Source organism: Equus asinus, chromosome 10 (genome assembly GCF_041296235.1).
Source record: "Equus asinus isolate D_3611 breed Donkey chromosome 10, EquAss-T2T_v2, whole genome shotgun sequence".
Lineage (NCBI taxonomy): Eukaryota > Metazoa > Chordata > Mammalia > Perissodactyla > Equidae > Equus > Equus asinus.
This window is the reverse complement of record NC_091799.1, coordinates 39,213,693-39,357,871: the sequence shown is the minus strand read 5'-3', so window position 1 is coordinate 39,357,871 and position 144,179 is coordinate 39,213,693. Positions and strand designations below refer to the sequence as shown.

The following is a 144,179-nucleotide window of genomic DNA, read 5'->3' as shown; positions in this document are numbered from 1 at the left end:
TGTAATACAACAACTAGAATTGCTCCACTGCCCGCCCCCAGGCTTTACCCTTGTCACATAATAGTGCCTTACGTTGTCTTACTTGCCTCTCTGCCACCTCCTCCCAGCCCTCTGGACCTCAGCCCAGAAGGATTCTTTCTATGCTGGCACTAAGGACCAGAGGCACCTGCCTGTAAAGCAGACCATAGGAGCCTCAGGCAGCAGTGGGCTTAAGAGTTATAAAACCTTTTCTATTTTAATGTCTCACTTCATCCTTGAAGAAGCTGTGGAGAATTTTCAATACAAAAGTTAGAATTCTCAAGATTTCACAGATGAGGAAAGTGAGGTTCAGAGAAATTAGAAGGAATGCCAATGCCACAAAACTAGTTCATGGCAGAGCCTGAACTTAAATGTAGACAGCCTGATTCCAACTCGGGGGAGCGGTGGCAAGAGAAGGGGAGTAGGGAACAGGGCCCACATCCTGATGCTCTGATACCTGCTGGCCTAGGCAGTGGGATACACTGAGGAGGCATTTATTGTCACAGGGTTCAGAGCTCAGCACTGCTGAATTAGAGGGGACCCACTAGTAATGGCAAAAAGCACCAAGACAGCATTTGTACAGTTTTAATCCTAGTTGTTTTAGTCCTGGTGGACTGTTAATGGAACCACCTAGGGAGCAACCACAGAGCAAAAGACTTCAGAACATGAGCATACTGGGGAAATTTTGTTTTCCTACCAAGAACCTCCTTTTTCAGGAAACACTCTCAAATGTTTTGTGACAGGATTTTTGCAGAAAACAGAACATATTCAATGCCTCCCAATTACCTAAAAGCTCTGACTCCCCAACATGGCTTCCAAGGCCTTTGGGCTCTGCCTCTGCTCACTCCCCTACCTCATCTTTTACCTCTGTCTCTTAACCTCCACACTGCCAGTAAGAACTGTCTGCAGTTCCACAAAAAGGCCATGTTCTCTCCTATACCCAGGTGCTTGCTCATACTTTCATTTCTGTCAGAAACGTTCTTACTCCATTCTCTTTTTCCTTTTGTCCTCTTCCACCAATAAGCTTAGCCATTATTATATTTGGGAAACCTTTCTGAATTCCTCTAATTATAGATTAGTCGCCCTAATGTGTCCTTCCCTTATCATACACTGTCCTGTACCCTCTTTTTAATGACATCACTCACTAAAAGGTAAGCTCCTGAAGAGCAGAAACCATTTATAGCTGCTAGAAATATGTCTGGCACGTAGTGTAGACTCCAAAAATGTTTATTAATTTAATGTTGAATTCTCATGGTTAAAGAGAATTTTAGTTCCAGAATTATCTGCATTTACAGGAATTGGAATAGTAGCAAGTAGGGAATGAAATAGAGGGATACAAGCACAATAAATAGTGACTTAAGTTGGGATAGATGTCGAGTGGCCTTCATGCTGGATACTCTGTATGTTGCCTTACCAATGCACTCTCCACCCTAATCTACACTGCTCTGAGTTCCAGGAGGCTGAACTTTGGGGACCATGTTCCCTTACCTTCTGGATTTCTACTGGGTTCTACCAATGGATGCACCAGATGGAGAATATGAGACAGAAGGAGTGATTGATAAATGGAGACATTTGTTTCCTTGGCTCTGTGTACGCATCTAACTACCAAAGTGCTCCTCACCTATGGGGTCATCCTCTCCTAGTGCTGGAACTCTCACCCCATTCAGCGATAGAGGCGAAGGCTTTACCATTACTTGTGAATTTTCCTTTACCCTTCCTCCCACATATTCTTTTTTATTTTTAGGAAGATTAGCCCTGAGCTAATATCTGCTGCCAATCCTCCTCTTTTTGCTGAGGAAGACGCCCTGAGCTAACATTCATGCCCATCTTTCTCTACTTTATATGTGGGACGCCTGCCACAGCATGGCTTGACAAGCAGTGCACAGGTCCGCACCCAGGATCCAACTGGTGAACCCTGGGCCGCAGAAGTAGAACATGTGCACTTAACCACTGCACCACCTGGCTGGCCTCTCCCCCCACACTTTTGTAAATAGATTTTTGAGTTTGCCATCTTCCCACAAGGACTCTAACCCATACAGCCTTAAATTTTGTGAGGTTTACACTTAATTCTGTAGGAAATGAGAATCAAAAGCTTTTAAGATATAAATATATTCATACAGCTCAAATATTAGCTGAAGAAAACGACCTATTACACTATAGGTTCCTTAGGAGCAGAGCCCTTGCCTTTTTTGAGGCCAAAACTAGTGCCTGGAAAAATGTATGATATAACGGCCCACAATACATACTTATTAAATAAAATTAACTACGTCAAAAACAATTGATTAAATCTGCATAGCCTAAAGCTTGAATTTTAACCAAGTGCAGAAAAAGAGAATGCATTTTTTTTAAAGGGTCCCCAGTTATTGGAAAGAAGGAATAACAAAGCAGGTAGATTCCAGAGAAATACTATAAGCTAAACTGCAGGCAATCTAAATGAGTAATTCACTAAGAGAGCAGGACCTGAAAAGGGCCTCTTTCCATATAGGTGTTGTGCCAGCTCTTATACAGCCATCTTACTATGGCCACAGACAATTCCTTCTCAGTGATGAACTACACTAGGACAGTGCTGCAGTGAGCAATCACTGCTTTACAATCCATAATCGTAGACCTGGAATGGAAGGCAGCATCGTCAGCAAGGTGCCACTTACCTCATCCCGCAAACTTCACTCTGATATCAAAAGGGGGTTGATTTTGATAAACTTTCCAAGTGTGGAGCCTATGTGAGGGTATTTTTAGAATCAGGAAGCCTACAAAACAAGTACAAGGTGCCAAACAGAACTGAGGAAGAGAGGGGGAGAAATTAAACAAAAAAATATTGCTGGATTTCCTGAACAAGTTCTTCTACTTCCCCCTTGTGGCCAAATTTCTCTAGAACTAGGAATTTTTCATTCCCTCAAAGTAACGTTTATTATTATTTGAGCCAGATTATAAAAATAAAACTTGTTCATTACAAAAAAAATATGGAAAACGCATTGGAGTGGATAGGTAGAATGTCACATGGGGATGTGTAAATTCTGCAACTGGGTTTTAGAAATGAATTAAAATTTCCATAAAGGCTTAACCAAGAACAAAGAGATCTATCCATCCAAAAGCTTGATTGAGAGAGTGGTGAGCTCCATCTGCACAGACAGTTATCTAATTTTCATGATAATCGTGTATGATAAATATCTTTATCCAAAAATTAGTAATCTAACAGTAAATATGAAAGCTATTGTATATTTGGTGTCTACTGTGTTCTAGCATGTGCAAGCATTCTGCATAAACTCACTTAATCCTCAAAATATCCCTATGAGATGACGTCAGGATACCAACTTTATTGAACTTCCCAAGGTGATGTAGCTTATACATGACAGAGATGGAACTTCAATGCGATCTCTGAACTACAAATGCTCCAGTATTTACACTATTCCATGTTGTCTCATCATTTTCCTTTAGAAATTTTCTTTTTAACTTTCTGCTAGTTATTTCTTGGTCTTACACACCTCCAGTAGGAACACCTATGACCTCTAGGAGATTCTTTACCTTTATACTGTTCCAGATATCTTTTAGCTACCAAAATGGGATAGAGACTCTCCTCTTGACCTTAACCATTAATTATACATTAATATTCACAATTAGTGGGATAATCAGAATAGAATATTCACTTTGTTCTCTTCGACTCACCCTGCTCCTAGAGTAAGGGACACTCTATGTAGATAATAGTGCGGCATTATTTTCTCTAAAGTTATAGTAGGCGTAAATATCCCTTGGACTCAAGGGCCAATAAACAGTGGGAGTTATCAAATTTTGAGCTGAGAGTGGAATAATATAGACTTGCAGAACTTATGAACAATTGTACTTGGGGCACATTTAAAAGAATCTGCAAAATCACATACGGCTATTGAAAACACTATATAATGGGGGGGGGGATAAAGAAGTGTATTTTCTGCTGGTTTTTCTCTTTTATCCACACCAGAAAATCACATCCTCATTGGTAGCGATGACAACAAAAACCTGTTGTGAGGCTCAAATGAGTCATGCCACGAAGCACTTAGTATAAGGAAGTTTTGATTGATGTTTGCTCCTTTTATTAGAGCCTGAAAATTACTCCACCCAAAATTTGCCTTCAAGAGAGCATCTACTAACAACTGGCTAACAGTGGTTATACTGCAGCTAGGATCAAAGCCAGGAACACTCTGGTGATTATTATTTCTTTGGTGATTTTTCTGCTAATGAGACCTCTTTTCATACTTTCACACATTGAAAATATATCTTGTATTTATACCAATGCAGTTGTAAATATTTCCTCATTTGGTTTGACAACCAACGCTTTAGCTTTATGGCCACGATACTGTTTCCGTGGCCAGTCCTGCCACTGCACCTCAAACTTTGATTAAGTGCCCCCAGGAAGACCAGAATGAGAGTGCCCACATTCACCCGATGCATGAGATTGCAACCTAGGCTGGAAATTGGAAAATCACTGAAAGTGCACATGACAGCTCCCTGCCTTTTGCCTCTAAAGACCTATGCAAAATACTTGCTCTATGTGGTCACCCCTAAGAGGTTACAAATTAAGTGTTTGACACTAATATTCATATTATTATGTAAGTTAAAAATAAACTAATATGTATAGCATTTATCTGGTTATGAAAACAAAGGAACTAGAGAGAGATACAGAAAAGAAAACACTCCTTTTATTGGTAAGAGTAGAGATAGACACTGCGAACATTTTAATGCATTTCAGTCTACTATTTTTCTATAAATATTTATGATTTTACTTTGTTTTATATAGGGAGATTTAAAAACATAAATTTTCAATTAATCAATAAGTTAAAATATATATATCTTATTCTAGAGTCTTCTCAGACAGTGGATGTGATCGTCCGAAGTTGCAAATACAAATAAACTGGTCTTACAAATGGCTATAGTATTGAGGACCCTCCTACCCACCACCAGTAGCACTATGAAGACCAAGGTATAATTGTTATTCTCCTTCTTTTAGTCCCCCCAGTATTTTTGTCATGTATTCTGTAACATGACAAGTCTATCTCCCCACGACTCCACTGTGAGCTCTTTGAGGACAAAGTCTGAGAGTAGTCTATTTTAGGGAGATAATTCAGTGTAATAGTTAAGAGAGAGAACTCTGGAGTAAGATTGCTCATATTGGATGGGTAACTCAGCTATTTGAACTTTGGAGAGTTACTCACCTTCCTCGTTGAAGAAAATAGGACTTACTCCAAGAACAAGATGTGATAATCCACGTATGAAGAAGTTAGTGCATAATAAATGCTCAATAAACATTGCATTGTAGATTCAGAACCTGACATTGAACGTTGCATGAAGAAGGTACCAAAAAATTATTGAACCAAATATTTTCCTTCATGAGCAATAATTATGAAGTTAAGATCTAAAAGATCTGATCCAGGTCTGCCATTAAGTAGTTGTAGGGTTTTGTACAAGTCAACCTCTCTGGCTTTTGATTTTCTCATCTGTAATATGTCCATCACGAAACTATAATAAGGGTTATAGAAAGACATGCCCGATCACTGTGAGTAGATTTTTCTGAGTATGAATTCCCAGAAGTGGCACTAATGCATGAGAGACTATGAAGGTTTTTGAAGTTTTTTGGATACAGTTTGCGTCTCTTCTTTCCAGAGGGGCTGTTTCAGTTTTCAAACTCAGTAGCGGTATACCAGAATTCATGTTTTACTCTCACCAAAAAGAGAATTGTTATTTTTAAGATGATTTTCCAGTTTGGTGTTTTCTTTAGTGCTTACTGTTTTTTCTAGTTGCTTTTGTTGTTGTTGTTGTTGTTACTGTTGAGGTTCAGCTTTTCAGTTTTTTATATAAGTATTTTATGTATATAGTGTATATATATATAAGTATTTATGCTTGTTTGCCCACTTTCTCTTTATTTCCTTTGCCCATTTTTCCTGTAGGATCATTCAACATTTCCCTGTCAATGTGTCACATCTCATTATATACTAGGAATGCTAACATGATGTTAAATTTCCTAATCATGTCTTAATGGAGATACTAACATAAGAATGATTACAAAATAAAGCAGAAGAAAACACTGAACTGTAAAGTTCTTAATAAATATTAGCTTTTTTGTAACATTTTAAAGTAATCTCTAAAATCCTAGGTAAAAACCAAATTTAAACTTATAAAACTCATTTCTATTAGTCCTTATAGCCTATAGAGTGTATAGCCTTCTATGTATAAACATTATCTCATTAGGAAAATCCAAAACTTCTGGGGTACCCACAAAAAATTCTGTGAAGAAGAGCTTTAAAGTTGTAAAATTTGAAAATTGTTGCACTACTTAAAAATACCTGCTTTTGCAGTTAGGAGATTGAGTGAGTTCTCACCGATTAAAGTTTAGAGCCTCTTAAAAATTTAATGAACTGAAACGGTTGTTCTAATATTAAACACCCTCTCGGTAAATCTTAAGGAGATTTACTATTGAACCAAATAATCTTTTTTTCTAAATTCAGACAACCATTCACTTTAATACATATTAAAATGTTTTGAAATATTTGGCAAAATAGGATTCGTTTTCATTTTCCTCAAGGTTAGCAAAAAAAACCTTAACTTATAAAGAGAACACTTGGCCTTTATTTTTTTAAAGGAACCACTCAGTAATTGAGTTACTACTCCTAGAAGGCCTCTTTCTTTTAATGGGTTTTTCTGTAGCCTTTAGTTCGGTGATATTAGTGAGAGTTATATGCACCTTCCTTTCTCTGTTGCCAGAACACCTGTGTTTATGTGTTTATTATCCCATAGAGTCCTCTTGGGCTGGAAAGAAGTATTGGTCTTTGTATATCCAGAACAAGTACAGGGCTTGGTCCATTATAGATCCTGACTGATATTTTCCTGAACTGAGAAACGGTGAAGACACATACAAGATCCAAGTTATGAATTCACCCTCTTCCTTCTGTAATCTTTTGATTATGGGTAGAAAAGAACAATTTAAGAAATGTTTAGCCAACATTTTCCAAATTGAGATGCCATGGAATAGTGTTGCAGGAGATTTTTATAGGGTTCCACATACTCAGGGTAAAAAAAGAAGTTCAATATTTGGGGAACATTGCCTGCTCTTAGAGATGTGTGATGCGCCTGTGAAGCCTCTGCACAGAGACTGCAGCATAAGGAAAGGGACTATTTCATACTCACCTCTTTCAGTTTCTAACATAAAGAGATAAGAAGTTGCCTGCTTGCTTTACTTTAAAAGTTGCAAAAAGACATTGCCTTATGAAAGAGAAACAGAGCTGTAAGTGGAGAGTCAATAGAGAGAAGTGTAGGTTAAGAAGCAAAATGAACTCATTAAATTAATAAAAATTAACGATACAAGGAACTCCGAATTCAAGAACAAAATTTCAATCTACCAAAGGGTGCAATAAGTAGTAGAATTGACTTGCAGAAAATAAATCAGCCGTATGGCAAAAAAAACTGGATGAACTCTAAGAATGCAAGGTAAAAAGACACAGTAATAAATATGATGAGTCAATATGATAAATATTTTGAACAGAATCACAGATTCAACTTACAGATCGAATGTCCTACTTTTGAAAATAAGATAAAATTAATAGCAAAAGCAAAGCCAAGATATAGTTTGAATACTTCTGGGGGAAAATAATGAATAAAAACTGGAAACTATACTTACCAAGTTATGTAAAAACGTATGAAAGACTATCGTACCCAGATATATGCTGGATTCTGGCATCTTTAACTCTTTATTTTGGAAATATACAAACCTATCCCAAAATAGAGGGAACAATATAATGAACCTCCATGCACCCATCATCCAGCTTCAGCCATTATAAACATGATGCTAGTTTTTGTTTCATGTGTCCCCTCTTTTTTCCTTTTGGAGGGAATATTCCATACTTTGTGTCCTTTCACCTATAAATACTCAATATACAACTTTAATAAGAATGTATTTTTCATGTAAGCACCATAATATTAGCACACCTAACAATGTTAATAGTAAACTCAATGTCACTTTGGCCGGATCATAAAAATACAGAGAGGTCAGACAATCATCTAAGTCATTACAGTTAAAATATCTTACCTTTGAAAAAACAAAACAAACAGAATATACCTTATATACACATTCTTAAGGTCCATCTTAGAGTATTGGAAGAGGCTGTGAAAGCAGGGTTCCTGAAGTCCAAGCTTCTTTAGCTTCATGATAAATTCACCTCTGGCTGGAACCTATGTGACACTCCAGCATCCTGTTAAGAGGCAGCAAGATTCCATAGGGTATACGAGTGCATCAAATACCAAGAGAGGCTGGACTCTGGGCAAAGAACAGAAAAGCTATTTGTCTTCTTGCTCTTTTTCCTCAACATCTAGGATGGTGCTTGATACTTAAAGGCTACTTGTAAATATTAAATGAATAAACATAGCAGTAGAATCTCCCCAGACTCAATGAAAATTTCCATGCCTCAAATATATCGGAACTACTGGATCTGAAGCAATAGTGCTGGGAGGAACAAGGGACTTCTCAGCAGTGACCAGTATGGACCAAGTTCTGAAAAAAAAAAATGAGAAAGGCCTGCCTCAATTCTTTGGCACGACATCGGACCCAGAGACCTTACCATAACATCAGAAGGGTTGAGCCCAGGTAATGAATCAGACTGAATTTCTGGCTGGCAAGGCAGGACAAGGGTTTAAATTCTAATTATCTAGATTGAGAGGAAATAAATATTATTTTTCTTGCACAATTGAGGGTTTATATTAAGATATAACTGCTACACTTATATTGAGTGCTGAAATTATGTTAGGCATTGTCCATACACAATTCCATTTAATGTTATAACGACCTTCAGGGTCTATAGTACGTAGGGTTAGAGGCTCAGATTTTGATCTCAGACAGACCTAATTTCAAATACTGGCTCTTCCATTTATTAATGCATGACCTAAGGGAAGATTCATAAGAGCTGTAATCATCAGCTTCCTAGTCTGCAAAATATGATTTTGTTACTATCTGTACCATTGGCTTATTGCTATGAAGATGAAGTAAGATAGCAGATAGTAAATTTCAATATATATTAGCTAAGTTATCATATGTAGAGGGATAAAAAAGTGATAGAGAAAATAACTTACCAAGGATACAGAGACAGTAAATACAGATAAAAACTTTAAGCACAGGGTTTTTGGCCCTATAGCAAGTTCTCTTTCCCAAGCCATTAAGAATAACTCCATCCTAACAGTTGCCATCTTAAGACATCTAAACACTGCCAGTATTTGATATTTCTAATCCTCTGAATTTTTGAAAGGTCCTATTATTTTATAATTTTCCTAATATAATCACTAAGGTAAATTTTATTGCAGACCAAAATTTCCAAAGTCATGCCTCTTTCTCACTTCCTTTATCCAAATGTTGAGTATTTTGTCTTGCTAGTTTCTCTTTCTAATTGCTTCAGGAGATAAACTAAAATCACTGTGAATAGATTTTCTGGAAATCAGGACTGGAGAATTGGGCTGTTCTACAGTGTTTTTCATGGCCAATATACACTGTCATACTTCATTTTTCCTTGAAGCAATCACCACATTGGCTCCTGGCTCACCTTAGCCTTCCCAAATCAAGTTTCAAAAAAGATTAAACTGAAATGATCTCTTCTGAACATTTTATTTCATCACCTAAGTGGCTTGGTATTTCTTGATAGGTTAGGTACAAGTTTTAACGTATCTCTATAAAAGAGATGTCTTTAAGTTAACTATACTTTCAGAAATACCCTCTGGGCCTTTTTGCAATCCTCATAATTTATCTGGTGAAACAACTGGCTGAGAATAGCAAAACTGTTTGCTAAGAAAATAATCAGATCCACTACAGTATTTAATAGCAAGTAGTTGGTTCCTGTGAACCACATTCAAGCATTCTTGAGAGTTCTCAAGAATTTAAAGTAGCTTAAAATGTGCATACTTATCTAAACCAGCTTGATGCCCCTTACAAGTTTCTTCCAATATACAAGAGACCACTTGGGATCCTATCCAGCAATACAACACAAATGTAACATATCAGAATTGAGATAAATGGAGTCCATGCTCCTAGTAATACTTTTACATATAAATTGTCCTACTCTAAGCCACGGGGAATTTTTTCAATGTTAACTATATATCTCCTTTAGGATCCAATTTCCCCAGTCATAGTGTCTCTTCAAGTCAAGTTCTCTCTTCCATTCCTTACAATATGATCTGTCTGCGTTCTTTCACTCTTTTAATTTTCTGTGTGTATCTTGGGTCTACTTGATATTTTTCTTGTTTATTTTCTGCCTCCCCATCCACCTAAAATTAGGCTCCATGAAAAAGCAGGAAATCTGTTTGTTGTGTTGTTGCTTTTTGCCCCACACCTAACACAGTGCTTGACACTTAGAGGGTGCTTAATAAGTATTAAACGAATGAACAAGTGCAGGTCCTGGGACCCTTCCTAAACCCCTGTGATTGAGGTTAGATGTTCTTATAAAACATTAATAGAGATCATTCCTATCTTGGTAACAATTGATTTTCAAAATGAGTTGTTCTGCTAAAAATAAATCTGCTGTTAAAAGATAAACTGAGGCAAATTAAAAATTTTAAGAGTTTATTTGCATATTTATCCATCCCAATAGGCCAGGTTAAACCACAAGTGGTTAGGAGCTCTCCACCAACAGGAGCTGGGGGAGCGGCTTGTACTTATAGAGAAAATGTGGAAGCAGAGAAAGGAAATTATTGATCAGCTGTAACTTAAAGCCCAGTTGACTATTTGTGATTGGTTGTCCTTAGCATTTTGATTGCATAACCTTGAGACATTTGCAGGCTTAGATTTTGGTTTGCTTAGGTAGGCACCATGGCGTTAGAGCGACGTCAGTCCAATAAGCCCCTTGTTTAATTAAACACATTATTAAAATGACTTTCTCATGAGGAAAGGAGGAATATGAACTAGTTTGTCACAATAAAAATATTTTTCTTACAGGAATTTCAATAGTGGTGCTTTTATACCTGAAAGTATTGCTATAAAACTTAAGCATCTCAGATTAAATTCTCTCAGGGTAAACTGGGGTCATAATGTACAGAGACTTCTAGGCAGTGTGAAGAGTTTAGATTTTCTGCCTGCAAAAGCAAGCAGTTGAAGAGTTTTACATGGGGACAAAACTTCACTGTATAGCATTTTTTAAATTAACCCACAATGGCTTCACCCTGATTAAGGAAGGAAGAGTAAGTATATACAAACCCAAACTTGAAGTTTACTGAAGAAGTGAAAGTGAGAGCTGATGGTGGGGCTGCTCTGCTTCTGTGTTTCCCAAGCATTCTTCAGATTCTGACTTGTTTGTCTACTGAATGAACACATTCTAGAAATGCTAGTATGAGAATGCTACTTTATGTAAATGTTTCACTTTTCTTTTTAAATTAACATTAGCATTTGATTTTATACATCAGTTTGATGAACTCAATTACTGTGAGTCTATTTGTGTTGGAAAATAAAAATTTAGGTTTCTGGGGCCAGCCCCATGGCCAAGTGGTTAAGTTCACGCGCTCTGCTTAGGCTGCCCAGGGTTTCTCGGGTTTGGATCCTGGGGGCAGACATGGCACCGCTCATCAGGTCATGCTGAGGTGGCGTCCCACATACCACAACCAGAGGCACTCATAGGGTAGAATATACAACTATGTACTGGGGGGGTTAGGGAGAAGAAGAAGAAAAAAGAAAAAGAAGATTGGCAACACATGTTAGCTCAGGTGCCAATCTTTAAAAAAAAAGAAGAATTCTTAAAAAAAAAATTTAGGTTTCTGAGACTGCAAAGCTGATGATCACACCCTGGACCTTGACAAAGATAATGGCACCTTGTAAAGCCTCGTGAAAGACAGCTAGTTCATCTTTTTCTGGCGTCATCCTGAACTTCACACTGGGTTATGCTTCTCCTTATTTTAAATTTGGAATGGGGTGTTGACCTGTAATGAGAGTTTAAAGTCAATCCATAAGTCTCAGATGCCTCTTTTTTTCACAGCTATGGAAAGACTTCCCCTTTTCTCTATTTTATTTATCTGTGTTTACTAGAAATGTCTGTTTCTTAAGGAGTAGTCGTAGATCTAACTGTAAGGAAGTAGCCTTTATTTTCTCTGCAGACCACAAATTCCTTCAGTAGCTATTCAGATGTGAGGGAGTTAAGCAGTCTTAAAGGAAGATGAAGTAATGAGGACGATACATATGGAAACAGATCTTAGCCTTTTATTTGGGATTTTCATGATCCTCCTCTTTCTCAGTTTGATTCCTGACACCGTCGGTACTCTTAATAGCTAGGAATAACAGCTACCAATTCATAGGGCACTTACAAACATTACTATTAATAATGGTTTTTATTACAAACAATAATTATTTTGTTGGGGCTGTAAGGGTTTTCATTGTACTGTTCAGGCTCTCTTTATCCTGCCCTGTTCTTATAAAATAGGTATGATATGCCCTTTGGCTCATTGAAACTGGACACATTTATGTTCTAATCTTATTTTGTTTCATATAGTAAAGGTATATCAGGAGGGAGACATTTATTATATTGTTTTTCCCATGTATACATCCTCAAATTAGCTTTGTTTTGGTTTGTCATTGTTGCTATGACATCTTGAGGGCCTGCTTCCAAAATGCATTAATTACTGTATGGCTGATCATAAAAGTCCTTCTTTAGTCCTGATTTGGAAAATAGGAAGGAAGATGAAATTACTTTTAAACGCTTAAGCCACAGGGAGTCCCATAATGCCATGCACGGTACTAGAGCAGGGGAATTGAGGAGCTGAAATGGACTCATGATGGTCATCTTACCCAAAACTATAGACAGGGTGAGTGGGAGATAAATAAGGATCTTCTCCTACTTTGGTTTTGAGTCAATCAAAAACTAAGGCCAGAAGTCAGCAGATGAATATCAAATTATTGATGTTATTATTGATAAGACAGAAATTGGAGAATGTGGGTTTTTGTGAGCAAGTGAGCTTCCTAATACTTAACTCCTGACTGGGAAAAATGTATCCACCCATTCAGTGTTAGATTCACAGTAGATTGGGGGTGAACTCACCACATGGGTACTTATATTTGGAAGAGCAGAAACTAACATGTATTCCCTGCAATTAGCTCACTCACAGAAGAAAAGAAAGAGAAAGTGCCTGGGCTATTCATGCCCTAGTTTTTCTCCTAAACTCATCAGCTAGGTATGTCATTTACCTCTCCAGCCCCCTAATTGCCATCCTCAGGGGAAGGATAATGGAGAGTAAATACATACCAGGAGTGACACGCTAATGGATGTCCTGCCACATGGAAGGAAACATCAGGAGAATGGAATAAATATTCCCCTTTAACAGTACCAAAGTAGTTCATTGCATCATTCTTTTTTTTCCTCCTTCTTTCCTTTTTGAAAAGAACTCTCTTCTTTACAGCTTTTTCCCTCTGCCTCTTGTATATCATTGACCTCCAGCAGCCTACTGTGACCACGCAATCTTTTTTTCCTTTTAATTGTAAAATATAAAATATATAGAGAGAGGTGGATAAAAGACGGGTAGAGTGTAACAAAAATTGTTAAGCATAGTCTTGTCTAATCACCATCCAGATTAAGAATTATAAGATTACCAGCATCCCAGAATATCCCCATGTGCTCATTCTTGATTACCATCATCAATCTCTGCCTGATAATCTTTAATTATCAGAGGTGATCATCATCATCCTGATTTTGGTGATAGCCATAACTTTGATTTTTCTTTAAAGTTTTACCACCTATGCATGCAGCCCTGAAAATGTAGATTGTTTGCCTGTTTTTGAACTAAATATAAATTTATATTCTGTGTATTCTTTTGCATGTTGCTTCTTTCAACTCAAATGTTTGTGAGACTCATATATGTTTTTATAGGTAGCTATAGTTGACTCATTTTTCACTACTTTAAAGAATCCTTTTTGTGAATATGCCATAATCTATGTCTTCATTTGTTAATTGATGGTTAATTTTCTGTGTCAATTTGACTGAACTAAGGGATGCACAGATAGCATCATTTCTGAGTGTGTCTGTGAGGGTGTTTCTGGAAGAGATTGGCATTTGGATAGGCAGATTGAGTAAAGATTGCCCTCAACAATGCAGTGGGCATCACCCAATTCATTAAGGGACTGACTAGAACAAAAATGGCAGAGTAAGGGCAAATTTGCTCTCTGTTTAAACTGGGACATCCATCTCCTGCCCTCAGACATTAGCGCTCCTGGTTCTCTGGGCTTTGGACTTGGACTGAACTACACCACCAGCCTTCCTGGTTTCCCAGCTTGCAGATGGCAGATTGTGGGACTTCTCAGGCTTCATAACGGACAACCCAATTCCTATAACAAATCTCCTCAAACATATACATATATGGTTCTGTTTTTATAGATAACCCTAACTAATACACCATTTTTCTGTGATAGACATTTAGATATTATAAAGAATGCTGCTTTGGACATTCTTGCACTTGTATTGTGGTTCAGAGAGTGCTCAGATTCTTGGCGTAGAACTTCTAGGAGTGGTTTCCAGGTAAAAGAGTACAAATATATTAAATCTGACTAGACAAGTTAAAACTCTTTTCAAATAAGCTGTATCAATTTACACACCCACTAGTAGTGAGAGTTCCCATTGCTCCACATCCTTGCCGAAAAGGTATTGTCAGTCAATTTATTTTAGCATTTCTGATTAATGTGTAGTAGTACCAAAATCTTGGAAGTTTCATTGCTTGTGGACCTTCTTTTGTTCTTTTCATAGTGTTTGTTAATTCTTCTACATTCATAGTGTTCATTAATTCTTCTGCATTCCTTTGTAGAAATAGAGATAATGCCCCCTCTCCTTTATTTTAATGCTTCCCCTCTGGGTTAGAAGCACCTTTGTAGATATTTTATCAACAAATTTCTTTCAGCTTTACTTTTCATGCCTCCTGCCACATTGCCCCTCTATGGGACATTGACTTTAAGCCTTTGCAGTGTTTAATCAATATACAAAATAGTGAGAAGACACACAGCTGAACTCAGAGTTGATCCTCCCTTTGGATTCCTGTTAACAGCTTCTGTGACTGGTTCTCTCTTCACTTAGGATATGCCCTCTCTCGTCAGGAGAGTAAGAAAGACCAAGAAATAGTCTTCATAATTAAATACACAGAACTCATGGAACTAGAATATTATGCAGTAAATATCAATAGCTCTGGTCATTCTTCCACATTGCCAATGGCTCAAGTACCAGCCTCGTACACTTGTTCCTTCAGAAATGTGTTTTTATTACTTCTTACACAAATGGTTGTTTTTCTTCAGCGTATCACTTTGAATTATTTCAATGATTTAGTTTTTAAAAAATGTAAGATCTGATCATTGGAAGAATTATTTTAGAACAATTCCCAGATAAATAATATTATTGGTATAAAGAAGCAAAAACATTCAAGATCCCTTTCTATTCAGACACAATCAATATGAGAATTTAGAAATATTTTATTATTGACTTTTTGTTTTGGTAAGGAAGATTTATCCTGAGCTAACATCCGTTGCCAATCTTCCTCTTTTTTTTTTTTTTTTTTTTGCTTAAGGAAGATTAGCCCTGCACTAACATCTGTGCCAATCTTCCAGTTTTGTATAGGGGATGCCTCCATAGCATGGCTGATGAGTGCACTATATCCGTGCCTGAGATCCGAACCTGTGAACCCAGGCCACTGAAGCGGAGCATACAGAACTTTAACCACTTGGCCCTGGGGCCAGCCCCCTGTTATTGATTTTAAAAATACATTTTGACTTCATATTTACATGTTTATGCACTAAATAGAAATTTATATTGCCTTTTTTCACTTAACATTTTGAGTGTAACTCTTTCTCATGTGATTAAAAATTCCTCCTAAAATCTCATTTTAAAGGCTATATATTATTTAATTCAATATATATTTCACCATATTTTTAATTGTTCTATATTTATGGGATATATAATTTGGTGTTATACACAATACTGTAATAAATATCTTTGTGAATAAATTTAGCATTTAAGATCATTTTATTGGAACTAGAAGACCTGGTCAAATGAAATAAACAATTTTAAAATTTTTGATACATGATGCTGAAAACTTTTCCCCAAATTTTATAACCCTAATGTTTCCCTTAGTATGAAACTATCTGTCTCATGCCATCAATGCATTAGAAATGGAAAGTTATTTTAATTTGCATTATGTACTTTTAAAAGTAAATACTTTTGTTGTTAAATGTATAATATCCATTAACAACTACTTTACTGAGAATTGTCTCTAATATTGTACTGATAAATCCCCTCTTGAAAAGCCGTGATCTAGGGTCCCAGGTCTAAGCGTGAGTTCTAGAATATAGGATTAGGATGGGATAGATTGGTATAGATGTAGGCTCTTGCCTGGAGGGAAAAGACACCTGAAAGACAGCCTTCAGGAATGAAGCTTGGGTTAAGAAGTCAAATGAAATGTAAATCTAAAGAGAGGCCAGGGAAAGAATTGTGCTTACTCTCTCGGCTCGCTTGTTTTGGGAAAAGCCAACTGCCATGTTGTAAGATCATGCAAAAAAGTCCCAAGGAGAGATCTATGTGATGAGGAACTCAGACCACCTGCTAATAGCCACATGAATGAGCCATCTTGGAAGCAGTTCCTCCAGCTCCAAACAGGTCTTTAGATGACTGCAGCCCTGATCAATATCTCAACTGAAATCTCATGAAAGACCCTGAGCCAGCACAATCCAGCTAAACAATGCCTGTATTCCTGACTCACAGAAACTGGGAGATACTAGTTGTTCCAAGCTACTAAGTTTTGGGATAGTTTGTTATGCAGTAGTAAATTAATTAATTAATTAATTAATAAAATGCCTATTAGGCATCCAAGTAGTGCTTTCAAGTAGGCAATTGGGTACACAAATCCAGAGTTACTGGAGTAAGCTATGACTGTAGATAAAAATTTGAGAGTCATAAGCACACTGAGAATGTTTTTGGAACTGAATGAGGACACCCAGCACTAAAGACAGAAAACAAAGGGTGTCCCAGGACTCACCTCTCTAGTACTCTAACAGTTAGCAAAAAGTGATGACAAAACTGAGAAAGCGCAGAATGTGATGAAGAGAAGAAAATTATCAACTATCAGAAAGTGACAACAAAGAATACAAAGAAAACAATAATTATAGAATGTCTGCTCTTTGCCAGTCTAGGCACTTTAAATACTTTTCCTCATCTGGTTTTCAAAATAACTCTGTGAGGTAAGTTTTATTACCCAGTTTATAGGAGAAACCAAGATCCTTGGAGGCTTACTACTTGCTCTCGGTCACATTTCCAAGAGACTAGGAGTAGATTCCAGATCAGAATGTCACATCTGTCCACTAAATCATTCCTGGAATTAATGTTTAACATCCATCTAGTCAGAAAATATGACACTTGTGTTAACCTTTTGACAATCACCTTCAAATATTTTCTTCAGTTAATATAGTACAATCACACATCGAAAAGTACCGAAGCAGCTTGAGCTTACCCCTTACAAGGGAATGTGAAATGTTACACCTCAAGAAGTATCAGGTTTCCCAGAGGGACACTTTGAAGACAGTAGCTACTTGACTTCTCACTTGCCTTGGCATATTCTGTGACTTTACCTATATACTGGAGTACTCCTGAGTAAACATCATCAATTTTATTTGGTGAAAGAGATAGCCCTAGTCATAAGATGATTATATCATACTAGAAGGGTAGTCATGATGTTTCTTGGATGACGAACAATTAAAATTATTAATCATTTATTTGAAGAATTCACTTCAGGGAAACTTGTGAATACAGCTCATGCTAATATTGTCCTGAAGGTTTCAATTCACTTTCTCTAAAAGAAGAAAAGCAAACCGTTATTTATCATCATAACAAAAACTCATCATAGTCCAAGATGTCAAGAACAGTGAGATAGACTTTTGGTTTAAATGCTATGATATTTTCAACCTAGCAATTTGCAACCAAGCATATTTCAAGTGCCTGTGCATAAGTGATTTTCAAGTGAGTGACAGAATGACTAAATATATTAGAAATATATCTGTAGTGTTCCCAAAATGTATATCACTCTCCCTCCAGCCATTCTTTTCTTTTCTTTAAAGATTGGCCCTGAGCTAACATCTGTTGCCAATCTTTTGGGTTTTTTCTTCTCCCCAAAGCCTCCCAGTACATAATTGTATATTCTAGTTACAGGTCCTTCTAGTTCTGCTGTGTGGGATGCTGCCTCAGCATGGCTTGACGAGCAGTGGTAGGTCCGTGCCCAGGATCCAAACTGGTGAAACCCTGGGTCACTGAAGTGGAGTGCGTGAACTTAACCACTAGGCCACAGGGCCAGCCCCCTTCCAGCCACTCTTGAGCCCATACAGATACCCTGATCCAGCTTCTCTACAAACTCAGATATGCGTATATTTTGAAAACACTCTGTATATGCATAGTACCTATATAAAACAGGAGAAAGTAAGTTTCTGCTTAAAAATTGTATGTATTATATATATTATTTATAATATTTATAAAATGTTAATATAGTATATAATATACTATCTGTAATATTTATATATTATAAATATATTATATATTTTATATATAAAATGCTGAATTCCCAAGTTCTATTTCTGAACTAAATTATTCTTGAAAGAGCCTCCTAACAGCTTTCCAGTCACTTTACCCCCAAATTTACCAAGTGCATAGCTGCCAAATTTGTTTTAAAAAAATGCAGATATGACTATGCCACTGTATCTACTCAGAACCCTTCAACAGTTCCCTTTTGACTCCAGGAGAAAATTCAAGTTCCTAATGTGGCATAAACCTTCATTAGTCATCCCCTGCCTCGTGTTCCAGCTGCATCTCTCATTACTCCCTACCTTGCACTGTATGCTCTAACAATTTCAGGCTACTAACAATTTTCTATTCACATAGCCCTATGCACTAACTCATGCTTCTCCCTCTACCTAGTACAGCTTCTAATTATCTCCTGCTAACTGACATTCGTTTATCCTTTAAGACTCAATTCAGGCATCACACCACCCTGGAATCCTTCCTGAGCTTTCCAGACCTGGCTGCAGCAAAATACAGTTTGCACATCCTTAGCACTTTATTTTAGTGACACGGTAACTATTTATTTAAGCATTTATCTCCCTTACTAGAAGTTGATCTCCTGTAGCTCGTGAGCAATAGATTTTTTTCTCTATACACCCTGCCTAGTATTCCCTCTACCCGGTGTTAGAAGTTTGGGTTGTGGTTTAGGTGCTACAATATAAATACTCATTCTTCCTCCCTTCAGGGATTCTCTGTTGAGAGAGCTAAATACAAAAGTATCAACACCGCAATAGAGAATGAAGAATAAGCTTTCTTAACACAAGATACATTTTTATTCTTCCAAATGCAAGGATTCTGGGGCAAACTCTGCTGATGTGGAAGAGCTAAGCCTAAAAGAATGCATAGCATTTCCTTTGCTCCATTTCTCTGAATCTGAAGTGGCCATCACTGTAAATGAGGATGGCACCCACTTTGCCTACTTAGCCACTGTCAGAACACAAGAACCAGGTGACGGCTGGGTCTGTTGAGATAAGCCCTGCCAGGTACACTAACCAAATAGATGCAGCAAGTACAAGAGACAAAGTAGAACTTGGGACCCCATATTTTGCATATAGGAACCCAACATCTCAGTAAAATGAGTCCCACTGAATGTCAGGCTTTGACAAGTTTAGTGATTCCTTGTCTCTTGGAAAGGCACTAGAAAGATAGTTAGCCTAAGTGACCATGTGTGTTCTTTTCCGCTTCCTCTCCTATAAATCCCTACCACCATGTTCCCTACTAGTAATACAGCCTTACATTTTTGTAACAATTTATAATAGTCAAAGTTTCACATATGTTACATCATATAATCAACAAAACTTGTTGTTAAACATTAATGGTTTTTTCACAAGTAAGAAACTTGGGGATAAATGTAAAATAATTTGCCCTGGTCACAAAGCTAATAATAAGCAGCAGAACCAGGACAAGATCCCAGGTCTCCTAAATGTAAAACTATGGTATTTTCAACCTAGTAATTTGCAACAAAGCATACTTCTAATGCCTATGCATGGGTGATTGTCAACTGGCATGACAGAAAGACTAAATATGCCAGAAATATCTCTACAGTGTTCCCAAAATTCACATGGCCATCCCCGCCGCCATTTTTAGCCCTCCTAGATATCTTGTTCCAGCTGCCCAAGGAACCGTTATTCCTCTATTTTGAAAACTCCTCATATGCATGGTACGTATATAGTATGGAAGAAAAAGAATGGAAGTGAAAATAAGTAGTCTTTTGAGGTTTTTTATTTATGAATGCATTTAAGTCAAGAACCCCATGTTTATACTAGTTATTTCAACCTAGAATTCAGACAAGCTCCTGCCTGCCTGTGGGACTAAACATTTGGGTCTAAAAATGTTGTTTACTTGAGGGACTGAGATTTCCTTAGGAAAAACCTCAGAAGAGGGAGATCTCGGTTTCCTAGTGACTGAGATTTCCCTAGGGAATCTCATCCTGAGAAAAGAGAAGGTTCAAGTAGGGTTGGAGTTCAAGGAGAAGAAAGCTTGCCACTTTTGCTGACCTCGGGATTTGACCTCAGAGGAGAAAGAAAAGTAGGATTTAGAGTTTCTTTCGTGTTGTTTATTCTAGCTCACCAGGGCATGAAAGAAGCCAGAAAGTCAGGGGAGGCAATCTGTCCAGAAAGAAAAGACATATTTGAAGTGAGAGACCCCTCACTGATTGTGAACAGGATGTGGGGTAATAAGGCTCTTCCACAGTTGATAAGAACCCCCAGTTATCTTACAAAAAAGTTTAAAAATCCAAGTACAAACAGTTTATAAAGTCAGTAAAATGTGTAATGCTGTTTTTGATGTATTTCCACCAAAAATGAGTAAAAAAGTTAACTGCCACTTAAAATGGATCATTACATTTAATGGGAAATATGCTTTTGTGAAACACCTAATTCTGTGATATATCAGATAAATAGGTACAAGAATAATGAGAAAAGATCTTTAATACTCTCCACCTCAGGTCTTTGATACTTAGATCTGCGTTGTCATCATTCTGACATAAACATATGTTGAAGCTCTTGAGAATCACATAGGCCTGTTAAAAACAGTTGTGAACTGACAATCTTCAAACCTAATTACAAGACTGTGTCTCCTCTGGAACCTATTGCTGTCATCAGCACTCACCCATATGTTTGCCAAGATGATGTGATTTTCTCAATCCACTGATAGTGATATTTGATAATTTATAGCAAAAGAAAAATGTTTAAAATCGTAAATCATAAATTGGTATAAAACAAATGGAAAACTCTATAGACTAGAGCCACACTTTACATTAAGTCAGCAAACTAGGAATTAGAGACTGTGGAAAAGTCAACCAAATAAATAGTCACGGTTCTTCTTCTGTGGGAAAAAGCATCATCAACCTGTTAGGAAAAGGATAAACCAGCGAAAGAAAGTATAAAACCTCTGAGAGTCATGTGAATGTATGGGAGGGAGAGGGAGTTGATGGAAGTTTGGGAGTGTTATAAAGAAATGTTTACTTTAAAATTTAATGTTTTAATTTAGGGCTATCTTAACATTTCTAGGCCTCCTAGGAGGCCTTGGCTAAAGTTCTTAGCTAAAAAGACATGACACAGGATTACATCCCATAGCTTTAACCTTGTGGGAGTTTTTTTTCTCCTCCTCTTTCTCAGTAGAACACTGGGTGTCATTTTCTCTCCTCCAACCAACTCCAGAACAAAAATAAAGTTTCAAAGATCTATGGGATTACTGGCAGGGCTGTTTTTACCCCCTCACAGAAACTATGTAAGGTGAGACCTGACAGACAGCAGAGGGGAGAAAAAGTGGCAACTGAAACACAAGAACAGAGATTCATAGGAAGAATGGGGGGAACGTGAATAAGAGGATGAAGAAAACACTTCTAAAACAGAGTTTCTTCAGCAGAGTTCTCTGGAAACCTAGGATTCCACAAGATGTCTCTAGGGGTTCCCTGAGAGATTGTGACTGAAAAAAGAAATTATACATGGTTTTTGGAACTTTGAGGTCTGTGGAATACTAGCACTTACAGTGGTAGACAGTCACCAAGCAACTTCATTTGTGATTTCATCAAATGCCTTTTAACCCCAAATAAAAGTATGCAGAAGGATCATGCTCACCTGGTTGAGTCGGTTCTCAGTTTTTGACACAAGCTAAAGGAGGCCAATGATAATTGGTGAGCACGATATTACATTGAAGAGATGATGACAGGCTGAGGACATCAGCTTTTTCCTCCGGAAATCAACCTTCCTTGAAGCTGTGTTGGTTGGATCCTCCAGGGGTAGACACCAAGAGAGTTAGAGGTGAAAGAGATTTATTGGGGAAAATGCCTATGAAGGACAAAGGGAAGGAAGAACAGAAGTAGGCAGGAAAAGCCTTCAGACTGGAATGCTGATCTGACACCTGTGAAAGGAGAAGAAAACAAAGGATAATCAGGAAGAAAGATTTTAAGATGACAGCGCAATTTGATGAAAGTGTCAGGCAGCTGAACAGGTTACTCTGGCACAAAGACATCAAATAAAGGAGTCTCTCGTTGGACATAAATTACCAGATCCTATTACCCGGCCATACTCAGTCATTTTAATGGGCTGCCTTGGAAGAACATGGCCTGGGTTCAAACATTGCAGCACGCCATCCTCACAGCTGACCAGAAAATTCTTTCTTTAAAGGAAATCCAAGCAGCACACTTCGGTGATGGCCACGTTCCACCTTGTGTGCTGCATGAATCCACTTTTCCATATATGCTTGGGTTATAGACCTTCCAGGTTCCAATTGACCTCTCTTTGTGTGGTGAAACTTAGAAGACAGAGATTAATGGGACAAAGTATGACAGTTGGTTTCCTTCCTCCACTGCCCATTCTAAACATCCATTCTCTGCTTGTCTCAGTGACTTAACTGATCCAGCGTGCCTCAAATTCCCAAAGTAACTATATCCTTCTGAGGCCACAGTTGCTGCATTTGTTCACCCACAGTCACAATTAGGCAAAAGAGTACTGAAAAGCACCCAAGGGGATTATCTGGGTTCTACATGTATTTCCCCGTCCCCACTGTTTAAATGGTTTTCATCCTTAGTGCCCATTTCCGTATGCCCATCCACACAGCTCTTCACGACACCTCCTTATTGTTGATCTCCTCATCCTTTTTCTTTCATGCTCCTGGCCAGCTGGCCAGGCCATTTGCCACTGCTCACGCTTCTGTATATATTCTCACCTAGGACCACTTCTCCTTCCACGCAGAGTGGATGACCAGGTGCACCACTTGACTCTGCTCATTGGGAATATTTTTCTTCACAGCTGTACATCAAGGTGTCCCCTGAATGTGGCTGTATTGTAGCCACTGCCTATTTTTGGCTTACACCGACAAATCAAGCTGACCTATCTGTAAACCAAACTCAATCTTTTTTCTCCTTCCTTGCAAGGTCATAGGTGCAAACTGAGGGAGGGACAAACTGTGTTGGGTGACATGAGGTCCTGGACTAACTGCTCATGCAGCTTACTGGTATCCTCTCCTCCTGCTTGGGCTTGAACACAGATGTACCATTTCCATCTTACAATGAACAGCTGTTGGGCCTACCTGACTTCATTGACCTGGTATTTCTGACAGAATCTAACTCATAATGTAGAGTTCTGGATGCACAGCCACTTGGTGCCCCATAGTCAAATGTTCCATCTCTACAGGACAGAGCACTTGCCAGGAGTTGTTTCTTAAAAGGTGCATAATTCTCTGCTGAAGAAGGCATATCCTAATTCTGGAACCCCAGGGGCCTAAGTTGTGATTCTCCCATGGGGACTTGCCAAAACCTGTAACCCTACCATGCCACCTCCATTACCATAGGTTTTTCTGGACCATATGGCCCAAGTGGCAGAGCTGCATAAACCACAGTGTAGACTTATTGCAGAGCCCTTTCCTGCTCCAGTCCCTCTCAGAGCTGGAAGCCTTTCATGACACCTAATAGTATATGGACCAGAGAATTATTCCTCAGTGGGGAATGTGTTCCCTCCAGAATCCAAAGAGGTCTACTGGGCATTGTGCTTCCTTTATAGTAGTAGGGAAAGCAAGAGGCAGAAATGTGTCTTTTTAACTTTGGAGGGGATGTTCTGGAACAAGCCATACCCTGGAGCTTTAAAAATTTACCCAAGTGGCAGGACCCTGAACCTTTGTAAATTTTATCTCCACTCTTCTATAGCACCTAAGTCTTACCAAGGCCTCCAGCATGCTAACCACCTCTTGCTAACCTTGCCTGATCAACATGGTGGCATGAATATTAGGAATCAATGTGATATTTTGCAGTATGTCCAGACAGTCCATATCTCTTCTGACTATATTATGACAGAAAGAAAGAAAGTAACTATAGTTGTGGGACAACACTATAAATGTTTTTTCTTCTCCATTCTACATGAATCCAAACTATTTGTAATAGAAAATAAGGCACTTACCACATCAGTGGCTACATACCATGTGCCTTAGGCCATCATAATCTGCTCCAGCAAAGATACCACATCTGCTCCAGCAGCCACAATCAGGGCTACTACTTGGGTGAGCTAGCAGTAGTATAAAGTCTTTCTCTAGAATACATATATTTTCTTCATGGACACGACTCCAGAATTTAATGGCAATATAATAATGACCACCATCCTTATATCCTTAAGATCCTTAAGACTAGAACTAATCTCTACCATCCCCTTGGAATGCCATATTGTTTTGATTAGCTTTATTTTGGTGGGGGAAGAGAACAGTTTCAGAGGCTTCCACTTGACCACTCTGATTCCACAGGACAATGATCTATCGTGGGGTTTACATCAACTGCCAAGTATGTCAATTCCAATTATATATTCATGGACCTGGGAGGTGACCATTTTCATGTTACAGTGGAATGTTGTTGGACTTTTTATTTTACCTGACTTTATTGACCTAGAGGTCTGACACAATCCAGTTCATAATGTAGAGTTCTGGATGCACAGTTACTTGGTGGCCCATGATCAAGTGTTTCGTCTCTACAAGACCAGTAACATTGGAGGGACTCGCAGAGCCAGTAGCGCTACTGTAAACCTACCTTTGCCAGGACTCTGTTTATTACCTGGTCCCTTTAGGCCCCCACTCTAACAGGATCCCAGATAATACTTTGAGACTTCTGGTATCAGTGTCAACTTAGACCTTGCATCCAATAACCTTCAAAATGTCTGGATGTTACTTTATCCCTCAAACACAGTCACCTGAGTAAATGACTATCAGTGTCTTTTGGGAAAATATTACAATATACACCAGCCATGGTGTTGCATGGTCCTTTTTCTGGAGATCTGACTGCGTCTTTAGTCAAAAGCTTCTGGGTCTGAAAAGTAATCAAGTTGAGAATTTGGCAAAAGATCATGACTTCCAACTGAAGTGGCCCACCCACAGTCTCTTAAATATGCATACTTACCTACTTTTGATTGTATATATTAAGCAACACTCTTGTTGGCTGCTAATCTATATTACCACTAAGGATACTATATTCTATTAATCATCTCAAGCCTCCTCAGCTATGCCTCTGAAACTGTCAGTCATTACAGTATTTGTAATCTTCTTGCTGCAGCTTTGGGACCTCATCATGCCCATAATTATGAACAAGCCAAGTTTATGACCATCAACCAAGAACAATGGTGCCCATCTCTCCAGTGCATTCCTGAAGGCCTTGGTGAATCGTGTGTTTCTTCAAGTTTCCCATTAAACCGCTGATGGATCTTCTGCCCTCACATAATATATCTGTTCCAGCATGTCCACTTCCCTGAGCCTTTTCATCCCTTCCCACACTGTTGGCCATGCATGCCTCCAACTGACTTCCTGGGAGACAACAACTCTTCTGATGCCATAGGAATTAATGTAATTTACCTTCTGATGTGAAAGGAATTTTTATGTGCCATAACTTTACTGTCCTCCTGTTGCTTTGTTGTTCTTATGAATATTGCAAACTATGGATTATGTAGGTTAAAAGTGAATTGCATTATGATTATGAAGTTTTTATTGTTGAAGTGTCTGATTTAGTTATTTATTATACCATTTTGTTTTATAGTTTATTAGTGTTTGTATTTTACAATCAAGTCTGATGGCCCAGTATGGCAATTTTTGAAGGATGTTGGATGGAAGAGGATGCTTCTAGAGTTAGGCCTATGAATAACTCTCATACAGTAGGTGATGAAGAATTATAATCTTCTTGGTTATTTCAGTGCACTAGTACATCAAGGGAGACCCCCAGAAAAGTTCTTTCATTACAAGTGAAAATATTTATCAATGGATTTTGCATGGGCTGGTAATCCAAGTTATCTTGGTCCCTTACATATTGTCTGTGGCCAGCAAGTTAAAATGTTGCAATGCCTCCAGAAATCTTGGAAAGACACTTAACTACAAATCCTCTCCATTTGACAAGGAAAGGTGCTGATTATTTTAAACATCTATTGGAATTTCAAAACAGAGTAAGCTTTTGTCAAGAAAAGGTTAAATTCAGTGAAAAGACTCAAAATCAAGTTACTGAACAACAAAACATATTGCCTAGAAGAAAAAAAGTTACATAGTTGGTGAGCAACTAAAAATGCCAGCATATAGTGAGTAAAATAAGATTCAGCAAGAGAAATTGAAAAGGTTTCACTCTTGAAAAAATATGTCAATGCAGTGATGACATGTCGCATAATACTGAATAGGTTTTGTGTAATGAACTGAAAAACAAGAGCTTTTCTCTTCAGGTTGATGAATAAATGGATCTCATCAATAAATGTCATGCTATAGCATTTATAAGATTTGTAAATGATGGAGAAATTCAAGAAAGATTTTACTGCTGCCATAAGTTACCCAAAACAAACAGAGGTCAAGATATATTTAATGTTTTGTTTTCATACTTGGAAAAAAACAAACATGTGTCTTGGAGAAATTATATTGGCTTCTGTCCTGATAGTGCCCAGTCAATGGTTAGCTCCATGAGAGGGTTTTCTCTCTAATTGTTGAAAAGGAAAATCTTAACATTGCCTCAATACACTGATTTCTTTGCAGAGAGGTGAGTATAAAATAAATTACATTCTGGTTGAGGCTACAAAAGTGATTAGCTTTATTAGGCAAAGACCAGTTTACTTGAAAATGTTTTTAAAAACTTTAAAAACCTGGACAAAGAGCATATAAATTCCCTTTAAATGCAGAAATCTGGTGGTTTAGCAGAGAAGAGTTTTTAATACGGTTTTTGAACTAATACATACATATATATATATATATATGTCTAGTAGGAGTACTAGTACTTTCCAAAAAAGTAGTAGCTGGATTTTGCTGAGTGCTTTGAAGAAGAAGAATGCTACAGAAACTAGCCTCCTTAAAGATATTTTTCTCCCCATGAACTAGCTGAACACAATTGAAACATTCTTGGACTTAAAAGGAAACTGAATTTTTTGGAAAAAATTTCATGTTGCAAAAGAAAATCTTGTAATGTTTTCACTGCTGTTGGGGCTTGAGAATGTAGGAAGGGAATCAAACTGCAAGAAAAAAATGGACAGTTAACACATATGTATGACTGGGTATGGCCCTTTCTCTGAACCTCTTGCTCAGCCTGAGAATTTGACTTTGAGAGAAGAAAAGAATTTTGTGAGCTGCAGACTGATCTAATACTCAAGGTGTATACTCACTTGCCTTAGACAAGTTCTAGGTTTCCGGGAGTAAAGAGTACCCAGTCATTCACTGGAAGCAATGAACGTTGTGCTGAAGTTTTGAAATTTTGACATGTGTGAGCAAGCTTATTCATTTAGCAGTCATCGAGTGTGAGGACAGAAATTATCTTATTTCTGTTGAAAATGAAAGTTATGTGTGCTTAACTCATGCTTCATTCTGGATTGAGAATTTGTGCAGTGAAAATGAAACACAGATACCACATTAAAATGTAAAATCATTCTTTATTTCCAGTTTCAAACATAACACTTTTATGTATTCATAAGCATATAAAAGAGAGCAAGAAACCAACATGTGGATAATAATCTTGCAACTGCTAGAATTAAAATAGAGCTAGAATTAAAAGTGACGTGATCATATGCCACTTAGTTAAAAAAAATTTATCAAAGCCTTGCACGAAATTGTGTTTTAGGATATATATTTTGTCATATTATCTTGTCTTATGGTTTTAGTAGCTTTACTATATTCAACATTGTCAATAAATTTTCAAGTTATAACTAGCGTTACTTAAATTATTATCTTTATTTAAATTAAATGTACCAAACCTGTCTTTAGAAAAACTAAGTTCTATTTTGATTTAGGCCAGTTAATTAACACAAGCAAACTACAGCCCACAGGCCAAATCTGGCCTACATGAAAACATGATTTCACAAATAAAGTTTTATTGGAACACAGCCATGTCCATTCCTTTACATATTACCCATGACTGCTTCTACTCTACAACAGCAGAACTGAATAATTGCAACAGAAACCATATGGCTTGCAAAGTCTAAAATATTTACTATCTGGCCCTTTTCACAAAGAGGTTGTTGGCTCTGATTTAACAGAAGCTTATTATGTTTACTGTGTGAGTTTTTAAATATTTTGATAGCTAAAAGAAGTTTAGCTATAAAGTTTAAAATAGAGAAAGACCCCATTAGCAGCTTGTATAATAGAAAATTGTGCAAAGACTTTTAGGCCTACTTAGATAAAATTTTTAAAAATCAAGTAAGAAATTTAAGAAAAAGAAGCCCTGAACTTTTCTTTATTAGCATTACTGACCTGCACAGAGCTTGTTTTCCATGTGGGGAAGGGGAACTACAAAAAATAGGCTAATAATTTGGCCAGATCTACAGAAAAATATCATTCTCTACTCAAAAGAACATTGGCAGTTATTATAGATTATATCTACTTACTGATAATTTTAAGGTACCCTGAACTGTTGCTATGATAACTTTTATGCAGAGGTTCCCTGAGACCCCACAATTATTTCAATAGTTCTTCCAGGGTAAGAAGATTGATGAAGGCTGCTCTAGAGATTGAGGAAGTAGAGTGGAAGGGACCCAAAGAACAAGCTGTTTGTGAATGGGATCCCCTCCCACCATCCTTAAATCATCATTGATAGATAGCCTGCCCCTCAACTGTCCTGGAAATACATAAGCTTCTCTTTTACAAGAATGGAGATTGTGGGCAAAGGAGACGGACACGTGTGGAGATGGAGGTAAGAAGAAAGAACCTCACCATCCCACCATAATAAATCTGACAGAAGGAGTTGAGAATGTCGCTAGGAGTAATACCTTATAAGAGGAATTCATCTCTCCCATTGCAGAAAGAAAGGGGCATTTTCCCCACCAGGAGAGGAATTGGGGCAGATTATGAAATATAATGAAATAGAGTCCAAATGCTATTGCCTACTTCTTAGCTCCCTGAGTGCAAGTAAGGGATGAAACAAAGAGACAAAGTAAGAGATAAGGCTCAGAAGATAAGGACAGGTAGAATCAGGTGAGGGGGTTCCAGAGCCTCCCCCTGCAATACTTTCCTACTGAGTAATGGCCGCATGGGTGGGGCATTTGTAGTTAAGGGCTGAACAGCATCATATTGTCTCATTATTTTCTTAAGGGAGGAAGCCAGAGATTCCACTCAGAAGCTGGATCTTAGTGGCTTAACTCTTCGTGACTGAAACAAGCCAGGTCATCGTCCAATGAACACAAGTTACAAATACTTACTTTGCTACGGACTAACTTCATCTTGAAGCAGTATTTGCTTACTCTGTTCCATTTGAGACTCTGGACAAGTTTCTTTGGAAAAATAGAAAAGGAAAAATTAGACAGAGAGCTGGTAAATTTTGGAAAATAGATGCCAGATTTTTGATGATACCAAGAACGGAAGGCACGTAATTTATAAAGTACCCACGGGGCCCTAAAACATGATTAGTCAAACACATAGAAAACATTTTTAAACCTTTTCTTAATTGTAACAGATGGTTAAGCAATAAATTTCTGTTTCAAGCTAAAGGATGTTCTGCAAATATATCTGGCTGGAGCTCAGGCTGGCCAGGATAGTATTTCCTTGTTCAAGGAAGATTGTGTCTGTACTAGTGAACTGTTAGAATTGCTCCCACTAGCTGCCTGGGTGGAACCACTATTATTAAAATGGAAACCCTTAGTATAATAAAATTTCAGACCTTAAAGGAACAAGCCTTCCATATTCCTCTCATTTTACAGATAAAAAACCAAACACAAACAAATAGGAAAAAACCCTAAGATCTATACAGGTTAAATAACAGTCCCCAAACCACACAGCTAATTAATTGCAGAGCTGGACCCCAAACTTGAAACATCTGATTTTTAGCCAAGTGCTATTTCCACTCACTGTTACATGTGTGATGCCACCAGTAATAATAAATCTCAAGGAGGTTAAAAATAACTTGTCCAAAGTCACACAGCTAGTCCATACACAATTTTGTACACAACCAGGTCTTCCCACTCCAAATTCTATGATTTCTGAATTAGACCCCATATGACAGCTTATAAAATAATTCCCAGAACTATTAGTTCTCTGCATGGGGCAGAAAAATGAACATTGACTTGGAATTAAACAGATGTAAATTCTACTCTCGACGCTGTCACTTGCTAGCTGTCTGCAACTTAGCAATATACAAGTCTCAATAAGTATCAGAATATCAGTTAATCATCCATAAAATGGAGACATTAACACCAACATCTTAAAGTTGATATGAGTTTTAAATAAGAATATATATAAAATACCTCTCACGGAGCCTGTCATATACCAAGTACTCAATAGATACTAGTTGGGTTGATTTTCCTCTCCGTCAACATCAAAATGTTCATATTCCTTAGGATATATGTTTCCAGTGTATCATTAATTTGAAGTGAGAAGAAATTCTTCTACTCTGTACAAACCACGTCATCTACCTACGTAGATCTTCAAATTGGTGGTAGTGGCTGGAATAGAGGGAGGGAGGAGAATAAACAGGAAAGCGAAAAGGGTATCTCCAAAAAATTTACACCTACCCATAAGTGAATTGAAACATCAGCAAATATATAGGGTTTGAATTCTAGTACTATTTATTTCAGCCCCCAGTAATTAGTTGTAATTTATGATACAACCTGCTCCTAGGAAGTTTTTCAAACACCTACTATACCCAAACCCTTCTAACAGAAACTCACTTCACTCCCTCACCTTCCACCCACTCATACAACTGGAAGAAATATGGGTCTCATTCTCCAGTCAGATGTGAAGTCACTGGGGAGAGAAAACAGCAATAAGAAGCCGTGTAGACTGGGTCGGTCCTTCTGGCAAGGAGGTTAGGAGAATCTGGCTCTTTCTATAGGTACCCTGAGGTTGGGTGCCTTTTTCTTGTTGCTGCTGTGCTTTAGGAAGCCACATGGCTACCTCAAAATCCTGACCTAGTGAGATTGTCATTATTATTCCCATTTTATGGATGAGTAACTGACCCACTGACACTTACAGAGATTTATATATTGACCGAGTTCACACAGCTTGCAAGTGACAGAATCAATATTATGAGGGGATAGTTTCAAGAAAAGGGCGTCCAGAATGGGTCATAAGAGCAAGAGTTACAGAGAAAGTAAAAGAAATAGAGTCAAATGACCCAGAAACAGAGGTGGCAGCCATTGCCTGCAATGGGGCTTTAACTTCTATCAGGCTGATAGAGCTAGAGAACAGACATAATGAATGCCAACAGTACTGGGAAAAGGCAAGTAAAGGGGACCCCAAGCAGAGATTCCCTCTTGGGCATTTAGAATGTGGGCCTTTGCACAGGCTGTTTGCTCTACCTGGAACACTCCTATCTCTTCTTAAAGTGATCTGAGGGGCTGGCCCCATGGCTGAGTGGTTAAGCTCATGCGCTCTGCTGCAGGTGGCCCAGTGTTAAGTTCTCCCAGTTAACACGCACAGAGATCATCTGGATATATCAGATTGTAATACAAAAACTTTGTGGCTTAAAATAAGACAAATTTATTATTTTATGGTTCTGTAGGTCAGAGGTCAGTCATGCATCTCGCTGGGCTGCAATCAAGGTGCCTGCAGCTCTGCGTTCCCTCTGGAGGCTCTAGGGGGAAATCTGTTTCCTTACATTTTCTGGTTTCTAGGGGATGCCAGCATTCCTTGTCTTATTGTCCCTTCCTCCACCTTAAAAGACATCACTCTAACCTCTACTTCTATACTGACCTCTCCTCTCTTTGACTTTGATGCTCTTTCTTCCCTGTTATGAGGACCTTTGAGAAGACGTTGAACCCACCTGAGTAATCCAGGATAATCTCCAAAAATCATTAATTTAATCACATCTGCAAAGTTCCTTTTACCATGTAAGGTGACATAGTCACAGGTTCTACAGATTAGGATGTGGATGTCTTCGAGGGGTCGTTATTCTATCTACCAGTCAGGTCTTATTTTTTTGTTTATTTGGAGTTCTAAAAACTGAGTGAAACCTTTTCCTCTGCTTGTATTTACCTATCATAGCCTCTTTCTCCTAATATCCCATTTTGGAAACTTCAAAATCAGTGGTGATTCCTCTCGTTCCTTGACACATCCAAACCCTAAAATACCTCAAAAATTTCCCTCTCTATCCCATTTGCATCCTTAATTCAGGCTCTTTTTACTTATTGCCTGGATTATTTCAAAGGCACCCAAACTCATCCTCACACCAACAGTTTCTCCTGCTCCAATGCATTTTGCAAAGTTCTTCCAGAACTATGACTTAACACACAAATATGTATCAGGTCCTTGTTTAAAGCCTCCAGGGGCCGCTCATCATCTAATAGGATGAAGTCCATGCACCTCAGTTTCACAATCAAAATCCCTTCACAATATTACTGCAAACTTCTTCTTCCAGCCTCCTTTTATCTGCCTGACATCCCAGCCACACAGAACTTTTCCCTATTTCTGAGAGGTCTGTGAACACCGAGGGATGCTTTGACTTTACCCATTGTACTGCTGGATGCCCTTCATCTTTTTCGTTACCTAGTGAGATTCAAATCAGCCTTTTCACATATCCACCAAGGTACTACTTGTCAATTCCTCTAAGAATCTTTTCTCAAATGCCATTCCTTCCCAAATTAGTATGTCCACAACAATCCCTAGTTCTCTCCATTATTGCGTCTATGACTTTGCTTTGTTATTCCTTTTATATTTTTATCATTGTGTGTCATTTCCCACACTATGAGCTCATTGAAGACAGAGGCTGAGTCTCATTTCTATTTCTGACCCAATGCTTAATATAGGCCTGGCTCACAGTAGGTGCTTAATTACTCTTTTTTCTGAGTAAAACTAGCACTCAGACTGGTTCTTTGCTGGATAGTGGATTAGCGACACTTGGGAATCTATTTACTAGTATTGATATGCAGTTTCAGTTTTGCCTGGGATAGATAAAAAGAAAGAGAAAAAGAAGTTTCTTTCTCTTACTTTTTTTCTGTTTCTTCTTGCACTGATGTCTGGAGAGAGAAGATGAGGAAATGGAAGACAAGATACGTTTGTTCTGATCCATCCTAAGAGACAGATCTGACGTGGATAAAAAGAGTAACAACAGGAAGAAGCCAAAGGGATCATAAGAAGGAATCTCGTAAAACTTCAGGAGAGAAATGCTAATTTAGAGGTCCCCATCGCAGAAGTTTACAGAGGTAGGTGCAAAGAAATCCTCCTACCCTACAGTCTGTGGGAGGAAAGGGTTTGCAGTGGTGACTCAAGAAAACTCTCTGTTCTCACCAAGTAATAGGGGAGACTATGGCATCAGCAAAGTTTCACTCTTACAGAAAGTCTCAGTGATCGCGCGGGTGCAGAAGGTCTTCCCTCAAGTGGCTTTTGGGCATCAGATCTTTGGCAAATATATCAGAGCAGAAGAATATGAAAGAATTTATTCAGAGCTCATATAAACTTCCTTTTGGGGGTTCCCAGAAATAATTGTATTTACTCTGGGAGTATTAAGTAGGCTGAGGTTCTGCAATCACACAGATTAGAGCAAAGAGCCATGGGAAACTGAGTGTTAAATTCATGCAACTTCATACTTACCCAAAGCTGGGGAGCCCTGAGATCATTCAAGTTAAATAAAAGATTTAATGAATGAGTGAATAGTAAATGAATATTGAGATGGAGGTTGGAGTTTTTTTCGCTTTTACCAAAATGCAGGTTTTATTTTCAGTACTAAGTCTATCCTTGGTAGGAAATTTTGAACTCATGTCACTGAAGGTCTGTTTCAAATAACAGTTAATTGTTTTAAAAGCTTAATTCAGTGGCTGGCACATATTCTAGGTTTGATTCCTAAGCCTATCGTCTTCACCCAAAATCAACCACAAGCCTTTTGTAACACTACACATCAGTTTCTTCATCCATGGAGTAGAAGTATCAAGGAACTCCAATTTATTCACTACAGAGCGTAAAGGAAAGCCAGATATTTGATGGGATTTTACTAGGAGATGAAAGAACCTGTATCAAATAAAGCATAATGATCTACTTAGCCTTGCTGTCAACTGAGGGGGAAAACAAAAAAAGTATACAGAGTTAAAAAATAAATGGCACATTAATATAGTGTATCTATTCTGTTGTGTAACTGCCTATGAGATGCTAAGTTGAAATATTGTCTAACATTTTGCTGGTAGGAGGAAAAAAAATAACAGCAGATGGGACAAGCAGAAGGCAGAGCCAAATCATTTTGTATTTTTTCAATGTAGTTTTTTCAGTTTCATTACAGATAAAACTGTGATAGATAATCCTACATCAGAAAACATGTATCAGCTATCTCGTAATTATATTACACATGTGTTTCCTTTAGGGCTACTTTTACAAGTAGGATATTACAATTAAGGGGCTTTTTGCTGGGAAGCATGGGTGAAATTAGGAATCCATGAGGGCTGCAAGAATTATGTAAGGACAGTAAAAATGGAGAGGCTTCTACCAGGAAGCTACCTACTGTGATGCCACTGCCCTGCATTTGATGTTAACTGATTTTACCCATGAAGATGTTTATTAGTTATCATGCACCAACTCTGATCTTGCCCAATTTGTCATCAGGAGCTAAGTGGTATAACACCAAAGGCAACAGATGTTGGGGATGACAAGCCAAATTATTGGAAACACAGCCAATAATTTTCCCTCAAAAGTGAGTGGTTTGACTTTATAATCTCCTGAATTCATTTCTTTCATAAGCAGTCTATGAGTTTGCATTGTTGAATTGAAATACCATCTGTTTCCTGGACACAGATAACCTTGGTTCCTGCCCCACATGATGAGTCCACCCGTCATGGTTCAATTAGCAGGGTCTTGTCATTGTAAAGCACAGCTTCCAACTGCAACATTCGCAATCAGGACCACAGTTGGAACACTGATAATATTCCCCCATGAAATTTGCATATTTTAGCAGACCCACCTCAAATCCAAATCTTTGAATTGCACATTATCCAGCAGACTTTAAAAACATATTTATAATGGTAGAGAATTATGCTTATAAAAAGTCTTTCTTAAACTTTTATATTGAGACCCACTAGTTTAACAGTAATGGAAGCTAGTTTTATTTAAATAACAATACCTTACACTGAATTGCTATTTGCCAAATATATATTCACTCATTTTGATTGTAACAACCCTGTTATTATTATTCATGATCTACGGAGGAGGAAATCAAGACCTTGAGAGCTTAACTAATTTATTTATCAAATTCTTATTGAGAATTTTCTGAGTGTTGGATAAGAGAGGCACAAAGGGTATAGCTATGAATAAAAGGGGCATGGATTCTGCCCTCAGGAGTCTTAAATCTAGTAGAGGAGCCTTGAATATGTTATATCATTAACTATGACAAAGTCTATGAAGAAAAGAAAAGAGTGTGATCAGAGATTACAAATGATGGTTTAATTTAGATTGGAAGGTCAAGAAAACCTTCTCTGAAGAAGGGACATTGAAGCTGAAACCACAGAGATGGCTGGAACTTACGTGGGCAAAAAGTAAAAGGAAGAATGGACTAGCATAGCTGTTGGAAGGCTTTAGGTGGGAAAGAGGTTAATCCTTTCCAAGCATGGATGGGAGACTAGTGAACTGGTTTAAAGGTAAACCAAGAGAAGTGACGTGAAGCAAAACTAAGTAGGAAAACAGGGGACGTATTCTGGGATCCCATTAAAGATCTACCTCACTTGTCCAATGTCACACAAATAGAAAATGGCCTCACTGAGACTAGAAGTTGTCTCTTGAATTTTATTTTATTTCTATTCTGTTCTATTTCTATTCACTTCTTTGTGGTACCTTCTTCAATAAAGAGAGAAATAAGGTGTTCATAGAGGATCATTGAATGTGAATAGGTGAATAGGTGCTACCATGAAGACAAACAACAAAGCAGCTCATTGCTCCTTCATGTTTGTTATCTGAAAACGTGTTTCTTGTTGTTGTTCTGGTTTGGTTTGGTTTGGTGGGGGATTTAGGTCACTTATGTGTTGATGTACTGGTGATTAAGCTTGTTTTCCTGCCAAATTAATCATTGTGGGTAGAATGGTTACTTTCCACGAGCATCTTTGTGTCATTGTTACTGTGGGCCAGATAGTTCATTTCTTTGGAGACAGGTTCCCTCACCTGTAGGAAGAGGAGGCTGAGACAGGTTTCTGAGAGGCCTTTATCAATTGCTCCTGGCAGTTATCTACCAACCACAAGGGAATCAGCCTTGAGATGTAGTTGAGTTGTAGATAACAGAGTGGAGAGAAAGAACATAAACCCTTGCTGAAGTCATTGAGCCTTTGTATCAGTCAATGTCAAAACTTGTTCTACCTCTGCTTTCTGTAATGGAAATTTAAAAATACTATTAAAGGCATTTCTGATTAAGCTGCTTGAGGTGGATTTCTCTATTTTCAGTTGAAACCATTCATGTTATGTATCTGTTCTATGTTAATATAGATTTGAAGCTGTGCTGTGTGTTCTAGTATATTCTGTATTTGCTAATACAAATTTCAAAGACCTGTTTTTTGGGCACTTAAAGAGTGCAAAATATTCTGCTAGGCAAAGACGCATGGGTCATGGTCTTTTCCCTAGGGGAGCATGCAAGCATGAAAAGGAACAAATTAATATACCAATACAAATTATCTAAGGCAAAATACGTATGTATCATGAACATATGTAAGATCTGATGCCTAATAATCCCATTTATACCCCATGACTTATTTCTCCCCTTCTATGTATTCTTTGTTGTTTATAATATTCACAAGTTAAATTATATCTTAATTGAGCCTGCAGATATTCTAGAGAGAAAGGTATTTTATTTGCATTGTACATAAAGATGTACATTTGGACTCTGAAAGCTGTGATGTGTAGTTTCTTCTTCTTCTTCTTCTTCTTCTTCTTCTTCTTTGAATTGTAATTCTGTTCTGATAACACCAACTGTAGTGGGTTGAATCTGAATCATGTCCTTCAAAAATTCATGTACACTCATAACCTAGGAATGTGACCTTATTTGGAAATAGGATCTTTGGAGTTATCATCAAGGTAAGAACTGAGATGAGTTCATACAGTTTTAGGGTAGGCCCTAAATCCAATGAAAGTGTCCTTATAAGAGACAGAAAAGGACACCGAGACACACTAGGAGAGGAAAATTTGGAGGCCATCTCTAGAGGCAAAGATTGGAGTTATGTCTACAAGCAAAGGAACACCAGAAGCTGGAAGAGGCAAGAAGGATTCTCCCCTATAGCCTTCAGAGGCAGTGTGGCCCTGGTGGCACTGACTTCAGAATTCTGGTCTCCAGAACTATGAAAGGATAAACTTCTGCTGTTTAATCCACCGAGATTATAGTAATTTGTTATGACAGGCCTAGAAAACTAATACAACAACCATTCTTTTTAGTTACATGTCACAATTTGGTTTTAGCTGTGCCATAGGATATGAGAGGAGAGCTCTATGATCACCCCAGACAAAGCACCTTTAAAAAGCTTGGCTTTTCACTGCTTAAATAGCAACTACTAGTGAGGACTGATGATCCAGAGAGACTATAACAATTGCCAGAAGAAAGGGGATTGGCTGAAGTGACCCGAAAATAACAGGATGGACTGAGGCGCATCCCTTCTCCAGGGATGTCCCTCCTCTCCCCTCAACAATGTTTTAAAATAAGAATCTAATAAAAGATTTGAATTTCTGCTCAAATTAATGAGGTTCAGACCATACTAAGCTATTAAAAAATGGCAGTCCCTGAAAAGCAGGGAAGTTAAGGACATATACATTATATAAGAGCATAAAGGAAAATGATATGATAAAGTTGATTTAGAAAAAGTAGAGTGAATACCTTACCCTCTAAAAGAGAATGTACTTTATTAGATACCTTATATCTTGTTGCCAAGTTCCCATAGATAATTTTAAAAACTTGGCTACATATTAGGCCTCTAGTAAAATGTTAATAAATAGTTGAAATTGTATAAGCTACATTTCATGATCATAATTAAAGAAATAGTAACAGCTTTTAAAACCCAATCACTTTAAAATAAATAAATAATAAGATTCAATAAAGAAGAATAGGAAAGAGGAAGTTAGAATCAGAGGAATAATAAAATTAGAATACTATAAAGTCAGAAAATAAAGTATTCCTGAAGCTCTAAGTGTTTTTAGTGTTAAAAAAAAAAGAGCGATCTACCTAAAAGTTAGAAGAAGAAAAATAAATGAATGCTAAAAAATGAGGAATGCAGTTCTTTAAAAGAAAATATAGTGACCATTAAAAATTGGAATAAAAAATAAGCTGCGGATCAAGAGCTCATGTTAGGAAAAACTTAAGACAAACTTCTAGCTTGTCTAATCAACAACAACAACACAGAATAAAATGTAAATACCTAAACTGGGAAAAGAGAACAGCATAAAACTACAGACCTATGTATTTGCCAATGTAGATGCCTTCACTCTCTCTAATCAGCCATAGTGTTTGATCAAAGTACACATTCCGAATACCAGGCTTCTGAGAGAGAGAAAGATAGAAAGAGAGCAAGAGAGGCAGAAGGGGAGGGAGAAAGAGGAGAAAGGGAAGAGGCAGAGGAAACAGGGAGGGCGGGGAGGAGGTAGGAGAGTGGAGAGAGGAGAGGAGAGAAGGCAGCAACTGTCTGGTCACTCACTACCTCAATGCCAGGACAGAATATTGTACCTCTAGGATCAGAAACCTTCCCTTGGAATGAATACAGTTGCTGATGTGGGGTTTCTTGTTTCTCCCAATGGACTATGACCCCAATTCAAGCTCGCTGACAAAGCTCCTATTCTGAGAAAGCCAGGGGTGTGGGGTTGAGTATGAGAACGGATATGATGCCAACTAGACAAACCATCTGTCAGAGTTCAGGCCTCAGAGCATTTGGAGTATTCCCGTCCCTCTGGTCTCTCACTCTCATAATTAGAGCATGGCCTCCTTCTCCTGTCCTTTCTCTCCCAAGGTTGTAACATCAGAAGTTGAGGTGTGGGAAGGGAGGGGAGGTAGAATTGAGATTTAGGAGGGAGGTATCTGTCACTGGCTCCTTTTCTCCTATGTTCAGAAAAATGTAGGCCTAATTAAGATAGACTAATTTTACTTGCTTAGGAGTACCAAATTTAACTAAAATATAGCAGAAAAAACATTTTTGATTAACTGATCCTGTGAGGCGTGAACTAGTGTGTTTATTGACACACACTTCCTTTATCCCTGACTTTCTCTATTTAGGCTTTTGGTGTGACAAGTGATTTTCTGTTATATACTGGATATTTTGTCTATCGTGTTAGGAGACTCTGAGTCCTACTTAAACCTTATTTTAACAGGCAGTTATACTGTTCAAATTTAGCATACAAGTGCTGGCCTATTTTTGTGGGCTGTGGTTCCAATGACAATGACATTTTCAGAGTCTTTGCAGAGCAATTTTGGTTGGCTTGGTTTATTTGGTGTCCCTGGGATTCCCACTGGTCCCTCTGGTACTCTCTGAGGTGAAGGAGTTCTCCCCTACTGCCCTATGTTTGGGGAAGGGAGTCTGAGGACCACAGAGTACTCACAAGGCAGCCACTGTTATGTTAGGATTCCCACTACCAGTGTCCCCTGGCTGCCCCTATATCTCTTGGTAGGGGACGAGTCTCAGCCCTGGGACAAAGAGACTTACTTGTCCCAGCTACTTATTGTGTCAAAACTCCCTGGCCAGGGCCACCAGGCTGCAGGGTGTCCCTGTGTGGGAGAAGGGAATCTCAGGCCCTGTGGGGAAAGAGAGTGCTTCCCCTAGCCACTTATTTCCATCAGGACACCCAGTGGAGTCATCCTTTGTGGGTGCTGCCTGTCCTAATGGTATTGTCTGCAGAACTCCCGCAGCCTGAGCAGGAAATGAGCCTGATTGGACAGCATCTGTTGCTAGGCTGGGGGTTGGAAACGCTAGACCTGGGCTGCCTTCCGTTGGATGGGAGTCATAAGAGGCCCTGCTGCCATGTTGTTCCTCCTGTCCCAGGTTTCCTAACCAGTTCACCTTCCTCTTTCTGCCTTTCAGAGTTCTCTTTCAGTTGCCTCTTGCATCATTTCCAGGTTTATTGTTGTACGTAGTGGGGAGGAGCAAGGAGAAATTGTCTGGTCATTTTGGACCTGAAGCTTCTACTTCCCTCAGGGAGAAAGAGCCAGAAAAGGCATCAGACTCCTAGTCTTTAATTTAAAAAACAAAACTAACAACAAAAAACTAAGGGCTAAGTTACAAGAGAGAAAAATATGGGAGAATGATTATTGAGTTTTTATTTCTCAACTAAGGAGAAATTTTAAAAAATGAAAATCTCTCTGGGCTGTGGGTAGAAGATGAGTTGAAGAGCAGCCAAAGGGATGACCCTGAAGGGAGTTTCTAAGACAGAGTCAGGAACTCGCCGCTACTTAGCATTAAGAGAGAGGGTGGCAGGGGATCCACAAGATGCTTTGTGACCCAATAATAGAGGACAGTTATCCAATCCCCTCAAAAATAGCAATAATTATAATAAATCTGGGACACTAAGAGGCCAGCACAGGAGTTTCCCAGGCCACCCTAAGATAGGCAGGTAGAGCTGGTGGCCTGGGACTTCAGGTGCCTAAAGTGCCTGAAGCAGTCCCACTAATAACATGTGGCCCCAGGGAAGCCCCACACCTGCACTCCGCCTCTGAGAGACAAGGAAGTTAACTGGGGATAGAGAGCCTAGGGTCTATATTCTATGATACAGGTTTCCTAGATGCAAAGTATTCATCCCAGATGCAGGCCAGATGCAAACATGGACACCTCAGCAGATACCGGATAAAGGGGTGGTAATGGCCAAGGCCAGTCAGGCTGCTGCATTTCAGTGGATGTGGGTCTGTGTTCCTTCCGTATTAGCTTCTCTGATGTCCCAACACCATATATCCACCTCTCCCTACACCCAGCATTTCCCCTGCCTTGAGATGCAATTACAGAAAGAAGTGAAAGGGAGGAAATATCAATTTGATGGAATAACACTGAAGTGACTAAAAACAAATCTGAATTTACTGATTCTACCTAGAATTGCCCAAATTAAGTTTCTCTGCCATCAGGTGAAAACAGTAGCTTAACAATAGAGATTAAATTTAGTTATAGACATGACACCCCATCTTCTTTTGCTGTCCAAAGTCTGTGGATTTCCTAATTGTGTTACTGTACAACAAAATGTATTCTTAGTGCTGTCGAGTAGATTCTGACTCCTAGCGACCCTGTGGACAGCAGGGCAGAACCCAGCCCGGACTTTTTGAGCCATTCTCTCGCTTTCTGGCACTATATCAGACAATGCTCCTCTGCTATCCACAGGGTTTTCCTGGCCAATTTTTTCAGAAGCGGGTGGCCAGGTCCTTCTTCCTCGTCTGTCTTAGTCTGGAAGCTCCACTGAAAGCTGGGTGACCCTGCTGGTGTTTGAAATACAGGTGGCATAGCTTTCAGCATCACAGCAACACAAGGCCGCCACAGTACGACAACTGACAGATGGGCGGTGTGGTTCCCTGACTAGGAAGCAAACCCAGGCTATGGCAGTAAGAGCACTGAATCTTAACCACTAGACCACCAGGGCTGGCTAACAAAATGCATATGAGCAAAAATAAGAGTTGGTTGTGGTAAAACATATATATTTATATTTGCTATAAATAGCCTTACCCGGCTATAAATTTGTGTGGTATATAGAAAGGAACTCTAAGTCTCTGTATGTCCTTCAACAACACATATTCTGTACAATTTTACCTCTTTTCCAATGTGTGATGACAGTACACAATATTCTGTAAGCAATTTCTCTCGCACAGACTAACACTTTTTTTTCCTTTCCTCACTTTCCAAGGTGAAATCATTGCAAACAGAACTTTAAGAAAGCTGTATACGGTAGATTTTCTAAAATGAAAAAATGGAAACACCCTAAACTTTAAATATAGAAGAATAATCAAGTAAATTATGATATACTGTGAATTACTGTCAGTTACTAAAAGTCAGAATTTCAAAAAATATTTAACACTGAGAAAAGCCACTCAGTTTACATCAGTCTGGCAGTGTTATGGAATGTTAAACATGTAATATGCTCTGTAAAGACGGGAACAGCTATTTTTCAGTTTGATGATATTTATAGCTCACTTGTCTGGGTCAAATACACTTGTTCTTTAACGACACATAAAAGTCACCTCTTCACTGAGCCTTCTCTGATTACCAGTCAGAATGAATCAAAAGTACCCTCCTTTGTGCTTCATCTCTGCTCTGCACTGAGATGTCATCACATGCGTGGCATTGTCTTATTTGTAATCTTGCTGTGTCTTGCTTATCTCTGTATCACCAACCACTAGCGTTGAGATTATCCCACATTAGCTGCTCAGTCAATGTTTGTTGAATGTATACAAAAGAGACAGGGCCCTGATTTTAGATCCTATTACTCAAAACAAGTTTCTTGGTTAATTGAGGGGCTTACACCTGAAAGAGAATTATCGAGGTTGATAAACACTAAAAAGAAAAATAAAACAAAGGAAGAGGAAAACTGACATGGATTCCAGAAGTCACAAGCAAATTTATTGACCATTCATAAAAAGAAAGCTTCAAAAATGCCCTGGGAGCTCTGAACATATATTTGAAGGAGGATATCCTTCCTTCCTGGATTCTGTCAAGTGATCAATTGATCAATTAGAGATCTGTCACACCAGCAGTTTATCTTAAAATTAGACTGCTCTTATCAGCAAGTTGTTTGATTAGCATAGAAGCCACAAGACTGCATTTCACTTGATTTATTTTTCCTTTGTTAATTTTCTGGAGGGGAGGAAATTAGCTAAAATGAAGGAAAAAAATGGTGTAAAGAGACAAATTATGGATCAACCATTAAAACTCCAAATACCATGCTTATTATTTATCAGGAATTCAAATTGGGCTTTCATTAATATTTCACCTCAAAACTCTAACTGTAAGTCCATACCTTGACTAATATGGTAAACATAGTCTGAGAGTCAGCTCTGATTCTCAATACGTAGTACTTTTAGCTATTTTAAACGCTATTTGTGGTAATTGCTGGTTTAAATTTCTGCCAATAATAGAATTCCATTGTGCTTACAAAATCTTGGTTGGGTCTTTCAGCATTCGTCATGAGTCTGAGTAAAGAACACAGAAGTTCTTGTATGGGGCAGGATTCAGGTATTCTATAGATTGGGTTTATAGAACATCTGGCAAAAGCAGTAAGGATTAGCAGCCCCACAGGCTCTCTGCCCCAAATCCCTGTCATGCAAATTAATGGTCTGCTCAATTGTGACTAACGAATAGTGTCAATCAACCATGCTCTAGGGCGTTCAGGAGAATCTGAAGTAGAAGAATCAATAACCTGGGAGCTAAAATTTAGAACTAGAATTTACTTCTGCTTCTGTTTATGCCCTTCCACGTCTGTCTACTAAATGACACTTCAAAATTCCCCCTGAAGAATGAGACTGAGCAACACCTACATTTGAACACAAGTCTAGCCTCTGAACAGATGTCCTTCTGCAGTCTCACTAAATGTTTTGAATTTTGAATTTATCAGCTCTAAATTGTGTTGAATCTTACGTCCCTGCTGCCTCCATGAAAGTAATAGAATCATAGACTGGGACTTCAGCCATGATTTAACACAGTGGTTCTCCATAGGATTATTAGTACTAGGGAACATTCTAGAAATTTGTGGGTGCATTTTTTTTGGTTGTTGCAATTCCTGGGGATCAGACTGCGATTTAGCCATTAGGAGTCAGAGACACTAAATGTCCTACAAGGTGTGGGACAGCTGCCCAAAATGAAGACTTATCTCACATCCTATGTGACTTGCAAATATCCCTTAAAGATCAGTGGTTCTCAAACTTTAGCCTACTTCAGAATCACCTAGAGGGCTTGTTAAAACAGAGTGCTGGTCTCCACCCTCAGTTTCTGAATCAGTGGGCCAAGAATGGGACCAGAGAATTTGCGTTTCTAACAAGTTCCCAGTTGCTGATGCTGCTGATCCAGGGACCACACTTTGAAAACTATAGCTCTAGATAGATAGTCATGTAGGTGGAAGATTTGTTTGCAGTTACTGAATCAGAAAATGAGACCCATTTTTATGTGTAAAAAGCTGTTTTTTCATGGTTTTAATATACACTAAATATTCTGATACTGCAGCTACCATGAAACTTAAAAGACTTGAACTTTGTTGTGTTCAGACTTTAAAAGAGTTGTTTAACATTTCAGAAAATCATATCACCAAAAATTAGTCATTACCAGTGCCAATGCCCATACCAATAGTACACACCTCTATCTGCCTGCATTTATAGCATTCACATATAAATATATAACAGAAGGGATTGAAATTTATTTTAACAAACTTAGAACCAAATATTAGTAAATTAATAAAGAGATACGAAAATCATGGATCTCTCTGTATTTCATTAACCTAAGTTATTTCAAAGTATTTTACCATTGTCATCTTATTATAGCATGGATGTAAATATTACATATTGAAGTCATTCATTTGTTTTGAATATGCCAGTTGGTTTTCGGTCTTATTCTGATATTGTTGGCCCTGATAAAGCTGAGAACCACTGACCTTGTCCAAACTCTTCAGTTATTTTTTGTAGAAATGGAGACTCAGCGAAAATTTAAATGCATTTACCAGAGAACCCATAGCTACTTAGAGAAACTGACTCTTCTAAAATCTGAGTTTACCAATTTCAAATCCAATGATCCCACAGGTAGAATAAAAAGAATGTAGTCGGCTTTGTCCTTTTCCTCATTTCAATGTAAAGGCAAGAAGTTGAATACAGAGATTCATGTAATCTGCTCATGAATGATAACAGCAACTGAATTTTCTGCATGGCTTCAGGTATAATTTTTCTATGGAAAATTTCACCTATTGGTATTCTCCATCTAATATCTATAAACCCAGAGGCTCCTGTTGGAGGCAAAAAAATTGTGTTGTAGATGATCCCTTTTTCATTATAGCATACCTATGCTCTGCCTTCAAATGCTAAGAAATTGGTTCAGGCAGCATTTTGAAAGGGATACATTTCCTGGGAAAAGGCACGGAAATGGAGGCAATCATCTCCAACTGACAGAAAAGAGCCGTGAACTCAGAAAGGCTGGGAACCTAATCAATACTGAATCAGACTAAGCACAATGAAGTACCAGATTATTAGATAGTAGCCTTCAAAAGTGCAATCCTTACAATCCAGGAAGAGCCTGGCTGCTTTGAAAGCCTGGCTCAGCATTTATTAAGCGCTCGCATCGCACACATCATGGGTTGCTGAGAACCGGTCAAAAGTTTACTACGACAGGGTACAATAATTTAATATGTCTTTATATGTGACCTGGAGAAATGAATCATTTTCAGCAGCTTATATATTTTAAGCTTATTACTTTAGCTTTCCACAGAATCGATGCCCCTGCATTGGTTTTATTGCTGCTATTGTTGTTGTTATTGTTTTATGGTTACAGTTTTCTGTTGTTTGTTGTTTTATATAGGTCTCTCAACAATAGAGTCATTACAAGAAGCAGCAATATGAAATTAGTGCAGTAAAGAGCCTTAATTATTCTAAGGAACTACAGAATTTTGTTTTCCTCTCTCTGATCATAAACAATATGTAACACATTTAGTCTCTGCTTTCATTTTTTGTGCCAGGAAACTCAAAGCCAAATTAGAATACAACCATCGGAAATATTTGGGCCCCCATCATAGGCATATTTGTCTTTTCCTTCCCACTCTTGTAATTTTTTTCTATGTTAATGCAATTTTATCAACTTGGTTATTGTTGTGGTCTACCTTAAATCCTTTACTGAATGATGTGGAGGGTGGATAAATAGATTCAAATAAATAGGATTATAATACTGTCCCATAGACAATACTAATATTGGCATGCCTAAGGGGAGATGCCAAGTAGTTCATTGGATAAATAAGGCCGAGGTTCAGATATAAAATAAAGATATACATTCTGGAATCAATGGCATGTACACATGTTTTTGAGGTCACAGTAATGAATGCTGCCACCTAGGGAGAGAGTGTAGAAAAAAGAACATTGAGAACAGAGTCCCATACTTCTCTGTGTCTTCTCTTCCTTCTACCCCTTCACTTCTAGGAGCAAGCCAAGGGGAAAAAAGTATAACAAACTTGTGCCCCATCAGATCCTTGGACTGTGATTGAGTGGGTGATAATTCCTCATCACCCAGCTGTCAGTTGTGCAAATTCTGTTAATTGATCCAATGGCAGGTTTGCTGGAAACTGGATGGGATCTTATAACAACCTTATCTCATGGAGGGTTTTAGTTTTAGTTTTGTTTTGGTTTTGCTTTTTTGCATTCTATTTCCTACTCATTTGAGCAGGGAAAATACAAGAACTCATAACTCTAATTTTCCTGTTATTGCCACCATTGTCTTTGGACAAAATGAACAAAGATCATGGAGTCTGAAAAGGCAGAAGGAGAAAAGAATCACAATAATACAAAGGAAACCCGAAGAAAATAGATTTATACGGGATTTTCAATACTTACAGAGTGTGTTCACCTATGCTTTTCCTACAGCAAATATTTGGGGTAGAGCTATCGGACATGTCCCAGTACTCCAGGCATCATGTACACACCAGAGATAGGGACAGAGAGGGATAAGCCTTCAGTGAGCTTACACTGTATTTCATAGTGTCTTATACTTTATTTATTTCACTTTCAAAACAGCACACACTTTTTTTTTAACTTCCATTTAACAGGTACAAATTAAGTCTAATTTGTCCTGCAGCACACAAAAGAAGGGAAGAATTAGTGCAAAGTTTTGTATAATAGCTAGGTTTAAGTGTTGAGTGATTGGGTTCAAAAAAAATACATATGTATATATAAAAATTAGAAGGCAGAATCTGGAGTTGTTTTCTAGAATGATACTCTATTTTTATGTAGTTAACAGATTTCTCAGTTATAGCCAGAGTCATTACAAACTAAAACCCATACATTTTAAAATAAGCCCAGAAGAACAAGGCACAGTTGCTTTTAATCTTTTCTAAAGATATGAGAAGAGTTTCATTTACATCTTCAAAAAATGTTAAATGAGACTTTATGCCAAATTAGTTATTGAAGAAAGAAGGAGAAAAGAGCAATTTTTTGAAAACTAAGAGATAGCAAAAAATCCTGTTCTATAAAGAGATCCCTGTACAATTGGGTTGAGTACATCACCTGACTGTGTGGTGGAAGTAGTCTTTTAATAAAGATGCAAAACGGAAATCTGGACTAGTTCTAGGATAATGGCTAAGTGCTCAGTAGGGATGGATGTTAAGTACTCTGGTTTATTACATTCTGTTTATTGCATTTTGAATACATTTAAATGACAACTTAATGTAGATGAAATTATAAGGAGTGTATTTTCTGCCAGCCACTTTTTAGTGAAAACCCTTGAGATAGGACCAGAGATCAGAGGCTAAGTCTTTATTACATTAGGAAAACAAGAATGAATTTCTAAAAATAAAAGGGCAACTCCCAGCTGTGAAGAGTTTTATGTTTGCTTTTAACAGACTTTTCACTCCCAAGCCATGACTCACATTTAAGAGTTCTGCCCTCCAGAGCAGACCCCTGAAGCAGAGAGTTTTAAATCATAAACTTTAAGAAAACATTGATTCATTGAAACTTTTGAAGGCATAAATATAGACTTTGTGTGACCTTATCCAGGATGGGGAAACATTGGTCAATCATGAAACACTGAGTCACTGGAGGGTAAAAACCTTCACTAGAACATCATGACCAAAAAAAAATTTCAAGTGATGAGGTGTTTTTGTGTTTGTTTTCAGGAAAAATAAATATAAAATATTATATTTCCTGTCTTTAAAAAGTAAGAACAGAAGACACAAAACTTGTATCTTTTAACTCTCATTGTTATGGGATGATTTAGCAACAACAACAAAAAATACATTTATTACTATTATTGATATTTAAGGGAAAGGGAGAAACAAGAGGCAAAAGAAAAAAGAGATGAGTTAAATAAGAGAAGGAAGGTAGAGGCAGAGGAGAGAATCCAGCTGAGAAGCAGGGAGGAGAGAAGAGAAAGAACCACATGCTTAAAAACACAAAAGAACATCTTTACTATTAGGATTAGGTTTTGCTGAAGATAGCAGAAAACACAAAAATAACAGTGGCTTAAACAAAGTAGATTTTTATTTCTCTTTCCCATAAAAGCCTGAGCAGGCAGAGACAGCTCTAGCATCAGGGGCCCCACAACCGTCAGTCACCCTGGCTCATTCAGTCATATTGCCCTGCCCACCATAATATGGTGTCATATACTCCAAGATGGCTGCTCCCATGTTCCTCCACCAAGTCCATATTCTAACCATCCTTTAGGAGCAAGGGATAAAGAAAAACATGCCTTCTTCCATTAGTCAAGTTTCCCCAAAGTTGCACACTTTACACACGGCCAAGCCTAGATGTACAGGAGTCCAAAAAATGTAAACATTATTTCAAACTTAAAATTGGAGTCTCTGTTACAAAGTAAAAAGGAAAGAATGGATATTTCTATAGACAATTAATACTCATTTCCACCAAAGCCCATCGTTTATTCATTTGTCTGGGATCACAAAACTTAGTGGGGTTTTTTTGAAGTTATAACAAACCATTATTTCCCAGTTCTTCTGACCAGATTGTCAGATTTTCCTGTTTTTATGTTTACTCATTAAATGATATTTTGGAAGTCAATCTATATTTTCCCATGAAATTTTGACATTTTTCTTCAGGTGTGGAAAGGAATTACTTGAGATTTTAAAATTTACTTTCAGGCTTTTACATTATTGAGTCAATTTACTATGTCTGCTCATATCCTTAATGTTTTCTTGTTTCACAATTCTAATTTTCAATCAGTACTTATCGATATGATTAGCTAAGGTATCCAAATTCCATCTATTCTTTCAACAAAGACAAATTATTAAATGTAATATTAAGTGTAGTTAAGTTGTTATTCCTTGGTAAGACTCTGCGTGTAAAAAAGTAATTAAGTAGAAAATGTCCTTTTTTATTCCATATGCCACTATTTAGAATTAAGAAAATAAAACTATTCCTCCTATTGGGAATGATTCTAAAATAATTTATGTCAAAGAGAAAAATATACTAAGAATTCACTTATGTAATATTTACCAATATTTAAATGCATCCTCAAATTTTGATGAATAGAATACTACATGACTTCCAAGGCTAGGTCATAAAAGGCAATATAGTGTCTGCCTGGCTCTCTCTATCCCACGACGTCAATCTTTGGAGCCCTGAGCCACCATGTAAGAGCCCAGGGAGTCACACCACCACGCTGGAGAGACTATGAGGGGAGACTCCATAGAGATAGAGTAAGATGCCCGAGAAGCCTTGGTCATGTGTGTGGCAGGGACATAGTGGCCTGACATAATCATCTCCTTTAAGGTATTATCTAAGATGGGACTGTATATGACAAAGTTTATTGAATTCATTGATTTGCTAACTATTTCTGCTGATACACCTGATTAAAATATATTCAGTAATGATCTGGGATCCATCTCTGGAAAACCTGAAATTATGAGGTCAAAAATTGAGGACTTGGAAGTCACAGGCAGTATATTTATTTTTCCTCAAGAAATAAAAATAAAATGATAAAGTATTTTGTTCAATGAACAAAGATTTTTGAAACTTATGACTTTTGCTTACAACAAAGTCCTACTCTCTTTTGGAAGAGAAGGAAACATGACATATAGAGGAGATTTAAATCCAATGGAAATAATAATGTATTGTTTCAAAGTCCTTTCACAGATATTAGTTTCTTCAACTCCACAGCAGTTGTCTCTAGGATTAAAGGAAGGTTTTATTTCCAGTCTAGAGATGAAGAAACTGGAGACTCAGAGAGGTTAAGGGCGTCTCTGTTCAGCACCTCTCCCTCTAGAATCGCCCTAAGTCAAGCTTCTCATTTACAAGTGTTTATGGCACCATGTTCCTGTCCTTCATAGTGCTTGTAACAGTTACAATTTGCATTCATTTGTGTGATTAGTTAAATATTAAATTTGTCTTCTCTACAAGATTGCACATTTCCTTAGAGCATGGACTGTGTCTGTTTTTGCTCACCATTGTAATCTCCAGCACCTCCCACATTTTTAGTTTAGTATAAGTATTCAGTAATATTTTATGAATGACTTAAGGAAGTCATACTCTCAAATACTGATGAAATAATATCCCCAAAGCATCAAACCTCTGAAGCAAATCTGGACTTCCAAATCTCCAGCTCTTTGAATATTTTGAAAGGACTTTATCTAAGGGCTATTTATGGTGAAAAATCATTCAATTCCACAAGGTTTTTAAATGCTCTTCTGCAGAGCTGTAATTTAGATATTTTAACTCAGTCATCAGAAGGAAACAGATAATCACTAACAAATCATAAAAGTGGAGGTTTATTTCAAAGGATGTCTTTTCATTTATTCAAATATTTATGTACTTTTTCCACAAATACTTTTTAGCACCTCCTATGTACTTAAAACCACATTAGGTGCTGTAGGGAATAGAAAATTAAATGTAATATGCAATCCCTATCTTAGGATCCTTATAACTGATTTTAAGAAACTAGAAAATCATTGTGTCACCTTCGAAATGGAAGATGATAAATTATTAAATTCCAAAAGTATTTCTCAGGCAATTAGTCCTATTAGGTATTCATTGAAGATTGAAGTTGTTAGATGTAGTTTCATGAAAAAGCCAAAAAGAAACAGAATAAATCATGGACAAATTGTGGAAAATGAAAGTATGTCTGGGGCAACTAATAGGTGTGTGGCAATGCATTTGGAAGAGGGAATGAGGTGACAATGATGGAGAAGTAGACAAAGGTCAGATCATGAGGGCCCTTATGTTCTCTTCACCCTGAAATCTATTGGAAGCCATGGCATAATTTTTCTGTTAGCAAGTCATCCTGGGTATAATATAGAGCATAGAATGGGATAGATTAGGGTGGCAATGGCTTCTAGAAGGCAAGGAGATAAGCTATGAGGATTGTGGATAATATACAGGTGAATCATCAGAATATAGAAGCTACAATTCTTGGTTATTGAGTGAATACCATGAGGTGGAAGGGGTTGAGTAAGATACAGAAATATAGTATAAGCCCTATGATTCTTCTCTCAGAGATTGGGAAGAAGATGTTACCATTTACTGAAAAAGAAAAAAGAACTGTAGAACGTGCAAATTTATGAGAGAAGTTAAACCGTTCAGCTCAGCATGTGTACTGTATATCAAGGTAGCAGTGGAAGATGCAATGGTAGATATCCATGCAACAGTTGAAATTTTAAAAAAATAAAATAGAAAAAATATAAATAGACCATACAAGAAAAAAGACTGATACAAAGTGAAACAAGATGAATAAAGATACAATTTAAAAGTCATTAGCACATGGAAGGTATTTAATTGCATGTTTAGATGAAGTCACAGAGGGTCAACATGTAGTTTAGAAGACCAGAAAGATGAGGACAGAATCCTGGAGAATGCGAAGAGTTATGGCTTGAATAGGACTAGAGGAGATTGTGAAGGATTGGCCCAGATATGTGAAAATAAACTGATGAGATGACCCCAAAACCAAGGAAGGACAGAACTTGTAAAAGAGGAAATAGTTAACAGTGTCAGGTGCTGCTGAAAGTTCAAATAATGTAAGGACTGAAAATAAAAATGTTGGGTTTGGCAATTAAGAAATTATTGGTAACTATTGTGAGAGCAGTTTCAGTTGGGTGACAGAAGCAGAAGGCAGATTTCAGTGGGTTGAAGTGGAACTGGCAGGTGAGGAAGCCAGTTCTTCAGTGAGAAGAGATTAATTTTCAAAAAGTTTGGCTATAAAGGCAAGGTGAGGTATAGGCTAGTGAAGACTGTATGGCCAAAGGAGGGTCTTTTTATTTTATGATGACAGAACTGAGAATGTATATTTGCTGGGGGGTACAAACTGGTAGAAAGAAGACCATTGATTTAACAAGATTCTTATAGAATTAGGAATGGATGGGACCTAAATTCTAGGTAGAGATATTTGTTTTGAATAGAAGACTATGAAATGGAAGGAAAGTTGTTAAATATGGGACACAATGTCACCAATTTGTATGAGATGGTGGAGTAATGCTCTCAATGTCCTCAATAAAATTGAAGGTATGAGAGAAAGGATTTGGCAGAAAGTGAAACAAGAGGGAGAGAAATGGGTTGGTGGAAAGAAGTGCAGAGCTATATGAGGTGGGAGTAATGAGGAGGTGGAGAAGATGAGAATCTTTTATTTTGGATGTTACCAGAGTTGATATTAAAAATACTTACCTGATACAACATGGATCCTGTCAACTAGGATGGAGAGCACACAATCAAGAATGTTGGAATTGGGTCCTGGAAGCTCTCTCTAGACTACATTTTAACCCTTCCTTGTATCTTGGGGAGGCCCAGAATGGTCCCACAGGAATGGTTTGGTTAGCCAAGCCAGCAGACATGGTGGGGGACCTTGAAGTAGCAGTTATTTTTCAAATTGTATGCAATTATTTCACTATTTTGACAACTGGTATGCTCATACCTATACACACTGACTCAATACCAGCCTTTGATGTTGGCCAAGGATAACAAAGAGAATCAGGCCAGCAGATTTTGGGTTTAATCTGTTTTCTATGCCAGTGGGCAAAGAGACTCTGAACACAGTAGTGAACAGCATTGGTCTAGAAAAAAGTGTTTGCAGTTCAGTGATTAATTTGAAATCTTTGCTCCAGTTTCCAAATAGACAGTTGGTGAAAAAGATGTTTTATGACTCACCAGTTTATCTCTGGATGGAGGGGCTGGAATAATAAAGTCATAGTCATAATAGTAGACATTTCCTACCTACCCCACCTCAACTGCTGATTCCCATGGTCACACTCTAAAGCTTGTCATTATCAATTACAGCATTAGCTCCAAAATTTTTATTTCTAGCATCCTACTCTAGGACAAACACTTCTTGACTTTTTAGCATATTTCTTCTTGTACTTCCACTCCAAGATTATTTGACTACGTAGAGACTTTCAATACACTGACCCTACCATTTTTTCATTATTCACTTCCCCAACTCACGTCCTCACGTTCTTCTTACCCAGCTTAGTTCCACGGCTCAGCATTAAAATAACCTCCTTGCATATACCCGCATTTCCTTTCTCCCCTTCTCCCTCTGAAGAACTGACGTGGTAAAACCCCTGCTCCTGTTAATCACAGTCTTCTACCTACTTCTTCCTCTGTACTTGAGCAGCTAAACATATTGGGAGAAAAAAACACAATCATGCTAATTTGTCACCCTTTACATTTACAATTACAATGCATAGCAGATTTTTACCGTTGCTGGACAAGCCTACAACATTTCCCTTATTCATTTACTCTCCCATTCTCCCATACTGCTACCATTTCACATACTTCCCTCCCTCTCTGCTCAAACTTTCGAAGCGCCTTTCTCCTTCTCACTTTCAGCTGATGCCCTTACTTCTCACTTGATTGATAGCTCGACATGTGTGGCAAAAACTGCATACAGTCAAACTGACCTTGAAAATTTCTTGGAGGGTTCCACATTGGAGATTGACACATCCTCTCTTAAGAAGTCTAATATAACCAGTTTTTCCTCCGACATTGAAACTTTCCTTAGTTTAGTATTACATAAAGTATATAGCCTACATTTACAGTCCATATTGTACCAAAAATGTCTGTCTTGAGACACTAAAATCATACTTTATACAGCTAGATGCTGACACTATGAGAGCTATATGGAAAGTGATTTGAGCTGGGGAAAGAGCTTGTTCACCTCTTCCATCTCACTTCTACTCTGGGGCAGAAGCTCATTGAATAAAATGGTAGACAAATGTTCACACTATGTAAATTTATATTTGTATAGCTTTTTCATGTCTCATTTTTTGGAGAGTGGGATCTGCTGAGTGTGAAACATTAACTCACATTATATAACAGATGCGTGAGGTGACCCCACTGAAAAATACGGTGCATTTTCTGTTTCTTGTTAAATTTTATGGTCTATTTAAAATGCTTAGCACAGTTCCTGGCATATAGTAAACAATAAATGTTAGCTATTATTAGTAGCTGTGTTAATATTCAAGAGTTTATGTTACAGCCAAATGGAGAGGACATATGAATATGAAGATAAATGGTGGCATACGATAAATACTAAATAACTATTACAGGTGCTTAGAGCAGAGAGAGATCACCATCAGATGCACCCTCAATGATTAGATTTGAAATGTTATGCATAAAAATGCATGTACTTACAACAAGGAAAAAGCTAGCAGCTGTGGACCAACAGTTCAGATAAGATAGAGGACAACATTGGAGATAATTTCCAGAAAAATAAGCCAAAAGAAAATCAAAGCTTTCATGCACATGCTTTACGGTTTTCAAGAAATGTTTACCTTCATTATCTAGCTCACTTAATCCTCATGGAACTTAGTTGGTGGAAGGGCAGGTAATCCTGTCCTCATTTTACTAATGAAGAAACTGTCCGTTGGACAGTTTGTGACTTACCAGCCTCCTTGCTCAGTGGTAAAACCTGCACAAGAGCTACGTGGTGGTTCTCTGACTCTAAATCCAGCACCTTTTCCATTGTATTCTTCCTGTTTTGCCTGCAACAATAATTCAATGAAAATAAAAGCTGTTGTGATAGTAAGTGCCAGGCTTAATATATTGCTTAAAGTATGTTGTTGTGTTGACAAAGTCCATTTAAAAAGAATGAGAGGGGCTGGCCCCGTGGCCAAGTGGTTAAGTTCGCGTGCTCCACTGCAGGCGGCCCAGTGTTTCGTTGGTTCGAATCCTGGGCACGGACATGGCACTGCTCATCAAACCACGCTGAGGCAGCGTCCCACATGCCACAACTAGAAGGACCCACAACGAAGAATATACAACTACGTACCGGGGGGCTTTGGGGAGAAAAAGGAAAAAATAAAATCTTTTAAAAAAAAAAAAAAGAATGAGAAAATCTTTAAAAGTTGTGCAACCATCAATCCTGTTATTCCATCACCTAGACACGCTGGTATCATCTTAATTCAAATATTTGTAAGCAGAAAAGAGATGCTCATTTTTATTCACAGTGCTTTTCTTATCCCATCTGGCACAAGCAATTTCCTTTTGTGTGCCTTTAAACTGTGTTATAAAGAAATTAATTTTACCCTGAGGGTTTTCACTATGAATCTCACAACTTTCATTTTGGTTATTCCTCAATTTCATCATCAGTAACAAATTGTTCTTGTGGGGGAAATTGCGCTTGTCAATTTTTCTAGTTTAGCCCATCAGATTTTTCATTAGGTCTTGCCACTAATGAATGCATTTGTTTTCTTTCCAAAGTTGTCAGCAGCCATTATAATTATTCTGTCATAAGAACACAGTTGATATTGGTGTATATTTATTAATTAGAAAATTACCTTTTCAAATTAGTTTATAATGAGAATGATTATGTTTACTGTCACTTAGACAAGTGGTAAGTAAAAAAAGAGTTAATTCAACTAAATATTTGTGATTAATAATTAAAAATATAAATGTGTGTCTTGCAATTGTTTAACTGTACTTCTTGCAGAGTTTTCTGGATGATTTCAATAGGTGATTAGAAAAATCTGCTGATGCACAGCCTCACCTTCCTAAAGGTCAGTGGTCTTTAAAACGGAAGAATAGAAAAATGCTGTCACTTTTATTAATTCTTTCTTGATTCACTGCTCTAAGTTGGCCTCAGATCTGTCACCAAGGACATAAAGGTAGACAAGGCATAAACTCCTAGCTTCAAAAAGGTCAGTCTAAAAATGTCACAATATCAAAAACCAGCAGTTATTCAACATTTTCTGCATAATGGGCAGAACTCTAGGTTTTTTCACAAGGTGCATTAATATTTTCTCATTTAAATCTCATATTGACCTTAGAAGGAAAATACGTTATAAGGAATACGAAATTTACAGAACTTACTTACTAAAGGCTGTAGACGAGGGAAGTAGCAGGCAGATTCAGGATGTAAGCTTCAATGTCTTTCTCTCCGGCTGTCTCTGTTTCTGATTCTATCCTCTCACCACCAGGAGACAAGAGCCACACTAGTGGTGGGACCACCATGCATGGAAGCACAGAAGAGTCACAGCCTCACTTTTCTTGGCCGCTGCTGCTCAGAAGGATGTGACCTTGAATGTTAGTCACAAAAAAACCCCATACCCACTGAGCTCACCAATTTTCCAACACACTTTCATTAGAATATCCTGAAGACAATGTCGGTGTCCGTGGCCTCCCTCTCCACAAAGCACAGGCAGTGCTGAGGCTTTTGGTCAGAGCTTCCGGATGTCATGATGCTCTGTTTAAGTCTGGAGCCATGACCACTCAACTCCATTTGTAGCATCATATCCAATCCTTAGTTCAGATAAACAGATGTTTTTGAGCCCCAACTCTGTGCCAGGAACTGAACCAGGAAATAGGGATAAATGGAAGATTAATACACAATGTCCACCCTCAGAAATTCTAAGGAAGAGCACAATGTAAGCTCATTTTGATGAGGATGAAGAGCACAGTAGAAATTTATTTGGAGATTAGCAGCAAAAATATATATTTTTTTGGTTTTTTTTATTAGAAATGTCCAAAGACTAAACACTCTCATGTGTACAAGAATGTTCTGCCTTTGTTGGTGTGGGGCGAGGGGCAGAGGAGGGATCTAAGTAAAGAACATTTAAACATTTAAAACAATTCCTAAAAATGTTTATCAAAAATTGAATTAGAGAGGCATCTCTTAAAAGTACAGACTGAGGTGGACAGATTAGATTTAAAGCCTCATTTGATTTCATCAGTTTCAAACCTCGTGCTGAACAAGTCACCTCCTTCTCAAACTCAGTTTCCTCATCTGAAAAAATGTTAGTACTGACATCTACATGTTTGTTGTATGTATGATGCTAGAATGAGATAATGTGTGTTAAGTGCTTAGCACAGAATGCAGCGCATGTTGTTGAGGCAGAACGAAGACATGTTAACATAGAGTTAGTATTTATATTTTCAAGACATATGTAATTTGCCCCCGGAGATTCTGACTCATGCTGGAATCAGGCTGTTTTGACAATTATTTTAGCTGAATATATCCAATATTTATATGTAGGGAAGGGAATAGAACATCAGAAATGCTAGCTTGTATAACCTATGATTGATGGAGTGTCAGATAATGCTTCTTTTTGCTTTTTTTTACCAGAAGATTGTTATGAATTCTTTAAACTGGAAGACCTCACATACTCAACATAAACCTACATTTCCACGGCCTAGACCAGTATGCTCTTATATGCTGATGTGAATGGATTGTAGTTATTCTGTAAGTGCCTATGACACTGCTATATTGTGAGTTTCTTACAGCAGGGACCATGATTTCTATCCTTGACTCTTTAGTGCCTGACACATAACAGGTGCTCCATAAGTGCTGGTTGAAGGGAAATTGATAAGTTTTACCCATTTAAACATTATAAATATCATTTTTTATGATATGTACATATAGGACTTAATTTCAGTTTCTAATCACAACATAATAACGAGAATTATTGAGAAATTGAGGAAATTGATGTAATCAGTATCACTTTAAATTCATGAACATCGTGATCACCAGCCTCTGACAGATATTCACTTACATCTTGCAACCCTACTATGTTTTTCCAAGAAGCTTATTTTTCTATTCTTTACTCAGCATCTTACTTTTTATTACTTTTCACACCCCTCAACCACTTTATTATGGTGACTTTGCCTCATAGTTCACAGATAAAACAGAAGCCATAACAGGGGAAGCCCCCTCTTTCTGTCACTAAATCAACAAAGCTACCTGACTCTGCATCTCTCTTCTTCTACCCTTCAGATGCAATAGAGAAGATATATCCCTCCCCACACCCAGCTGAGGCCATTCCTTCACATATGCTCTGTGTCCCTTTGCCACTCACCTTTTCAAAGGCTTTGCTTCCTGATTATTCTCCCTCTCTTCTGCATCATCAGTCTCTCCTTCCATACGGAATTATTCCCACCAGCATGCAAAGATAGTCCACCATCACCCATCTTTAAACAGTATTTTCTTACCTCCTCTTTTCCTGTTCCCATTTCTCTGCTCCCTTTCATAGACAAACTTCTTACAAGAGTTGTCAACACACACTGTCTATATTTCTCCCAGTTGTTCACGCTTCATTTCACTGCTATTTAGCTTCCACCCCCATCATTTCTCTAAAACTATGCTTGGCAAGGACTCCAATGACTCCCATGCTTTCTGATCTCACTGGGCCTTCAATCATGGACCATTCCCTCAGGAAATACTCTTCTTTCTTGGAATCTACAATACCACTTTATCCTGACTTTTCTCCCCTCTCTGCATACTCCTTCTCAGTCTCCTTTATCTTCCTCCACTCCACAACCTTCTCTCCTCTCTACACCCTCACCGGGTGATCTCATTCATTCCCATGACTTTAAATATCACATAAGCGCCAACAACACCCCAGTACATATCTGTAGTCCAAACCTTGCTTCTCATCTCCGACTCCATGAATCTAAATCCACTTAATGTACTGACAATGAAATGCCCATTTTCCCCTTTAAGACTTATTCTTACTTCTACTTTTCCTATTTCAGTAAATGGTATGACCACCCACCCAAATGATCAAGCCACATATCTAAACATCGTCTTCAGTGCTTCCTTCTTGTTATCTTTTACATTCAGTCTTTCTATACTTTAAAAATTTATCCCTTCCTCTCCTTCCTCCCTGCCACCATCCTGCACCAGGTCACCATCATCTCCAATGTGGATGACTGCAGTAATTCTCCTGTTGGGGCACTATATTTTCTTATTTGCCCTCTAGTTCCCGATGCATCCCTCACACATAAGCCAGTAATCTTTTGTAAAAACCCAATCAGATTATGAGACTCCTCTGCTTAAAACTTTTCTATGTAGTTCTGCTTTATCTGTAATGGATATAAATTGCTCATGATAGCCCACAAGGCACACTGATCTTGTTTACATCTTCCAACTCTTCTCCAGCCATTCTCACCTTGCTCACTGTACTTGAACCACTTAGGCCTTCTTTCAATTTATAAAACCACTAAGCTCATTCCTGTCATAGAACTTTCTCTTTCCTGGAATACTCTCCTTCTTGCCCTTTATGCGGTTAAATGCTTCACCTCCTCAAATACTGCTTTCTCAGAAAGAAACTTTAAACACTAACTGAGCATGTTACTAAGCAGCATTACTCACTTCCCATTAATCATCACCAAAACACCCTTCATAGCAACTTTTTCCCTTGTCATATTCATTGGTCAAGTTCATCAGTTGACTTTCGTCTTGGCAATCCAGTGATCATTTCTTAATATTCTTCTTGCTCATTACATCAACAGCATTTGACACAGCTTATCAGTCCCCCTTCCTTGAAACATCTTACTTAGCCTTTAGGCAGTGGTTTACTGGAGCCTGCTTTGCAAGAGAGAAGTGTTATTTTTTTGGAATTTTGCAAGCCTATTGTTGAATAGTAATTCATAGCTTAAAATTGGCTATGGTACAAGTATTTATACCACAGAAATTGGTAAGCAATACAAATCAGGGCTCTTATTTTGGACAGCCATTTGTTAAACAGTTACCATCACATCATTGACTTCAGGGCATTGCTCTTTTAGTTCTTATCCTGCCTTGTAACATCATTTTTCCCAATCTTTCAACATTGGAGAGCCACAGGGCTATCACTTCTCGGACCTCTTTTCTTTTTTATCTGTACTCGCTCTCCAGGGGATCTCATCCAGACCTACGGTTTTAAATACCACCTACTTGTTGATGACTCCAAAATTTATAACTTTCTGCTGAACCTCAAATTCCATTTATCCAACTGCCTTGTTAACATCTTCCCTCCAATGTCTAAATAAGCATCTCAAACTTAATATTCTGAAACCAAATATTTGGTTTGCCACCTCTCCCTCAAATATGCCCCTTCAGGAGTCTTCCCCATGTCTCTGGCCAAAACCTTGGAGTTTTCTTGATTTTTCTCTTGCTTTTACACCTCATATTCCATCCATCAGCAAATATTTTTTTATTCCACCTTCAAAATATATCCTGAATCTGACCTCTTACCATCTCCACGGCTGCTTCCCTACCTCAAAGCACTATAATTTCTTATCAAAATGTTTGCAATAGGCTCTTAGCTAGTATTCTTACTCCATCCTTGCCTGACAACAATCCATTCTCCACTCATCAGCATTAAAAATCCTCGTGGCTTTCTGCTTCATTCAGTGCAAAATCTAAAGTGATCCCCAGGACCAATAAGGCCATATCCAACCTGGCCTCTGGCTACCTGTCTGATCTTGTTACCTTCCACTGTCCTTCCTGTTCTCTAGTCTCCAGAGACACTGGTCTTGTTGTTTCTGTAAGTTCTAAGAAATCTCCAGTAAGAGTCTTTGCACCTGCGGTCCCCTCAGATGAGAATATTCATTGCCTGAACATCTGCAGGCCTCATTTCCATCAGTTTTTTACTCAAATGTCATCTTATCAGACAAGACGTTTATGATCACCCCAAATACTTTTATTTTTCTTTTATAGCCTTTATCAAAACATGTCATAATAATACATTTATGTGTTTATTGTGATTCCCTCCATTAGGACATAAGCTCCAAGAGGACAGAGACTTGGTCAGTTTTATTTATTGCTTATTCCTCAACTCTTAGAACAGTGTCTGACACTTAGTAATTATTCGTTGAGTAAATGATGAATTAAAAGTTTTTCGTTTACTTGTTTACTTTTGCTGGGTTATAAGCTCCATGAGAGCCTGTAGGAAGATTATGTACCTAATTAATTATTACAGAAACTGTTGATAAACCACTAATATACCTGCCTGCTACTTCCACCCAATTTTCCCAAAAGAACTAAATTCAACATGTAAAAAGCAAACTTATCATATCTCCCCATCGAATCTTGTCTTTCTGACTTTACTGTTTCCATTAGAGCAGTGCGAGCCTCTCAGTCATGCAAATTTAAACATTTAAAGTCTCCTTTCACCTTTTTTCTTCTCCCTATTGATATGTCTTAATGAACAAATGCCAAATTTTAAATTATTAATTTTGTAAGCACTCTTTACCTCTTTCTTTCCATTCCTACTGCCACCACACTAGTTCAGACTTTCTTGTCTTAACTCTTTTAGTCATATTCTAACTAGTCTCTTGGTCTTTACCTCTGAGTATTTTTTATCACATTATTAACTAAGCAGTTTAAATCATAGCTCTTGTACTCAAATTTTTAAATGTCTAAAATTATCTATTTTAGCTACAATGACTATATAATTTATTGTCCAAAAGAGGACATTTTTGAGAGCGAAAGGGGTGCTATGATTAATTATATTGGGACAGCAGGTATGGACCAGAACTGTCCAGGCAAACTAGGATATACAGCTCATCTTAACTTTCAATGTTGGTTGCCTACTCGACAATCGTGCCTCCCTTCTTCTTTCTGAAAGAAAAACTATTTTTTTCTGACATCTACTCCTCCTTGACATGATTTGGTGATATAAATGGGATCATCTCAGCCAACATAGATGTCCCATTCCTTTTGTCAGTAATTGATTTAGGAAGGAGAATGTGATCTAAGTTTAGCTTGTGAGATGTGAGAAGTAGTCTGCTTCAGGGAAAGAGATTTCTGAAAAACGTTTCTGTACATATCTAAAGACAGTTCTTCTTCTTCTGCTGGTTGATGTCTTGTCTGCATTTGATGCCTGGAACTACAGTAGGCAACTTGTGATCGTGAGGTGGCCGGCAGAGGGCAAAGCTGACATCCTAGCTTTAGCAGAGAGAAAAATGAAAAGAACTTGGTTCTTTGATGATATCGTTGAGATACTGAATTAATCCTACATACAAAAGCAGACTACTCTTATGCTTGTGTGAGATAATAAATTTTTCTTGTTGCTTAAATAAGTTAAAGCAGAGTTTTCAATTATTTACTGCTGAAAGCGTTCCCATTTGATGCAAGCTAATTACAAATCTCTCTCTGGCTTCCAAAATCCTTCACCTTTTGGCCTCTCCACACCCTCACTAACTGCAATTTGTTTCAATACACTTCATTTTTGAGCCAAACTGGAAGACTATAATCTCTCTTTGGAAATATTCTTTGATTTCCAATGACCACATCTTGTATAGGCTGCCCATCATTTCAGAAATACACTCTGTTCATTTCTGCATGCTAAAATCCTTGGGACCCACTCATCTCAAGTGTTAACTCCTCATGAAGGTTTACTGATTCCTGAAATGGTTCTACTCCTTCTCTCTTTTGAACCCCTGTTGCAATGAGTTCATACTTCTCTCACGACACAGAGTTGACCCCATCCTACAGTACTATGTACAATTCTAAATCTTCCCCTACCATGTACTCATACTCTTCTCTGTATGCTTTAAGCACTTGACACAGGATTTTGCACATGCAGGGAATATTTCTTAAACTGAAATTCTGAAAATATTTTACTGCGTTATCGGTGAGTTAAGTCATATTTTCTTATAATTTACAAGGTACCACACTTAGAATACTTGAGTTTCTGTCACCAAATCACTATTTTAAAATAAAGAATAGAGAAAAAATGAGTATCTAATGATTAACACATTTTTTTTTTGATCGGCAAACACATGCTACAAATAATGCATTACTTCTTTTGCACACATCTGCCTCAGGTAAGTAGTGGGCCAAAGTGATTATTTTATTGGCAGTGTATTTCTATAATATATATCAGACACTTTAAAGAGATAAATGGAAGCTTGCCGTATATGATGCCAAATTCTTTACTGAATTAAAATGAGTGGGGGAAATACAGAAACATGTATCAGTTTATGGTTATACTTCTTACTCAGATGAATGCCTCTGATTTAGCATGCTAACGTTTCAAACAGACTTCAAATTCTACTATTCCTATTCCAGCTCTTCTATTTAAAAAAATTAAATTTAGCAAGAGAGAGAAAGGCAGGGAGAGGCAGGAAAGGACTTACATTGATTGAGTGCCTGATATATGCCAGGCACTATGTTAAGATCTTTGCATATATTTTCTTATTTTATTCTCAGAACAATCCCACAAAGTAGGTGTTTTTATCTCCAGTTTACTAATGAGAAGTCTGAGGACAGAATATGTGCCCACAAATACAGTTATTAAATGATAGAACCAGAATTTCAACCCAGATAGTTGGTTAACTAAACCCAGGTCACCTTCACAAAATATATAGGTAACAATATTTTGGATTAAAGGTCAAAAGCTCTATTTAGTAACATAGAATATTTAGGATGTAAATCGAGGAACTCACAAGTTAATAGAAGAGAGAAATGCTCATAAATTATATAACATAAAGAAAAATCCAATAAGACCATAAGGAGTTCAGAATTGAAATGCTAAAGTGTTTGGATTTAGATTTCCCTAAAGGACTTGGGTGTGGATAGGCTATTTACAAAGTGAATATGGAGAGCATAAGTGAGAGAGTGCAGGGAACGAGACCGGGAAGGGCAAAACACCAGTAAATGGTGCCTTAGTAAACAGACACTATGGGCAACTGATGCTTAGTCCCATTGGGAGCCTCTGAGGAAATGTGTGGAATGCACTTCAGAATGACTCCACCACAGGATGGGGAAGCTGGAGTAGTTACCTACCCACTCCTATCTGTCCTTGTTGAGGATTATCCCCAGGAGGTGCTAAGTCTCCAGCACTTCAGGGCTTCCTTGCTCTCTGGGCGCTAGCATTGTAGAAAGCCCTAGGGCAGAGAAGCACAGATGTGGGCACTTAAGGTGGAAAACTGCCGCACTGCATATACACAGGTGCAGGACCTGTCCACAACTCAGAGAGGAGATGGGATGAGCAGCAACACAGAGTCAGCGACATGTGGCAATGTATAAGGAATATTGAGGGAATCAGGGCAGGCATCACAGAGGAGGTAACATTTGAAGGATGGGTAGAATTTGCCTCAGCTAGGTATGTCAAGAGGTGAGGAAGAAAAGCAGGAAGTAGAGTTGACTTTTGTTCAGTTTCAGTCTACCTTGACCGCCCAATTTAAACTTGCAATTCATCCTTCCCACCATTCTTTGCCACAATCCTGATCCCCCCTTACTTGACCTACTTGTTTTCCATAGCAATTAACATGCTATATAATTTACTTATTGTTATATTTATTGTTTACTGTCCATACTACTCACTTTCCCTAGAATATAAGCTCCAGGAGGGCAGGAGTGTTTGTCTATTTCATTCACTAATGTATCCCGAGTGCCTAGAATAGTGCCTGGCACTTCAGAGTTGTTCAATAAATATTTGTTTATTGAGTTTCTGGACAGCTATCTCTAAATTTAATGAAGATGGAAATCTGAAAAGAGAAGCAAGCATGAGAAAAGAATTAATGAATTCAGGTTGGGACCCAGTTGAATCAGAGGTACCTAGGAGACATCCCGGACAGTTTCAGTACCCTGAGGAAGGAAGAAGAGCAGGAATCGATGAAGCTTGACTGGCACTCTGTGTCTTTGCTGCTTAACTTGATATTCAGCATCATACATTTGGTACATTTTCAAGAATCTTTTTCCTCAGGAAATCATCTATATTTATAGTATTAATATACTCTGGCAAGCACAATAATCTCACATTTTTCTGGCATCATCTATCCTCAAGGGCCTCTAGGCTTCTGTGCTGAAAGTTATTTCTCTTCTAGTTTTGCATTTACTTCTTTAAACTGAGAGCATCTGTCACAGGAGCTGATTCTGCTTGGCAGCTTCCACTCACTCAATGTTGCCCTTAACATCACCAGTAGACTCAGGAATCTGCTTTCCCTTGGATTCACTCTTCTGCCCTAAAATGTCACAGGGTTGTCATCTGACCACACACACTGAGTGGAACTAGGAAACACAAAGTCTTTAGGGGTGGACACTGTCCTTTGATTTTTGTGTCATAGGCAGTCTAATAAGCAAGATTATCTTCTAGCTGGTACTGACACTTATGGTAGTTCTTGGATGATCAGACAGATATAATAAAGGTTCGTGTCTGTTTCTAGTCATGTCTGTTTCTGACATTTAAGTTTACACCTGCCTCACTCTGACAAGATAAAATCCACTTATACAGGTTACCATAATTTGGAAATTTTCTTGATTGTATTGAAGTTTACCTTTGTGCTAATGATGGAGAAATGGTTTGTTAAGCACATTAATAGAGGAAAACCATTGTGAACAGAATGCTTAAGGTTTATAACTAATTCAAAGAAGAAATTACTTTCAAGCAACCTCAAGGACTTTAGAAGCATCATTTACATATAAATACCTGGGATGATAGGCTAATTACAATTGTTTGTATTTATTTATTGAACCTATTTCCCTAAAGCATTCTCTTAAACTACGTTTTCATATTCTTTCACCTAGTTTCCTTAAAAGTAAAACAAATGGGTTTTTAAAATATCCAACAATTTAGATTTGCCATAATTTTCCTTCCACCCAATTAATGAAGTTTACTAGCAGTGAATTCACCAGCAACGAAGCAACATCATCAGATTAAAATGTCAAAAGCCCAATGGTAAGTTTCAACATCAAGAAATTCCAGGTTTTATAGAGTTGTTTGAAAAGAGAGAATAAGCATTGAGTGGATATTATTTAAGCCAGGTGCTGCAGTGCACCCTCATGGATACAGCACAGCGCGGGGAGCCATAGCCATGTAAAGCCATCCTTTGAAGGGACGCTGTGCCTTTAGATGGGAGAGGAGCAAACCACATAAAAAGTTATCACCCTTTGATGACTGTCTCCAAGTGTCTCATTGTCTGATCACTGAGGTTTCTGTTGCCTATTTCACACTGCAAACTCTGTCTTTTTATCCTAATAATTGCAAGTGCTAAAAGGTACCTCTGATGACTATTGTGTGGCTCTGTTCCTCCCTCCAATCATGATTCTGCCTCTACTTTAGCCAGAAGTCCTCCATACTTATCTATTTCACATGAAATTGTTTGAAGAAGGAACCTGAAAAACATGTCTTCAGTGTGTGTCTTAGTAATTCGTGTGGTGCTTTAGTTTGTGTGTTTAACTCTGTCACTGTATATAACACTACGCTTTGGTAAACAGATTCAGTGAATGAGTTTTTCTACTAAGAGTAGTTACTCATACTAATTTTTCTTTGCTCATGATTTTTTTATACTACAAAGAAAATTGTTGGAAACTAAAGACAGATGAGAAATAGAAAGGCATATAGAGGACAATTATTGACTGATACACAGGTGCACTTAGAGGAGTGCGAATCGGTCAAGCTTACACAGGGCTTATGAGTTGTGTCTATGCCCATATTAGCTCCAGAATCTACTAAACAATTAAGCAAGGGAATTCAGTTGTTTGTGCTTGGCTTAAACTGTCTTCTGTATTGCTACATCCACCATTGAGACTCCTACACTGGCCCAGAGACTCCCTGGTTCTGTTTCTCCAGAAACAATATTTCTTGTCTCCTACAGGGTGTGGAGTAAGGTTAGGTACCTGAAACACCAGATTGGTTGACAACCTGGAGCAGTAACTGCTCTTCATATACATTTTCAGACCATTCTCTCATTTTCATTTACTCCATCCTCTTTATCTCTCCTGAATTTTTGTAGTAACTGATGTTTCTAATTCTTTAGGCCTGTCCAGGATGCTGTGGAGAAAAAAATCATCTTGCTTCTCATAGTATCTCGCTCTGCAAGCTCTTAGATTTGAATTTCTTCATCCTGTTAAATCAGATGAGATTCCATCATCCATTTACATGTTTATATATTTTAGCTTAGAGTTACATACATTAACTAGAGTATGTGTTTAGAGTATATGTTTTTGTGTCTTGTTCTCCTAGTTGTTTTGGGGTGATTTTCTACAAGGAGAGGGAATTTCAACCTGAAGTTGAGCATTCTTTCTTAGAACACCTGAAGTTAACTAAAACAGAAATGAGGGGAATGGCATTCCAGGAAGAGGTAACAACGTGGTTTCTAACAGCTACGTGTGGTGAGTAGAATAACAGCTTCCCCCTACAAAGACGTCCATATCTTAATCCATTGAATTAATTCACAGAATCTGTGAATATGATACCTTACATGGCAAAAGGGACTTTGTAGATATGATTAAGTTAAGGATTTTCAGATGAAGTGATTATCCTATTATCCATGCGGGTCCAGTGTAACTACAAGGGTCATTCAAAGAGAAAGAGGGAGGAAGAAGAGGGAAGGTTAAAGAAGATGACCAGAAGTAGAGGTCAGAGAGAAGCAAGATTTGAAGAAACCACACTGCTGGCTTTGAAGATGGAAGAATGGGCCGTAAACCAAAGAAAGCAGGTGGCCTCTAGAAGCTAGAAAAGTCAAGGAAATGTATTCTCCCATAAAGCCTCCAGAAGGAATGCACCCTACCAACCTGTTTTGGACTTCTGACCTCCAGAATTTTAAGAGAATAGATTTGTGTTGTTTTAAACCTCTAAGTTTTAGTAATTCTTTATGGCAGCAATAATAAACTAATACTATGTATATGGGGAAAAGTATAGGGAGGAAAGGTGAGTATATAGTCAGATAGAAGACTGTGAAGGGTCTGGTGTATCAAACTAAGGAATTTAAATTTTATCCTGAATGACAGTAATGATCACTGAGAGATTTTAAGCAGAGAGATTTCACAATTAGTTTCTCACTTCAAGTTTTCCACTCCAACAACAATTTGGATGGAGGATAAATTGGAGAGATCAAAAGCAGAAGCAAGGAAGTTGATTCAAAGACTGTCTCCATAACCCAATCAGTAAATGCTGTGTTCATTAACTAAAGCAGTCAATGGGAATGGAGAAAAAGTAATAAACTGAAGATATACTAAGGAAGTAGAATGACTGATTAAATATGGAATACTAAATAAAAAGCAAGATTCTAAATGACTTACAAATTCTGTGATTGGGAGGATGCTTTTATTTTTCTTGAAGATAAAGAATAGAAAAGAAGGATTTGATTTGGTAAAGATATGAGCTCAATTTTAGATATTCTGTTTTTGAGGTACCTACAAGGTTTACGAATAAAAAGATAATCAGTAGTTGTTGGACACATAAGAAATGGATTAGGTTTTTCAACACCCAAAGATGTAAAATAAATGACAAACCGGAAGGAAGTATATGGAGAATAATTTAGAGAAACTTCTCATGTCTTTTAACCTCATTTATACCCATGCCTTTAACTCATACTTATAAACCAATGACTGCAAATACATAGTTCTAGTCCTTATAATGTACCTTAGGCGAGATCCCTACTCAGCTATTTTCTGGACAACACTACCTTGACATTTAAAGACATCTTAAATCTTACTTTTTATCTATCCTAGTTAATAGAACTACCACTTCTTGGTTTCCAAGCCAGAAACCTCATGTTATCTTCAACAACTTCTCTTTCACTATTATACCAAATCCATCACCAATTGCTGTCAGTTTTACTTCTCAAATATCTCTGGAACCTACTCCATCCACTCTTTCTCCCCTGCCGTTTCTTTGATTTAGACGTATATAACAACCTTTTACAACTTAATGAATCTTCTTTCCTCCATTCTATCCACTGCGCTGGCACAGAAGAGACATGATACTACGGCTCCAACACAGCTTCTAGCATCAGGTCCCCACAGAACACTTGAGGCAGGAAAGAGCCACTTTGCCTTTTCTCCTTTGATCAGGGAGAAAATTCTAATCCTAACCCTCCAAGCACCTTATTGGCCAGAACCAGGTCACTTGCTCACTCCTTCACCATCCACCAATATAAGGAAATGTTTAGCTTAGACCACTCATGGCTTAATTTCATGAACTTAGCATGCTACCTACCAAATAAAATCAGTCTTTTTAAATGAAAGGAGAAAAAGGAGAGTGGACAAGAACCCATGATTAGTAGGCAACCAACATCTCCTGCATCCAGAAATCAAGAACAGCAATATGGTAACTTTCCTCCAGATTCAAAGTAAATAAATAAATAAAGAGAAAGAGAAAGAAATGCTTAAATGCAATGGTTAAACAGTGACACGCATCTCCTTATGTTTAGAAAGGTTCGTTCAATATGCATTCTGAGAAAGATTTTTATACTGCTGAAAAATGTCTATTGAATTCCCAATAATTATATTTGCATAGAAATATAGAGGAATGGATCAAGATAATAATACATTTCTTTATGTTTAAACATGGGACAGCACATGTGTATACACAGGGGTTGGATCTAAGCTCTCTTAAATAGACAGTGCAGGTCATCTTGTGGCATACATCCGAAAGTCAGGCATAAGTGGGTACAAATAATTATTTGATCTCCATATGACTAGTTACTCATTTTGTATTCACTTTAGAAGCACAACCTAACATAGTCTGATTTGTGTTTGTGTATACTGCTACTACCATCTGCCCATTTAATGGCAACATGGCTATTGTAGTATTCAAATAAAGGATAGATGGAGACGAATGAAAGGGGAAGAGAATATCACAGCCTTTTAAAAACATAAGTTTCAAAATGCATCATCTCTTTGGCACATTCTGAATGTCAATAGCCTCTGTTTTATGGTTTCTTTACTTGGCATTAAGCTGGAACTCAGTTTTTGTTTCTCAGCAATATGTTATCTTGTTAATTATTTTATTTTCATGTAAAGATTAAACATATTAGACATCCTTGCATGTAGATTGTAAATAACAATAAGCAACTAATATATCAAAAGGCTTAAGTTTCTTATAGCAAGCTAGCAGTTTGATCCAGCAAATGTCCATTACCCACAGTCATTTTTCTTCATGCACCTTCCTCTTGGGTCTGTCTTTTCTAGAGTTTATGCTGATAATGTGCTTTTGAATACTGATTTTGTATGACACAGGGTTATATCTGAAAGCTTTTTATCAAAATAACTGGAGATATAATCTTAAATACACCTCTTCAATACAGCTGTCTTTAATCTCTGGGGATAAATAGTGACAAATGAGGCTTAGTTTTCGACTTGTTTAGCTGCTGCTGAAACAGAGTGGGTGTTTTAATGAAGCTTTTAAGTGGATAATAGGCATTCAGTGAACATTCTGAGGTATGGTAATGAGCTCTATGTATGGATGCAGGACTATATTTTTCACTGTGTCTCTGCACAAGAAAGTGTTTGCAATTTATAAAAGAATCAGAAATCTATTTACATGGCCACTGGGATGTGTGCTAAATTTCCTTATGCATTTAAATATCCCTATTTTCACACCCACCACAACTATTATTTAGTTTGCAGATTCATTAAACTGTATAATGTGTTCTTATTAACTGCCAAAGAAATCATGTCAAATTAGGTGTGGATTTTTATTACTTAAAAAAAAAATAGCACACAATAATGCAACACACTAAAAATGCTTTTGTTTGAATCACAAAATGAGTATGAGGAGAAAAAACTTTGGATAAAAATCTTTCATCCAAGCCTTCAAATTAATGTTTTTAATGTTAATGTACTCCAATTACAGGAAAGCACTAGCTGTGATTTCAGGATTGGTTTGATGAAATCACATCTAGATTCTCTAATTGCTGAAATGTGACAGACCACATAAATGACTACAATCAGGATACAGGAGTCATGGAATCCGGACAAAGAAGAAGAAACACTTGCAGATTTCAATGCCGTTAGGGTAAAAGAAAGATAGAATAAGCAAAGGTAAAAGTATAAGCTATGATTGGGTGCTCTGGCAATAACATATTCAGGTTTCCTAATAAAATCAACAAGTGGTTTCCTACAAATAAGATAATGTGAAACACATATACAAGAATGAGGAATTTTATAATTCCTTATGTTTTATTTTCCATTATATGTACCCTACAGAAGGTGAGAATATGGTTATACAGAGAGAGATGGACTTTGGTGCAGACAACTCTGGATTCCCATCCTATGTATGACACTTGCTAGCCATTCAATTGTGGGCAGACTACGTATCACCTTTATTCTGAGCTTTCTTCTTATGAAAATGTGGCAGGGATTATACTCGGACTCAACTGATGAGCTGACTTCTACTGATAACCCTATGGAGTCAAGATATTCTGAAGGGCCCTCTAAATACGAAACAACTAGATATTGTATGCATGTATATGCTTTTGAAAGCATTACTGGACTCCCAAGAAATAAAATAATTCAGTAGCCACCCTAAAAAAATTTTTAAATGGAACTAAAACCAAAAGGTTTGGCTACCCCAAGTGCAAATTCCAGTATCAGAGCTTCCCTCAGAAGACTGTACTGGACCAACCACAAAACATTAGCAGATAAAATCTAACAATATGTAAAATATATAAAAATATACAAAAAGGATAAGATATCGTGCAATTAAGTGACTATATTAACAGACTAAGCTAGAAAACCTATATGATTATCTCCATAGATGTAGAAAAGCATTTGCCAAATTTCAACATTCAACAGAAAACTAGGAATAGACAGGAATTTTCCTAATAAGATAAAGGACATCAAAAAATAAACCATAGCCACCATCATACTTAATGCTGAGAGACTGAATGCTTTCCTTCTAAGATTGGGAAGAATGCAAGCATGTGCTCTCTTATCACCCCCAATCAACATGAAACTGTAAGTACTGACTAGTGCATTATGGCAAGAAACAGGAATAAAAGACTGATAGACTGGATAGGAAAACTATATTCACAGAAGACGTACTTATCTATTTAGAAAATTCTATTTTGTGCCAGTACCATGCTGTTTTGGTTTCTTTGGCTTTGTAGTATAATTTGAAATCGGGGAGTGTGATACCTCCAGCTTTGTTCTTTTTTCTCAGGAATCCTTTGGCTATTCGGGGTCTTTTGTTCCATATAAATTTTAGGATTCTCTGTTCTATTTCTGTAAAAAATGTTGTTGGAACTTTGATAGGGATTGCGTTGAATCTATAGATTGCTTTAGGAAGTATGGACATTTTAACAATGTTAATTTTTCCAATCCAAGAGCACGGAATATCTTTCCATTTCTTTGCATCTTCTTCAATTTCTTCCAACAATGTTTTACAGTTTTCGGTGTACAGATCTTTCACCTCTTTCGTTAAGTTTATTCCTAGGTATTTTATTCTTTTTTTGTTGCAATTGTAAATGGAATTGTATTCTTAATTTCTCTTTCTGCTACTTCGTTGTTAGTGTATAGAAACACAATGGATTTTTGTACATTGATTTTGTATCCCACAACTTGACTGTATTCCTTTATTATTTCTAAAAGTTTTTTAGTGGACTCTTTAGGGTTTTCTAGATATAAAATCATGTCATCTGCAAAGAGTGACAGTTTCACTTCTTCTTTTCCAATGTGGATCCCTTTTATTTCTTTTTCTTGCCTGATTGCTCTGGCTAAGACTTCCAATAGTATGTTAAATAAGAGTGGTGACAGTGGGCATCCTTGTCTGGTTCCTGTTCTTAGAGGGATAGCTTTCAGTTTTTCTCCATTGAGAATGATATTTTCTGTGGGTTTGTCATATATGGCCTTATTATGTTGAGATATTTTCCTTCTATACCCAATTTATTTAGAGTTTATATCATAAATGGATGCTGTATCTTGTCAAATGCTTTCTCTGCATCTATTGAGATGATCATGTGATTTTTATTCTTCATTTTGTTAATGTGATGTATCACATTGATAGATGTAACAAAATTGAGAGCCCAGAAGTAAACCCACACGTTTATGGACAGCTAATATTTGACAAGGGAGCCAAGAGCATACAATGGAGAAAGGAGAATCTCTTCAATAAATGGTGTTGCAAAAACTGGACAGCCACATGCAAAGAATGAAAGTAGACCATTCCCTTACACCATGCACAAAAATCAACTCAAAACAGATTAAAGACTTGAATGTAAGACCCGAAACCATGACACTTCTAGAACAAAACATAGGCAGTACGCTCTATGACATTGGTCTGAGCAGCATATTTTCAAGTACCATGTCTGACTGGGCAAGGGAAACAAAAGAAAAAATGAACAAATGGGACTACATCAAACTAAAAAGTTTCTGCACAGCAAAGGAAACCATCAACAAAACGAAAAGACAACGTAACAATTAGGAGAAGATATTTGCAAACCACATATCAGATAAGGGGTTAATATCCAAAATATACAAAGAACTCATACAGCTCAACAACAAAAAAACCAACAATCCAATTAGAAAATGGGCAAAAGATCTGAACAGAGATTTCTCCAAAGAAATACAGATGGCCAACAGGCATATGAAAAGATGCTCAACATCATTAGCTATCAGGGAAATGCAAATCTAAACTACAATGAGGTATCACCTCACTCCGGTCAGAATGGCTATAATTAATAAGACAGGAATCAACAAATGTTGGAGAGGGTGTGGAGGGAAGGGAACCCTTGGTCACTGCTGGTGGCAGTGCAAACTGGTGCAGCCACTATGGAAAGCAGTTTGGAGTATCCTCAGAAAATTAAGGATAGATCTACCATATGATCCAGCTATTCCACTGCTGGGTATTTATTCAAAGAACTTGAAAACACAAAGGCATAAAGATACTTGCACCCCTATGTTTATCGCGGCATTGTACACAATAGCCAAGACTTGGAAGCAACCTAGGTGCCCATCAAGGGACGAATGGATAAAGAAGATGTGGTATTTATACATGATGGACTACTACTCAGCCATAAGAAATGACGAAATCCAGCCATTTGTGACAACATGGATGGACCTTGAGGGTATTATGCTGAGTGAAATAAGTCAGAGGGAGAAAGTCAAATACCGTATGATCTCACTCATAAGTAGAAGATAAAAACGACAAAAAAAAAAAAAACACATAGCATTGGAGATTGGACTGGTGGTTACCATTTGGGAAGGGGAGAGGGGGGAGGGCAAAAGGGGTGATTAGGGTCACATGTGAGGGGATGCACTATAATTAGTGTTCGGGTGGTGAACATGATGCAATGTATCCAGAATTTGAAATACGATGTACATCCGAAAAAAATAAAAATTAAAAAAAAAGAAAATTCTAAAGAATCTACACAAATAGCTCGAATAACTGAATGAGTTTAACAAGGTCAAAAGATATAAAGTCTATATAGAGAAGTCAATCATATTTCAAAATACTAGCAATGCTGGGACAGGCCCATTCCAAAAGGCAGACATAGGAAGGAAGAAAGGAATGATGGAACTCAAGTCAGTCCAAAACCTAGCAAGGCAAACTCCATTAGACCTTAAGCCTTGCAAATAATTTCTCTTTGGTTTGAGGCTCTGCCCTCCAGATTCTCTGAGGTGGCAATATCACCCCCAGGGCTTTGGTTGGAAGGCATCTGGCCTGCTGAGGCTGTGACTCTGATGATCTCTGAATCACTGTTGGAGTCCTTCTTCTCTTTTCTTGAAAGACAGCACAAGTTCACAGCCAAATAGCTCTACGGTCCAGTCCTATAGGGTCAAAGAAGTCCAACAACCTATTTTGTCCTACTTTCTTTGCCCTCTTTAGTTCAAACTGGCAGTGTGTTTGCTGGCATAATCCCATCGTTATTCCTGGCCTCTGTTGAGATGGCTGATTAGATCCATGGTTCCTACCCACAGTTAATCTCCTTATCAGAAGGTCAGTCCGACACATCCTTGATGTTCTCATTTTCTGTAACATGGAAAGGCTGAGAGTTTTCCAAATCTCCATGTTCTGATTCCTTTTTGCTAAACAGTTCCATCTTCAATTTATCTCTCTCCTGTCATGTTTTACTGTAAGTAGTCAGGAGAAACCAAACTGCTCCTTCATCACTTTGCTTACAAATCTCCACAGCTAAAAGTCCAATTTCATTGCTTGAAAGTTCTATCTTCCAGAATATAGATAGAACACAAACACAATTCAGCCAAGTTCTTTGCTACTTTGTAACAGGGATTGCCTTTTCTCTCTCGTCCAGTAACCTGTTCCTCAACTTCATCTGAGATCTCCTAACAATGGCCTTTACCATCCATATTTCTACCAACATTCTGTACATGATTAACATATTTTTTTAAGAAAATGGAAGCTTTCTCTACAGTTTTCCTCTTTCTGTTCTGAGCTATCACCAGAATTGCCTTTAAAAATCCCTTTATAGCAATATTGGAGTTTTCCAGCACGCACCTCAAACCTCTTGTAGTCTCTACCCATTATCTAGTTCCAAAGATCTTCCACATTTTTAGGTATTCGTCACAGCAGAACTCCACTTCTCAGTGCCAATTTCTGTCTTTAGCTCTAGCTCCTATCATGGGGCTCTACTCCTATGACCTCTTTCAAACCTAATTTCTTCTTAAAGGCCCCACCTCTAAATACCATCACAGTGGGGATTAGGAATTCAAAATATGGATTTTGGTCGGACACAAACATTCAATCTACAGTACTGCCATAGTACCCCACCATAAAATTTATCAAACTTTACTCTTACTGTCTGTTCATTTTTCTGCATTTCCTGTTGGACTGTGGAACAAGATCTTTGCCATTTTTATGGTTATATTCCACGCATCTAGCACATAAGCCCCAAATAAATATTTACTGAATGATGGAAGGAGTTACTATGTAGAATAGAAAGATATATTTTTTTCTTTTTGTAATAGAATGCTTTTAATATTTATTAATACCTTGTTAAGGGGTAGTTAATGCAATTTTATGCATTTTCAGTGAATTCACAGCTCTTTTCACTAATTTATAGTTTGTCATAATTTTTCCTGAGAAACAGAGAAAAGAGAGAAATTACTATCAGTTTACAGATAAGATCGATGAAGCTCAAAGCAGGTGATATCTTTCAAAAGTTAGACTGAAATCTCCTAAAAATCAGCATTCAGCACATAAAAATGATTCTTCTAAATGCTCAATATTGTGATAGTTCCTTCCGTGACATGGATAGAAAAAAAGAGCTTTATATTTCTTATAAAGAATGATATAACTTAATGTGGAATGTGAATGATAAAATTCGCTAAAATCCATACAGCTATCATTATTGACAAAAAGTGTTCTCATTTTTCAAAAAATAACCCACAAGACATTGAAAACACCATTTTCCAGAATTCGTTTTTTCCTTTTTCCTGTCCTGGGTGTATTGAAGTGTTGAGGAACTGGTAAGTAACTGTTTTATCATTCATTCTAAACTCTGCTGGACGCAGACTACATAAATTCAAGCCAATTTCCTTGTGGTATTTACTGGAGATTGACGCTAGTTTACTGCTTCAAGAACATTTAATTGAATCTGTTGAATAAAGGAGATGAAGCATTTCTCGAAATAGGATTTTACATACATATTGGTAAACTGTAAAGAATCAACCTGTAGGTCTGACAAGGGGAGTAATTAGTTCCATTTTATTAATTTCCAATTCTGTTTTCTATTTGTAGCACTAGAAGCATTGTACCAACAATGAAACAAAAAAATAAAATCTCTTACAATCCCACTTCAGCAACAAATCCTTCGTTTTCACTTTTTATGTTCTCTTGATCATAAGAAAAAAATTGTATGTGTTTGAAAGTGCAGCATATGTTTTAATGTTTTTTTCACTTGACATTATATTATAAACATTTTTACACATTGCTATTCTTCACAATAATATTTTTAATGGATGATTTATAGCCTACAAATTGATATACTATTACTTACTAAACGATTTCTCAGTTTTAAGACATTAAGCTGCTTTCAATTTTTCACTTTTATAAATAAGTTAACAATGAGTACATTTGTATGTAATTTTCACTTTTTCCTTAAGAAAATATAAAGTGTCAACAGTAGGAACAACAGGTCAAAAAACCTGAAAAATTTCAAAGTTTTCACCTTTTTGTTTTCAAAAATTACAATTTATAATCTCAGCAGTGTACATTAATGTACTAACTTCAACATAAACACACTTGCACGTGTATGCTAATTTAACAATCATAAAGACTCACATCATTTGATTTTACTTCCTTAGTAAATAGTCACATTAAATTTTGTTCTACATGTGAACAAATTTTGTTCTCCTCATTATCCCATTCTAGATTGCTGCTCCCTGATATAGGGACTCTTGAGACACTAACAAGGTTACAAGGAAAGCTGATAATCCTCTGAGGGGAAAATGATCCTACCTTTCTTGTAGGCCCTTTCCAATGTGCTGGTTCATTCTTCCAGTGTGTCTGATAGGGATTTATGTTACACTGTATTCTTACCACAAAATCACTAATTCAGTATTTTCTGATGTTGGAGCATGATGTATATCATTCTGCATTTCATCTTATAGAGAAAGTAGGGACACCGATTAAGATGGGTAGGTGGGTAGCTACAGGCTCCATAATTGCATAACAGCCTAGGTGTTTCTATTTGACATTTAATCTAAGAAATTGTATAAGTAAAATATGAGGAATCGCTGTACTTAAGAGCACCACTGAACTCATTCATGATAGTATCTATCTTTAAGGTCACCATTAACACTTTGATTCCAAGGGGGCTTTTTCAGTGTATTAAATGTTGATTTTGTAAAAATAGCTAGTATATATCAAGTGCCTGTATGTGCAGACATTTCTACACACCTTATATTTAATTTTCCCAACAATCCTATGAAATATATATCCATTGTTTCCATTCTACAGATTAGGAAACTAGGACTCAGACAGTTTAAGTATCTCATCCACGTCCATGTAGTAAATGGCTAAGTTGAATTTCACATCCAGTGTTCTGTCTCCCTAACATCTATGATCTTCCACTTATACTGAATCACTTAAAAGGGTAAGTATATTTTCTTCTCTAAACCTTAATTTTCTGTTATAAATTACACTTTGACATCAGTATATTTTAATTCAAAAAATGAATAAATTAAAATCCATGTAATCAAAACACTCAATGAATTACAATTTCCTCTTATAAATTAATAATGATTTATTTCCACAGAAATTTTCATCTGAATAAAAGAAACCTCAGTATAAATAAAAACCACTTTGGGGGCCTTATCTCCCAATGCTCTCTTACACCAACTGTACTTTGTGGGTAACAGGCTCATTTGCCATTCTTGGAACATGATTTTCACCTTCTTGCTTTTAAAGTACCTTGGCTCATTTTCAAGTGCAAACCTCCTTATCTAGCTATTAAGGGCCCAATCCGAAGGATATCTTCCTTCTGATGGCTTTCTTAATCACTTCGGTCAAAGGCACTCTTTGGAATAGCTATACTACTTGGTTGTATTCAATTCTACTTTATTATTCGTATTTCATGCAGTGTATAGAAAGAGCGCAGACTTTAAAGTTGTACAGGTGTGATTCAATATTCAGCTCTAATCTAACTTACGTCACTTTTCTAAAGATCAGTGTGTCAGTTAATTATTGTTGTATAGCAAATAACCCCAAAACTCAGTGCCTTAAAACAATAAGCATTTCTTAAGGCTTGTTTTTTGGAAGAACTCTTAAGATTTACTCTCTTAGCAACTTTCAAATATACAATACAGTGTTATTAACCAAAGTCTTATTATTAACTTATAGTCTTATTGGTCTTAAATCTGTGAGTAGATTTAAGGCTAGATGGTTCTTCTGATCTTGGCTGTGCTTACTCATGCATCTGCAATGAGATTTGTATCAAGGAGGCAGCTTTCCTGATCTTGGCTGGGCTCTTTCGCATGTTTGGTGGTTGGCTGGCAATAAGATAATCTGGGATAGTTTCAGTTAGGACAACTGGACTCTTTCCACATAATTTCTCTTCCTCCAGTAAGCTAGCCTGCGCTTTTCCCACATGGCAGTGAGAATTCCAAGAGAAAGCAAGTGGAAGATTTCTTAGAGCCTGAGCTCAGAAATGACAGTCACTTCTACTGCATTGTTGGGTAAAAACTAATCATAAGGGAAGTTTGGATTCAAGTCGTGGGAGGTAAACTCCACTTCTTGAGGGGAGGAGCTGCCTAAATCAGCATACTGAGAATGTCTACATTTTAGAGCTATTATGAAATAAGATATTTGATTAAAAATACTTATCAAATGATTTGAACATATATTTTCAATACATATAAATTATGTGTCCCTTATACAGCTTGGCCTCCCCTATACAGCACAAGAAAGCCCACAAGAAATACCAAATGACTAGATTAAAGAAATATATAACTTCAAAGGCTTTTGAAAAAGATTTTAAAAAATATTTTAATAAAAATTAAATAGACACATTATTGTCTCAAAATTATATTTAATTCAAGTTATGTAAAATATATAGCAAAACGAAAACGGATGCTAAAAGCCATGACAACTTTAACCATTTTTCTTCAAACTCCTGTTTCCTAATTTATATTTTCATGTCGTATAAAAGTAGGAATTTTAAAAGGAGATATTTGATCATTTTCAATATATAATTTGTGCAGGACCATTATTTTTGGCAATAGATTTTCTTTTATGGGAACAAAATAGAGTATATAAATTCTGCGTCACATGCTGGGAGAAAATCAGGGTGGCTACACACTTCTCACGCTTCAAGGATTTTTACTATAATCGAAATCTACAGGAACATAACACCTTCTAACTTCACTGCCTCGATGTGTCTTAGACAGACATGGTGAGAATGCATTCCTGTGAGTTTTACTTGCTGAAATAAAGCACACGTAGGTTTCAGTAGCCAAGCAGATGTGCTGACTTTACTTACAATCTTAGAAGCTACTTCATCTTTTCAAAGAATTTTGAAACAATAATCTGAAAAACCAATATGTCCATTTTAGAAATGGGTAAATTGGAGAAAATTGAATATACATGTGTTTATATATGTAGTAAAACTTGGAGCTGGGAGTTGAGTCGTCTAAAAATGGGTACAATTTCTCCCATCGAATAAGAAAATATAATCCCCTATGACGATGAAACCCATAACTTCTCCAATTAATCTTTCACAGTTTCATATGCTTCTACAGAACCCTGAGGTGGTCCCTAACATTTGATTGGCATTTTATCTTTTATATATGTCAAAGGCAATTTTTTATACATATTAAAAAATACCTAAGTTTGAATGTGCTATATATAACATTTAAGCTTTTTAAATTAGTTTTTCAAAATTACTAAGTAGTTAAAAAATTCAAATATGGAGAAAATAATAAAAATCATACGCTCAGCACCTGGCTTTACCATATTCTCACATTATTCCGCATTTGCTGTGGTTATGGTTGGAGTTCTCTCTAAAATACTGTATTTCCATTACCTTCGCTCCTTCTCAGAGGTAATCTACTCTCATTAATTCAATGTTTACCATCTATAGTCAGGTTTTCTAATATTTCTACATTTGTATTTATCTCTAAGTAATATATTTAAAATTTTGCAGAATTTTTAACTCCATATAGAAGGTATTATATTACAGGTATTATTTTGCAAATTGCTTTGATTTACTTAACATTATGTTTGTGAGCTTCATCTGTATTAACCTATGTGTTGCTCTGGTTTATTTTGACTGCATTGTTTTTGTAGCACGCTATTTTATAACTCTATCAGACAATTTATTTATTCTCCTCTTGATGGACGCTTCAATTGTTTCCAATTCTTCCCTTTTTGAAACAGTGCCGCCATAAAGTTTTGAACATATCTGCTTTTGTACACATGGAAGAGTTTCTCTGCTAGACAAGGAGCTGCTGAGTTGTGGGGAGTACCTTATACACCTTCAACTTTGCTAGACATTACCAATTTACAATTCATTTGCTGTGTATGAGTCCCCTTTCTCCACATTCTTCTTCCTAAAATAAGTTGTGCGCTTTCTTGTTATCATATAATGACACCTACAATATACTATGATTCCTTTTTCCTCTTGACTCAGACCTCAGGGTAGTACTCAATTATGGGAGCTGCTAGACTTTCTCCTCATCAAGATCATGGATCATAATTACACACAATGAAACAATCATATCTGTTCCTCCACCATGGTTTGCAGCAAGGGAGAAGTTTATTTCGTGGGAGGAAGAAATCAGGAATGTTGAGAATGGGCCCCTCTCTCTGCATCCATTTGGAGGGAATGTTTGATTAAAGGATGACAACAATGAGGTGTATCCTTTGCAAATAAGCATACTGATCTCACAGGGCAAGGCTCTTGGTGTTTTGTAGCCTGGGAATCACTAGCTAAACATCTGTGCCCGCCCCCCCGAAATTCTCCCAGAAAAGCTCTATACTGAGAAGTTCATCTCATCTTTGGAATGAGACACCTTTTGTATGTGTTGCGTTACAGTTGGGAGCCAGCAATTTTTGCCATCCTCCCTCCATCCCCCAGAAAGTGATAAGCCTATTTAGCCTGATGCTGCTCTGACTCTGATCCTCCATGCAGCATCAAGTTTGCCTGATATTATAGCAAGACATTAACCTCTTCAATTCCCAGTTGCCTCATTTATTACAGAGGCAACTGGGAATAAGAGAGGGAAAGCATTTTCTCAACACAGCCAGAAAGTAGCAAACCATGGAATGTAACCCAGTCCTTCTACTTCTTAGCAAAATGTTCTTTCTCCTGTACCATGCGTCCAAAATGATTCCTTTTCATTTCTCTAGTTTTTCCTCTGAGATTTTATTGGTATTTGCTAGATGAAATTGGGTTTTGTAATGTATTCCTATAAATAACATGTACACATGAACTTTAGTCTCAATATTATATAGGTCCTCTGCATGCAATATTCTATTCCCTGTCAAGTCTTATAGCTGCCGAATTTCAGAGCAGAAAGGGATCCTCAAAAAGTTGGCTCAACACTGTCGATTTCCAGATAAGGCAAAGGTGAAAAATGAAATATGAAAAAGTTATTTGCCCAGTGTCACACTGCTAGGAAGAGGCAAGGCCACTATCATGTTAACTTTTTCTAATTGTAACAGTAAAGAATAAAATGAGACTCAACTACAAAATCCTACCAAACAGAGATAACTACTATTAAAATATCATTGTCGGTTTCTCCAATCTAAGTATCTATTAAGAAGAAAATAGGTAAATAAATTACGGTATTTATTTAATACCACAATAATGACTACAATGCTCTTGGGTTTGATTTCAGTTTGGACATTTATTAGATATGTGACCTTGGGCAAATTACTTAATCTCCCTGACCCTCAGTTTCCCCATCTGTAAATACAGGGAAATAGTTTTCAGGATTAGATGTAATACATGAGAAAACTGAGAACAATATCTGCCAATAATCAGTGCTTGATAAAGCACAGCTATTGTTCTGTCTAAATAAGTGAAAGCATAGAATGTGCTTCATTATAATAGGAAAGATAGTTTTATATATGTATTCTATTCTACACTAAGCACACATATGGCTACATATGTATACACTCTAGTTTATATTTTTAAAATGAGTGTGTTTCTCTCTCCTTTTTTAAAAAGGGATCTATCAGATAAATCAGAAACTTGAGCTATGTTGACCATAATTTTATCTTAGAAATTGGTATCCTGCTGGACCACACACAGAAAGTAATAATGTCCTGGAACAATCAGTTAAGGAGAAGCATTTAGATCACACACCCAACACACCCAACTACACTTTGGTCTTGAGAAATTAGATTTATATGTGCATTACAGATCAGAAAAAAGTGACAAGGAGTATAAAATATGACCTTAGCTATCTACAAAAAATGTGTATTAATATGAACAATATGTATATAGTACACAAGCATATATTTAAATTGGGAGAAAATATGCCTGAATGGTATCATATATGTTTCTATATTTTCTGAATTCCCAATATGAATTATGATACTTTTATAATCAGAAAATTTATAAAAGAGAAATAAATAAAAGGATTCCTTCCCTCCCGTATGAATTGTTTATATCTTAACCGTAATACATTTTTAATTAATTTTAATTAGAAGGCAAAGACAAATCTTTGTGTGTCCAACTTAGACTGATTTAATACATTATAGTACGTCACGAGCTAGGCCACCCTTCTGTGCTTTTGCCTATGCTGCTCCAATTGCCTGTATCCCCTTTTCTCCTTTTGCCTCCAACACTCCATCATTACCCTAAGAAAAACCTAACCATATTTCCAGACATAACTTCTTTCTCCTCTTGAATTAAGATTTTATTAATTACTCACTAATAATTGACTTCTCCTGTCTTTGTGACCCATTGTAGCTCGAACATAAATTTGTCAGAAAACTGAAACAATTTTTTGCACCTTTCCAAGTTTATGTCTGTACCTTCAGATTACAGCCTCTGTCTAATTCATCTTTGTTTTCCCAGTGCTTAGCAGAATATGTGCACTGTGAATATTTGTTAAAGATAAGTAGAGAAGGAGAAAGAGAGAAGGAAGGAAAGATAGATGGACTCTGATAAACTAGAGCCAGATTATAGTAAAGGACAATAGAGCTTCTGCAAGACAATTTTCTTTAAGACTGAAAAGAATTACTCTGAAAAGAAACTGGCTCTTTTCAGTATGAAGTTTTTATTTGTCTCCATCCTAACCCAGTTATGATTGTGTGCAGGTCTAGGGAGAATAAAAGGGGCTGTGTGTCAATTAAAAGGTCTGTTTCATTAGACTCAGTAATGATTTGAGATCCAAATAACTCTGCTGTGGAATACTTCTCTATACAACTCAACATAACATACTTCACAAGTGCAGAGGTGTTTGCATCTTGGTAGCAAATGTGCCGTCATAGACCAGTGGACACAGTACTGTTAAAATAAGGGCAAAATGGTTTTGGAGGCCAGTAGCTGGGAAATCTCCATCAGACAAGTGGTCCTGGCTGTGACATCAGCAAATCTTGAGAGTGGCTGACATTCAGTAAATAGTGGTGGCAGAAATAGTCTGATTCTAAGGCCAATGAGAGCTATCTCTGCTTAAAGCAGAGACGTGTCTTCCTGGAGCAGCATCTCTGTAGAATTGTTGAGGCTGGTGGCTGTGGAATCCTGAATTAGTTAACAGAAATTAACTAATTAATTAATTTCTTCACAAATTCATTTACCATATATTTGCCTCGTACTTAGCTACTCTAAGTCGTAATCCCAAGTTTTTGTAGATGGACACATGCTAAGGAACAAAAGAAATGAATTTTCTGTCCTCATGGAGCTACAGTTCCAGGAGGAGGAGAAAAAATGAATAAGTAGATGAGTAAATAAAGAATGTAATTTCAGGTATGCACACCCAGGATATGAAAGAAGGGAATCAAGGATGACGTCTAGGGTTTAGAGAATGGTTATATCATTTACTGAAATGTAGAAGCATAGGAGTTTCAGTGGGCAACATCAAGTGTTTGATCTTGGACAAGTAAATTTTGTGACACTGACTCGTTATTGGTGGAAATGATTAAGACTTAGATATAAGAGTATGGAGCTTGATGGATGGGTTGGAGCACTGCAAGAAATCTCCATGGTGACAAGACGAGCATGGAATTAGGGATAAGAGCATTGGTAGTGTAGCCTGGAGCAATAGATAAAATCTGACAGCCAGTGTCTGCCTGGACTGATTCATAATCTATATATTCCACCTGGGTGTATTCCCACATAGGTTTAAAGATGGTTATTCTGAAAGGAAAGGAACTAGAACTGTTAGGAGAGTATGTGGGAACTTGAAGTAAATAAGAATTGAATGTTAATCTTGATGTGATCTCACTGATACCTACAAATTAATAAGGTATGGCATGTTCCGGCAATAGATACACATGCAAAGTGCTATATAATGTCTAACAAAGTGTTCCTATGTGATTATTTATTTTCATTGTATAATTTAATTCAAAATTAACACTTATTAATGCCTACAGATAAGTGATATATTAGTGGAGACAGTGTGGTATACTGGGAGGGTACTGGATTTGGAGCCAAAGTGAGGTAATTCTCCTTTAATGAAGAACTTGTTGTCTCAGTTGCTGGAGGTCCTATTGGCAGACAATCTTCAGCTGTCACCACCTTCAGAGATTGTTTCAGCTGCAGGGAACCATGTTTCTCAAGTTCACATCCCTTCCTGGGGTGGCCCGCATCCAATGTGGAGAGATGTGTGGGGAGACCACAGAGAGAGCTATGCCTGAAAAACCCCAACTGTTCTCACACCGGATGTGTGAGTCTTTCTAGCCCAGGCATCAAACATGTCAGTGAAGCCTTTGAGGTGACCTCAGGCCCAGCCGTCACCTACTGCAACTGCATGAGAGACCCCAAGCGAGGATTCACCAGCTGAGCCCAGTCAACCCTCTGGTGAGCAAAACAAATGAGGGCTAGTGTTTTAAGCCACTGTTTTAGGGTGGTTTGTTCACAGCTATAAATAACTGCAACGATAATTAAATTACTGCTTCCAGCCTCAATTTCTCTATCCATGATACAGGAATAATTTTATTAAAACTTCTCAAACCTATCTCATGAGTGTATTGTGGAAATAACCTTAACAGTATATATTAACTTGCTTTATGAGCTATAAGAGGCATTAGAGGTGCAATTTATTATAATTATCACCATAAATCATCATTAACTTGGAAGAGAGTGTACAAAATACCGAAAAAGCCTAGCCCCTGATTCAAGGAGCAATGATATCAGCTTTCAGTTCACAATTATTTATCCTAACCATATAGAGATTTGTGGCACCATCTACAGAAAAACATTTTAAAATGTAAACAGCAGGGTCTGGAATGGGAGGGGGAAAATGGAACTCAAGAAGTGGATTTAAAAGTAATAAAGTAAATTTGCTTTTGCTTATCAAGCCTTCTGTACGGCTCAGATCAAAAGGATATTTTCAGGTATGCTTATAGAAGGCACAATTTTGTCCACTCCAGCTTCGAACATGGAAAGTTAGCACTTAGCAATTTCCTTTACACTCATTGCCCCATCCTTTTTGTTCTCTCCCCTATATACTTTGAATGTCTGTATCTCCAACTAGATGTGTGTCTTTAAAGAAACAAATCCAGAGATTTTTCATAGTTGTTCCCCAAGAGTAACCATCAGAGCACTTCGTGAATAGAAGGTACTTAATACATAGGTATAAAATAGATAAACATAAAATCCAAACAGTACAAATATGATTTGAAAGACAATGGAGGATCAATGATAACTTACTACTAAGCTCTTTATTTAACTGAAAATTAAGAATTCAACTACCAGTTTAAACTGATTTTTCTTTTCTTTTTTTTCTTTTCTAGATTCCAAGATTTCCCCCTAGCCTGCATTAGTGCAGCCTGCCGAATACTGCAGTCCCCACTCCTCCTTTGCCTTTCCAGGCACGTTGTGGGATTGCACTTCCTGAGCCCCTTGTGGTAAACAGTTGTGGTGAATTGTGAGTATAAGTGATGTGTTTCACTCTAGATGGAGCAATTTAAATTCTGGTTCTAGACCCTTCCAGAGCTCTTGTTCCCTCTGATAGAGATCTACAAGGTTCTAGGTGGTGGCTCCTCCGTGAGACTGGCTTCCTTAGTGACTATGATAAGCAGAAATACCTCCTCCCCCTGATGACCTGTAATGGATATGTAGAATGAACAAGAAATAAATGCTGTTACTTTTTAAGGATTTGATATTTTTTGTTCATTTTTTTAAAAACTTTTTCCCCACAGCATAACTTCCTGTATGGCCTTACTAATAGAGCCCCTAACACCTAGCGACCAGAACTGATTGATGGGTTTGGCAAAGTTGGAGGACAGAAGCAGCACAGCTCAGGTACAATTTCTCTCCTTTCCAGTTCTTTGTCAGTGGAATATAAATTGCTTTAGTAATTCAGCACTTAACCTGAGATGCCAGCTTGTTACCATAGAGACCACAAGCCAGCACTTCTAATGACTGAATCATATGCACTCTTTAGGCTTTCCAAACTTGCTGTTAAAATAGCCTATAGTGTCTCAAATTATATTTGGAGTTGTCTTAGGTGAGTTCCCCCGGAGAAAAGGCTGAGACAGAGATTTTTACGCAGAAGGTTTAGTCGGGAGTGCTGTCCAGAACACCTGTGACTGAGTGCAGAAAACAGAATTGGCCAGAGGGAGAAGCTGAACTGTGACGCAGTCACAAGGCCTCAGCTGATGGTATGGGGAGCTGTTTAGATGGCCCTTTATATTTGTCCTGGTTGAAGAAAAAGGGCTTTGTGTCCCTGCATCAACCACTCATCAGATAAGGCCGATCACAGAAGAGGAGGTATAACTTTCAGCTAGGCAGCTTCCCTCAGTGCAGGGCAATGCCTGGGAAGGGGCTCAGCCGTGAGCCATCAGCAGCTGACACTCTGGCAACTGAAGGAGCTTATGCCTCTGTTCTGAAGGTGGATTCTGTGTGGTGCAGCACAATATCCACTCCAAGCGTAGTATGAATTTCTAATAAAATCACTGGAAGCTTGTACCAGGTTATCTCCTATGGAAACCATCATGTCTTAGTTTTTGTCTACAATGATCTGTCCACTTGAACTGTTATTTCCCTATCTCCAACTGCCAAAACATATTTATCCTTAATGATTTAGCTCAAACAGCATCCAGGAAAACCCTCCCAGGAAATATCTCCTAATGGTGTTCCCAGTCATGATTTTTAAAATTCTTTTGCACTTTCTTGGCACTCTGCACAAATCCTGTGTTATAAGTTTCCTTTGAATGAGGAAAAGTTCCTTTAAGTGGATGACTATGGGGCTGCTCCTCAAACCCAAGGCATAGAGAAACTAAGATGAAAGATGGTAGGGGTAGGGGGATATCATGATGGATTCCGATAGAACACTATAGTGCAATTTGTTTCTCTGGGGTGCCACACAGATGACACTAAACCTGTGAGTCCAGCATATCTTGTCCCATGTCCTGTCATATAAGCTAGAGTCTTCTCTTTTTTTACCATATTATATGGACTGTTTCTCCATTATTATTCCTAAAGCTTTGGTAGATGATTGTTTAAATGTTCCATTCCTGACTTGGCCTTGTTTCAGAGTCTTAAAGGGAGAGCAGATCATTTCAATTCCTTCTCAGGCCTTCTGTCCCTATTCCCCAGCCCCAATTCCGCCCCCAACTGAGGCTGAATCCAGCATGGTGGTTGTGGTGTTACTTATCGAGGGATGTTGCCCAGAGGGAGAGGGAAATGTCAGAGACTATGAGTCTGGGCTGTCAGGTGTAACTGTTCTTTTCCAAGTAGAAATCCTTCCTACAGAGTCAACCTCTGATTATCTGTTTTAATTTTAATTTTGCAGAGAAGCAATTTCTTTATACTTTGAATTAAAATTATTCATACAACATATTTTATTTCCTCATTAGACCTTAATTTACTTGAGATAAAGAGTATATTTAGAAAAATCACTAGAAGCCTAAATTTCCCCATTTGCAAAATGAGTGGCTCTAATTTTTCAAGGGCCCTTCCATCTGCAGAACTTGCTGATTTTATGCAAGTCAGCCCAAAATGATAGGATGTCACAACTCTAGAAAGGTTGAGAATACCTTATCTCTGATTTCCATATTAGTTTGCTGGCAGATATGCTGCCTACATCTTTCTATTACTGTCAAGTAAAATAACTGCTCTGGAACAGAGTGAGAGAATAACACAAAGAGAGTAAAACAACGAAATTCCACAACAGCCATCACCAGGAACTCAGGGGCAATTTGACTTAAAGCAGCTTGAAATTTTAAAAAAAAAAACAACAGAAAATGCAATCTGTTTTCTCAGTTGCTTCCTGTTTCTTTCTCCTTTAAACAAGCACACTGTACCTCCCCAAAGATTTTCCCCTAAAAAGGAAACACATTGCACAGCTTGACCTATAATTTAAATCACAATTAAGCTTCCAGTTAGAATGTATCTTTGTCATAAATCTGCAATAAATCCCCTAGTGTTCCGTTAAATTCCCTTATCCTCTTAAACAGCATGACCCCAGTTTTATTTTCCCTAGACATAAAATGCTGAATTATAGCTTGTTTATGAGTTTCATGAATAAGACTAATTTGATTGCCATTTGCAGGGAAATTCTCACCAGGTTGTTACACTCCTAGATCCCATTAACTAATAAAAAATATACAAAATAAAAAGTACTCCAAATTAGTCTTCCAAGCAGAATTGCTGGCAACATTTCCTTGTATACAAAGAAGATGCCACCAACCAGCACTATTAAGAACATTTTCTTCCTGTTGCCCCTGCTTAGCACTTCTACCTATGCTAAATCCAATCTGCTTTTTATAAATATTTACAAATCTACCTTTTAGTCTGTTATAGCATTTTTTTCTTGTGAGACATTGCTTCTTCCCTAGGAATTCACTCCCCATGAGCGGTGTCAAAGTGGTTCAGATTATATGTTTTTGACCTAAATCTGGGTCCCCACTATAAATCCAAGCTTGACTGAGAATGTCCAAGCATCTGCTGAAATAGGCCAGCTGGAGTTTCAATGACTTGAGAGCTTCAGTAGTCACATGGAAAGGACAATTCCTTGAAGCATTAAGACTCATAGCTACTCCTAGGGCAGTATAAGATTGTTGTAAAAAGTTATGCTTTATAATCAATAAAATAAGAACTGATATCCACAACAATATAAGCTCCATAAGGCAGAAATTTTTGTTGTACTGTTCACTAACACTGTAGGCACTCAAGCATCTGTTGAATGGATGGATGGACTTTAGTCCTGGCTCTGCTCTATGATCAAAGTCTAGTTCCATGATCCAGCTTCTTCATCCGTAAAATGGAGATAATAATAAAAGAATTGTTGAATTACAAGACGTAACTTAGGAAAAGTGTTTTGAACTTGGCATAGAACAAGTATACATTAATATTTTAAGCAATAAACTTAATCATAAATAAGATGACTCAAGCTAAGTCTGAAATAAAAGATTATTTTAAATCCTTGAAGAGCAAAGATGGAGAAAACTGTTGTTTGAAAGTTGCACATGTTGTTTCTTCCCCTAAACTGTGAAGGATTGAGTTAAGCTTTTAGACACAAAAAGCTTTTGTTTTTGTGAAATTATCAGAATGAATACTTAGGTTTATACAAATCTAGAGCGATGGTTCTCTGCTGGAACAGAAAGCGTTTAGACATGCAGCACCAAGGAAATAAACAGCTTTGCTTATTATTTTAACACGTTGATATTAATGTAGGCAGAGTTTGTTTCTGTTAAAAACTTGTTTCTTTACTGTGTATGGATCTAGATCATTCTATACCTGTACGTTATTGCTTGTCCTTATAGAAGTATATGAGCGTTTTTTTTTTTTCCAAGCAGTTACCAATAGGAGATTGGGAGACGAGACCTGGAAATGACAGAAAAGACTTGGAGACATGATTTTCATTGCCCATTGACAAAGAACATAAAGAGAACAAGATATGGATTGCTGAAGCCCCCCCTGAACTCTACTGTGAATGCCCCAGCAATGCTATATTTTGAAGGAAAAACCCCTCAAACTATTAGAAATGTATTGATGTTACACTATCCCTGATCTGAAATCTCTTGAGAACCAAAGGGCAGACCCTACCCTTATGGGTGGGAATGGAATTTTGGGAGAAGGCAGTATAGGGAGAGTGGAGACTGAAGGGAATAAACAGGGGGATGACCTATCTGCCATCCGCTCAAAATCGGGTAGAGGTGGAGTGGAAGTCAGTGTTTGAAGATAAGGCCAGAATGCGAAAGGGAGGAGAGAGAGTGATCAAGGTAATTCCTAAGTTTCTATGCATGTTAATGTTTGATGGAATATGCAGGTAATTACCTAGGAATTTAAATAAGGATAAAAATAACAACAACAAAACCACCACCAAGGTCCATTTGAAGAATCTAGAAAACAGAGAATGAGTGTTCTCTGGTTTAGAAAGAGTGAACACCTTTATAATCTTTACGTGTTCATGTAGTTGTTCGTCTGTTCAGTAAACATTTATGGAGCACAAGTCTGTGACAAGAACTGGGCTGCATGCTAGGTTTACAGACATTAATAAGGCAGGACCACTGACATCAAGGTGTTCACAATGGGGAGAGACAAACATATAAATGAGTAAATACAATAACCTGTAACAGGAGTCTGTGTGTGTAATAAAGGAGCACAAAGGAAGTGTGGTAGCAACTAAGGAAGTGGCGATACTTAAATTATGTTCTTTCAACCTGAAACTGGAGCTGTTCCATAGCATAGGAGAAGCTCTTTCTTACTTTATAAGTCAAAAAAGCAGCACAGGGGAAAATAAATGGTTCCAAGAGCCCTCTGAAGCAAAAAGCTAGAATGTATATTCCACAGCAGATTACTCAGCCTTGTGAATGTCACAGTGGTCACTGATGGTATTACACAAATAGAATCCTTTGCTAGCTGGTAAAACAAATTTTCAATGTTACGTCAATAAGAAAAAATCGCTACCATTAACTTGCTGAACCTGAAAATATTGATCGGCTTGTGAAATATATTGTATATTTCAATCCTCAGCATTTTTCAAGTCTTTTAAAAAATCTATTCTTGCCCTTTACCTTAACAGAAAGCAGCAAATGAACCCCCTAAACTTATTTATATTCAAGCAATATTTATTGTCTACCATGTGCTAGGTAATGAGGTACGTCACAGTAGGAACAGAGGTCAGAAGAAAAGTTTGGTTAAAGGGTTAAGGGACTACAGAAGAACTTGCAAACAATTATTCCAAAAATGGATCAGATTTTGAGTTTGAAATATAAATAGAAATTCACATGCAGGTAGACATGGAGAGGAGAAGAGCATTTCTAGTTCAGCATGTGCAAAGACACAGAGATGGGGAAGAGAAGATCAATATTTCAGGAATGACACAAAGTTGTTTAAGATGGCACATAAAATGCTCCATAATCTGGCTTCTGTGCATCTCCTACACTAAATCTTGCTATTTCTCGCCTCATACACTAAGTTTATTGTCTATGCCCTTGCCTGTGCAATCTACTCTATTTATAATGTCTTTCACTCTTCTCTCCCTCTGGTTCTGTCTTTATACATGATACCTCCACTCAACTACGGACTCCTTGGGGACAAATCCACATCTTATTCATCTAATACAATTCTTAGCATAAGATATACATTTTATAAGTACCTATTAAATTCATTCATTCATTCATCTATTCATTAACAAAGTTATCTAACTTTATTTTTGTTATTAGTTGGTGCTAGGTTCACAGTAGTGAATAAAAAAAGACCTGGTAATCTAGGAAGAAACAGTAGGAGATGAGTCTAGGAAAGCAGATTGAGAATAAATTACGAAATGCCAGGCATGCCACTTTAAAGAGGTCAGGATTAATTCTGTAGGCAATTTTCACAAGGGTTTATGCAGAGTGGAGGGATATCGTATTTCTGATATAGAAACACGTATTTTGTAGAACTTTAGACAGGACAGAGACTGGAGTAAGTATTGTTGAAGTAGGAATTTAAGTCAGAATTTAAAAAGGAAATACTTGTGACTGGAGGACTCCAGAATGATATAACAGGTAGAGGAAACATTAATTACGGAAGAGGCAGATTTTGTGAAAAAAAAATCTGAGCGCAGACTCTATGTGGATCTAGAAAGAACTGAGTTGGTAACAAAAGGGAATAAATTGGAGGAAGATCAAGCACATGAGTATGGATCCGAAATAAAAAATAATAAGGGACCACTATGACAGAGTGAGAACAATAAAATGAGAATAACATTGAGAAAGAGGAGCCAACAATCATCCTGTAAAGGAAGGGATGTGGCAACGCAGAAGAGAGATGAGATGAGCAGCTTTGGCTATAAACCTCCATGGAAGTGATAAAAACCAAGGAGAGCTGGAGAAACTGGAGGAGCAAACATGAAATAAGTAAGAAGAGACTGGATTTTATGAGTAGTGAGTGAAAATCTTTTCTTAAGAGCTGGTACTAGACTTCTTTTTCTGTTTATTTATTTATTTTTTTTAGGAAAAGCTACTTTGAATGTGGAATGTGAGAATCTGAAAGCAAGGCTTGGCAGGAGCAAAACAAATATCACTGATGTTCTTCGTGAAAAGTAAATGAGAAGACCTCCTCCAACGTGGTTGACTCAACTTCCTTTCATAGACTCACAGAAGTACTGGGTAAAATGTCACTATTGTTATAGAAACCATATACCAAACTCAATAACAAAAAACAACAAACAGGAAATTCTCAGTGCCAGAAACAAATGGAAAATTTGAAGGACAGGAACTGATGCCAAGGCAGCCCTCCAACACTTTATACTTGGCTATAGGACTCAGGAGGCGGTATCTGGGTTTTAATGCACGAGCACAAGGCCTTGAGCTTCAGTGATGCAGAGGTGTTGCAACAAGGCCCTTAGGTCAAATCTGGAGCCTTAAAGAACTGCCAGTCACTAGGACAGGAAAAACTACCTACTAGTCTGGGGAAGAGGCAAATAAGTTTGTTTTTTTGCCTGGGGCTTTGGATAAGGGGAAAAACAAAAGGTACCTGTGAGAAATCAAAACCTCAGGCCTGCAACTGATATAAATTTACAACATCTGCATAATCCAGGAACCACAAACTGAGAAATAATCATTTACGAATGCTCCAGGATATTTAACAGCCAAAGAACTCTGGCAGAAGGAAATACATAACTACTCTGAAGGGATTCTTTCACAATTCAGGGCATAAGAGACGCCCATAAACAAATGAACCTCATCCCACAACAGCACCACAGGCAGAAAGAAATCACTATGGGTAAGAGCCAGCACATGTTGTAATTAGCACATGTAGAATTAGGAACTCAAAAGCTGGAAATCACAGAAGTACCTGAAAGAGAAGATAACATAAATTTATTTAACTTGATTAAAGAGACAAAATAATAGAAATCATAGTGAAAGAATAGGCAGATTTCACAAACCAAACAGAACACGTAATACTGAAAACAGCATTGTCATTGGAATGAAAATGAATGGGGCTAACCAGATCTCATAGGTGAATGAATATAATCATGACCTTTTCTATTCCTCATTTTCAATTATGCTCAGCTGTCTTTCTTTCCAAGTTTGCCAGACAGGTTACACTTGGTGTATTCAAAATGTGCTGCTACTCACTACAATTTTACAATATGAACTTCCTGTCATTATCAATTCATCCCCTGCAAATAGCCAAAATTAATCTCTCAACAAAATGAATCAACCTTTCCTTATTTCTGCAGTGAAGGTAAAGTCTTTCATTTTTTCTTCCGTTCTAGGTTCCAGGGAGAGAGGATTCACCCAGCTCCCTAGAAGAGCTCCTTTAGGACTCCAAAATTAGGGAAGTGCACCAGGGAAAGAGGTTCCCTCCCAATGGCCTGGAAGAGTTATAAGACCAAATCTTTCTGGCTTTAACGGCATCCTTGCTGGTACTGCTGCCTTTCACACATGTACTAAGACTCCACTAGCCTGCCACAGTTGAAGCTTTCAAAAGCCTTTGATCTATGGTGATAAAACAAGAAAAGTACTTTATAACACATCTACCCTATACTCTAACTTTACTTCAGTCCTCATCTCTCCAAATTATGGGGGGTCTTTGTGCCTCGGTCTTCTCCACTTCCCTGTGGTGATCTCAGGAGGCAGAGCTGTAAGTCAGCCATTAGTGATTTCCTCAAGACCACCCATGCTAACAGAAATTCCTTAGTGTCTCTGGCCTGCACAAAGGTGAAAACTGATACAGATCTCTCTTTTAAAAGCAAACTTCATTTTAATAAATACTTTTAGTGGACCGGTTAGATGTGTATATTCTTATAACTTCCCTGAAGTTCTCATCTAGCAAAAGTGCATTTGCATATGTTTTCATCCATTTTTGTTAAATATATCCACTAATTATTAATCCATTAAATAAGCACAAAGGCTAATAATGTCTATCTTAACACTTATATTTTCACCCCAAAGAACTCTTTATCTCACAAGTCGATAAAATCCACATTAGAGGTTGTTGGCAAATAAAAATTTTTTATTCAGGAATGAAATCAAAGGGACATAGCTGAAAATAAATGTATTAAGATTGAATAGAATCAATATAAGTGAAGAGCTGTGGAGTGTAGGGAATGCAGGAATTAAGGTAGACAAATTTAACTGCTTAACTAAATTGATGTTAGGCCTGTAATGATTGACATTACAGAAGGGGTGGGATATGAGAGTAAATAAATGAATTCTTTTTTAAACAAAAAAACCCCACAAAACTCATTTTACTCTCTTAAGCAGAGAAAGAATTTTAAAACATAGGCCCATTCTTGGTAGTTTAATACTGGTGTGCCGAATAACTGCAAAGCCATTCCGATGCCAGGAAAGCAACTTTAAACATAGGGTCATTTAGGACGCTGGCCGCACTATCTTTTCATATGTAACCTCTGACAGCTCCACAGTGCACTCTGACGCCAAGCTCTTCCTAACTCATTAGTACCAATGTGCTCAACTGTGAGTAAACTGGCCAGCTTTATTTTTTTTTAAGGAGAGAACAATACACTCTAATAACAGTATCTGTTACTAGTACTGGATTCTGTACACGAAGAGGAGTATTATAAAATATTTACCAGTACGCACTCTGCAGCTAGACCGCTTGGGAACAAATCCAACCTTCTCCACTTACTACTTAGAAGTTGCTAACTTTTCTGTGACTCAGTTTGCTCATCTGTGAAAATGAAAACGGTATCACGGATTTCATTGGGCTGCTACGAGAATTTTAAAAAAGCCCTTGGAATTGAGGCACACTGGCCTCAACAGTAGTTGTCCTAAGTTGTTTCCAAAAAAGTTCTCTGGAATGTTCGTTCTGCCACTGTTATCCTTACACAGCTTTCCAGGGTAAGGAGAGGAACACCTGTTGGTCCAGCCGTGCTCCCCTCCCCGCACACTTTCTCCCTGGGGCTCAGCACGGCCCTCGGCAGCGAAGACAGCCGTCCCCTCCGACAGCAAGAGAAAAGCCCGCCACGCTCCGAAGCCGGACGGGCGGAGCCAGAACGCGACCGGAGTCCTTCGAAGGCCGGCGCCTCCCCAGACCCAACAAACTGCAGCTTCCACTTTTGAGGAATCTGAGCCAACCGGGGAGACTCCGGGGCTCCTGAATCAAGAGGAGGGCACCAGGAGTCGCTCCATCCTCCCGCCGGACCGCCGCCGCTCTGAGACCACAGCACTATGTACCGGCGAATCCCGCCCGCCCGCGAGAAGGCGGGGTCTCCAGGACACCGCCCGCCGCCGGACGGGGCCCAGGGAGGGGCGGGGCCGCCGAAGCGCAAGGCCCCGAAGCTGAGGTGCGGGGCTGCCCGAAGCGTGCCGGACGCCGATCTCAACGTATGCCGCCTGCTCCTGTAGTCCTCGGGCCCGAACCGTCACATCGCCGGAGCTGTCATTGTCGCGACCTCCTTCCTATCTCCCTATCACTTTGATTGTCCGATGGGAAAGAAAAATGGAACCCCTAAGTCAGGCATTTCCTAGGCACCAGCCAATGAAATAGGCAGGGGAAGTGGGGTCCTTTGCTCGCGCCGAAATTCAAAGATATAAATAGTTCCGGTCCCGGTGCCGAGCGCGGGGTCAGTGTTGCAGCCGCTATGGAGGAGTTTGCATCCTAGCCCTCGAAACCGGGCAAGGTTGGCCCGCTGTGCGCGCTTGTGACCAGGAAGGGGTTTGCGGGTGCCCCGAGGCTAGACAGTCCGACGCAGAGGTGAGGCGGGTGCGTGCGCGCGCCGGTTGGGCCTAGCCCGGCATTCCTGGCGGGAGATGGGGGCATGCGGGTGGGGGAACGAGTAGCAAGAAAGAACTTCAGACCGAAATTCGTTCTAAAGAGTTTCTAGCAGAATCGCTACTTCCTATCCAGCCTTGGAGTAGGGCGAGGAGGTGTGGACAGAAAGGCCTGGTGAGGCGAGGGAACAGCCTGAGTGAAAGCAAGAGGCTGGAGAGTATATGAAAGTCGTGTATTTGATAAGTATTTGCTGACCCTCTCGCCCTGTGTGCTTTTGAGTCAGGCACTGTTCGGGCATACAGCGGTGGACGTAGGGTTGGATAGACGAATAAGTACTGTTTAGTGTCAGCTTTAAGTGCAATGAGAGAAAAAAGAAGCGGAGTGAAAGGATGGATAACGGTGCTTTATCATATAGGAAGTCAGGAAGGACCTCAGTAGGGTGACATTTGAGCAGAGACGTGAGTGTAGTAAAGAGGAATAAGCCACGACAGTGTCAGGGAGAAGGACATTGTAGGCAAAGGGAATGGGATGTGAAATAATCAGTAGTCTTTGTGAGCTAGAGTGTGATAATGATGGAAGGAAATCCTGGAAAGTAAGTAGTTGGCTTCCAGGTAGAACGTTACGGTTTAGTTAACTTCCAGATAGTGACTAACTCTTGTTACGTTTTTAAGTTAGAGAAAGACATCTATATGAGAAGGAATAGCTTGGCAAGTGGCTGTTTTATTTCTATTGAGCTGTTATTCTTAAATGTTTTAGTTTTTCACATTCACTGTAATTCCAACGTTACATTCCACTTATGTGGTGTTATTTCTGTTTTGTACAGAACTACTTTGTGGACTGTTTGGTTTCTAGCAGAGGTTTTCCTGTCCAAGTCGGTAGTGAAAATGCATATTAAGTCAATCGTTCTGGAAGGATTCAAGTCCTATGCTCAGAGGACTGAAGTCAATGGTTTTGACCCCCTCTTCAATGCTATCACTGGTTTAAATGGTAGCGGGAAGTCCAACATATTGGACTCCATCTGCTTTTTGCTGGGTATCTCCAACCTGTCTCAGGTAAAGTGTAAACTTTCTGATTTATGTGAATTTAAATTTGGGGAATCTCAAGGGAATTGTCATTGAACTTGGAAACTGTTGCCAATATTCTCTTCATGTGCATTTTTTACTTTATATCAATTATTTTATATCTCACCACACTCCTTTAAAGGTAGATATTATTACCTCACTTTTTAGGTGAGAAAATAGAAACTTAGAGGGGTTGCCCAAAGTTCATCCTCTTAAGATGTTTGGAACAGCATTGAAACTTAGGCATTGTTGCTTTAAGCCAGTCCATTCCAGAGTCTGGATTCCCCCTGCTGCATTATGGTGCCTTTTCAGGATCTACTAATGGGGTTGGATGAATAGTGAAATTCTTAGACACTGTTTTCCTTTAAATCTTTCAAATGAACTTTTGTTGAGAAGTGAGTGGAAAACAATTCAATTCAGGGTTGAAAAAGTCCTGTGGAGAAAGGCGCCCATTTCAGGTTGTTGCCCGTTTTCCTTGCTTTCGTTGCCTGTGAATGTGACTGCCTCTCCTTGGCTACTTAATGGATACTGCATGGGTAGTTTTCCAATAGCAAGAAACCTACTTTTAATGCCATTTTGTGCAATATGGGGTTTTGTAATTGATAAACTTTTATTTTGTTTTAGGTTCGGGCTTCTAATTTACAAGATTTAGTTTACAAAAATGGTCAGGCTGGTATTACCAAAGCCTCAGTGTCGATCACCTTTGATAATTCGGACAAAAAGCAGAGTCCTTTAGGATTTGAGGTTCATGATGAAATTACAGTAACAAGGCAGGTGAGTGGCTGCTCAGTATTTGCATACCTGACAACTTGCATGTCTGTTGTGTGTTTTGGCGCTATAACTTTGCTGGAGAGAGAAACTTTGTAGTAAAATTGATGCATCAAATACTGACTAGATTCCTTAAGAATATCCCCTTTATGTTAAAATTTTGATTGAGTGATTCCATCATTTACCAAAAAGATTGAAAGGGATCTGAAAAGTCATCCATCTGTATAAGTACTCAACAGTGCTTAACTCTTGAACCCTACCTGAATCTTCTCTTTCTGTGCTGGAACACCTATAGTACTTTTAATTTTGCTATCTTCTGAGGTAACCCCTTCTGGTTTTGGACAAGTCTAATTAGAAAGTTATTCCTATAAATGGAGCCAAAGTGCTGTCTTCTAGTTTTCCACATTAATCCTAGTTCTCTTGAGAGCACCAAGAGCAAGTCTAATTTATACCATAATTCAATAGTTAAGTGTTCTGTAAGTCAAAATGTTTCAGTGCTAAATCTCTCTAGGTGTTTCAGTTGATACTTAGTTGTTTCTAGTTCCTTCGCTTGTCTAATCACACTGAACACGAATTTGCTTTCAGGTCTTCATATCTTTTTGTTTTAATGCATGGCACCTCAAAATACATATACCAGAATTGGTCAAATTAAGCAGAATTGTCACTTCTTTCATTTAAGTACTCTACTTGAGTTTTTCCCAATATGACATTGGAGAGTTCATAATACATTATGATATATCATATCTGATTTACTTAAAAATCACTCTAATTTTTCTCATGTGTATTACTATTTGGCTATGTTACTGCCATTTCTGTATGTAAACAGATTTTTGAAACCATTGCAGGACCTTGTATTTGTCCCTTAAAATCTTTGTTTTGAATTATAGTCAATGTTTTTAGTTTGTCAGTTTTATTTTTAAACATTCTTTTAGCTCCCATTTACTCTCCTTCTTAGCATTATGTAACTCATATTTTTCTCTCTTTTTTAATGAAAGCCTCTGGTAAAAAGAAAAGTGTTCACTAGGTTGGGACAGAATCCTATTCTTTCTTGTTAAGCATCCATCAAATAATTCCCCTTTAGGGATTTTCAGTGAGTCTGCTGATTCACCTGAAATTCCTGTCCGTGTGCAGTCCACATGCCTGTAGCTTCAGCGGAATTTTCTTTCTTTCTTTTTTTTTTAAGAGATCGGCACCTGAGCTAACAACTGTTGTCAATCTTTTTTTTTCTTTCTTTCTTTCTGCTTTTTTCTCCCCAAATCCCCCCAGTACATAGTTGTATATTCTAGTTGAGGCACGTGGGACACTGCCTCAATGTGGCCTGATGAGCAGTGCCATGTCCCCGCCCAGGATCCGAACCAGCGAAACCCCAAAGCACAGGGCACAAACTTAACCACTCAGCCATGGGGCTGGCCCCCAACGGAATTTTCTTATAAAGGCTTTGTCAAGTTACTTATGGGTATAATAGGTCTATTCAAATATGTTAATATATGATCCACCAGCCTAATAATCCTGTCAGGAAAAGAAATGAATTAACATTTCCTCAGTATTTATTAAGTGCTTGATGTGTACTGGGCAGTCTTGAGTGCACTGGGAAGTACAGATAGAAAAAAAAAAATGAGGAACAGATCTTGTCTTTAAGGACCTCATAATATGATAAGTGAGACAGTCATTCCTGATCAATGACAATGTAAGTGCTGTCGTAGAGGATGAGCTAGCTGACGTCTGGTCTAAGTTGTAGTTAATGAACCCTGTGCTGAAGCTCCATGAGTCCTCTTGTCTTTCATGTATTCACAAGTCATGTCTTTATCAGTTCTTGTCTAGGATTGATATGAAACTACTTGTGTTTAGTTTTAAGTATCTGACTTCTGTTCCTTTGGAAATTAAAAAGTGGAGGAAGAAGGGTTACACTCTGGGTGTGGAAAAATCAGAAAGAGGGTGATCAGGGCTAGAAGATATGTTTTACACATACTTGGAAACATAAAGCTAGAAGTGACTGTAGAGACCTCATCTAAGGCAGGGGCAGTTAGGAGGCTTGTACGTTAGCAAACTCCCTGGATTAGAAGCCAGTTGTCCTGACTCAATCTTGTATTCTTTTTGACCATGTCACACTTCCTCCACTATTTATTCAGAATTAGTTTTGTTTACTGTTAGTTACAGAAAAAACAAAGGAAAGATAATATATTTGGGAATTTATCATCTTAGCTCAAGATGTATGTTCACTTACATCTTTTAAAATACTTCCCTTTTTAGGTGGTTATTGGTGGCAGAAATAAATATTTAATCAATGGAGTGAATGCAAACAATACCAGAGTGCAGGATCTCTTCTGTTCCGTTGGCCTTAATGTCAACAACCCTCACTTTCTCATCATGCAGGTATTTTGTTTGTGGTCTTTAATCTCTTTCATGATGGTTTTGACATCTTTTATTTTTTAAGTTATTCTTTTATAACTAAGTAGGAGAAATGTTTCTTTTTGGATTTCCCATTTTTTTAATCTACTATTATGTTGTTGTTTGGACACCTATTAAGAAATGCGGGTTAGTTATTTGTACTGATGTGTTCTAACACTGTATACCTTTGAATTTTGAAGACTATCCAGAAGTAATTTTCCTTGACTTTCATGTTGTTACTACAAGAACAGTACATGCTCACTGTAAAAAAATTTTTAAAATATTGTGTAATATATCTGTTTAATGTGTTGGAATAAAGCATTTTATTGCTTCAAATATATATTAAATTTTAAAATAGTTTCCTTCTTTAGAGACTTACTCAAATGGAAAATAAGGCTAAGGTTATCTTTCCCTTACATTATCTCGTTTGACCCATCCGTCTATCCTTTGAGAAAGTCATAGCCAGGTCAATGGCAGAATCCTGATGGGACCAAAATACAGTTATTTTCACTACATCACAGCCTCAAGTGAAAATTTGCTTCAAATGGATGTAAATTTTAAGTTAATATGATTCTCTCAGAGTTGGGTAGCAGGTGGTTTCTTTTTTTGGTTTTGTCTGTTTTTTTGGTACTAAATGAATCTGATGATTTTCTGGCATTGAAATAAAACATTTTACTATTCTGTTTGAGGCCTAGAAGTATGTAGTCTATTTCTAGAAATTATCTTGGAGGGCTATTCCTTCAAAAAAATCAAGAAATGTTCAATAAATTTATGCTAAAATTTATTTCTATACTTTTCTGTGTTAGAATTGGAGACTTCTACATCATTAGTATTAACTGTCTCAGAAATATGTATGATCTGAGTTAACTTTGTACCATTTAGTAGTTATTACTAGTTAATACCAGTGTAAATTGTATCACTGGTAAGTGAGAAAGTGAATAGCGAAGTTCTAGAATTATAAGGTACTTTTGGTCTCAAATCTAATAAAAGAAACATCTTTTCATGTAACAGCTTCAGTGCAGATAAATATACATGCCTTTAGGTTACCCTTTTTGTAATTTGTTATCATTTTAGTAAGTTTGCCATTTTATTTTCAGGGCCGAATTACAAAAGTATTGAATATGAAGCCTCCAGAGGTAAGAGTACTATTTATGGACGGTAAAAATAGTTATTATAGATTTTGTTTTAATCTTCTAGGTGATCAATTTTTTAACGTAATTTCTTCTATTATTAAAATTCTTGGAAACATGTATTTAAGAATGATTAGTAAAGAAAGTTTTCTTTTAAATATTGGCACTGTGCCCAATACATATGTTGTATATATTTTTAGTTATGTAACATGACCCTTCTGAGCCTTAGTTTCTTCATCCATAAATTGGAGTCAATAATCTTAGGTCTGTTCTGAGGATTAAATATGTATAAGAAAGGGCATGGGACGTTGCTAAGCAGTTCTTTCTAATAATTTTTTTAAATTGAGATATAATTGACTTTAGTTTCAGATGTACAACATAATGATTTAATATGTGTATATATTGCAAAATGGTCACCACAATAAATCTAGTTAACATCTATCACCACACAGTTAGAAAGTTTTTTCCTTGTGATGAGAACTTTTAAGATTTACTCTTAGCAACTTTCAAATTATACCATACAATATTATTAACAATAGTCACCATGCTGTACATTACATCCCCAGAATTTTTTATTTTTATAACTGGAAGTTTGTATCTTTGGACCACCTGCACCCATTTTGCCCACCACCCATCCCCTACTTCTGGCAACCACCAATCAGTTCTCTGTATCTATGAGTTCAATTTTGTTTTGTGTGTTTTTTTAGATTTCGTATATAAGTGAGATCATATGTGAAATTATATTTGTCTTTCTCTGTATGACTTATTTCACTTAGCATGATGCTTTCGGGGTCCGTCCATGTTGTTGCAAATGGCAGGATTTCCTCCTTTATTATGCCTGAATAATATTCCATTATATACAATACCACAATTTCTTTATCCATTCATCCATCAGTGGACACTTAGGCTATTTCCATAACTTGACTGTTGTAAATAATGCTGCAGTGAACGTGGGGGTGCAGCTATCTTTTCAAGTTAGTGTCTGTTTTCTTTAGATACATGTTCAGAAGTGGAATTGCTGGATCATATGGTAGTTGTATTTTTAATTTTTTGAGGAACCTCCATACTATTTTCCATTTATGATCCCATGAAGAGTTCATGAAAGTTCCCTTTTCTCCATATCTCACCAACCCTTACTTGTCTTTTTGATAATAGCTATTCTAACAGAGGTAATATCTCATTGTGCTTCTGATTTGCATTTCCCTGATGATTAGTGATGTTGAGCACCGTTTCGTGTACCTCTTGGCCATCTGTATGTCTTCTGTGGAGAAATGTGTATTCACATCCTCTTCCCATTTTGGAAATGGACTATTTTTCTATTGAGTAATATGAGTTCTTTATGAATTTGGATATTAACCCCTTATCACATGATTTACAAATATTTTCTCTCATTCTGTAGGTTGCCTTTTCATTTTTTTTAATTGTTTCTTTGCTGTGCACAAGCTTTTTAGTTTGACATAGTCCCACTTGTTTGTCTTTGCTTTTGGTGTCAAATCCAAAAAATTGTTGCCAAGACGGTTGTCAAGGAACTTACCACTTTGGTTTTTTTTTTTTGGAGTTTTATGTGCCCAATATTAAAAGAAATTTTGACTGTATAAAACAGCCTTTCTCAACTGGTGCTCCATGTCAGAGTTAAACCCTACAGAAAAACTCTACAGAAAAGGATTTTAGTTCATTACATACAAAGGATTACTTAGGGTGTATTAAGACTTAATTTTCTCTTGGAGCCCCCTTGAGAAGAGTTAGTATGAAGGAATGAATGTTTTGTACAAGAAGTAAACTCTTTAGTTATTCCTTTCTACTGAGAATAGCTAATAAGAAGGCTGATAATTGACAGTACCAATCTAATTTGAACATAGGTCATGCTTATTTTCTTTAAATAACATCTAAAGAGGAAATCTGTAATTGGAAACCTGCCAAATACATAGAAATCAAAGTGATTTCCGGAGAAATAATCCTCTTGAGATAGGGACTGATGGTGAGTAGAAGCTTCTGGAAAAGGAGTGCTGGCAAAATTGTTCTTATAAAATTATAATTGATTAATGTTTGCATTTTGCAGAGTGCTTTTCACATGGATTATTTTGTTTAATTCTCAGCGTCTTATCAGTACTCTAGATGAAGAAACAGGCACAGAGAAAATTAAGTTACTTGCCCAATTTCTTAAAGCATGTGCCACAGTTGGGATGCAAAATGTTATGCCATGCTTCATCCTTGTAGGCACAAAATGGCTGAAGTTTCACTTGGAACAATGTTAAGTAGAAACTTCTGAAATGGTGTTAGCCTTTACTTTTTTTAGACTTGTATTTGAAGGAAAAGAGAAGGGAGGAATTACTGGTTTTAGCTTTAAAAAGAGATGTACTCTAGAACCTCAGTGTAGCATGAAGTTTGATTTTAGAATTGAAGTGAAGGCCAGAAATGTTTTTTGAATGTTAGAGTTATGAATAATATGTGCATTTTTATGTACTGTACTTTTATGTTCCATTTGGACCATTATTTTGGTAAGATGCTTAGTGAGGTCAAGGCCTTAAATGATATACTTAATGTAAATTCCAGTGAGATTCATTGAATTGGATTCTTAAAACATTAACATAATGTCTTTGCAGATTTTGTCCATGATAGAAGAAGCAGCTGGAACCAGGATGTATGAATACAAAAAAATAGCTGCCCAGAAAACTATAGAAAAAAAGGAGGCTAAGCTCAAAGAAATTAAGACGGTAATTGAATTTATATAAAACATTTTTAGAGAAGAGAGTAATTTTGCATTTAGAGTTCCTCTGCTGTAAAGAGGGAAATCGTCCCCCCCCTCCAACCCCGGTTCAGTTTTCCTTAGTCTTCCATGCTGCTTCTTTAAGAATTTTTCTTAATGGTACTTCACATACTGAAAAATTTGATTTTCCTTTCTTTTCCAGATACTTGAAGAAGAGATTACACCAACCATTCAAAAATTAAAAGAGGTATATGCTATATATGTGAGGACAGCCAGCTACAGTTTCTCTCAAAATTGGTGATGTATTCAAGGTCATACATAGGGGTGAAATGTGTACCACTTCTCAGGGATTTTTCTCTGGGCTGAGACAAGGAGTTAGAATTGGTACTCCATACTCCGCTCTGCTTGTAGAGGACTTGTGCTTCCTGTCTCTTAAGTCATAATGACTGTGGACATTGCTCTTAATCTCAGAGGGTGATATGCCAGACTTTAATACTTCCTTGAGGAGAAATCTAGATTTTCCTAGGTAATTAGAATTGAGTGGAACACCATTTCCTAAAGATAGGGCACTCTTGATAACTGTTGTAGAGTGATTAACTTCTAGGATAATAGGGGCTGTCACTACAATTACTGCTGTCAAGACAATTAGTGAGTGAAAGGTATTAAAACAGAAGACTGATCTTTGTGGCTTCTGACATCATAATCAATATTTCACTGAAAGATTTCATTTATAGCATATTGTTTTTAAGGTTATACATTTAGGAATATATTAAATGCTCATTAAAATTTATACTTCTCAAAGCTGTCTTCTGAATCCATATAGTGTAGAAGTTATTGAAAAAAACTAAAAAATTGTTATCTTGAAGGTATCCCCTTTGTATGCATGTTTTAGTAGAAAACGCTAGCTTATGAGTTTAAACCTAGGTTTCATTCCAGATTTTGCCAAATTCTTTGTAAATCTGACAACATGGAGAGGTCGTTTAATCACTCTGAATTATTTCTTCATCTGCAGCTTAGGAACTTTAATTGTCACATTATCTGCCCCAGCAGGTCCTTACGGAAATCAACTTTAATAACGTGTAAACTTTAATGCTTGTGTAAATAGTTATATAAATGAATGTTGGTTGGGCGTCTTGGTAATACTACTACAAGATACATTTAATACATTTAATAGTATATCCTTGGTGGTTGTGTAGGTGGTATTTGTAGACTTCTTACTATCGTGAGTCTGTGAACCTTATGTCTACATTTCTTTGTTCATACGAAGTGCCTGATTATATATTAGGCGGAATAGGATTCCCTAGAGATGGTATAATATTTAAAAAGTCAGAGTGCTAATGTTATTTTAAGTTTTCCAAAATTTATAATCTGTGATCACATAATCCAAGACAAAATCAATTATATCATGTAATGGGAAATTTTATGCATATTGTTACAGTTTGATTCTTTCCAAATTTGTTAAAAAATACGAGTTTTGAGTTATACTTTATTGGTGATTTCTCTTTCAGGAAAGATCTTCCTACTTGGAGTACCAAAAAGTAATGAGGGAAATAGAACATTTGAGTCGTTTATATATTGCTTATCAGTTTTTGCTGGCTGAAGATACCAAAGAACGCTCAGCTGAGGAGTTAAAAGAAATGCAGGATAAAATTGTAAAGCTTCAAGAGGAATTGTCTGAAAATGATAAAAAAATTAAAGCACTTAGTCATGAAATAGAAGAGTTGGAGGAAAGAAAAGATAAGGTCAGACATATATTTAAGAATAGATAATATACTCTGAAAAAAATACATAAGTAACTTTAGGATTCACTGGGCATTTTCTTCCTTATTGATTTGTTAAAGTATGATAATAAAATAGCTTATAAAAAGTAAATCATTTGGAAATCATCTAAGAAAATGGCAACATGAACATATTTTAAGTACATTGATTGAATTGGGTGCCTTTGACTGTAGGAAATTGGAGGTATACTCCGATCTTTAGAAGATGCTCTTGCAGAAGCTCAGCGAGTTAATACTAAATCTCAAAGTGCCTTTGATCTCAAGAAGAAAAATCTGGCAAGTGAAGAGAACAAACGCAAAGAGCTGGAAAAAAATATGGTCGAGGTAAGCAAAAAAGCTTTTAATTCCACTAGTGTACATTTGTTCATTCTGTTTATATTTATTGAGTCTCTGTTATGGACCAAGTGTAGTTTTTTAGGCTTAGGGTGTAGCACTGGAGAAAATGACAAAAAGGGACAAAGTGGCTTGTTCTTCATTCCAGTGAGGAAATCGATGATAAAGAAAATAAATAAGTGAATTATATGGCATGTTATCTACTGATAACTGATGTGGAGAAAAAATAAAGCAGGGGAGAGGATTAGGAGTATAGGGGAGAGGGGTGCAGCTGGGATTTTTAAGTTGGGTAGCCATTGAAGATCTGATCTAGAGGGTGATGTTTCATTGAAGACCCGAAGGCAGTCAGAGAACAATGTAGATAACTTGGGAGGCTGTGAGGGAAGATGTTTCAGGCAGAAGAACAGCAATTGCCCAAGTGCCTAAGATATCAGAAAAGCAACGGGATCGCTGTGGCTGGTTAGCACTAAGTCATGGGAATGCAGAAAGATCATGGGATGTAGGATCACGTGTGGTTTTGTAAGACGTATGAAGGACTTTGACCTTTTTTCTGAGTGATATGAGAAGCCACTGGAGTTGGTTGAGCAGAAGAGTGACATTTTTTATGTATTAATAAGAGTGTTCCTGCTGTTTTGAGGATAAACCATGAAGATAAAGGAAAGAAGCAGGGAATCCAGGCAGTAGGTGCTGGTCTAGGTGATAGCGCTTGGATAAATCAAGTAGAAGTGGGGGTTTTGAGAGAAGTTGTGGGGTTTTATGTATAATGAAATCCAAAGTCTTTACCATGGCCTACAAGACCGTACGTAATATGACTCCTGGCTCCTTTTATCACTTGCTCACTGTACTCCAACCACAGTTCTCTAAACCCCCAAGCACATTCCTCAGAGCTTGCTGAGTATACTGTCCCCCTGGTATTAGCGTGGTCACTCCTTTTATTTCATTTAGATTTCTGCTTAAACTGTCATCATACAAAGGCCTTCCCTCATCGTTGTTCTTAAAATATCACTTTCTGTCCCTTTACCTTACTTTGTTTACTGTGTCTTCCACCCTAGTCTATAGACTCCCCGAGGAGCCTTTGTTTTTAATGTCTAGAACTTGCCTGATACATGGTGAAAGTCTAATAAGTATTTAATGAATCATGATTTAAACAAATGGGCCAAAATTTCTAATCACTTTCATGCAAACAATATAACTAGATTTTCTTTCAATGCTGGTGTCTTGCATAGTATTAGATATCTGGTTAATATAACTTAACCGATGTTAAATATTAGTAATGCTGTTTGTACAGTTATTTAATACTCAAATTGTATGGCCCTTAATAGTTTATAAAAATATTTTCATATACTTGCTCCTGATAAAATCTCTACTTTTAAGCTTGATGTAGGATAGCTATTATTTCAATTTTATAGATTTGGAAACTGATTTTTAGCTTCTTCAAGTGGTTTGTTTAAATTTGCAGTAATGTTTTTACCTCATTATCTCCCAGATTTGACTAGAGCGTATGAAAGGAAAGTATTTCTAGTAGGATAAGAGGCACATTTATCCTAAAAACTGAGGGAAAGTGAATTTCAAAATGGGAATAAAGTATTTAAATTATGATGGTTAAAATTACCGTTATGATGGTTAAAATTACTTTCCTTATTCGCATGCCCACTTCAAATTGCTGTGAAATTTGATGACATCAGGGTACATATGTATAAGAAAATGGATGTTTTTCCTAAAATATAATACTTTTCAATCTGAAACTCTTTCTAAAGGATTCTAAAATGTTAGCAGCAAAGGAAAAAGAGGTTAAAAGTATAACAGATGGACTGAATGCCCTTCAAGAAGCCAGTAATAAAGATGCTGAAGCTTTGGCTGCTGCACAGCAGCACTTCAATGCCGTTTCTGCCGGCCTGTCCAGTAATGAAGATGGAGCAGAAGCAACTCTTGCTGGTCAAATGATGGCCTGTAAAAATGACATCAGTAAAGCTCAGACAGAGGCCAAACAGGTAAATATAGACATTAAGCACTACAGGATTGCAGTTTGTTTTTGTGGGGTTTTTTTGAGAATCTGCTTCACATTATGCTTTGGCACTTGTTATAAAGTGTTGAAAATATTTATTTTGCCACTCTGTAGCACCTGGTACAACAAAATTCAAATGTGTTGATTACTAAATATTAATGATAAGATGTTGTAAAACATAAAATAGGTTTATAGGTTAATTGAAATTGTAAGGACAATAAATGCTTTATTTTGTTCACTCCTTTGTGTGGAATATTTGAAGTTAGTCGATTTATTTTCATCTTTTTGCTGTTTTTATTGACATCATAAAGTTGAAATCTTAAGTTTGAACAAGAAACCAGAAATGACTTATCCATGTCTGTGCCCACCACACCTAGTTCTTAAAACCTGTGTGTGAAACTTTATAACATCCTCCTTAGACTTCTTTCTACTTCCCATTTATCCCCATTCCAGTCTTTGGTTTCCCTAGTGTGATTTCATAATCTTCAAGGATTTGTCAATCTGTTATAACGGTTTTCAAATTTGTTTAGATAGTTGTGCATCTTAAAGTCTTATGAACGAAGAGTTTTGATAGCAGAAAGAAAAAAAAAGACATGTACACACACATTCCTTTATTTTTTTATTGGAGGACTCATCTTTATATACTGACGTGTGTGTGTCTGCCTATTGATCCTATCAAGGTTTTCTATTATATATTTGCAATTTTTTTATTCAAAGATGATGGTCACAAAAAAATTATAAGAAATCAATAGTAGGAAAACTTAAAGTCCTCTCAGTTTTTCTGTTAACTTATTTTATATTGGGAAAGGTCTACCGTTACTCAGTTTTAGAGGGAGGATACACCCGTTTAGATCTTAGAATAGTAGTTCATGGTTTTAAAGACCAGTCCTCAATTATATAAACTAGCTTTAAATATCAGACTCCTTACATTTAAATTTCTCTGTCAGTTTGCTTCCGTTTCTTATATATTTTCCCTTGTTCAGTACAGCTTCTCCACTGTTAATTAGACAACACTCACAAATATACACAAATACAAATATGGATACCTAGGTGGAAGGGAGGGAAACTAGAGTTGTGATACACAAATACAAATATGGATACCTAGGTGGAAGGGAGGGAAACTAGAGTTGTGATTTTTATAAGTATTAAAAATATCAACTTAAGGGGCTGGCCCCGTGGCCGAGTGGTTAAGTTCGCGTGCTCCGCTGCACGCGGCCCGGTGTTTCGTTGGTTCGAATCCTGGGTGTGGACATGGCACTGCTCATTAAGCCATGCTGAGGCGGCGTCCCACATGCCACAGCTGGAAGGACCCACAGCAAAGAGTATGCAACTGTGTACTGGGGGGCTTTGGGGAGAAAAAGTAAAAAATAAAATCTTTAAAAAAAAAAAAAATATCAACTTAAATTGCAAATTATTTAATGATTTATGTTAAACATACATTTATACTCAGTAGTTTTTTGAGGAGAAAATATTGGAAAATGATTGATCTGTTGAGATATTAATTCAAATCACCAAACAGTTAAATTTTCAAGGCTGATGTTTCTTAAACCAATCTGACTCTGTGGCCATTTAATCACTAGCACTATCTGCCTCGTACAGTCTGTTACATTTTTCTATTACAGGCTCAGATGAAGTTGAAACATGCCCAACAGGAATTGAAAACTAAACAAGCTGAAGTTAAGAAGATGGATAGTGGCTACAGAAAGGATCAAGAAGCTTTAGAGGCTGTGAAGAAACTTAAAGAAAAACTTGAAGCCGAAATGAAAAAGCTAAATTATGAAGGTTTGCCTTTAAAGACATGATATTAAATCATTAGGAGGTAGTGATTGTTGATAGAAACTAGCTTAAAGGAATAGCAAGTCAAAAAATGTTTTCCCTATTAATGGGAATTAGTATGAGAAATGTTTGTAAATATAGTCACAAAAATACCTAAATATAAAATAGCCGTTTGTAGTTTTGAAAACTCAGTACTGAGAATTTCCTGCTTCAGTTACTCTGAAGTGCCACTTAAAAACTGAAAAATGTTATTTGTGTATTTTTACGTTAGTAGACGTTTAATTCATAAGTTGTTTCTTGTGATGAAAATTGTATTATTTTTGGAAATAATGTCTACTTAACACTTAAAATTTGAATGTTAAGCGTGCTTTTATTTAATCCTTATCAGAAGTTTGAGTTTTGCTTCTAGAAATGCTTTGGAAATAGAGGTTACTAATATTTTCCTTACCACAGTAGAACATACGAGTTTTTAGAACTTGGTTTCAGTTTACTTACAATTTACTGTTCAGAAAACAAAGAGGAAAACCTTCTGGAAAAGCGCAGGCAGCTGTCTCGTGATATCAGTAGATTGAAAGAAACCTATGAAGCTCTCCTGGCCAGATTTCCCAATCTTCGATTTGCCTACAGGTCAGAGATTTAAACCTTGAATTTTAACACAGTAATAACCAAGGTATATTTTATTTAAGCTGGAAAGCAATTTGAAAATTTCATTGACATTAAGATTTTTGTATGAAAATTATTATAAGCTGCTTTTCCTTAATTGGTATTTTTTCCTTAAACATTTATTGAATGTTTCAGATGTTGCCAGGGGACATTCTTGTGAAGTTTAATGGCTAGTAATGCCACTAATCTTAAGACCAAAATAAGGGGAATTTTATCTCAGTCCCAAGTTTCTTTATATTCTATCATTAGTGTGAAATATCTACATTAACATTTTTATAATTTGTTTACTACATAGGTTTTTCATTAAATACTTTCAATAATATATGTATTACAAAGATTAGAACATCAAAGTTGTTTTTGTTGCATTAAAAACATAATATATGCTGAAAGATCTTTTGATTGATTTAAAAGACAGTAGCTGGCTAGTCATTTGGGACATTTAAAAATTTTTGTTAAAACTGTATGATCCTTTTGCTCTCAATTTAATGTGTTATCAGAAAGAGCTCTTGACTAGTAAAGTACAACTTTTTCTATTTTCTTATCTAAGATTAGTTTTTGTCAACATTTCTATTTTAGGGATCCAGAGAAGAACTGGAATAGAAATTGTGTGAAAGGACTTGTAGCTTCTCTGATTAGTGTGAAAGATGCTTCTGCAACCACAGCTTTGGAATTGGTGGCTGGGGAACGACTCTACAATGTTGTAGTAGACACAGAGGTAAATTGATTTTAGAGAAAATCTATAATTGCTGGTTAGCTTGAAAACTCATCTGCTGCTAGAAGAATTGGGTATTTTCTTGATGTTTTAAGGTTCACTTTGCTTGTCTTTACAGGGTAAAAATATTCAGTTAATGACTTTTTTATTATATTATTGATTGTATTATATTTGAGTAACTATATTCTGAAGGAAGTGCCGTGCTTATTACTCAGGAGCCCAGAATGCATATTATCAATCTTAGACTTGTGATTGCTTGGGCTAGTAGGCATTAGACATTTATTTGATTATAGATTCCTAAACTTGCACTCTTTCCATTTGAATGTTTTCCGTCATCGTTAATAATGTTTTTTTATTTCAAATACGTGTTTTAGGTTACTGGAAAAAAGCTACTAGAAAAGGGGGAATTGAAGCGTCGGTACACCATAATTCCACTCAATAAAATTTCAGCCAGATGTATTGCTCCAGAAACTCTGAGGGTCGCTCAGAATCTTGTAAGTCTTATTTGTATGTTTTGTCTGCATCTTTTTTTTTTGATGAGGAAGATTGTATCTGAGCTAACATCTGTCCTAGTCTTCGTCTGTTTTGTGTGTGGGATGCCATGACAGCATGGCTTGATGAGTGGTGTAGGTAGCACCTGGGATCTGAACCCTCAAACCTCAGGCCACCGAGCGGAGCCTGTGAACTTAAGCACTGTGCAACCAGGCCAACCCCTTCATCTTTTCTTAAATTAGAAGACATTAATGTAGGGGGACATAATCATATGCAGAACCACAAAGTTTTATTATGTTACCATGCTTAAAAAAAATTAAGATACAAAAAATAGAGTTGGCTTTTGTGAAATGAGGTGGAAAGAAAATAGAAATGTTGGAAGACTAAAACTCCCTCTGATGTTTCAAAGTTGAATATTAGATTGTCTTTAAATCTTAAATCACATGACTATAAGGTGATAGTAAATATTAAATTTCTGTTTCTGGATAGTTAGAATTCTATAGCTTATAGATAAATACCAGAATTCTTCAGTTTTTTTTCATGCCGGGCGCACTTAAGCTGTCCACAGCAACAACTTTTATGGAAGGCAGCCATCAATCTTGTAGAGATGCTTGTCTGTTGGAGTTCTTCTAGATTGCCTTCCAACCTGTGGACAGGTACAAAGCAAGTGACCTGGATACCCAGTCAGCTGCTGAAGTGGATCTAAAGTGGTATGGCTCCTAGTTAAAAAACAGATGAGTACAAGGAAATACATTTCACTGGCCATTTTGGTTGTGTAATACTGGGTAAAAACATGGAGCCAGTCGTAATGTTCAGCAGTGATGTCAATTTGTTATTGAGCAGGCATTCCAAGTGCATAAGTTGAAAAGACAGCTCTGTGGAACCTAGAAATGCATTTCTAATTAATATACTATATGGCTATTCACTGTATGTGCTGAAATGGAGAAGCCTTCCATGAAAATTATTTCAAAGTACAGTTGTATTGATACGTATACTATCAGAAGGAAGGTGAGTACAGAGTAATTGAAAGGTGGTATTTTTGGTTGGTACTTCCTTTACTTTGAAAAATCACCTTTGGGTCTTAGAATGCTTTGGAAGTTACTTCAGCCTTAGATCAAGTCCCAGTGTTAAAAGTAAATTGGGGTTTTAAGTAACAGCAAAAGTACTTCCACTCAGATCCCTTAGCCAGACCCGTTAATGGTAGCTGCTGTTGGAGGACGATACTGAACATATGTTACATACAGCTGCCTTCATTGTGATTGCTGCTGCTGCTACTAAACTCCATAAAGAATGCTTAGTTGTTCTGAAAAGATGGACAGAGGTAGACATTATAAACAGAGGTTGAGAAGAGACAGTTGGATCAAAATAAAGGACTGAGGGATTTTTTTTTTTTTAACTCAATTATTAGTTGTGTTTTTGTTTCTGTAACTGGCAAGTGGCTGCCTTAGCAAGTTTAATTTGAATGAAAAAGTATTCACTGTGGAACAACCAAATTACTAATAATTGAAACAAAATATTTTATGTAATTGTGTTGATCCAGTAATTGCTGTACTTTAATGAAGAAAGTGTGTCCAGATAGTCCATTTTGGATTTAGAAACTTGGTAGTGGCTCCTGCTTGATAGAAACTCTCATAGTGCCTAGTACTTTAGCCAAATACTTAGCTAAATATTTTAATATTTTACTTATCAGTAGATCTTTTAGTGTTTAAACTTGAAGTTATTTCTTTCTAAAACTGTTGTTTTCCATAGCATTTTAGAAAGTCAAAAAGAATTAGAGTGCTAAGTAAGTATTATTTAAATTTCTATTATAGCAGTTCTTACTATTTTATAAAAGAATGTTTGAAAGGAAGGGAGTTCTGTATTATGACATATCTGTTGTTTTCCCACAGGTCGGCCCCGACAATGTTCATGTGGCTCTTTCCCTGGTTGAATACAAACCAGAACTTCAGAAAGCAATGGAATTTGTCTTTGGAACAACTTTTGTTTGTGACAATATGGATAATGCAAAAAAAGTGGCCTTTGATAAAAGGATAATGACTAGAACTGTAACTCTAGGAGGTGAAATATTTGATCCTCATGGGACATTGAGTGGAGGTAGGTTTTATATCATTTTGTCCTCACAATTCTGTATGGTAACTAGGATGGGGTTGTTTTTTTTTAAAAACAGTAAATGGTGGGGTTGGAATAACTTAATCCAGAGTTTTATTCCTAATCTAAGGATTGAATTTTCTTTTGAATACCTACTATGTGACAGGTACTTAGTAATACTGAGAAATCATACAACGTCATAGCTCTCAAGGAACTCATAGTCTTAGTAATCAATCCTATAGCTTTTTTTATTCATCTCAGATAAGTCTATTCTTGTCTATTTCTTCTTGCTTTTTGCCCTATCAAGATATACTAGTCACTGGAAAATAAAGTCTTTTTATTCAGTACATTTTTAGCTTAACTACTCACTTCTTCAGGAAACACGTTAACTTCTAATTTGTGTATATGCCACTGCTCCTGTCAAAAGTAAAACAAAAAATTAAATCTGCCCTTGAGATGGTGCTTTAATGCCTTAAGAAAGGAATTCCTAGATAACCGTTATAATGTTAGTCATAAATTCTCATATTTGCCACATTGAGTTTCCACATCTGTGTCAAGTGATCATGTGAGAACAGACACTGAACAGCACTTTGTGTACCAGACAATGTTGAAAGACAGTGTTGCCCGATACAGTAGCCACTCGCTGCATGTGGCTCTTTACATTTAATTAAGATAATTAAAATTAAGTAAAAATAATTTCCTCAGTTGCACTAGTCACATTCAAGGGCTCAGTAACCACAAATGGTTAGTAGGTAACTAGACAATGCAGATATAGAACATTTCTATAATTCTGTAAAGCCCTATTCTAAGGGCTTTAAATATTTAACTCATTTAATCCTTATAGCAGCTAGGAAGTAGGCATATTTCTATCATATCCAATATGTAGTTGTATAAACAAAGGTACAAAATGGTTAAAATAACTTGGTGGTAAGTGGCCAAGCCCAGAATTTGAATTCAGATAGTCTGATTTCAGAGTTTGTGCTTTCAACCAAACCAAGAAGCTGTGTAATGCCTTTTGAGATGGCAAATGACTTAATTTCTTTTAAGCCAAGCAAACTAACCAATGAAATGAACTCCATGATCAAGTACCAAGTTCCTCAGTACACAAGAAGAATACGAGTATGTACAGTTGGAAGTTAAAGAGAGACCACGTATTTTTAAATATGTGAAACAAAAGAAACTGTTTGGATTTCATTGATTTGAATGTTCTTGAAGTTCTTACTTAAGGGATGGCCAAATATGTAATCCCATATCATATTAACAAAGTGTTCATAATAACATTGCTAATTGACCTTTGTATTTTCCCATCAAACCTATAAAGTTTTCTTCCAACATAACACCTCACCCTGTTACTTCCAGACAATTATAGGTGCTTGTAAAGTGAAACTAGTTTACTCTGCTGACTCTGCTATATCAGAGCTTAAGCAGGTTATGATGTGGTAACAAACAGCCCCGAAATCTCAGGGGCTTACAACAAATTTATTCTGTAATTATGCTACATGAACTATATAGGTCATTTGTCTCTGTTCCATGTTATTCTCATTCTGGGACCCAGGCTGAAGGAGAAACAGTCCCTATTTTGAACACAACTTTTCTTATGGGAAAGGGAAAATAAAAGGGGAATCATGTGCTGCCTCTTAAAGCTTACTTCCCGAAGAGGCACATTTCTCATTTCATTGGCCAGAGCAAATCACCTGGCTAAGCTTAATGTTGGGAGGAAAGAGGGCCTGGGAGGGATGGGCCCATTAGGCAGGGGCAGTGATTATTTTGCATAAATTATCCACCACATCTACTTAAAAGTATTTCTTACCAAGTATGTATGTCCTAAGAGTCAAATGATAAAATCTGTAGCTTCATAATCTCACTGTAAAATATGTGCTATTGAATCAAGTATAATTCTCTTAGAAAACTTTTTATTGTTTACTAAATATGTGGTCACTTAATATCCAAGGCCTGTTTCAATTTGCCTCTATCAGGTGCTCGATCCCAGGCAGCTTCTATTTTAAACAAGTTTCAAGAACTCAAAGATGTTCAAGATGAGCTGAGAACCAAGGAGAATGAGCTACAGGCTCTAGAAGAGGAATTAGCAGGTCTTAAAAACACTGCTGAAAAGTAAGACTTCTGTGGATTAAGCTATATTTTTAAAATTTTTTTGGTTGAAGATTTGCATAGTAAAAATGAAAGAGAATCTACTTTTATTTAAAGAAATGCAACTTCTGACTTTTTTCATAATGTCTTTGGTTTTATTTGAATAAATTATGAGTTGATAACTTGTTTATCAGTTATCCATTTTTTCTGATAAAAATGTCTTTGTTATAAGAAATTAGGAAAAGCTAATTAAACAAGGAGAAGAAAAACAGCAAAATATTCCCCTTTCTTTTCTGAGATATACTCTGTTAAGATTCTGTTGGGATTGATGGGGAAACCCATAGATACTCTAGATACTCTGGAGGTTGATACCAGAGGATGCTTGAGTCCTTGATTTGAAATGGTAAGATACAGTATAGCACTGATCAGGTGTCTACACTAAATTTAGCAGCGTTATGGCTGTCCTATAGATATTGAAAATCACTGGGTTGCTTATGGAGGAGCTAAACAAGTTCATTCAGAAAGTCATTGCTAAAATTATAGTGTTTCCTTACAGAGTGGGTGTAGATATAGGTATGTTTGTGTGCCTTTCAACATTACTTCTGTTTCTTTGTGATACATCTATATACATATTTTTATTTTTTCAAATTTTGGACCATGCTATTTAATGCACGCTCTTTTTGTCACTAAACATTGTTCACTATTGAGTGCCTCCTAGGTACCAGGTACTCTTCCAGGAGCTGGGAATACAGCAGTGAATCAAACAAATCTCTTCTTTCATCTTGTTCTCATGTGTATAGTTGGGGAAACAGATAATAAAGAAAGCTAAATTGGTAAAACATATGTCAGATAATACTAAGTTCTAAGAAGAAAAAAGTAAAACAGGAAAGGAGATACAAGTTCTCCAGGGCACAGAGGTGTTGAAATTATAGATTGAGCGCCGGGGATGTGTCACTGAGGAGATGCCTGTTGAAAGGACACCTGAAGGGTATGGGTGAACCTGCCATGTGGTTGTCCACAGAGTCCTTACTTGCTTCAAAAGCTTCAGGAGTATAAATGCCACAAACTTACAAAGTACATTATTTGAAACTTTAATTGTAATTTTTCCTAGTCCCTCTGAGGTTGGCAAATGGGAACTGAGATAAAACTAAACTATTTTATTCAGAATTCACAACACTGAATAAAGATAAAATCTAAAACTTTGAAAAATTTTTGGGGGGTAAACTTTTAGCATTCATATTTTGAAATTATCAAAGCTTAGAATAGTACCAAGACTTTTTTGGGACATGATATATATGAAAGATTGTCATAATCAGTGGAAGTGGCCATTCCAAGATATAAATTGTATCAAAATGTCCACTTTCAAACATCATATACGTGTAAATCCTGCATTTTTCCTTCATTAACATAAATTAACCATAAAGTGAATGAACTTTTTATGTGAGAAAGATGCAACAAAATTTCTGCACGATATGTGGAAGCTCTGGCAAGGCAATGAGCTTGTAGTCGCATTTGGCTTATAACTGTTAACTTCATTCAGCAGTATTGGATCATTTATTTTGTAGAATTGTCTAGTGAACTAATTGGGGCACTGGGGTTAAGGAAAGGAAATAGATTCGATTTTGAAAAGTGTGAGAGTGGAAGGGTCAACTAAGCTATTCTTTCAAAGACCACATCAGGAAAATAGCTTATATCTTTTTTCAGATTTCTGCTCTCCACATTTTTAAATGAATTGAAAAAATGGCTTAAAAAGTTAAAATTATGGTTTTAATTGCTGTCTAGCAAGTCTCAGGCAAAAATACTCAAGGGAGTATTTATGTTTTGTAAGTTGCTTCCTTTTTCTTAAAAACCTCATGAACTTCTAATGACAAGCTGCCTTGTGAATTTATTATAACTTGAAATTTCACTGCAGCTGAATTAGCCAAATAGCTTCCAAAGAAAGAAAGCAGCCAGAACTGGGGTAGAATTAGAGTTTGCAAGAAAAGTACATTGCAAATGTTTATGTACAGTACCGTGCCTTATTACACCATCAGTCTCATTACAAAATGTAGGGAACATTATTTAATGTTTGAACGCGACAATTAATACCCAAATTTTTGGAACTTTGTATAATTGTTATATATTATTAATCTAATTTGGTCTTGAAGAGCTGTTGAATGCATGTCTCAAACATCAAAAAAATTGTGGTCATTTGTTGTAAACTTGCCTTTTTCCAAGGTATCGCCAACTAAAACAGCAGTGGGAGATGAAGACTGAGGAGGCAGATTTATTACAAACGAAGCTGCAGCAAAGCTCATATCACAAGCAACAAGAAGAATTAGATGCTCTTAAAAAAATTATTGGTAAGATAAAAACATTCTGTGCTTAATCTTTTTCTACTGATAACCTTATTTATTTGAATAAATCACTTAATCTTTTTCTACTGATAACTTTATTTATTTGAATTAATCACTTTAAATATTTACTTTAATTATTACATATTAGTATTGTATTCCCAAAGTTCTGCCCACTTGTAGCAGTATACATTTCCACCAGTGGCATATGAAAGTTCTCATTTCTCCAAATCCTTTCCTTTTCAGACTTTTAAAATTCTCCAATCTGATTATTATGAAGAGATAGTACATTAGCATTTTAATTTGCATTTCTCTGATTACTGGTGAAGTTTGGGATTTCTTTTCTATGTTCCTTAGACTTCTCGGTTTCTACGTCCGTGAATTCTCTATTTCTTTTGCCCATTTTTCTATTGGGTTGCTCATAGTTTGTTTCCATTGTTCTCATACTTGAGAGTTCTTATGTCTTGTAGGTTACCTGCATTACAAATATCTTTTGATTTATGTCCATGTCTTTTAACTTTGTCTATGTTTATAATATTTCTGTTATACTAAATTTTTAAATGTTTAATGTAACTCAATTTATGGCTATCTCTGTCTCCAATTTTAAGAACTTATCTTATGTGGCCAGCCCTGTGGCTGAGTGGTTAAGTTCGCACACTTTGCTTTGGCTGCCCAGGGTTTCACTGGTTTGGGTCCTGGGTGTGGACGTGGCACCGCTCATCAGGCCATGCTGAGGCAGCATCCCACATAGCACAAGCAGAAGGACCTACAACTAGAATATACAACTATGTACTGGGGGGCTTTGGGGAGAAGGAGGAGGAAAAACAAAAAGATTGGCAACAGAATGTTAGCTCAGGTGCCAGTCTTTAAAAAGAAAAATAACTTACCTTACACTTTAAATCAGAATTTAATTGTATATGGTAGTTTTAATTTTTCTTGGTCCTTAGGACAATATCCACACACATCTATTTCCCTCCTAATATTTTTATTCTTTTTTTTCCTTTTATGGAATTAAAATTCACCCACTTCACTCACCTCTCACCCCCTGCCTCTGGCGACCCCCAATCTTTTCTCTGTATCTATGAGCTTGGATTTTTTGGTGGTGATTGTTGTTGAGATTCCAGGTGTAAGTGAGATCATATGGTATTTGTCTTTCTCTGTCTGACGTTTCATTTAGCATAATGCCCTCAAGCTCCATTCATGTTGTTGCAAATGGCAAGGTTTCCTTCTTTTTTGTGGCTGAATAATATTCCATTGTGTATATATATATTCACCAAATTTTTTTTATTCATTTATCCATCAATGGATACTTGGGTTGTCTCATGTCTTTGCTGTTGTAAATAATGTTGCGATGAACATGAGGGTGCATATATCTTTCAAGTTAGTGTGTTTCCTTCAGATGAATACCCAGAAGTGGAATTGCGGATCGTGTGGTAGTTCTGTTTTTAATCTTTTGAGCAGTCTCCACACTGTTTTCCACCGTGGCTGCTCCAGTTTACATTCTCACCAGTAGTGCCCAAGGGATCCCTTTCCTCCACATCCTAGCAAACACTTGTTATTTCTTGTCTTTTTGATAATAGCCATTCTAACAAGTGTGAGATAATATCTCACTGTGATTTTGATTTGTATTTCCCTGATGATTAGGGATGTTGAATATCATTTCATGTAACTGTGGGCCATCTACATGTCTTCTGTGGAAAAATGTCTATTCAGATCCTCTGCCTATTTTTTAATTGTTTGGTTTCTCTTTATTGAGTTGTGTGAGGTTTTTATACATTTTGGATATTAACCCCTTATCAGATAATGATTTGCAAATATTTTCTCCCATTCAGTAGGTTGCCTTTTCATTTTTTTGATGGTTTCACTTGTGGTGCAGAAGTAGTCCCATTTGTTTATTTTTGCTTTTGTTGTCTTTGCTTTTGGTGTCAAATCTAAAAAATTATCACCAAGACTAATGTCAGAGAGCTTACTGCCTGTGTTTTCTTCAGGAGTTTTATGGTTTCAGGTCTTACGTTTTTGTCTTTAAATCATTTTGAGTTAATTTTTGTGTATGGCTTAAGATGATGGTCCAGTGTCATTATTTTGCCTGTGGCTCCCCAGTTTTCCCAGCCCATTTGTTGAAAAGGCCGTCTTTTCCCCATTGTATGTTCTTGTCTCCTTTGTCATAAATTAATTAACCATATTTGCATGGGTTTATTTCTGGGCTCCTTATTCTGTTCCATTGATCTGTGTGTCTGTTTTTATACCAAAACCGTACTGTTTTGATTACTGTAGCTTTGTAATATAGTGTGAAATCAGGGAGCGTGGTTCCTCCAGCTTTGTCCTTTCTCAAGATTGCTTTAGCTATTCAGGGTCTTGTGGTTCCATACAAATTTTAGGATTGTTTGTTCTGTTTCTTTGAAAAATACCATTGCAGTTTTGATAGGGATTGCACTGAATCTGTAGGTTGCTTTGGGTAGTGTGGACATTTTAACAGTATTGAGTCTTCAATCCATGATCACAGGATGTCTTTCCATTTATTTGTATCTTCTTCAGTTTCTTTCAAGAATGTCATAGTTTTCAGTATACAGGTCTTTCACCTGCTTGGTTCAGTTTATTCCTAGGTATTACATTGTTCTTGATGCAATTTTTTAAGTGGGTTTTTTGAAAATTTCTCTTTCTGATAGTTTATTAGTGTATAGAAACACAATACATTTTTGTATATTGATCTTGCAGCCCACAACTTTACTGAATTTGTTTATTCTAACAGTTTGTTGATGGAGTCTTTAGAGTTTTTTTTATGTATAAGACCATGTCATCTGCAAATAGTGACAGTTTTACTTCCTCCTCTCTCATTTGGGTGCCTTTTGTTTCTTTTTCTTGCCTAATTGCTCTGGCTAGGACTTCCAGTACTATGTTGAATAAAAGTGGTGAGTGAGCAGCCTTGTCATGTTCCTGATCTTAGAGGAAAAGCTTTCAGCTTTCAACTGTTGAGTATAATGTTAGCTGTGGGCTTGTCATATATGACCTTTGTTATGTCCAGGTACATTCCCTCCATGCCCACTTTGTTGAGAATTTGTATCATGATAGATTTTGAATTTTGTCTAATGCTTTTTCTGCATCTGTTGAGATCATGTGATCTTTATCGTATGTTTTGTTAATGTGATGTGTCACTGATTTGTGGATGTCAAACCATCCTTGTGTCACTAAAATGAATCCCACTTGATCATGGTGTATGTTCCTTTCAATGTATTGTTGAATTTGGTTTGCTCATATTTTGTCAAGGATTTTTGCATCTATGTTCATCAGGACTGTAATTTTTTTTTCCTGAGGAAGATTCACCCTGAGCTAATATCCTCTTTTTTTGACTTGAGGAAGATTAGCCCTGAGCTAACTTCTGTTCCAGTCTTCCTCTACTATTTGTGTGGGTTGCCACCTCAACATGGCTGACAAGTGGTGTAGGTCTGCACCTGGGATCTGAACCCATGAACCCAGGCTCCCAAAGTGGGGTACGTGGAACTTTAACCACTATGCCACAGGGCTGGCTCCTTGGCCTGTAATTTTATTTTTTTGTGGCATCCTTCTCTGGTTTTGGTATTGGCAAATTCTTGCCTTGTAAAATGAGTTAGGAAGTGTTCCCTCCTCTTGTATTTCTTGGAAGAGTTTGAGAATGATTTACCAATCATTTTAACTCTTTGAATGTTTCGTAGAATTCACCGGTGAAGCCTTCTGGTCCTGACCTTCTGCTGCTGGGAGGTTTTTGATTACTGATTCAGCCTCCTTACTAGTTACCAGTCTGTTGAGATTTTCTCTTTCTTCTTGTTTCAGTTTGGGTTGTATGTTTCTAGTAGTTTATCCATTTCTTCTGTGTTGTTCAATTTGGTGGCCTGTAATTGTTCATAGTAGTCTCCTGGGATCCTTTGTATTTCTGTGGTATCAGTTGTAACATCTTCTTCCTTTCTGATTTTATTCGTTTGAGTCCTCTCTCTTTTTTTCTTGGTGGGTCTAGCTAAAGGTTTGTCAGTTTTACCTTTCAAAGGACCAGCTCTTAGTTTCATTGATCTTTTTTATTGTCTCTTTAGTCTTTATTTCATTTATTTCCACTCTGATCTTTGTTATTTTCTTCCATCTTCTAACTTTGGGCTTTGTTTCTTCTTCTTCTAGTTCCTTGAGATGTAAAGTTGGTTATTTGAGATTTTTTTTCTTGTTTTTTTTGGAGGCATTTATTGCTGTGAACTTCCCTCTTATGACTGCTTTTGCTACTTTCCATAAGTTTTAGTTTATTTCCATTTTTAATTTTTTTTCAAGGTATTTTTTATTTATTTTTTGATTTCTCACAATAATAATATATAGTAATAATAGAAAAATAGTATAGGAAATTGTGCAGTCATGGCTTCCAGGGTTTTATTTGTACCTAGGTCTTAACACTAACAGAGCATGTCAGTTGTGACAGAAACATGTTTATTCTATCTTGTTTTTTAATTTTTTTCTTCATAAATTTACAGATATTTCTCCTATACTTCATCCTAGGCATGTTCTCAGAATATTTCTCTACTTTAATAAGAGATTCCTTAACTAAATATAAATTAGCAAAGAACACAAAGTAAGCTTGTTTTGAAAATTAATTGTAAGCTTTCTGGCAACTAAAATAAAGGAAAAATAACATACTCCTAGTTCTGATTATAAGAAGCATACAGTTGTATTAAAAAGATGGTCTGTGATCCTTTTTTATTAAAGTTGTTTCAAAACCTTGTTTAAAAGTAGGTAAGTTATAGGTAAAGGTTATGTTACTCAATTTTATGTGATTATCAGGAAATAATTCCTTTACAGATGTTTAGATAATTTAAATATGGTTCTCAGGCAGGATTTGTGTTTCATCATACCATTTGTAGAATAAGTTTGGAACAGTTAAGTTTTTTTAAAACTCCAGCTTCTAACATTTCTTCTATTAAATGTTGAATTTATTAGCCATTATCTGTAACTGTTAATAGTTGAAGGACCTCATTTAGCCACATGTGCCTGCTTTATGATGCAGAGGAAAGTCAGGAGACCTTAAAAAACACTGAAGAAATTAAAAAAAAAGCAGAAGAAAAATATGAAGTATTGGAGAATAAAATGAAAAACGCAGAAGCTGAAAGAGAGAAAGAACTGAAGGATGCTCAGAAAAAACTGGATTGTGCCAAAACGAAAGCAGATGCTTCTAGCAAGAAAATGAAAGAAAAACAACAGGTAATGACCTTTCTTGAAATGGAACCAATCTAAACGTGGTAGAGCATCATTGGTTGGCCTTGTTCATCACAAAATCTAAAAGCAAGGTGTACTTCTTTAGGAAATAAATTATGCATCTTATAAGTCAGATTAAAATATCCTCTTCTCTGAAAACCCTATAATTGAGTGTCATGTGATTGTGAATATGACTTGCGTTGGCTTGCTAATTTTATTTTAAAGAGCAAAGTTGCCTTTTCGTAAATGCTTCATTCGAGTGTGGACCAAAGCTCATAGCACATAGTGGGGCTACATGTAATATCAGAGATTCAGTGTTGACACTTCTATTTGGTGATCGTATGTGTGAAGATTAACTCTGAAAGAATGATGTGAGATGAAGCATGTTGTATTTATAAAGTGCCATTCAATTGTAGACTGGGGGTTTTGGATTATATCTTTTGGATAGTGCTAACTAGAATTTGAATGCAGTTTTTTTCTGTCTCCGAAGACTATGCTCTGAATCACTGTTCTACTTTTCCTCATAGTTTTTCTTTTAACTGACCTTATGATTCTGTCATTAAATAGCTGCACAAAGTATTTTCTAATGAACTAAAGGCTATAATGGTAAAGAAGAAAATTGAGAAATTAATTTTTTTGACATTGAATAATTGTGTTTAAAAAAAGGCTTTACCTCTGCTCATTTATCTGTTATATAGAATTGTACATTATTTCTCCTATAGGAATAAAAGAATAAAGGGAATAGTTTATGCAAAGTTCTTTGAAACCATAAAAATTGTACATACATTTGTCATCATTTTTTTTTAAGTATAGGAAAATAAATTTCCTTTCCTCTCCCTTCTTATGGGGAAGCAGCTTACATGTGTTTTTGATAGTTGAGTAACTAAGCTCTGAGTCTTGCATGAGGATTTTATTGGCTGTGTTGACATGTCCTTATTTATTTTTCAGTAGTTAATAACCTTTTGAATGCCCAGATACTGTGTTTCTTATAGGAAGTTGAAGCTATCACTCTGGAGCTGGAAGAGCTCAAGAGAGAGCATGCATCCTATAAACAACAGCTCGAAGCTGTAAATGAAGCTATCAAATCCTATGAAGGTCAGATTGAAGTAATGGCAGCTGAGGTGGCTAAAAATAAGGTAAGATTTACTTATGGTTTTGGAGAAATTAGAAATGTTAATCTACTTATGAAATGTTGACTTGAACATGTTTGACTTTAGAGGTCTCGGTCTGTTAACTTTTATTATGATAATGATTGCCAATCCACAAAGAATCTTGAAATAATATTACTAATTTTTCTAGTCCAGGTCTACTCAGAAGACAAAAACTGCACCGTAGTTTGAACAGGCAAAATTTAAATAAAAAAGTATTAACTGTAACAGGCGTTTAGAATGATGCGGGATTGATCGCCAAGGGGTAAATAGAACTCTAAAGAATATAGGAGCAATGGATACAGGGAACAGCCCTTATTACCTGTAGGGCTGAAGCAGGGCACCCATGGAAGGGACAAATCTGGAAAACAGCCCCATTCTACCTGCAGGGCTGAGAACCTGATATATATAGTTGAAGACATAACTGTGGCCTGTGGGTGGTGAAGTTTCCTGGAATGCCAGGGGAAATTGTCCATAGGGAAGTGCCACATGGGCAGCACTTGTTGAGAAATAGCTTTCTGGAATGCCAGGGGAAGCCATGCAAGCTGCTAGCCGTTGCACATGACAAGCTTACTTTTGAGAAAAACACATCAAGACCAGGAGGTTAAGTCCCTTTGTTCTGCAGTGTCCCTGCAGCATCCTTTATTGCTGAGGCTTAATATTGTTGCAGCTGGTGAGTGAGAAATGTTCTGATATCAGAAGCAGGGCTATGAAGGGTAGATTTAGGGGTGAGGGGGTCTGAAACGTTATGAAGACATTCTGTTACCTGCAAATTAATGTTGTTGTATGTCTTTGTCAGAGATTGTCCCTCATGAATATTGGATATCTCGGGTGTCCTCTTGTCCCTTTCTGTGATTTTGACCTTGAATCCTGTTTTATTTCATGTTATTTCTACTCCTTTCTTTTTTTTAAATTTTTAAAAATTTTTCTGAGGAAGATTAGCCCCGAGCTAACATCTGCCACCAATCCTCCTCTTTTTGCTGAGGAAGATTGGCCCTGAGCTAACATCTGTGCCCATCTTCCTCTACTTTATATGTGGGACGCCTGCCACAGTATGGCTTGACAAGCGATGCTAGGTCCGCAGCTACAATCCGAACTACTGAACCCTGGGCCACCGAAGCGGAACATGCAGACTTAACCACTGTGTCACTGGGCTGGCCCCCTCCTTTTTGTTTAATTGAGATATAATTGACGTAAAACGTTATGTTAGTTTCAGGTGTACAATATAATGACTTGATGTTTGTGTATATTGTGAAATGATAACCACAACAGTCTCGTTAACATCTGTCACCATGCATAGTTCAACATCGTTTTTCTTGTCATGAGAACTTTTGAGATCTACTCTTAGCAACTTTCAAATATGCAATACAGTATTAATAACTATAGTTACCATGCTGTACGAAATGTCCCTACTTTTGTTTGTGATGTAACTTTCATTTTTTCAGTTTTCTGTTATGTTACTACAGATTCTGTTTTTATAACTAAGTATCATTGATTTGTGTGTTAACTAAATGTGTGTAGCTTTTAACAGGAGAGTTCTACCCATTTATCTACATTGTGGTAAAGAGTGTTTTTGCCTTGCTTTTGTCATCTACATTTTCTGTCATATTTTTCCCTTAAAATGATTGTTTTAATCCATGTGGCGTGCAGTGGTTTGGAAAATAAGTCTTTCCTCTTGATTCTGTTCATGGTGAAATTCAAGTTTTTTAACATTGTTTATCAAATACAATTTTTTAACTACTCCTTTTTGAAGATAAGGGATCAAAAAGCTTCTTAGCTTTGAGTTGCTGATTGAATTTTCTCCAGTTTCTGTTCAGTTTCTAGTTTTCCTCTAAAGTAAATTTTGGTTTTTAAAAATATTTTTCGTTTCCTTCTGATTGGTTGTCTTTTAATCTCATATTTATTTCGTCTCATTCCTCCATATTTTCTATGTCTTTCATGGACATCATAGTGTAGAATTTTTAAAAATTAGGTACTGTGTTTCTAAAGAGAAATGTGAAAATAAAATAAGCTACTCCTTCCTTAATCTAAATAAAGATAAAATCAAGACATATATATTTCTATCAAGAGGATATCCATTTTTCTTTATGGAAACTGTAAAATGGATCACTTAGTTTTTAAAGATTATTCTTTTGGGCTCTACATCCTAAATTGTTTCCCTTGGCTGATATGAGTGCCTGAGGACACTCCCAGGGAATTAAGAAAGGAAGCTGCCTACTAACTAATTAGGCTCAGATAAGCAAAACTAAAATTTCATTTCTACTCAATCTTAAGTAACAAATTTCTCGTGGTTCTTCTTACCATTGTAAAAAACATTAAAACACCCACAATGGCAATGCAATCTTTAAATTCTAGCATGAGAGAATCTTCGTCAGATACAGTGTTAGTAATAAACCTGTGTCTGTTATTATTTCCTTTGGTTAATACCAGAGTATTTAACACTTTCTTTTCTTCTTCTTGAAAAGTTTTAAAAAGGGACCGGCCCTGTGGCTGAGTGGTTAAGTTCACGCACTCTGCTTCGGTGGCCCGGGGTTCGGATCCTGGGCACAGACATGGCACCGCTCATTAGGCCATGTTGAGGCAGTGTCCCACATGCCAGATCTAGAAGGATGCACAAGTAAAATAGACAACTATGTACTGGGGGGATTTGGGGAGAAAAAAGCAGAAAAAAAAAGAAGATTGGCAATAGTTGTTAGCTCAGGTGCCAATCTTTAAAAAAAAAAAGTTTTAAAAAGCCTGAAATATCTTTGAGTTTTTTAGATGAATGTCATGATTTATCATTCTTCTGCAAAAGACCTCTAAGGACACAAGTTAAACATTATAAGGAAATTAAAGAGAATTATTAAAGAGAAAGAATGTACTCTTAGAACACATTCAATAACCTAATCATAATGTCAAGTATTCTTTATTACTCACAATTATCTTGTTTTCTAATGAGCATGCCTAAAAAATTCCCAACTTTTTACTGGTGCTTTTAATCACATAATAGAGATCTATTCTTCCTCAGTCTTTTTTAGCAGGTTGTTCTCCTACTTTGTTCCCCCCCCAAATCTAAGTTGAGCTTGGTCTTTTTGTCTTTAGATGTTTGTGTGAGTTTGTGACCATATCTTTACCAGAAGAACTTTTAAGATCTAGGATGAAGCAGAGGCTGTTGGGGTAGTGGGAGGGAGATAGAAATACTAGCTGTAATTACCACTTTGGAGGTTGCGTAGCTTCTACCTTGAGAGGTAGGGAGATAGTCAAAGTCAGAGCAAGAAGTTTTTATTTGTCACAGATGTATCTCTTCAAAGACGTTTCTGTTCTTTTTTGATTCTCTATTTTGACCCCAGTGCTAGAACCAAACACTGACCTTCCATTGCCACTGGTAAAGTCCTATGGCTTAACGTTTATAAAAGGGAAAAAGCAAATCCCAGCCTACCTTACTTCTACCCCTGTTCTTTGTTCCTCCTCATATTGTCATTTGGAGGGGGTATGTCAGATTATCTTCTTGTTGACTACCCAGAAATAACACTTTGTGAGAGACATCACAGGTCAGGTTCCAGCAGTCCCTCCTCCCCTTGATTGATGCCAGCCAAACTGTAGCCAGTAGAAACTTGGTTGCTTCAAGCATGAAAACTGCATCCCATCCCTTTTTTCTAGTGGTCATACAAGTTTTCTCCCATGTAAAAATTCACTGGTCATTTTAAAGGAGGTATAAAATGTAGAGTTAGGTGGTCATCTGCCTGCAATCACGTTGCCACCTTGCCCAGAAGTCTGTTAGATGATCTTTTAGTAAACTAAAAATATTTCCATATTACCTTGCTGTATATTGTCTTCTAATTTGTTTCAGGAATCAGTAAAGAAAGCTCAAGAAGAGGTGACCAAGCAAAAGGAAGTGATAACAGCCCAAGACAATGTAGTTAAAGCTAAATATGCAGAAGTGGCAAAATATAAAGAGCAAAACAATGATTCTCAGCTTAAAATTAAGGAACTAGACCACAACATCAGCAAACATAAACGAGAAGCTGAAGATGCTGCTGCAAAGGCACGTTTCCATTCATTTTTACCCTTAATCAGATTTTTGCTGCTGGGTCATTGAAATATTCCAGTAAACTGCTTGATGAAGAACTTAGTATAAATGGCAGAACTACTGTGTAACATAATTTTGAGGCTTACGGCTACGTTGACTGCTTCTCGGCAATGTTCATTTTCACCAAATGGCACAAATATCTTTTAAATTTACTTTCAGGTATTCCTATCTATAAGATGTTTTTACCAAATATTTAGTGGTCTCCCATGGAAATGACTGTTTTTTGTCCCTAAATGTTCATAGAAATAATTACTAATGTATTAGTAATAATATACATGTTCTTTACCTTATTTCAAATTGAATTTGAAGAACTCACAGAAATATATACAGGCAACTTGTAAAATAAGGACGTAATTGGCTTCTGGATGTTCTTAGAGGATTAGTACAGTCAACTGCTTGGCAAAACATTAGATTTCAAATGAGGCTGCAGCAATGATCTTTTTGAGGTTATCCTACAGTTTTTTGGTCTCTTAAAAGTTTCTTCCTTTCATGTATCACAATGCCTTAAGTACTTTCTGCTTTTGCAGAAATTCATTGCTTGGTTAAGAGACTGCATCCATGTGATCTTAATAATTCAGCCGTCATGTTTTCTTACAGGTGCATAACAGTTTGGTGCCTTTTACATCTTTTTTAGCATCATAAGAGTATAGGAGATTTAACTTTATAAAGATCAGAACATACAAAACAGTATCCTCACCCTCTGAAAAAGCCATGAGTACTTTTTCAGGTGTTCATTACTTGGTTTAAAAAACATTTTTATGGCCACATCATACAATCCTAATATTTTATTAGTATTGATTTCCCACTAGTGTTAGTGGACTCATTGACATATTACCAATGATAATATTACTGTTAATAGTTTTTTGCCAATTGAAAATTCTGGTGTTGGTGATTGCTAAAGGATTTTATTTACAGTTAAGGAAGTAAAAAGAGGGATTTGTAAATGGAACTGCTAAAAAGTCAAAGATTCTTTGAAATACGTAGTTTATCAAATATTTATTACGTATGGACTACTGTCAGATATTATGCCAAGCACTATAGATATAAGAATGACCAACGTGTACACAGAGTGGCTTCATAGAACTTATAGGTCAGCAGGAAGGATAGACTAGGAAGGATCATTTTACGTTGGAGCCTAGAGGTGAGACAATAGCCATGGAATTAATAAACAAATTGACAAGGGTTAGATTCTACCAGTTACAACCAACCTTAAACAATTCGAGTAGAGGAAAGTCTTCCTGAAGTGATTTAAATTTTTTAAGCAGTTGTATTATATGAAGAAGTATTTTCCTTTGCCTTGTCAAAAGAGAGAGGCGAGGGGATGGACTCAAACTTTAGGGCAATTTTTTACTTAGATTATAATTCTGAGTAGAATTATTAGATATCAGTCAGGATTAGGCTTCCACAAATTTTACCAAATCTAAGATGTAAGTAATCCTATAAGAATTTTAATTTTCACAAGTTCTTTTTTGAAGCAGTCGATTGAATTTGGTCAAATCTGGAGCCTCAGGTGACTTATATTTCATTCTAATGGAGATGTTTTACATATACTTTGTAAAAAATTCTCTGAGTTGGCTCTTATTCTAATGCTGAAGTAATAGGAAGATCTTTTTCTATACTATCCCTTATTTCTTGAGCCTATCCTCCAGATAAAAATATTCATACTTATTCAAATTTATACTTACTCAGACTTTTTCAAATGAATCATTGTGGGGTTTTTCTCCAAAATATTTGATTTAAAATTAATAAATATTTAAGAAACTGGATTTTAAATGTAAGTTTGTAAGCAGTGATAGATCCTTCTATTATATGTGGCTAGGTGTCCAAAATGTTGAAAGATAATGACTGGATTAATGCAGAGAAACACCTCTTTGGGCAACCCAATAGTGCGTATGATTTCAAAACTAACAACCCAAAAGAAGCTGGTCAGAGACTTCAGAAGCTGCAAGAAATGAAGGAGAAACTAGGAAGAAATGTCAACATGAGAGCTATGAACGTACTGACAGAAGCTGAAGAGCGAGTGAGTCGTGTTCCTATGACTGTCCACCTTAGAATATGAGTAGCGTTGATGGCTATATGACCACTGTGGCAGTTGTTAGTCATCCTTTTGCTTGATGCCCTTGATAATTGTTTTCTTTTTCTTTCTTTTCAGCTCTTTCTTTTCTTACTTCATTCTTTTTGCATCACAGCTTGTTTATGTGTTCTGTAGTACGTTGGATAACCTTTCCACTGTCTTTGCCCTTTGCCATACCCGTGTTCTACTCTTCTTATTCTTGGTGTAAATAAAAGTAACACTTTTTAATCATGTTAACTCCTCACATTTCTATCATTTCTTTCCCTTGCCTTGAAATGCTTTGAAAAATAGGGTATCCTGCTGTCTGCCTCCTCACTGGTCACTCCATGACTACTGTCTTCCTTTTGACTCTAGTGTGTACTGGAATCATTATATAAGTAATGACTAAGACTGTTCTATACATAACCTCTGTTTTACTAATCTGTAAATCCAGCAGCATCTTCTCTGTTTTAATGCTCTCAGTTACTTGATAATGTTATCTATCTCCCCTACCCTGACGGAACTTTGAGTCTGCTGTGTCACTAGAAAAATCCAAAGGGGAAAGCAGTCCCTCTTCTTCCCCATAGGAAATAGCAGTCTGAGTCATTTTATATTATGCCCTATACCTTCTTTAATTCTGCAAAATTCTATTTGAATTTGCATAATAGAGTTAATGAGAGCTCTGTAAAAGTGATAGTACTTATGAGCTCAATTACTTTTAAGAAATTTTGCTGTAATGAGTTTTTTAAACTGTTATTGATGTTAGTATCTACACAGGATCTGTATTATATTAGATACCAACCAGGCTAATAATGCACGTGTTGTGATCTCTATAAAATGTTCTCCATTAAAGCTTTGCAGTATGTGGCATATTTGTGTAAGGAAATGCATAACATCGTGAGACTTGTTCACTTTTACTTGTTTGCTTTTATTAGATAATGATAACTGGTTCTGTTATTTTTTAAAAGGAATTCACCAACTCTCATCTGCTTACCAGAGACGAAAGCTCTATTGTTGATCTGCAGATGGCCTTTCGTTTTACTTTTTGTTGTATTTTGTGTGTCCCCGCATAAGAAACTACATGGAATTATGCAAAGAATAATATAAAAATGTGAAAGGAGGTTTTACGAGCTTGGCCATAAAGGAGAAGGGACAGCAAGGAAGCTGGAAGACTGGCTCGAGTTTTTAAGAGAGAATTTGAAGCCTCCTTGAAATGTCAGGCTTTGAGGAGAAATGAGTTAAGAGGATTTTTAGAAAGTCCTTCTGCCTCTCATTGTATAATTATTCCTCTTCAGCCTCCTTCAAATTTTTTTTCAGTAAATTTCTACGTTAACCGGGGAAGGTCACTCTGAAGATGTAATGTTTGAGCTGAAACTTATGAGGCACCGGTTATGTCAGATAGGGAGAAGGAGCATTTTGGGAAGAAAAAATTTGGGGGGAACTGAAAAAAGACCATGTGGCTGCAGCCTCGGGAGGAGGCTGATGCCAGAATGTAACAGATACATAAGGATAAGTATATAGGACTTGTACATCGTGGTGAAGAATTGAAATTTTATTTGCGTCACTGCTAAGATTGACCTTAAGAAGAAAGCATGTGGGACTACTTTTGAGTTTACCTATGACACATTTTCCTTTTTGCCTTGTCTGCTAGGAGGACAAGGGAATGTTAGAGGAGGCAGAATATTTCAGGAGCTTATCTCCATTAAGTTTTCAACTACAGTAATTGAATTTTACATAGAAGTGATATATTTACTTGCCTCGTAATTTGATTTACATTATAACTCTTAATGCAGTATATCTTTTTGGTAAGTAAGAGAATATATATTATATATAAAAATAATGAAACCTCTTTATTCCTAATTGTAGAATATCAAGAAAATTTTATATTTTCCCAATTAAGTATGCTTTTTATCTTATTAGTATAATGACTTGACAAAGAAGAAGAGAATTGTAGAAAATGACAAATCCAAAATCCTTGCAACTATAGAGGACCTTGACAGGAAGAAGAACCAAGCCCTCAATATTGCTTGGCAAAAGGTATTTGAGCTGAAACTATAATCATTTGGTCTGTATGAGGCAAGGAGGAGAAATATTGTCAATAGATTTGTACTCTGAAGGTGAATTTGAAATGGCTCATTTGTGTTTGACTGAGGCACATACTCACGCCTTAATTAAAACCTCATAGACTTTTAAATGTGTTTTGTCCTTTTGGACTTGGCTACTTCCCATTCGCAAAGCTAAGTTTGAGTCACTCCATCATATTCTTGTACTCTACATCTCTGGTTCCTAAGTTATATTAAATTCCACCTTTCTAGATTTCGCCATTTTTCATTCTTACCTTGTTTGCCAGGTCTGTGTGACCTTTAAAGAGGATACCATTTGTCCTCTTTCCTTCCCATGACATCATAGGCTCTTACTTTTGGAAGAAACCTTAGTACTGTCCGATATCTGCTATACCTCACTCACCCTCTGCTGGAAACTGGAAGCAATCTCATTTTCACACTGGAGAAGCTCTGATTGTTGGAAAACCTCTCCCAAGCACCCCTTCAGTTCTAACCTCCTTGGTTTCTCTTTCCCATCTCAGGTCAAATATTAGTTCTAAGAACATTTCCAGGTAGCAAGACTGGTGTATTCTTTACCACTTACAAATTATTCATTGCACTTCAGAATTCCTAAGTATTATGCATTCTGTAGGTTTTTAGCAAAGCATTTTGTACATGTTAGCTTAATAATTATATTAATAATCATTAATTAATATTAATTAATATTAATTAATAATTATATTAATAATTATAACACATATTAAGCAGTTACTGTTAGTTATCTTAACATGAATTATCTTAAGACAATTCCATAATTTTGATAGTTATTATCTCTATTTCATAGATGAAGAAACCAAAGCTTAGAGAGATGAAATAGCCTAAGATCATAAAGCCAAAAGGTGGAAAAACTGGTAGTCTCTTTTCCTAAATTAGAACCAAAGTTAAAATTGCCTGTTGTTGCTAACTGTTGTCACCCTTGTTGCCCTTTAAGAATTAGGCAATAAACAAGGAAGTCTAGTGTTCTCTTTTACTGGTCTCTTATTCGGCAGAATCCCAATTACCATTTTTGTTTTGTTTTATGACAACTTTGGTAGATTTGGAGGTTCTTTACTGTTGTTTCTGTTTCGCTGGCTGCATCTATTTGTCTCCTTTAGGATAATTCCTTAGCCTCTCAGTGTAGAAATTTTCCTGTATCCATCATAGCAAAAGACTCTTATTCAAAAGATTCCAAACATAGTTACTGTGTTGTTTGATGCTTTAACAAGCTTCTGGATTTAACTGGGTACCTTGCCTCTGTAAGAACTTTATTTTCAGTAATCAGTCATCTTGTTTTTCCTGCTCTATGACTTCTTTTCAGTGCTCCATCTTCTTGTAGTATCTGTCTTTTAAAAATGCATGCCAAAGGTTGGCCCCATTTTTCTTGTACAACGTCTGGATTTACCACTGGATCTGGGAAGTTTTGTCTTTTCTCCATGGTTCCTGGATTTAGTGCAAGTACAAATTTATCCTTTAAGTGGATTTTTCCCCAATTTCAAAGATTCTCCCAAAGCAAGTAAATTTCAGTGCTTATTATATTTCAGACTGTATTTACATATTAATTTTCTCATTTAATCATCACAATAACTTAATGAGGTAGGAACTATAATTATGAGCATTATATACTTCCTTCTGGTATCAGACATACTTGGTTCACAAAGCCAGAGTATTTTAGGCCCTGGTTGTGTTTTCTTTTTTTTTGTTTCCTCTTAACCTCACTGGATTTTCAAAATTCGATTGCATTTCATCTTTATATCTCTCCTTGAATATAATTCATTTCCTATTTAAGATAAGGCTGTGCTCTTCTCTGCCCATTAACTGGTTAGTTTCTCTTTTCCACTCTGGAAGAGTTTCCATGTGGGGTCCATGGGCATGTTTGGGGTCTAGTAGTACTCCACTGTGTTAGTCCTGTGCTGCCTCTACCCGCCTGGCCAAAAAACTTTTAAAAAAAGAAAGAAAGAAAAAGAACCTAGAGGGTTTATAAATATTATGATATTTTCCATCTTTCCCAAAAAAGACAGTGGTCCTCTCTGCATTGCGATGAACCTTGCCTAGCTCTGGAAATCTATTCCAGATAAAACTAGAACCTGCTTCCTCTGTGTAGGATATTACTCAGCCTGTGTGTAGTTGCTCTTAAATATGAATTCCTTAGTAAATCTATATTCAGAAGCACTGCTTCTGTCTAGGAAATTTCCGTATTACTACAAATATTGATAAAAAGTATACTTGCACTTGAGTTTTGTACTTGAATTTGGAGATTTCCCTAGAGAGCATGGCTGTCAAATTGACTTGGGTGTGTGCATGAGTGTGTTCATATATAGTCTCAAATTTGCTGCAGAACTCTTTAAAATTACTCATGTCTTTAAAGACAGATGGCTGAATTTTCAAATCATTGATCAGGTGCATATGCACAAAAATTACCCAGTCACAAGCTAGAATATAGGCCCTAAATCTCTGTGTAATCTCCTACTATGGCTTGATGGAGATAGGCCAAACAGCTTCTTTAAGCCTTATTCTCTTGGGGTCCAATCCTATTCTTGTCCCTTGACACCTTAGCTTCTTTGGCTATGGGAAGAAGCATATAGAAAAGAACTATTCAGTGCCTTGAACAGATCTGGTTGTGTGATTTCATGCTTCCTTTTCTCCTAGGCTTCACCTTGATCTTCTTAGGCTTTTTAACATTAGCTGATGACCGCCAGTCAACAGAAAACAGGTTTTATAGGAGAACATTTTATGCCAAAAAGAGAGTTTTTGTTTTGCTTTTGCTTCTCCAACTGAAAGTTCAGTGTCCTATATTATATAATTGTATGCCTCTGATGATTCCTGCAATATGACCTGCAAAAGTATCAAAGCTTCAGGGTAGAGTTAGAGATATAGCTTCTAGTTCCCTCTGGAAGTGAGAGCAGGAATCAGTAATCTATTTCTGTAAAGGGACAGATGATAAATACTTCTGGCCTTGTGAGCCATATAGTCTCTGTTGCACCAACTAGACTCTATTGTTGTAATGCTTGCAGCCAAAGCAATACTTAAATGAATGGGCATGGCCAGCTTTGTCACATGGGCCATAATTTGCCAACACCCGAGTTAGAGTAACAGACAACAGAATATACCTGGTGGGTTGCATATACACATATCAACATTTGATTCTTCTTGGAAAACCTCCTATGATATTTTAATATCATTTTTTTATCCAGGTGAACAAGGACTTTGGATCTATTTTCTCTACTCTTTTACCTGGTGCAAATGCTATGCTTGCACCACCAGAGGGGCAAACTGTTTTGGATGGTCTGGAGTTCAAGGTTGCATTAGGAAATACTTGGAAAGAAAACCTAACTGAACTTAGTGGTGGTCAGAGGTGAGTAATCCCTTTGCAATATTATAATTCCTAATTCCTCTTACTTTATTATAATCCATCATCTCATTGCCTCCCAATTTTATTTGTTTTGCTTTGCTTAGCTATCTTTGCATGTAGTGTTTAAGGAGACTAATGTGTAAGACTACAAATTTTGGTTAGAATATTTGATTAAAAGAGTAGGCAACAAAGGAGAAATAAGGATGAGCAACTAGAAAACTAGACAAAATACATGAAAAGCAATTGTTTTCAGACATTGGAAAACGAGTAGCCGAGGAGAATACCTGAAAGAAAGGAAAGAAAAGTACTGAGCCAAGTGTTTACCCAGCTTTCTTCCTGGGAGCAATTTCTGCACTGCGGATACAGGGAGGGGAACCCACACAAAGCCCAGTTGTCTCACTAGATTAAGGGAACAGAGATTAAGATTTTGGGAGGCCCCAGTGAGCTATACCTTAGCGTTAGGTCTGTACTATCCCTGAAGTGAAGGGTCCTCTAGAATGCCTTACTGCAGTTCACTGAAGGCCTTGAAGAGATCAGGGTGATCTGCATGTAACTTAATTATTTCTCAGAACAAAGCCCAATACTCTTTAAAGAAAGACAACAAAATTGAGACTGAACAACGTCATCACAATTTCCAGCATCTAGGAAAAATTACTAGACAAAACAAGAAAATGTGGCTCTTACATAACCTAGAGAAAAATCAGTAAATGGAAACAGACTCAGAAATAACAGGTGATGACACTAGCAGACAAGGAAGTTAGAGTAACTATTTCCAAGAATTAACAGGAAAAAAAGAAAGTGATGAGAGAAATGGAAGCTATTAAAAAAGAATCAGAGAACTTCTGGAGATAAAAAAAATATACCTGAAATGAAAAGTTCATTGCATGAGATTAATAGCCAATTAGACAATGTAAAAGAAACAGAAGTGAATTTCAAGGCATAGCAATAGAATGTATTCAGGCTAAACTAACAAACACCAAGCTATAAAAACAAAACTTCAGTGACCTGTGGGACAATATCAAGCAGTCTAACATATTGGAGTTCCAAAAGGAGAGGAGGAGGCAAAAAGAAAATTGCTTGAAGAAATAATGTGTCCACATTTTCCAGATTTGATGAGTTCTGTAAACCCACAGACTTGATTTCTGTGAACCCCAGGTAGGATAAACACATATACTCCTCCCCACATACAATACCACAGCAAGGCATGTCATACAAAATTGCTGAAAACCAGTAATTAGGAGAAAAATCTTAAAAGCAGCCAGAGGTAAAAAGGCATATGACATGCCAAGGAACAAAGATAAGAGTGACTTAGACTTCTCATCAAAAACTGTGCAAGACAGAAGTCTGGAACAACATCTATAAGTGCTAACAAAAAAACATGTCAACCCAGCATTCTATACCTAGTAGAAACATTCTTCAAATGAAGGCAATAGAAATATTTTTTCTGAAAAACAAAAGCTGAAAGAATTTGATCCCATCAGAGCTTTTACAAGTTAAAGGAAATTCTCAGGTGAAAGGAAGATGATACCGACGGAAACTTGGATCTACCTAAAGGAATGAAGGGTGTGGAAATAGCATGGTCTGGGCTTCAGGGAAGTTTCTTCCAGCATTACACAGTGATTCATACTGAGAGAAACTTAGAAGGTCATGTGGCCTAACTCCTTACCTGCAGAGAGCCAAATAATTAAAACCTCCTGAGGGAACACTGAATATTCACATAATTGAAGATGGTTATTTGTTTTTTATTTTCCTCTGTGGATGTACAAACCATAGTCCATGAATTGTTCTCATGTGCCCTATAAGGCCATTGTGTAACTCTTAGATACATAGAAAATACTAAGACCTCTCAATTTTCCTTATGAAATCCTTTATCAAATAATGAGCAGAATATCAGTCCACTCTATATTTTTCATTCATGATAAAATTCCTGAATATTTTAAAAGTCTAAAAGACAGCTTCTGCTGCCTGTTAAGGAACACTGAATTCCACAATTTAGATCACAGTATGTTTAACTGTTTTTGCCAAAGTTCTAGAAAATGTTTTGAGGAAAATAAAAAATGTATGCTTATTTTCTTATTGGGACCTAAACATTACTTCCTTCGTTAAGATGATATAAACTTATTTTTAGATATACCATTATCCAGCATAGTAGTTTAGTACTTGGTGGGAGTTTTTTTTTCTGAATGACTAAGTGTAAAACTCAATGCTTTAAACATTTGACATAGAGAAAGGCAGTGAAAAAAATTTTAGGTTGAATGACTTCAGCTCCCCTCTATGGAGGTAAATGTCAATCTCACTATTGTTTGATTTTTATCATACTGTTTCATTAATTTTCTTTCTGGAAATTTTAGTTTCACCTTCCTAGACTCCCTTCACTGTGCACATACTTTTTTCCCACTTACATGTTTCTTAATAAATACCTGTTGGGATGCGGTAAGCATTAGATTGACTATTTACTGTAGTGCTGCATACCAAGAGATGTTTGAAGTTACAGAAAAATGTGCTGCAAATGTAATTTTTATTCTAATGTTAAATAATTAAAAATATTTTGTGTTAAACTAAACGACTTTTTAATAAAATATGTTTAAGAAAAAATAAGAATTATTATAACTCTATATCAGATTAGAATGAAAACAGCTTTGGTTAAAAGGGTTGGTTAACTAGAAGAGAAATTAAAAAGAGCTGCAGAATCTAAAAGTAGGCATAAACTACAAATTTTAAATGAGGCTATTGGGGCTCTCCAGAGAAACAGAATCAGTAGTGTGTTTGTGTGTGTGTGTGTGTGTGTGTGTGTGTTTGTGTGTGTGTATGAAGAGATTTATTATAAGGAATTGGCTCATTTTATTGTGGAGGCTGAGAAGTCTGCAATTTGCTGCCAGCAAGCTGGAGACCCGGGAAAGCCAGTGTTGTGGTTCAGTTTGGGTCTGAAGGCCTGGGGACCAGGAGCACTGAGGGCAGAATACCCATGTCGCAGCTCAAGTAATCTAGGAAATTCTTTCTTCTGCTTTCTTTACTGTTCAAGCCCGTAATGGGTTGGATGATGTCCACCCACACAGGAGAAGGCAGAACTGCTATACTGAGTCTTCCAATTCGAATGCTAATTTCATCCAGAAATACCTTCACAGACACACCCAGAAGTAATGTTTAGCTGGATATGTCAGTACCCCATGATCTAGTCTAGTTGACACACAAAATTAACCATCACATAAGGATTGTTTGAACTTCTGACAATGTGAAGTATTTAAAGTAACGGGCCATAAATCTATGCAACTTATTCTCAAATGGTGCCAATAAAAAAATAGATTGCCTGTGTATGTTTGTGTGTCTGTGCATGTGGGTACATACACAGTAAAAGTTTGAAAGAGTTATAAACCAGTTACTGTTTTACCAGTAGCTGTTGTCTTAACAAGTTTAAGTATGTAGCCCTCACTCACCTGCTACCTATGTATCTAATAAGCAGTTGGAGAAGGAAAGAAAAACTCTTAACACTGACGTGATCTTTTCTTAAGGATGGGTACTGAATATAACATCCTGATTATCTGACTGGAATAAAAATTATAAACTTATTCTATTCAAAATAAAACTCATTGAAGAGAGGAAAAATGGAAAGCTAAAATAAAAGCAACATTTTAATACAATAAAAGTGTTAAAACTTAAAATTCTTGTTTGCCATGACTATCTTTCAGCTACTAAATATACACTATTCATCAATAATAATAGTAATAACAGAGATTTGCTTCAATTTTTTGGTAAAAAGTGGTAAAATCAAGTTCTGCAGCTTTTCTTCTGCTCTCCTTTTCTTAGGTCTTTAGTGGCTTTGTCATTAATACTGTCCATGCTCCTCTTCAAACCTGCTCCAATTTATATCCTGGATGAGGTGGATGCAGCCTTGGACCTTTCTCATACCCAGAATATCGGACAGATGCTGCGTACTCATTTCACACATTCTCAGGTAAGAGCCAGAAAAAATGTCTCAGTAATAGTTTAAGTATAGTATTTTTCTAAATCTTCTTTAGTTGTGGTTAATATTAAGATATTGAGCGTTGAGGAATACTTAAACATTGTGTGTTTCTTTAAATGTATACTTGTATTCAAATGGGTATAGAAGGAAAGAGGGTTTGGTCTCCTATTAGAGAAATAACCTAGCATTACAATTGTTGGTTGTAGCATGAGCGAGAATCTAATTTTTTCATAATTTGGAATTAATTTAGAGTTAATGCAGTTATTTTCTCTAGCTACCAGAGGATGCACAATCAAAAGACTATTTCAAGAATATACCTAGTGTCAGAAAATCATATGGTACTTGAGGGGGTATTCTTCATTTCTCCTGGCTAGAAAGTAGAGAAAAGCCTCTGAAGCTAACAGCAATTTGTATATTTATTGAACTGTTGCTGCAGGAACTGGGGCTGCCGAACATGGTTGTATAGATAATGCATTGTGCAACTCTGGGGGGCTTCTCGTTTCATAATTATCATAGAATGTATTTATTATGGCAGTTTTTTTTTGCAGATAACAGTGAAGTAGGACCTTTTCTTAATTATGCAAATGTTCCATTTGAGCTAGTAGTAGTGTTGTAGGAACTTGAAGCCTTCTTTGATATTATTAAAATATCACAGAGAAAAATATTTCACTAGGGCATTTAGAGCTAGCACAAAACAGTGATGCCAGCTGCAGAAGATAGCAACAGGCAGTCAACCAGCAGGAGGCAGTAAACCCGGGTAATGCAGCACTCAGGGTAAAATTTAAGAGACTGCTAAAACTGAATTTGGAAAGCTAGAATCCATTTAAGGGCCTAATATTATGACTGTTTGTTACTTGCATTTGAGGTTGTGCATTTGCTTAGAGCCAAGCATTTAAAGAAAGAGCAAAATCAAAATATCTCCAAACAGTTCTTAACCCCAGTATAAAAAAGGAGTGAACTTGAAGAATATTATGAAAAGTATTTTTTATGATTTTTTTCTTTTTCCCTTCAGTTCATTGTGGTGTCCCTAAAGGAAGGTATGTTCAACAATGCAAACGTCCTTTTCAAAACCAAGTTTGTGGATGGCGTTTCTACAGTAGCCAGATTTACTCAGTGTCAAAATGGAAAGATTCCAAACGAGACCAAATCCAAGGCAAAAGGACCCAAATGATCAGATGTGGAAGTTATAAATACAAATTTGCTCCTTTACCTTGACCTGTTTTTTAAACAAACTTTGTAAGAACTCGGGGTTTATCTAACTTGTTTATATAAAAAGGTAATGTTATTTTGTTACTTAACGCATACTTTCTCTTCCTTTATATAATCACTTATAAATGAGCATAGATTCCTCTTTTCTTCGTATTAACTATGGTCCAATTACTGTGATTGTGATTTTATGCATGTCATCAGATGTTCTTACACAAGTCTTTATATATTAGGGAGACTGAGATACCTGGTTGGTGGTAAATTCTGTTTGTAAAGGAAAAAATACAAAGAAACCGATTAAATTAAATTATAGGATAAATATAGCTGATAGTTTTAAATACTAAGCTTAATTCCTAACGTAATATTAGTGTATTTTCTATTGCTAATAAAGTCATTCGGTCAGGAAGAATTATAAAGCAAGTCGCTGGACCAACAAAGGGAACACCAAGAAATCTGTTAGGCGTGCATGGAGCTATTTGTAGTTAGCTCCTTGAGGACACAGTGCCAGATCCCTGAGTAAAACTCAGATGGGAAACAGATCTTGAAAGATTTCTCTCATTTTAATGATGCTTCAATATCATGTTTCTGTATGCATAGTAATTCGTCTCTGCAATCCTAATTTTTTTAAAAGTCTTTATGAATATTTTAATAGCTTGGGAAAAGGTGTGTTGCATGCTCTTCTCTGCTGCAAATTTATCTAAAATCTCCTAATATTTTCAAAGATTTTTGTCAGCCTTTTCATAATGCAATCAATAGCAATCTATTGGTGAATGAGACTGTAGGAGCCAGCAGACTAACCAAATTTTTCTTCTTCCTTCAGTCCGATTCGTATGTAAATAAATAGAGCCATCTGTTTTACCAAAAGGACTCAAAATTTGATGATTTTTATATTTCTTAGTGTCTTCTGCTTTCCAGTTCAAAAGGAGGAAATTCCTTTAAGAACTCAAAAGATGATGCTAACAAACTCTGTTAAGAATGCTCTATATATAGTTCTTAGTATCCGAAGTGCTTCACCAGAGCAGTGTCTCCAAACTGAATCTTGAAAGCTCTGACATGATCTAATCTGATCTTGGGTATGTTATTTTGGCCCCACATCCCTTGTTGCTACTTGTTTAGTCTTTGTGTTATCCTTTCCCTGACACATGTTCATACTTCCTGGCCCTGGGTTTAACATTTCTCATCCTTCACTCTCATGCATATCTGAGCATGTCAGAGAACACTCAAGTAACTGATATTTTGGGATACATTGGAAAGGATTGAATCTGGAATTAGTTTTGTCCACTGTGGAAGGAGAGAGAGACAAAGCTGTAAATGCTCAGTTACAGGAAGTCCAATATCACATATAACAGACATAAGTTTATTTCCTTCCAAGTGTATTGCAAATTATTTACCAAAACAGTTGTATCAGTTCACACTGTCATCAATATAGTATACCTGTTGATCACAACCTAGTCAGCACTGGCTGTTAATTTTAATACTTCTGATTTACTAGTTATATAGCGGTACTTCATTGCTGTTTTAACAGCCTTTTATAAATAACTTATGAGGTTGAATATTTTGCCATATGTACTAATTTTTTTCCTCTACTACAAATTTTCTATTTGTTTTCCTAATTTTTATCTTACATATAATCTTTCTATTTGATGAAAATCCTCAAACATATCAAATTTTTGTGAGTAATCATTATTTGATTAGAGGGAACACATTAAGGGGAATGGGGACATTTATTTCACACATCTGCACTAATTTGAGTAACATTTATTGAGCTCTTTCTATCCATCAGACACTGTTTTCATTTGCACATGTTTTCACATTTAGTCCTAATAATAATCCAGTGAGGTAAGGACTGCTGTTATCAGCATTATGTAATTGAGGAAATTGAATTGAGCGAGAAGTTAAGAAACTTGCCCACAGTGATAATGCAGTTAGTGAGGGGTGGAGCCAAGGTACAAATCTTGGCAGTTGGTCTCCAGACCCCATGATGACACCACCTCTCTGACAGCTTGAACGTTTGCATCTATTGTATATAATAAATTTAAGAGATACATGGATGAGCAGTACGCACAACATGTGAAAATTATCTTTAGGAAGAACC

At 36.9% G+C, this 144,179-nt stretch overlaps 1 protein-coding gene across 1 annotated transcript; it reads left to right on the top strand.

Annotated features, from left to right (window-relative positions):
• Positions 1-96,489: 96,489 nt before the first annotated feature.
• SMC2 (structural maintenance of chromosomes 2) lies at positions 96,490-142,403 on the top strand. The gene is made up of 25 exons (XM_044779121.2): positions 96,490-96,675; positions 97,517-97,745; positions 98,379-98,528; positions 100,773-100,895; positions 102,008-102,046; positions 104,644-104,754; positions 104,950-104,994; positions 106,256-106,489; positions 106,700-106,849; positions 108,616-108,849; positions 110,486-110,645; positions 111,149-111,266; positions 111,879-112,017; positions 112,389-112,508; positions 114,396-114,600; positions 116,571-116,706; positions 118,900-119,024; positions 124,030-124,223; positions 125,210-125,353; positions 129,195-129,389; positions 131,254-131,454; positions 133,408-133,524; positions 136,760-136,920; positions 140,722-140,869; positions 141,891-142,403. Exons 2-25 carry the CDS (start codon positions 97,578-97,580, stop codon positions 142,047-142,049), a joined length of 3,576 nt encoding a protein of 1,191 aa, XP_044635056.1. The 5' UTR covers positions 96,490-96,675; positions 97,517-97,577; the 3' UTR covers positions 142,050-142,403.
• Positions 142,404-144,179: the final 1,776 nt, after the last annotated feature.

Bases quoted from the DNA above. Each gene is read 5' to 3' on its own strand.
- SMC2 (XM_044779121.2), top strand. From the start codon at position 97,578: ATGCATATTAAGTCAATCGTTCTGGAAGGATTCAAGTCCTATGCTCAG. The intron at 104,995-106,255 runs GTATATGCTATA...TTTCTCTTTCAG, and splicing joins CCATTCAAAAATTAAAAGAG to GAAAGATCTTCCTACTTGGA. The intron at 110,646-111,148 runs GTTTGCCTTTAA...TTTACTGTTCAG, and splicing joins GAAAAAGCTAAATTATGAAG to AAAACAAAGAGGAAAACCTT.